The sequence below is a fragment of the Staurois parvus genome, unplaced genomic scaffold (assembly GCF_062004578.1).
Source record: "Staurois parvus isolate SC_StPar_1 unplaced genomic scaffold, SC_StPar_1.0 ptg000362l, whole genome shotgun sequence".
Lineage (NCBI taxonomy): Eukaryota > Metazoa > Chordata > Amphibia > Anura > Ranidae > Staurois > Staurois parvus.
Genome location: NW_028318158.1, coordinates 3647647 through 3791825, shown reverse-complemented (window position 1 = coordinate 3791825; position 144179 = coordinate 3647647). Strand labels below are relative to the sequence as shown.

The window sequence follows — 144179 nt, the reverse complement described above, 5'->3', positions numbered from 1 at the left end:
CTCTAGATAGCACGGTAGACACTAGGCCTCTTACATCCTTTACCGTCCCCATGCTCCCCCCTCCTTTATTTTGCCCCTTTTTATTTCTTTTTCTTCCTCTCAACTTTTACTTCTGGCTTGTCTTTTAACCTCTATGTTCCAAAAAGGTTTACCCAGATCAAAGCTATGAATTTGGTGTGAGAGTTTAGGACTATGATTTTATGGGGGTCTCTATTGCAACATAGCCTTGCAATGGGATGACCGTATGGCCTTTTGACTAACAGATTTTGGTTCATGTTGGGGACATAGCTTTCTTCGGTCCTATTATACTGTGTTATATGCCTGTTATGTATTTCTTGTGTTATGAATGATGTTCTTTGTTGACTGTAACATGTGCTTGCTAAAGGGCTAAATAAAAACCTATAAATATATTTTAAAAAAAAAGAACATATAAAACAGCCAACATGTTCCAGGGGGTGCAAAGATCTCATCTGCAGGGCTTAAATATTGTATAAAGTTGGGAGGACTCAAACACCATAATTTATTACATGGAAGATAGACAGTGAAGAGTGCTCATGTGCAGCAAGTACTGCAGCTACACTACACCTGGGTGCTCTTTACTGTATCTCCAAAAATATGAACTGTGGTAAGTTTGCCATTTTGAGTCCTCCCAACTACATACATTTATTTCACCCTGCAGAAAGGGGATATCTTCCAAGGTGGATATCTTCAAATTGCCCAAACTGTGCCCAAACAAAACTGTGTACAGTAAATTGTTTTGGAAAACATTTATAATATATAGTATAGTTTGTCATAAACTGGACAGTCTTGTATCTGAAGTAGTTTGAGGGATACTTTCACCTTACCCATGAAGGACAAAATGACAGGATCCCCAAATTTACTCAGGTCTAGCAACAAATCTCCCTATGGACAAAGTGACAATTACATAAATATTTGGCATTCTGGTCCATTCGTTTGGAGTCAAACCATAAGGAGTAGAATAGATTATCAAGATCATTTCAACTCTGACTATGAATCCTACCTGTTCTTCTAGCTCGATGGTGAGCCCAACCACACTGACCCCAGGTCTTCTTCTTCTGATAAACAAGTCCTCCAGCAATAGGTTTTGCTCTCGACATCCAATGTCTAGTATTTTGAAGCAGTTATGAAACACATGAGATTCACACTAAATACATCTGGACACAATCAGATTTTATGATGGTTTTTTTTCTTGCAGTGCACAAACACCCAAATAAATTCTCACAAAACAAGGGTAACGTCAAATCTAATTCCCAACAAAACAGAAATGAAAAATTACTGCCTTTACATTTTATTATTTTGGAACTGTGTGATGTTGATGGGAAGAAACAAGCAAACAATTATTAACTGGAGTTTTGGGGTCACTGAAAAACAGCCAAACATTTTCCAAATACCTAACTAGTGTTATACATAAAGTCAACAAAACTGCTTATTAAGGAATGTTCAGACATCTGGGCTTGTGCGTAGTTGAACAAGTAAGTGGTAACAGGAGTATGATCATAGATACAATTTACTCGCCCTTGACTAGCCTGCAAAATGGACCTTAATCAAAATTAAAGTGTATGTAAGCCCTAATAATGAATTTCTCTTTTTTGCCCCCGTATGCCTTTCAAATTTACAGTTAAAAGCATTTTTGTTAGCTGTTTAATAAGCAAAAACATACTGTTGACCCTGCCAGAAATCCAGTGCTGTCCTTTGTACCCTGCACTCTTATCTTCAGCAGTGTGAACAAAAAGAACAACTCCCCACTATGTTATAGAGATGAGGAGAGGGGCTGGTGTTAAGTAGTCCTAACACATCTTGTCTTAAGTAGACAACAATGCTTCTCCATAGATACAGTACAGAGCTGGCATCCTTGGCAGGAAGGGTGTTACTGGCTAGATTATCAGATGAAAATAATACAAAATAAAATGAAAGACAAAACGTTTCGTTTTTTACCCCAATGGTGAGCATCCATTGTGATTGCATGGGAAGTGACAGGTCATCTTTACTGAAACACCTGGGGTTTATAAAAATGTATTTTATTTGGATTTTTTTTATAACCTAACCCTGCTTTAAATTTCTCTACAACTTTATCCCTGATCTGTCTGATGTGTTCCCTGGCCTTCTTGATGCTGTTTGTTCACTAATGTTCTCTAGCAAACTCTGAGAGTTTCACAGAACAGCTGTATTTATACTGAGGCTAAATTATACACAGGTGGACTTTATTTACTAATTAGGTAACTTCTGAAGGTAATTGGTTCCACTAGATTTTAGTTAGGGGTATCAGAGTAAAGAGAGCTGAATACAAATGCACATCACACTTTTCAGATATTTATTTGTAAAAAATTTTGAAAACCATTTCTCATTTTTATTCCACTGCACAATTATGTGCCACTTTGTGTTGGTCTATCACAAAAAATCCCAATAAAATACATTTATGTTTTTGGTTGTAACATGACAAAATGTGGAACATTTCTAGAGGTATGAATACTCTTTCAAGGCACTATATATATGTGTGATTTTTTATACTATTTTCATTTAATATTTGACATTTAGAAAGATATTTTGTATTCACGTAACTGTTTTTTATACATCAAAAGTGTGTCCTGTGAAAGCAGCTTCCCTTTGACTGGTATTCCAATCACCTTTCTTTGTATTGGTACATATGCTGCAGGGACTGCACTTACTTACCCTAGGTTCACACCTAAGCGTTTTCCGCAGTGTTTTGCGTTTTGGAGAAATGCAGTACAGTCTATTTAACATGATTTCCTATGGGACATGTTCACATCTCCATGTTTTCACCCGGTGTGTTTTTGATGCGTTGCAGAATTGCTGCCGAAAGCACGTAGTGTGTTTTTGATGCATTTTTGCTGTGTTTTTGATGAGTTTTTTATATGTTTTGCATTTTAAATCTGCCTTGCAACAAGAAAACAAAATGCAAAACACATCAAAAATGCAGGCGCAAAAACACAAAACGCAATGCAAAATGCAATACGGAAACGGGTCAAACACAACCTGCACAGGTGTGAACCTAGCCCTAGTGAGTTAGCGTATGTCTACAGTTTAAACCATTTTGCCTTTTTATTAGAAAGAAAATAATAGGTCACTACAGGAGCATTTTGTTTTCAATTTTCTTTAGGTGTTAGTGTCCCTTTTAAGGTGCAATGACATATAGGATAAAGAGACTGCTTAACTAAAAGGCAGAACTAAATAATTTAAACACAAACTTTTTTAAAGCCCTGTTGCAGCTAAAACATTATATTTAGTTTTCGAAAGACTTGGAGTCCCACTTCCCTTTTTTGTTTAGAAATTATGCTCAGTTAGAGCCATTTCTACCATGATACAAGGTGAAAATCATGGCTAATGTGACACCTTTTGTAGTGGCCGTACCTGCCAACTCTCTGAAGGTCAAAGTATGTAGAAGAAGAACATACCCCTTATGCTCCCAATTATGGAGACCTTGAAGAAATAATACACAAAAGAAGGGTGGGTTAAGCTGACCTCTAGCCTTACCTTCAGTCTTGCACAGTTCTACAGGTTCCTCTCCTGTACAGAAATTACTCTGACTTCACTGCACACTGTGAGCTTCTTAACCACTTGCCCTCCAGAGGATTTACCCCCCTTCCTGACCAGGCCATTTTTTTGTGATACAGTGCTGCGTTACTTTAACTGACAATTGCGCGATCATGCAGCGCTGCACCCAAAATAAATGTACATCCTTTTTTTCCCACAAATATAGCTTTCTTTTGGGGGTATTTGATCACCACTGAGTTTTTAAATTTTTGCGGTATAAACAAAAAAATACAGACAATTTTGAGAAAAAAACAGTATTTTTTACTTTTTGCTATTAAACATGTCCAGTAAAAAAATTTAAAAACTCAAATTTCATCATAAATTTAGGGCAAAATGTATTCTGCTACATGTCTTTTGCTGAAAAAAAAATCCCAATACTTGTAAATTAATTGGTTTACGTGAAAGTTATAGCATTTACAAATGGCGGTATAGATACTGAAAATGTTATTTACATTTTTTTTTACTACAATATGGCTCCCACGCCGGAAATTACATCACCGTGTTTCCGGAAGTTACTCCCTGCGTACGCCTTCCGGTAACGTGGTGACGTCATTTCCAGCGTGGGCGCCATATTGGAACACCTTTTTCATATACCCATGCAATACACCCATAGCATGAGGTAGAAAGCTGATATGTAAAGGAGAAAAACGTGAGTGGGCATTTTATTCATGTATTTATACCCTGAATAAACATATTACACTATGGAGGATCTTTTTGTTCTAATATGATCCTGGGAGAGGTTTTGCTGGTATCTATGTGGAAGAGGCTTGGATTGAGGAGCGCATACCACCATTGAGGAGGATCCTGTGAGGAGTCTATTCCTATGAGGATCGGTGTGATCCCTTAAGTGAGCTGGCCTTTTGAGGTCAATGTAAGGAGGTGAGGGGGAATTTTGGCCACTGAAGGATTGACACTAATTCTGTGACTACCTACACATCATCAGTTGCATGCCATTGCAGTTGGAGCACAAATATATATGATTTATTTTGGACTTGATTATTATTCTGTTTGAGGGTTTATCAGTTTATTGTTATTTGTATTTTGTCAAGTGTGGTGTGTGACACTTAGCACCAGGGGCGAACTGACCATTTGGAAACTCGGGCACCGCCCGAGGGCCCAGGGTCAGTAGGGGGCCCCATGAGATGCCCCTGGTACCTTTTTCATAGGCTTTTTTGAGTTTGGGCAAGGACACAGGGGCCCCATGATCCCCTATTGCCCAGGGAACCCATGAGTTGTCAGTCCGCCCCTGCTTAGCACTGTTTGTACCATCTACGTCCCCATAGAGTGGATTCACATGTTGCACTTATATGGTTTTGAATATTGGATCCCTCAAGTGTGGATTTATATAGGGGGGATGGAGTGTTGTGCACCTATATATGTATATAAGATTTTTTCACCATCATCAGTATATTTCACTGTTTAACTGGGAAGTATTTACCATATTAGTTTTTATTATTAGCGCTGCATTGTGTTTATTATTTGTCACTTACACTTATTGGGTTTACGTTTTAGTGTTAGCAGCTTTAGGATTAGGGCTCCATTTAACCGCAGGAGGATCCATCTAATGACTTGGTGTCACTGTTATCCCCAGTGACACCAATACAGTGATCAGTGCTAACAAAAAGCACTGAAACTGTACTAATGGCACTGGGCAGGAAGGGATTAAAGTGTGCATTAGAAAGTGCAGCAAATCAGATATAGCCCACATCATTACCCGGCTGGAGGACATCCAGCAATGTTTAGCTCGTTCCTCCCCAGTCTGAATGCCCCTGGCTCATTCCTTTCATTCACTGGATTTCAGTTTTTTCAATCATGCAGACTGAGCATCACATGTGGGCATTACCTAGGAACATCTGCTAGAAAATGAAGTCTGTCTAGCAACTCCCACACCTCCAGACTGACATCCACCCATCAAGGTGTTCTGATAACTCTTCCCAAGAGCCAGCCCACTGCTTGCATCAGGGCTGAGGGATTTTGAGAGACGTATTGAAGCAAGGTGCTGTCATGATATGCCTGCATTGCAGCCATGATCTACCTGTACTGCATAGAGAAGCACAAGGGTTGATTTGCTAAAACTGGAGCATGCAATATTTGGTGCAACTCTGCATAGAAACCAATCAGCTTTCAGGTTTTATTGCCAAAGCTTAATTGAACAAACTGAAGTTAGAAGCTGATTGGCTACCATGCACCAGCTTCATCAGATTCTGAGTGTTCAACTTTTAATAAATCCCCCACTGTGTCTAAAATACAATATGCAACGGAAACAGGAAGGTTTTATTTAGTAACATGTATGCATGTTGCTAAAGGAGGGGGAGAAACCAAGGAAGGCATATATTAAAGTTCATATGTAAACTTGCAAATACTTTTTTCACAACTACTTTCCAACATATAGATTATTATATATAGCAAATACAAAATGTAGAGGTTAGATGAAAATTTTAATGTAATGTAATACATTTGGTAGTTAAAAAAACATTTTTATAGAGATCTTTATGCCAAACTAAAAGAGGGACAACAGAGAGGAGGAAAGAGGGACAGATGGATTCAATTCCAAACAGTGACAGTTGGCAGCTATTAGGGTGGCAGTAAATGATTTTTCCACTTTCATCCCTTTGCTTCAATAGCTTCCTCAGTCCACATGTTCATATTCACACTGAGAGGAGGTAATATAGCAATCATGTCACTTGACAATTAGAACAGGAGTGTGGCCTTTAATTGATAGAGGAGGAATTGGAGTCTTGTGATTCTTTCAATTCTTGACGTTCTAATTCTGGAAGATTATCTTCAATCAAGGCCTCAGTTCTCAGCTGTCCCTGGGACTTAGTTACAAATTAGACAAATGGGCACTGTAGAAGAGGATCAAATTATGACTGAGCTTGAAAGGTCACAATGTTGCCTCCTGAATGTAACACGGTCAAAAGAGGGGCTCAGCTATGATGGCGCACCATGAACATGTATTGTGCAGTGTCTCTTCGTCCCTTATTAGTATTAGTATTGTTATTTTCATTATAACATTCATTTTGTGATTTGTACTATGCTGTAATAAACTTTTCACGTCAAAAGAGGAAGACATGCTGGACAACATATTCGACCTATAAATCTTTGAGGCCATTTGTTACATGCTACAGTAACAGTTCCAAGAAAGATTGAGTCCATTTTCACTTGTTGTTATGATGATTTTTGCAGAAATAATCCAGCAACAGGTAGTTTTTAGCGCAGTTTTTTAGCACCAAAACCACATGGAAAATTAAGGCACCCCCAATAAGCTTTCTGACCTTTAAAAATTGGCCATAGATGTTTTTTTTTTGTGTGTGACTGCAGCCAGCATCAGATTCCACCGTTCACACAAACGAAGTTTATAGGTGTAGCACCCTCCTAGATAGGTTAGGAAAATGTAGTTAACTCTTCTGTAAACAGTGGAACAGCTTGTGATTGCTTTGGTCTGCTCCGAGTTTCACTGATTATGAATTTGACTGCTTCCCCCTGCCTTCCGGAGGGTTCTGGAATGTAGTGGGATGGGAGAGTCAAATCTACAGCCTAAATATTCATGTGGTCCCAGCCAATCCCTGGAGGAGGGTGCCCAGTGAGTGGCTGGGAGAGTACATAAATATAATGAAAAGTGTATGTTATGGCGCCGGTCCAAGCTGTGTATAAAAGTAAAAGGATTACCCCACTAGCAAGTGAGAAGAGGGGAGCATGAGTCTGAACAATTCCAGTGTCAGCCAATGCAAGTGAAGGGATGGACGCAGCTCTTCCGACTCCAAGAGTCCAATGTTGAGGAATGGCCTCAGCCGCCATACTGACCACGTCCTCTGACATGTTTCGCCCCGCCTACCGTGGCTTGGTCACAGAGGTCATAAATAATGCATAAAAAGTTTAAGGCCTGGAGCAGAGGAGATCTTGTCTAGGGGGAAAATTTCCTATCCTGGAGGGTTGCTGCCCTTCTGACCAGTCCAGCTACACTTCTTCCTGTGCTTATTGAGGTCCCAGCTGTGTTAGCTGGGGAGGGGGGCTATGCTACTGAACTTTGCTGGAGCTGACCAAGGGATTCACCTGTGGATCTAGTCTGAAGAGCTCTCAGAAGATATGTCTGGCTGACATTGGAAGAAGGCATTCAAATATCCAGGAACATTTGTGAGTACAGACCAGTGTGTGAGATCCCAGTGACTTTGTGCTGCTACTATCCCTCATTAGTGCCAGCCTGTATGTAAGGAGAACATTACAGTGTCCCTGTGTAGTTCAGCCTATTATTCACTGCTGCAAAGACTGAGCTAGGATGCTTTGAGAATGAGATAACTTCCCTCAATCTACTACTTTGCCCTACAGGAGTATCCCACAGTTACCTTGCACCCATGCAAATTCAAGTTGAACCCCTTCCCACCGACATCACACAAATAGCGGCCTCACAGAACTGGGCTTTTTTATGTTGGGCCACATACTTGCGTACATGTGTTTGTGCTGGGAGTGCGCAGCACAGTACGCTCCCAGCACAAAGACCGGGTTGTCACTGAGAGCCCCTGGTCCTGTTCTAACGATCAGGACCCGGGACTCCAGATTCCAGGTCACATGATCTCTGTGATAGCCTCTGATTGGCTATCATTGTGATCAGTCACTATACAGCCTGCCCCCCTTGTTTTTTTTCTCTCTCCTTGCATAGAGGAAAAAAAAACCTGTTTGTTAAAAAAAAAAGATAAATAAATAACTATTAAAAAATAAAATAAAAAATAAAGAAAAAAATACTTAGATCAAGTGCCAGGGTTAGTGTTTAGGTCAATGTCAAGGTCAAAGGTCAGGATTTTTTAAAATTGGTATCATTGTCAGTTAGTGTCAGTGTGTTTTAGGTAAAAAAAAAACAAAATGTGCACTATTGTTTCTGGGCTGTACTGTAGGTACAAACAACAAATAACATACACATATATGGTATTGCTGCAATCATCAAGAGCTGGAAAATTTATTTTGGGTTGTTCTCTGGTGTTAGGCTATGGTAGTAACAAGAAACACACAGCTAAATAAAAAATTTTTTTTTTTACTATTTTTGGCCAGTTTTCCTTTGAGAATAAAAAAAAATCAGGAGATATCCATTACCATTGACCACCAAATGAAAGCCCAATTTGTCCTGAAAAAAACAAGGTATAATCCACATGGATATACAAAGTAGTTGTGATGATATGTACGGTTTTACTAACAAATGTCAAAGTCGCAAGATTGCGCTTAGGCGTTAGGATTTGTTTTACTCTTAGGAATGAAGGGGTTAAATCAGAAAAAGGATACCCCTAGACTAATCACTGAGCCAGAAAAGTGACCGAGACTGTGTGCCTAGCTGCGAATTCACTAGCTTGGGAAAGAACTTTGAGACCATTCAGCGGGCCCTTTCAGGGGTGAGCACTACATAGAAGTATCCCCCCACCGGGACATTGTACTTTGACAGTGGAACTTAGCACTTTCAGGCTTCATGCACACTAGGAGCTATTATCAGCATCTTTTTTTCTGCTCCTAGAAGCTAAATAGTGTTATCCTATGTGTCCATGCACACTACTTTAGGCTATTAGCATTTTTTGACCTTCAGCTTCAGTTTATTGGTGCATTTTTAGTGCTGGGACTAAAACATTTTTAGTGCTGGGACTCAGGGCATAGCATAACAATCACATCACATCAACGTACATTACCGAGTCACTTGACTTTACACAGTCAATCACATGTAGTGGACAGTCCACAGTAGTCAGATGCAGGAGCGGACTGACCATTTGGAAACTCGGGCCCCCGAGGGCCCAGAGTCAGTAGGGGGCCCCATGAGATGGAACCTTTTTCATAGGCTTTTTTGAGTTTGGGCAAGGACACAGGGGCCCCATGATCCCCTATTGCCCGGGGGCCCCATGAGTTGTCAGTCCGGCCCTGGTCAGATGTGAAGCATATGCAGCTCCTTGGTAGCCATTTCCCTTCTAACAGTCTCTTCTTCACATGGGGTCATTAGTACTCACAGGACTGTGCTCTCTGTAGTCAACTCCTCCTTAGGTACACCTCTCCTGGGACCCTCCAGGAAAGCAGCCCCACATAGGAAACTCTTAGCCTTGCTTAAAAGGCCTTTTGCAATCAGCCCTAGCCCCAACCTCTATAAGGGACAATATTTCTACAGCCAGCTCTAAAAGGGGCCTAGCACCTGATGACACTATTCTGGTACAGAGCCACCTAGTGAAAAAGACAAAACTGCAAATGCCCACAAGTGGGCCAGGCTGCATTTGCATGGAGACTTCCCTAGGTAACACCCACATGTGATGCTGAGTCTCTATAACTCTTTTGGAAGAACTGAAATCCAATGAATAAAAGTGAAGTGCTAGGGAGAGTGAGGCTGGGGGACAAAAAGGCTGGATGATGCTGGATATCCTCCAGCCAGGAAATGAGGTGGACTTTATCTGACTTGCTGCAGCTTCTAATGTACACTCTGAGAAGCTCCAGTCACATGGAGTCTTGATTCTTCATTCTTCTGGTGTGTAGTGTGGGAGGACCCTCTTACCTGTGCCCATTTTGCTTCCTGGATGGCATAGACAGTTTCCATTAGTGAAGAAGATATACATCACATGAGTCCTCAAGGGTTGTTTTTTGGGGTTATTCATCCTTAAAGATACAGCATGGTGACATTACTGCAAACTAGACTGGCTGGCTTGAATTGTCTCCACTAACAATAGAGGCACCAAGGATGGTAAAATGACAATGGACTGAAGTAAGTGAAGAGGTTACTTTGAAGGTATAAAAAAAACTGAAGTGGATCACAGTAGGTGGAGTGAGAGAATTGGGGGATTTACATGGAGATTAGTTTTAACGCTTAAAAACTCATAAAAAAGAACCCTTAATATATAACCCTAACTCTTTACCTCCTCAGTTCTAATCTCAGTACCTATCCCTGACCCTAGCCATAACTTTAACACAGCCCCTAGTTTTATCACAATAATAAATTAACCTCTGTTAATCTATATTTAGGCAGCGCAAAGGAATAATGTATGGCTAAAAAGTTTGCCTGACCAACACACCTATATGAGATTGTTGAACATCTCATTCCAAAACCATGGGCATTGATACGGAGTTGGACTCCGCTTTGTAGCTATAACAGCCTCCACTCTTCTTTCAAGGCTTTCTACAGGATTTTGGAATGTGTCTGTGGGAAACTGTACCCATCAATCCAAAATTTTTTCTGAGGTCAGGTACTGACATTGGACAATAAAACCTGGCTCATGGTCGGCATTCCAATTCCAAAGGTGTTCGGTTGGGTTGAGGACAGGGCTCAGTGGAGGCCACTCAAGTTTCTCCACACCAAAATCATGTAACTCCGTATTTATGGTGCTGGCTTTGTGCACCTGAACACAAAAATTTGGAGGGATGCCCACATACTTTTGGCAGTATAGCGTATCAGCACTAAAAATCATTATTTTGAGAATCTGCTGAGAGTCCTTGCTGAGTTTTCACACAAGTCCCTAAGAAGAGTTCTGTTTCCAGTGCTTTTTTTTGGCAAGCATTAAATAATTTAATCAGGGTCATATGCATTTAAGTAAAGCAACATTTCCCAGAGTAAATAATTTTTTTCCCTTTCGTTTATGAGAATCATTTTATTATTTGAACTAAAAATAAAGAATATTTTGGGCCCAATTCTTGAGCAGTTTGGCAAATTATAATCCCCTGAGAATAATAGAAGCACGGAGAACAAACACAACACTAATGAATATTAGCACCACAGCCGTCCATGAATCTATGCTGCATTGTCTAAATGAGTAGTTTAGTTTATGAAGAAACATTTTTCAAACCTGTCACACGTTTGTTCCTGGACACTGCTGCCAAATTAAGACTAACCGTACACTGTCATTTGGAGCTGTAATTTGATTTTATTAACAATTATATATTGTTCATGCTCTATATGTATACATATCAAAGCAGGTCTGACAGAACAAAAGACAACTGTAAACATTTTGGATTTTCCCATACCTTTCCTTCTCAGTAATAATGGTCACCAATAGATGGTGAATCAATTTAGTGGGGACACAAACAGCAATTAAAACCTTTAGAGAAAGAGGCTAATATGCTGAGTTCCAGACCAGACCCTTACTGGAGCTTCTTTTGTCCAATGTAAGAGTTGGCAACCCATTGATTGTGATCCACCCAACAGTCCTGGATTGTGGAGGACTGTTCTGCATTTTGACCTTAGTCCCACTGTCCCATGCATGAAGGCGTTGTCTGGCATTGGCCTGCTTGTTGTCTAATCAAGACCCCTTCATCTGTCACTTTTCTCCCCTTCCACTGATTACCTTGCTGTAGCCATTCCTGCCTCTGTTGCATTTTGTCCATGTCTCATTCATATGCAAACATATTGCAGGATTATCATATGAATTAGCTGGAGTGGCTCTTTGAATGGAGAGGTGTGGAGAGGAGAGGAGGGGGGTGGGACAGTGCCTGTTTAGGAAGGTAGCCCAGCGAAGGAGTTGGTAATAGGTGAGATGATACTCATCCACATTGTGCACCTACACTAGCCACACTATGCACCCAGGCTGTCAATGATAACAATATTAACACATACACACGCCTATGTCTAGTCACATTTTAGGAAGAAGGTGTGTGTGTGTGTGTGGGGGGGGGGGGGTTCTATTATTCCTTTCTTCCATTTTCTTACATCAACTTGGAAGTATATTTTCTCTTACTAACCAGCAGAAAGGGGCACAATATTACTGACCACTGCACTCTCTACACAGTGCTGTATTTTACATAGCCCTGAACCCTGCACTGTATGTGCTATGTTCTACACTTTACTCTTGACTCTTGCGCTGTATACACTAAGTTGTACATTATAATCCCGACCCCTGCAATGCATACACTATCTTGTACGTTACTGTCCTGAACCCTGCACTGTATGTGCTATGTTGTACATTATACTCCTGACTGCTAGACTTTATACACTATGTTGTACACTATACTCCTGACTCTTGCGCTGCATACACTATGTTGTACATTATACTCCTGACTGCTAGACTTTATACACTATGTTCTATACTATACTCCTGACTGCTAGACTTTATACACTAAGTTCTACACTATACTCCTGACTCTTGCGCTGTATACACTACGTCGCACAATATAACCCCAACCCCTGCGCTGTATACACTATGTTGTACATTATACTCCTGACTGCTAGACTTTATACACTATGTTCTACACTATACTCCTGACTCTTGCGCTGTATACACTACGACGTACATTAAAATGCCGACCCCTGCGCTGTATACACTATGTTGTACATTATACTCCTGACTGCTGGACTTTATACACTATGTTCTACACTATACTCCTGACTCTTGCGCTGTATACACTACGACGTACATTATAATGCCGACCCCTGCGCTGTATACACTATGTTGTACATTATACTCCTGACTGCTAGACTTTATACACTATGTTCTACACTATACTCCTGACTCTTGCGCTGCATACACTATGTTGTACATTATACTCCTGACTGCTAGACTTTATACACTATGTTCTACACTATACTCCTGACTCTTGCGCTGCATACACTATGTTGTACATTATACTCCTGACTGCTAGACTTTATACACTATGTTCTACACTATACTCCTGACTCTTGCGCTGCATACACTATGTTGTACATTATACTCCTGACTGCTAGACTTTATACACTATGTTCTACACTATACTCCTGACTCTTGCACTGTATACACTACGTTGTACATTATAATCCCGACCCCTGCTCTGCATACACTATCTTGTACATTACTTTCCTGACCCCTGCACTGTATATATTTTTTGTATGTAATCGCCCTGACTGCCACACTGTTTATGTGTTTATGCTATGTTGTACGGATGCCTCTTCAAGATGAGGAGCATGTGTGTGCAACAGTATGTGACATTTTAGCAATAATAACCTTTCAGAGGTTCTAACCCAGCACCTCTCTATTTGAAAACAAAAAGAATGTTTATATGTACACTTTAAATCTAAAGCAAATTTCTATTCTCATACAGTTTTCAAACCACAACCTACAACTGCACCTTTATTGAAGAGATTCTGTTTCCCTGCTGCCTTAAATGGCAGAAACAGACCAGAGAACTTGGAATCAAAACCCTCCAGAGACCAAAAATCTAAAATAGACAGTAAATGCTTCTGCAGACTAGATTGGCCAATGGATAAGTAATCATGTGAAAATTGGGAACATTCAAAATATATACATATTTTCTTTGCAAGGGTTCTCTGGTCTGATGAAGTCATAGGTCCTTCCACTTCTTAGGTGGTCCTTACTACTAGATTGAAAGGTACATAATGACGTTTGAGTGCCATTCGGTGCTGTACTATTCTAAATCCAGGCTGTGTGATGATGCCACCAGAGGAAGCCAGTCCATGACAGCCTGGGCTCAGAGGAAGTGGGTTGAATGATTCTGGCTGCCATTCAACCTGGAAGACTGAGGACATCTTGTGGTGCAAAAGAATTACTGCATAGGACTGCTAGGATTACAAGTGAGTTTTGCAAAAAAAAAAAACTTTTTATTTTTATTTTAACCAAGCTATTTGTTTTTTATAACTGGAATTTAGCTTCAGAATACACAGGGGAAGTAAAATACGCAATGTAATAATTCATTTTCATGAATTGCTATTTTGTTTATTATTTTTATATTATTTATACAAATATTTATATAATACAGTGCTTTTAAAGACATGTAGGGTTTTTTTTTTACAGTTAAATAAAAATGTCAATTATTGTACATTTGCTAAAATTGGGGCTCCTACTGTTTACAACCAGTTTAAATCACTGGAACAATTACCGCTGATAAAAACTGTTACATTGGATAACCTTTATAAACAGTCAATAACTGTTATAGTCTACTGGCTCTGAGTCCTCCTTTCCTTATATAAACAGCTATGAATATGAATGTGAGCAGCTGTTAACATGATTTCCCTGTGAGCCTCAGAAATAGCTGGGTGAATAGCAGCCAGGAAACTCACAGCTGGGATATTATTCTCCAGCACTGTCCGGGGTTTTTATGGTAAAGACACAGTCTATAGTATTTATTGTATGGGAAGCAATCACGTATAAATAGGAATTCAATTAATAAAGTTGAAGCTGGATGTGGACCTTTTAGTAACTTTACAAGTCTGCATAAATACATTCCTACATGTCACAAGATACAGTAACAATATCATTTAAAGAAAAAAAAATTACTCTTTTTGCTAAGGGCCATGACACACAGGCGATCCTGTTGGTGGCGCTCTCCTACCGACAACTGAGGTTTAGCAGTGTGTCAGTCCATCTAGAGCAGTGGTTCTCAACCTGTGGGTCGCGACCCCTTTGGGGGTCGAACGACCCTTTCACAGGGGTCCCCTAAGACCATCAGAAAACACATATTTCCGATATGTAAAGAACAGCTACTGTGTAGAAAGCAGCTGCTGTGTTGAAAGCAGCAGTATTGGAGGTAAAACGACACTCATGAATTATAATTACTGGGTAAATAATTTTATGGTTGGGGGTCACCACAACAGGAGGAACTGTATTAAAGGGTCACGGCATTAGGAAGGTTGAGAACCACTGATCTAGAGAGTAACACAAACAAAGCAGGTATGTATCCTAGCTGTATTTTCTAGTAGTCATGGATTCTGTCACTTCCGGTTTCCGTTTAAAGCGCCCCGTCCACCCCGTGCTCATACGCAAACGTGAACACGCATGTAGCTCTGGCGCACATATGTAAACGGTGATAAATGGTGAAAAATGTGCTCCAATCAAAAGATAGTGCTCAAAAAAACTCTCTAACGTGCCCACACCATCCGTGACTTCCAATTTGGCCCGCACTTACCAAATAGAATGGACTCTTAGCTGGTAGGGCTTGAGTCAAACAGGCTTAAAGGTGAGGTATATCCTCCTCCACAGATGTATCCCACTCAGGAAATCCTTGCTTGACAACCTGTAGATTGTTCCTCAGCTTGCAGGGCAATTTTTTATTCTTCTCAAGTTTGTAAGGAAACCGCTATCAACCGCTGAACTGCGTTCATGGAGGAGGTACAGGACACACACCGGGTGATTGGACGGGACAGGCAGCTAAGTCCACACAGCCAGGCGACACTTCCCTGGACCAATCCGCTCTCATACAATTCATCAATCCGACCGCAACATCACCATCAAAACAATAATAATAATCATAATCATAATTTTTTAATATATTTATACATGTTCACTTATTTGTTTTCATTTGATGAAATTTATATATATATATAATTTTTTTTGCGCTGTGGTTTGGTCATATTTTGAATTGATGTCTCTTCCATCTATGAGCAGCAGCATTCATTTATTAAGTCATTGAGTTTTTTTGCTGGCGCCTCCCAGCCCTTTAAGGTTTTCGGCAGGCTGGGGGTTTAGCGTCATGTGACCGCCGTAACATGCTGTCGCGGCGGTCACATGATTGGGAAAGATCCCGATCGAAAGAGGAGATCAGGACCTTTCCGGGAGTACCGGACATGTGTGCTGGGAGCGCGCAGGGCGCGTTCTCAACACATATGTTCTTTTTTAATAGAATGCAAATGTGCGGCCGCTCAGCGTCTAGGCCCCGGGTGCCAGGAGGCCGCAAATTTGCGTTCGGCCGGCGTGAAGAGGTTAACTTTAAACTGGTAACCTTCAATGGGTTTTAAAGCATCACCTATGGATAATTTAATGTATCTTAGTTCATCGCCATTCCACAGGAGAGCGCAATTTTTAAGTGCGACATATTAGTTATCTATTTACTCATCGTAACATCATCTTTTATAGTTTATTAAAATGTGGGTATTATGTTGTGTTTTGTGCAGTTAAATTCATTAACCACTTGCCCTTCAGAGGATTTACCCCCTGACCAGGCCATTTTTTGCGTTACAGAGCTACGTTACTTTAACTGACAATTGCGCGGTCATGCAACGCTACACCCAAATGAAATTGACATCCTTTTTTCCCCACAAATAGAGCTTTCTTTTGGTGGTATTTGATTGCCTATGCGGTTTTTATTTTTTGCGCTATAAAAAAAAGACCGACAATTTTGAGAAAAAAACAATATTTTGTACTTTTTGCTATTAAACAAGTTCAGTAAAAAAATTTAAGAAATCTAATTTTGTCATAAATTTGTATTCTGAGACATGTCTTTGCTAAACAAAATCCCAATACGTGTAAATGAATTGGTCTTTGTGAAAGTTCTAGCATTTACAAATGGCAGAATAGATACTGGGATTTTTTTTTTTTTACTACTAATGGCGGCGATCGATCAGTGACTTTTAGCGGGACTGGCGCGGACATGCTAACTCTGGGGGGGGGGGGAACTAGCTTGGTGTCACTAACATCCCCAGTGACACCAATACAGTGATCAGTGCTAAAAAAAGCACTGACACTGTACTAATGGCACTGGGCAGGAAGGGGTTAATATGAGGGGCAATCAAAGGGTTAATATATGTAGGGAGTGTTTTACTAGGGGGCGGGGGTGTGTGCTTCACTGTAAGCACACTGATCAGGATGGAAGTGTGCCCAAGCTGACAGGGAAGAAGACTTTTGTAAACAAAACAGTATTCCTCCCCGTTGGAGATGGTTGGTAATCACCATGTGCTGCGGTTGCGAATGGCGTCACGAGTAGGGTTCGTGCACAGCTCGTGTGCGCCCCCTACCCAGAAATGCAAAAATATGTATATATATGTGATCTTGTGCACCCGTGCCGCCCTGTAGCAGTATTTCTGCTATAGGGCAGTCAAGAAATGGTTAAAGTTTATTTTTTCCTGAAAATTATTGTTTGATAAACCGCTGTGCAAATGTATTGTGACATAAAAAATTGCAACACCCACCATTTTATTCTCCAGGGCCTCTGCTTTCAGGAGGTTCTAAAAAATTCCAAGCAAGAAAAATGCAGATTGTATGTAAGAAATGTCAGAATTGTCCCAGACTGGGTTTGGTTAACATAAAAAAAAAACCTGATGAATGTCCACTTTAAGCTCATGTTCCTTCACTCACGTATTCTAATGTGACAGTGCTTGTCCTTGGTAACTGACCCAGTGTTGTCACTTGGTAGTCGGAACACAGTCCTTAAAGTGATTGTGAAGTTTCTGATTTTTTTAAAATAACAAATATGTCATACTTACCTGTTTTGTGCAATGGTTTTGCACAGAGCAGCCGCAATCCTCCTCTTTTCAGGCCCCCCATCGGTGGTCCAGGCCAGGGGCAGACTGACCATTTGGAAACTCGGGCACTGCCCGAGGGCCCGGGGTCAGCAGGGGGCCCCATAAGATGCCCCTGGTACCTTTTTCATAGGCTTTTTTGAGTTTGGGCAAGGACACAGGGGCCCCATGATCCCCTATTGCCCGGGGGCCCCATGAGTTGTCAGTCCACCCCTGGTCCAGGCCCCTACCCCCTGCATGAGTGCCCCCAAATCAAGCTGTTGCCAATGGCTGTTGCTGCTGTGTCTTGGCCAAATAGGAGGCAGAAACCCGGAAGAGCACATAACTGGATCGGGATCAGGCTCAGATGAGCATAAGGAGGGGCTGAGGGGGGAGCTGCACACTGAAGGTTTTTTTCCTTCATGCATAGAATACATGAAGGTAAAAAAACCTTCAGACTTTATAAGCACTTTAAATGACTTTGTCCCTTTCCAAAAAAAATCCAAAATAGAAGCCTCTGAATACTTACCTCTTTGGTGGGTGGTGATCCCAAACTCCATTGTCTTTTAGCAGGACAGTCTCTGGCAAAGTTTCCCACATCCAAAACTTCCACTAATGTGGAATACTTGCATCCTATAGTGATGTAGGGGTGGGAAATTTTGGATGCTAAAACAGGAACACAGTCCCCTGTGTATTGGCTCCACCCTCCAACCGATGCCATTATGGCATGTGTGCCGATCTGCCAATAGGCTCTGCCCGGCCCCCGGGTCCTGGTAGAGCCCTATGGCACATCTGCGCATGTGCAGGTTATATCCAGTTGTGAGAGAGGGAAGGGAGAGGAGGCAGGGCAACGTGACATTTACTTAAGGGTGAAGATCCACTTTAAGACCCTCTGTAATTGTCCTAGCAACTATTTTCAAAGAGAAAGAAATTGATGGGAAATCCAAAGTTTTACAATTGACACAAAGAAAAGAGATAAGGGGAAATCTTCTGATTCAGTGACAACTGTCTAAGAGGGGGATCCCTCTTTTGATGATAATGAGCTCTTACAAACCCCAAATTATGTAGAGCAAACATAACAACTCCTAAGAGAGACACCCATAGGACCCATATCATATTTGCTGTCTTTCACATCATATTGTTATTATGTTTAATATTATGTTGATTATGCAATTGTGAAAACTTGCCAGATGAGAATTTAGTTAGAAAAATTGGGAAGGAAGTGCCTGCCAGAGGGTAATAAAATACTCCTTCAGCACAGTCCTCAGACCCTTAGATTGGTTGTGTTAATTCTGTAAACACCCTTTTCAGGGACCAAAAATATGGCTGCAATTGGTACCTGTAGCTGTTGCTTGGATATCAAAACTACCAAGGGTACTGAAAGAGTTCTGAGAAACAGGGACTCTGACACATCAGAATCGATTTACTCAGCAAGCAAACCAAGAACCGAAGAGCAGGTGAAGTTCAATTTATAATCCTGTTTATTTTACTGTTGCTTTGTAAGCCGTGTACCGGGGTGGGCTCCCCAGGATACAGTGAAGTCACGAACGAGGAAAGCAACCCCAACACCAGCTTTTGTCACAACAGAATTTTACTTAGATGTGGCAAATAAACAAAACCACAAATGCTGGAATATACAATAAATTTACATACACTCAGCCTAAAGGCTGAGACCCTTGTGCTGCACAGCATGGCGCCTTCTGATGGATGAAGGTAGAAGGTGTAGTAATTTACCTACTGGCGGGCACAACTAAGCTGCCACACCTTACCTGTTATTACGTAAAAGAACAAGAATCAGTGTATGGGTGTATGGTATGGGCTAGCCTGCGGTGCAGCACAACAGCTTACAATCTTACACAAATCTACAGTATTCCCTCTCCCATAACTGGTCCTTTAGCACGTGCCTGAGTATTCCTTCTGAGCAAATTGCCAGTCTGGCTTGAGTTTGTGGGATTTTATCAGCTCTCCAATGTGAAATGTCACTTTAAGTTGTGGAGTCCTTCCAATGATCAGTAACAACACTTGTGGCCTGACACAAACAGAGACCCTAACTAACTAACTATAGGCCTGTCTCAGTCCTATAGGCGCCAACACTGAAATGAGGTGCGTGCACGATCTTACTGACCTGGGTCTGCTTTGCATCCGCTGGTGACTCTGAGCAGAACAAATGTCTCTCCAACAGGCCTGCGATATTGTAGTGTATGCTGCGTTGTTCCTCGGCTCTTATCAGCCTTCCTGGCAGCTATCTCATCAGCTTCACCCAGCTGCAGCTCACACGGCCCCTTCATTCAGCATTCTCCAGAACATTGCTCCTGCATTCAACATCATCCAAAACATGGCTGCAGTCTCCTCTTCCTGTTCACTAAAAACCCCACCTCTTCATGAATATACAAATATCTATGCAGTCTGAGCCTGTGTTAGAACAACAGCGACATCTTGTGGCTAAACCACAGAATGTCAGTCAAAACATCCATTTACTCCACACCATAATTTACTGCATGCAAACAGTGTTCAAACAATGAGAGCTGTTTCCCCATCTCACAGCTTGATGTCTGTTTCTGTAAATATTTTCTTGCATTGATTTTCTTTTATTTAAATAATTTGATATTTAAAAATTGATAGGCTGAATCTCTAAATGATTTAACCAGAAATTAAAGAAAATTTCCCCTCTGTAGGAAGCTACAGAATTGCTAACTCTGTTTATTCCTGTCTAGGTGTGGCAACAAGAATTTTTTTCTAAAATGTACTGTTTCTGTATTCTGTAAGATGCCAGCAATTTATTTTGGCACACTTGAAAAGCTACTGAAAGGTCCACTTTAAAGTGTATTTCCACTTTTGAAGCTAGATTAAGATAACGTCTACTTTACTTTTGTTACATGTCCCCATTCACATATCATAACCTAAACAATATTCAAAAATGTGGGGTAAAACCCAACATGAATTGAGAATATACTAAGCTAGTAGCCCACAACAGCAACATTAAACACAGACCTGACATGCCACAATGAAATTTATGTATTGTATTAGAAAAGACTTTTGTCTCAAAGAACAGATACGTTCTACTGCTTAGACTGACCCCATGTAAAAGCTCATAGCTTATCCCATCCTTTGCAAAACAGATTTATATCACTGTTTATCTCACTGATGTAATGTTATACAAAGCTGTAAAGAAGAGCAAACACTGAATCAAACATTTCCCAAACTCAAGCAGAAGGTTGCGGAATCATTGTTAATAACGCCATTGCTCAGCCCTGCCATAGACATAAACTTTGCAGGCGGCTAAGAACATAATACGAACGTATACGCAGCTATGATGGGTATTTATGGAGTTTGTCTCCGGCCTTGAGAATGAGCTTTACATTGAGGTTTGTTTAACTACGATTTCATTGCCGACATCATTCACATTGAACATCAAAGCCCTGGTTGAACAACCAGTTGGAATGATTAAAATACCACCGAGGCATTCTGGGTAATTCTGCGGTTGCGGAAGGAAGGGAGCTTAAAAGGAGTCCAATCCGACAGACTGGATTCATTTAGTAACAAATAAGAAATTAAATAACGCTTTGGTCAGAGGCTTGTGTAAACTCCTTTATTGTGGCAAGCGGCTAGACTATTACTCACTGCAATATTGCCAAAGTAATGGGATGGAATATAAGAACTTCTTTAGAGGAGCAAAATCCAAATGGTGGAGTTAAATGATCTCAAAGAGTGATTAATAACATTCTCAGTTGCACTTGATGACCATTGATTTCTTACCAATGAAAGGGTCAGCAAAAGGAATCGGTACCTTGTGCATTGAAACGCTGCTCAGTTGATATTAAAGTGCATGTACAAACAAAACTTTTTTTTTTAATTTTGGATAGCGTAGGGGAAGGTTAAACCCCCTGCCAGTTTTCTTTTTTGCTGACTTTCGTTTGGAAGTTTCCTTGGTATCCCACAGACTTGGTTTACTTGGTATCCCACAGTGAGGAGAAATCATTACAAAGCTGTCACCAGAACAAGTGACACCATGTGAAAAAATACCCTCATCACTAAAATGTGTGGTTTCCTATTACCCTCTGTCTTAGTAACAAGAGGAAGGGTTAGAACCTCCATGAAGTTTTTTATTGCTCTCTGTGTCCCCGTTACAGAGATTCACTCTCTTTATTTGTCCTCCTGCCCATTGTCAGCTGGATTGAAAGAAAGAGAAAATTCCGAATTTTGTGTTGTCATCAGAACAGGCATAGAGTGTAAATCGGATAGGTATAACTTATCAACAGAGGGGGATTAGAAAAGCCAGTTCAATCTGCCAGCCAGTTAGCCAACTATCAAAAACCAAATTAACCTATCTAAAAACATGCGTGTAAAAACAGGGGTTTAGTTAGCACACATTTGCAAACACATATGTAAGCCACAGAGCCACATCACGGCACCCTGAGTATGTGTGGTCCTAACGCTATAAATCTTGAGAGTCCTCACAGTGGAGGCACATCCATTTAAATCCATGTGCCTCCATATGCCTTGATGTTCCTTGCCGACAATGGCCATTATTAGACTGGGGTAGGCTGGCAAGTTGAACTGGATAGCCCTACTTTTTACTTTTTCACGTAGTGACGCCCTCCATGTTCACTGTTTAAAAGCCAGTTATAGACCTGGGCAGATGACCAGGTTTTTGTATGTTCATTTTGGAGGTTCAGTGGGTGCACTGGACACTCTGGCTGCCGTAGTGGTACATGCTGGGTGTCAGGTGTCATGACCTTAATGAGGGGTGGGCTCCCTCAGCTTCACCTGCCCTTGTTTCTATCCATTTAAATGCATGTGCCTCCACTGTGAGGACTCTCAAGATTTATAGAGTTAGGACCACAGATACTCAGGGTGCCGTGATGTGGCTCTGTGGCTTACGTATGTATTTGCAAATGTGTGCTAACTAAACCCCTGTTTTTAAACGCATGTTTTTAGATAGGTTAATTTGGTTTTTGATAGTTGGCTAACTGGCTGGCACATTGAACTGGCTTTTCTTATCCCCCTCTGTTGATAAGTTATACCTGTCCATGCTCTGTGACTGACAGTCACTGCTCTCTGCTCACAGCGGCTGTGAGAACTCAGTGATCAGTGGTCATGTGATTGCTGAGTTCTCACACTGAGAGTCAGCGGGGGGACAGGTGCAGCATCCACTTAAGTAAGTATAAATGGGGGGGGGGGGAAGTCCATACATCTTTTTTCATTTGCAGAGATATTTGCCCTCACTTCCTGTTCGGCTATGGGACAGGAAGTGAAGGGAAATCACCGCAATGGGACACAGATGGTGAAAATAACAGGTGATATAACCCTCCTGTGCTCTATCCAAAATGAAAAAAAAAAGTTTTGCCTATAGTTCTACTTTAAGAAAAATATAAAAGACACAAATGAATGCCAGGCTGTACTAACTGATAAAACACTATACACACTCACCGGCCACTTTATTAGGTACACCTGCTCAATTGCTTGCTAACACAAATTGCTAATCAGACAATCACATGGCAGAAACTCAATGCATTTAGGCATCTAGACGTGGTGAAGGTGACTTACTCAAGTTCAAACCGAGCATCAGAATGGGGAAGAAAGGGGATTTAAGTGACTTTGAATGTGGCATGGTTGTTGGTGCCAGACTGGCCAGTCTGAGTATTTCGAAAACTGCTGATCTACTGGGATTTTCACGCACAACCATCTCTAGGGTTTACAGAGAATGGCCCGAAAAAGAGAAAATATACGGTGAGTGGCAGTTGTATGGACGAAAATGCCTTGATGATATCAGAGGTTAGAGGATAATGGGCAGACTGGTTGCTGTAACATCCAGAAGGTAGAGTCAGAAGTTGCCGTAAACAACATGAAAGCATGGATCCATCCTGCCTTGTATCAACAGTTCAGGCTGGTGGCGTAATGGTGTGGGGGATGTTTTCTTGGCACTAGCAAGGTATGCCTAATAAAGTGTTTATATATATATATATATATATTACTCAAAAAAAATTAAAGGAACACTTTTTAATCTGAGTATAGCATCAAGTCAATTAAATTGATCTGATCAGTTAAATAGCAGAGGGGGTTGTTAATCAGTTTCAGTTGCTTTGGTGTTAATGAAATTAACAACAGGTGCACTAGATGGGCAACAATGAGACGACCCCCCAAAACAGGAATAGTTTTACAGGTGGAGGCCACTGACATTTTTTACCTACTCATCTTTTCTGATTGTTTTTCACTAGTTTTGCATTTGGCTAGGGTCAGTGTCACTACTGGTAGCATGAGGCGATATCAGGACCCTACAGAGGTTGCACAGGCAGTCCAACTCCTCTAGGATGGCATATCAATACATGCCATTGCCAGAAGGTTTACTGTGTCTCTCAGCATAGTCTCAAGAGCTTAGAGGAGATTCCAGGAGACAGGATCGGTATCTGCTGCTTTGTGCAAGGAGGAATAGGAGCACTGCCAGAGCCCTACAAAATGACCTCCAGCAGGTCACTGGTGTGAATGTCTCTGAGGGTGACCCCAAGAGCCCGACATCCTCCAGTGGGCCCTATGCTCACTGCCCGGCACCACAGAGCTCGATTGGCATTTGTCATTGAACACCAGAATTGGCACTGGCACACTGTGCTTTTCACAGATGAGAGCAGGTTCACCCTGAGCACATGTGACAGACATAAAAGGGTCTGGAGAAGCCGTAGAGAACGTTATGCTGCCTGTAACATCATTCAGCATGACTGTTTTGGTGGTGGGTCAGTGATGGTCTGGGGAGGCATATCCATGGAGGGACGCACAGACCTCTACAGGATAGACAATGGCACTCTGAATGCCATTAGAAGAAATCCTTGGACCCATTGTAAGACCCTACGCTGGTGCAGTGGGTCTTGGGTTCCTGCTGGTGCACGACAATGCCTCGCCTCATGTGGCGACAGTATGCAAGCAGTTCCTGGAGGATGAAGGAATTGATACCATCGAATGGCCCCCACGCTCGCCTGACCTAAATCCAACATGCAACAGAACACTTCTGGGATATTATGTTTGGGTCCATCCAACGCTGCCAGGTTGCACCTCAGACTATCCAGAAGCTCAGTGATGCCCTGGTCCAGATCTGGGAGGAAATACCCCAGGACACCATCCATCGTCTCACTAGAAGCATGCCCCAACATTGTCAGACATGCATACAAGCACGTGGGGGCTATACAAACTATTGAGGACCATTTTGAGTTGCTGCAATTTAATTTCAGCAAAATGGACTAGCCTGCTGCATCATTTTTTCACTTTGATTTTCAGGGTGTCTTTGAATTCAGTCCTCTGTAGGTTGATAATTTTCATTTCCATAAAACGATGGGGCATCCTTGCATTCCTAACACATTACCCCGTCCATATCAGTATAGATATTCAGCCTGATTTTTTTCCCCATTGACATCTGATGTGTTTTCAAAGTGTTCCTTTAATTGTTTTGAGCAGTGTATAATGCAGCTAGTCTAAGTACCTGAATTTAACTTGATATCAGCACTTCTCAACATTCTATAAGGTGGGTGGGGGCCAATAAGGTAAAGAGCACAAATATGTCAGTGAGGAACATGTTTGATAGGAGGAGAAAGCAGACTGAATAGCGAGATAACCTTATCAGTCTACTGCTGCTCTTTCAATGTCCAGTCAGCATGCTGTGGATGTAGATAGCACAGTATTGTATTTTATAACTCTAAGGGTCATCTGGCTATGCAACTGGAATATATCTCAGGAATAGATGGACAAAAATACAAATGGTGTGGCAGGTAACCCGTCCCTTATGTGTATTTCTTTCTGTATGTAGCTGTTTGCCTGAAATTCAGCTTTAAAGCAGTAAAAATTTTCCTGTAGTCCTTTAGCAGACAATTTTGTGAAGGCCAAGCTCCACCCTAAAGCTCATTCTACCTGCTTCCCACTGAGCAAGATCCATTGGTGAGCTTTGATTTATTAGAAGAAAGGAAGGTTGAATATGGGACACTCCTTGAGACAGCAATACCAACTACTACTACACTTTCCTCATAGTGTAGGCCTAGTATATAACTTCCTCATTAGGGCAATGATGTGACAATAATGCCCTTCCTATAATCCCCTGTGCTCCTAAGCATGCCATGGATCTGAGGTCTTTTCGTCCTTTTGATTGCTTCACTAAACAGAAGGGCTAATGCACATTATAAAAATCATTGGTAAACTCTTTTCACTATCCTAATTAACTAGACAGACTTATATGGATGCAAAATTTCTCTGCCCTTGGTCTAAAATGCCAATATAAATTATAGGCTATTATTTAGGAAGTAATAAAAAAATCCTGCTCAAAGCCATGTAAGCTTTATTAGTGCTGGAGAAAATCAATGTCATTATAAGATTTAGCAGAGCAGAAAAAAGGCTGTTTATAAGTTATGTTGATCGTGACGGATAACTGGGAATCTCTCTTCTTCAGCTTGATTTATTGAAAAGCACTACTGCAGCCACTACACTGTTAAAAAGACCACGTTCTAAAAGATTCCAACTCCATCCAATAAAACCAAAACCTAATTTGGGAATAGGGGTCCATTCACGTTTGTCCATATTCCTGCAGTGAACCATATTCATTTTACTACAAATACACTCCAAATTTAATTCATTATTAAGTGATTAAAATTCTAATATAGCAGTTGTAGTTCTGTTGTAACCTCTTTCAGACGTTGGACAGAGGAAATACACTCTAAAAAACTGCAAAAAACATTCCTACACTGTATGCTTTTGCTGGTCTGTCAAAATTACAGCCAGGAACTAATCTGTTTCACAAGAGTGGCTGAAAGCAATGCTGTGTAAAGTGAAGCTTCAGATCAGTGTTTGGACGCATAATTGAGAAATATGATATAACAACATTGTTACATGGTATATACTCATTTCATTCATTTGTAGATCAAAGAGATGACCATTGACATCAGCTTACCTTACCAGTAAAAAAATAGTTTTTAAATAAACGTGGTTCCTATTTAATCCCTAGTAAACCCTAATTCACCCAATTAACTTCTTCTTTTCCTTCTCACCTTAGCTATTATTTTTTTTGCTGATTTTTTTGGCACTATTAATAAACTTTTTTTCATTCATTTTTGGAAGAGCAGAATGCAATGCACTTCTGCTACAATGCATAGCAAAGTTATTTACAAATTAAATTAAACCATTGTTATTTTTTTCAGTTTGGCAAAGTGGCTGCCCAAATGGCTCTTAAGGAGACCTTGCGGAGCTTAGGTATTAGCCTTCCAAGAAGTGGACAATAAAGCTTACAGTGGTGTCCCAAACTTCTCCCTCCTAGAGCAGATACTTTTCCCTGAGGCTAAACCACTGTCCCTGACAAACATGGTTCCTCTCCCTACATTAGCCACTTGCAGAATGAGCATCAACTACAGTGTGGCACTGCTATTTATTAGCATTGCCCACCCAAAAGATGGCCACCGAGGTCATCTAGTATTACTGTGGCCAATCCGACCACTGCTCCCCTGATGACAACTACAGAGCTTGCAGAGGAACAATGTTTCACTGAGCCTCCATTCTTTTGGCACAGCAACCAGTGCCACCTACAGCACAGAGATTAAACTGCACGTGCCTACAAGTGTACCAGGAAGTACTAGGGTCAGATACCACCAGGACACAGCAGTATCACTCTCCCTATTTCTCTCAGGGCTGCTTGTTAACTTTTTTTAAACTCTTTTTATGTATGATGATAACAGAGCATGCAACACAAGAACAATATAGGAGTTATATGTCACCAAGCTCTTCTAGTGTTGTCACTTATCCCACAAAAACTATTTCTCTGCATTGTATATTTTACTTCAATCTATACAGAATTAAGTTGTGGAATGAGAATGACATATTCCATAGGAATACACGAATGAGGTGTTTGTTTGAACGAAGGATTTTATTTTAGCACAAATATATCATGAGTGGCTAAAAATAAAACACTAAAAATGTTTTATTATACATTTATAGATTTTCAAGGCAGACACATCTGAAAAGACAAATGTTTCTGCCTAAGCAGAACCTGATATCACGAGAGGAAAGAAAGCTGCTCCAGAACTGGGAATTCTTCTGCTGTGACACCAGTGAGATCAGGTCATATCCCTCCATTAACTGGGAAGAGCCACCATATATAGAGGTACAGCACATCTACTGCTGCTCAGTTAACAGGTCACAGTGATCAGAGAAGGGACATTTCCCCACCTTGCGTATAGCTCATATGGCTCTTCAGTTATGTAGCTCTACCACTGCAGGTGCTGCTGGTATTGGCTGGTCCTTCCCTAATAGTAGGAAGGCTGCCCACCATCACAAGCACCGGTCCATACACTCTGGCTCTAATAACTCAGTCTAGGGGATGTCTAGGGAAGAGCTTTAAACAGGAGAGGGGTTAGGACATGAGATACTCCAAAATGCTGCACAGTACACAGGAGGATACTCTTCTTTATACTTACACTCCAGGATTCTGGGGAAATGGTCAGTACTCTGAGAGCCTGTGAAAGCCATCTCAGTCCAAGCTACATCTAACACTTACATCCCAAAAGCACACACAGTCACCAGGAATAAGTTCGGGGTTATTACTCACAAGTCCCCAGGACAGTTGCACACTTTCCAGCTTCCTGGTCTAGTGAGGGAGACAACCTTCGTCTAGACCCAGTCTCTATGGTGAAATCCCATCAGGAAGATCACTCCAGGCCCTCAGCCATGATACCTCTGAGGCCTCAAGAAAAGCTACACAATCCACAGGCTACCTCAGAGGAGCAGCAGCACCCTGCCCCCCCCCCCCCCCAACTGAACTAAAGCTTGGAACCCTCCTGGGGAGAGAGAACAATCTCTCCAGGGCCTCAAACTATTAAGCACTTCCCAGCCACCTTCTGGACACTCCTCCCCAGGGATTGGCTAGGGCATGAACAATATTCAGACTGGTCATTTGAATCTCCCTAACAATATTCTGGAAGCTTCTTCCAGAGACAAAGGGAAGCAATCAAACTCCCAGCCTGAGAAACTCTGAACAGACCAGAACAAACAATCACTGCCTACTTGACTACAGAAGGAGCCAAAACAAAATTTGCCTAGCATCCTATACTAGGAGGGTACCACAGTTAGACAGACAGTCCAAAAGTGAGGAGCTACATTTGCCATGAAAGTCAATTCAAATAGAATTTAAAAATGCAACCCACATTTATCACAATGTGTTCATGTGGAAATTAGCCAGTATAGCCCATTTCTAGCCCTGCCCCCAGTCCTACTCCCTCAACCTCCCATGCAATTTTAAGCATTTTTTTGCACATGTAGGGACCATGCCCTAAGAAGGGGTGTTCCTAGTCTACATTTAGTGTTGTTGATAGATTGTAGTCATCCTGAGCTTTGAATTGTTATATATTTGCTTGCATTGAATTTTCCTTAAAGTGTTACTAACCCCAGGATCCTGCATTCACTATATGTGGTCTCCCACAGTACACAGAACATGGAATTATTTTAGTAAATATAGACTGCTAAATACATTTTTCTCATCAGCAGTATATAGCAGCCTTGTGACTTCTATCAGTGTCCAGCCGAGCACTGGTTAAAGCTTGTAGGAGGAGTTTTCATTCTCCTTTGACTGTCCTATGAGGCTGCATAACATCTGACCCTCTGTCTGGACAGTGCTGATCACATGCAAAAACTCTCTAGCAATACACACCAAACAGAGCGTGTGCTGAGTGACTCCTAGGGCTCTGTGCTATCAGCATATAAATTGGGGACAGTAAAAGAAGGGGAGGATCAGGGAAGACAGGATAAACAGCCTTTTTATACAATGCGGAGGATTAACCCCTTAGGTTCCACAGTGAGTATAATAAGCATGTTTTACTGCATATACAGACTGATTTTACTGTTGTGGTTTTAGTAACACTTTAGGCTCAGATTATTGTTTGTTTCTGTGTGCTGTTGGGGTGTGTCTCTGGCAATAGAGAAAGAAGATATAATAATTCTGAGTTATGAAGGTTTATGTCTCCCTGGCCATCCGCTAGGAGGTTTACTGCCAGTAGTGCATACTGGGAGAATATTTAAATATTTGTGGTGACTTTTCCAAAAGGGTCTATGTTCCTTGCCTTCTGGGCTGCTGCCTGGAGAGGGTGGAGCCAGGACTGGACCCGAGGCCTTAAGGGCTTGCACTGCCTTGACAGAGGGTACATCTAGGAGGAGTGAAGCTGGCTATCTTTTGGAGTACCAGGGGCAAGGAACTTCACTGCTGAAGAGTGTGCTGGAGAGCTGGTTAGAAGCTGCTGGAGGTGAGCATTGCAGGAAGTCTGTAAATGGAAAGAAGAAAGTGAGCGCTATATATCAAAGCAGCTGAGACACCAAAAAGGCACCAATACAACCTCTCCAAAACTAAAATGAAAATAAAGGTGCACCGCTTGTAAAATCAACAATATATAACATACAGTAAATAAGCATATAAATTAGTATGTGGTGCACAATCAAAAGTCCATGTGATGGTCAAGATATAAAATATGGTGTTGAGGATTTCTTCCCAACCACTTCTGGTGATAAATGAATAAATTGCGCACTCACCAGATGCACAAAGTAATTGCACATTTGAGAAAACAATATCTCGCTGGGTCAGCTGGAGCACCTTGAAGAGGGCTTCTCCCATTTGATATGGATTCCCTCGGGAGGAGCTACAACGCTGTGACGTCACGCTGCTGAGACCCTGTGATGGTCCGGCAGCCATCTTGCCTACATATGGTCAGTGTGTTTTTTTCTGTTACCTACTATATACCTTGACTGGAAAATATAATTTTGAAGCAGTATCACGCTATGTGGCCTATTCCTTTTTTGGACTCTTTATGAGTCCAACCATCCGCAGAGTTCTGTGCAGAATAGAGGGAAGCTGCTATCATCCAGGAGGTACCCATGGAGGAATCCATAGCAGATGAGAGAAGCCCTCTTCAAGGCGCTCCAGCTGACCCAGTGAGATATTGTTTTCTCAAATGCGCAATTACTTTGTGCATCTGGTGAGTGCTCAATTTATTCATTTATCACCAGAAGTGGTTGGGAAGAAATCCTCAACACCATATTTCATATCTTGACCATCACATGGACTTTTGATTGTGCACCACATACTAATTTATATGCTTATTTACCGTATGTTATATATTGTTGCTTTTACAAGCGCTGCACCTTTATTTTCATTGCAGGAAGTCTGGTGGCTCAACTGAAAAGGTATTTTTGTGCTGCCTGCAGCTTTTCAACAGCCTGAGGAGAACAGGTTGCAAGTATTAGCTTAAAGGTTCTCAATTGTGCACTGACTGTTGCTAGTGGAGACATGTTGAGTTATTTGTTTGATTTTTAGGTATCCTGTTCCCTAACCCTCTCTCCCAGAGTTTAGTTTGCCCAATGAACTCTGTTGAATGTTCTAAAGTGACTGAACCCAAATACTTCCCCAACAGTTAAGGAATCCACCCTGAGGTTTGAAATGCTGGCACACTGAGCAATTTGGGGGATCTCACCCACTTCCCAGGGAAAAGGGGGTGCTGCACATACTTTTTTAGATTTCCTCTAACCAGTCACAGAATATACAGGGTCCTCTTCATCTTTCCTACAGCGGTGGGCAGTCTTTGATGAGACAGAGAGCATCGCTCCCTTTATGATGTCAGCTGTGTTCTGTGCAGAACTGTGCCATGAACCCAGGGGTACATGATGATGTGCAGGGAGGTGTCCATGATGGCTTGGGCTCAAAGGAAGTTGGTTGCATAACCTCCAGTGCAGGGGCGGACTGACAACTCATAGGGCCCCTGGGCAATAGGGGATCATGGGGCCCCTGTGTCCTTGCCCAAACTCAAAAAAGCCTATGAAAAAGGTACCAGGGGCATCTCATGCCCGAGTTTCCAAATGGTCAGTCCGCCCCTGCTCCAGTGTCATTCAAAGAGAGCCAGCCCTGGCCCAAAAATCAACTGCAGGGGACAGTGCAGGAGATTAGATGAATATTGCAGCAAAAGCTGTTTTTTTTTTTCATTTTATTGGGCTGTGTAATTATAACAATTACTGGAATTGGGATTGAATCTGAGCCGTTTACTCTCTTGGTTAGACTTTGGGTTCTTGCCTTTCATTTAGGGTTGTGAAGCCTCCATCCTTAATGGCTCCAATAAAATAGAGTGAGGATGTGCAAATTTAAATTAGTTCTGAATGCTTTTCTATGACAATAGAAGGTGTTCCTGCCAGCATTTATCAAGCTCTTTCAGTAGTAGTCATCAGTTTGTACAGGGCCAGGTGGGCAGCCCATTTCCTCTCTCATCAAAAGCCTGCAACCAAATATGCTGGAGTAGGAAATTCAGACTATTTATTTATTACAGGTACCTATATAGCACAATCAATTTACACAGTGCTTTACTTATATATTGCACATTCATATAAGTCTCTGCCCTCAAGGAGCTTACAATCTAAGGTCCCTAACTCACATTCATACATACATGGTGAAAACCCAAGCAGACACAGGAAGAATGTACAAACTTCATGCAGGTAGTTCTCACAAGCAGGTTAGAACTTAGGTGCTGCCCCAGACGGGAAGGCTAGAGGTAACTCAGTTCCCTAGTTCAGCCTTAATGGAGTGTATGGGTGACAAATATTTCCAGAAAAACCGAAGCTTATTTGCAGCAACAGTCACAACACTAGAAGAAGCAGACCACCCATTTAGCACAGCTACAGCAATACGTGGAACAATATGTACACACCCAGTACAGGACAACATTTCCTTATGTCCTGGAACAGTTATTTTGGTGTCTGGAGGAAGAAAGACTAAAGATCTATCTACAGGACAGCTGTTTGGGAAAAGATGCTCATTCTTGAACACATACATTCCCTGAACGTGTTCCTTGAGAGGAGCCTAAAAGATGTGAAAGCCATTTAACTTTGGGTTGACCCCAAAGACCCGCCACTGGGGAATGTCACTAATGGATCTTTATTCACATAGACTCTACCTTGCCAGGGCAGCACATAGCCTGATTATGAGTAGGGAATAAGGATTTAGGGATAATGACTGTTGTACTGAGGTTGGACTGTCGTGTTTGTTTTGGGACCCTTTTGTACTGTGCATAGTTTCTACAGTAAGGCATTAAATTTTGCCTTCTGCCTGGTCTGAAGTCGTTTGAAAGGGGCACACTGCAAGTAACTGGCACTATCGCACACTTATAGCATAGCCTACAGGTCTACAACATACAACAGGGGTCTCCAAACTTTCAAACAAAGGGTCAGTTTACTATCCTTCAGACTTTGGGGGGGGGGTGGGACTATTGGGAATAGAAATTGTCATAGCATCAGTGGGAGTAAACAATGCAACTTTGCTGTTAGAGGGAGGATGTAACGGACCACTCGACAGCACCTCTATCAGTCCCCTGATAGAGCCTCTCCAGAGTACAGAGTCTAGGTTCCGGAGCACTTGTGCACCAGGGCCCCTGATGGTGGGGATGGACTTGGAGCGCCCCGGGACCAGGTCGCAGCTACCGGATATCTCTATCAGTGGTAGAGGAGTCTGCCGGAGGCTCCTGCATGGTGAGAGTCTGATGTGAGGGGACCCGGGGATCCCTGAGGGATGGATGGATGGAGGAATGAGCAAGGGCAGAGTCAAACAAGCCGTGTCGGTAGTGGGGGGGTCGGTGCAGTACAAAACAGTAGGCAAAGAATGGTCGGGTCACACACTGGGTCAATAACAGGAGATCAAATCTAAAGGGGAACATCCAGGAGCAGAGTCAGGCAAGCCAAGGGGTCAGGACAGGAGAAGGCAGCTAGGTCAGACAATACGGATCAAAGTACTCACAACACAGGTAACAGGATATGCAGAAAGACCATTCGGCAACAAGTGTCTGTGCAGGGCTGGTTTAAGTAGCCGCCCTGCACCTGACAGGCGCAGCCTAGGTCCTAGTGCCTGCCCAGCACTGTCATAGACGACGGGTGCGCCTGGGTCCTAGTGCCCTGCTGCCTGCATGTCTTGACAGACACCTACGCATGTGCAGACCCATGCGTCGCGATGGTCCCTGACAGAGGAAGAGTGCCCCATCATTGGTGTTAGTAGGAGAAATAGTTCCCTGTTGTTGTTGTTGTCAGTAGCATAATTTTTATGTCTCCTTGTTGGTGTCAGTGGGAGGAGTAGTGCCTTGTAAAAGTGGGAGGAAAAGTGTCCCAAGGGCTGGATAAAGGTCAACAAAGCTACCAGGATCGGTAGTAGGAAACACTGGACAGGTGGTTGTGGTCAGTGTTCAGCATAGCTTGCCTAATTGAAAACTACAATGGGAAGATGTACATTTACAGGGGGACCCAAGAGTAACTGGAGAACAGTTATGGTGCAAGTGTACGTGGTATACTGTCATCTCTAAAGCCAGAGGCTTGCTGTCATGTACCTTAGATAGTGAGCCTGACGTGAAGAGGCAGGCCTCCCGTACAGCTCCGGCTCAAGGGCCACTGGTGGTGGGACAGTAGCCACAGGAGCATGGTGAGGTATGAGTGCCTGTGATCAGTCCACTAGTAGGTGCGTGAGTGGAAGTCCACAGACAGATGAAGACGCAGGATAGGTTGAAGTTGGACAGCTAGGCACAGATCTTGCTTGATGGCAGGTTATACTGTAGGTAAGAGCAGGAAGCAATATCCAGATGCGGACTTGCTGGACTGATGGACTGTAGCCAGCAGGAAGGAAAATGCGAAGTCAGACGAGCCGGGTCAGTAACAGTCAGGCAGATCAAGCATGGATGGCAGAAAAGTCAGGTCACAGGCCAAGTCAGCAGCAGAGGTACAATCGGACAAGATCAGGAGGCAGAAGAGTAGTCAAGACAATCCGGGGTTGGGGTAGGTAGCAGACAAGCGAAGATCAGGAATAAGCCAGGTAATATCAGAGGTCGGGCACAAGGATCAGGAACACACTCAGAAGCTGCAGACCAAACCGCAATGAGACAAGACTGCAGCCAGTTTAAATAGCCCTTTTAGCACCAGCATTAGTGACAGGCGCGCACCTGGATGCGTGAGTGCTCATGTGCGCACACATTTGTGCATGCTTTTGCCCATATCTAAGCACATCTGTGTGGCCCATTATTGTTCTGCGCATGTGCATATTTATGCGCCGCAAACCCTCACTTGCACTATGGACAAGCCTTTCCTGACACTTGCCTTAAGGTCGAGTATTCCCCACGGCAGCCTCAGCCTTGTCCTTGTCCCAGGGCATTTATGAAACATCACTAAAGTAAAGGTACCCCATGTGTAGGAGAGTCACCCTGTCTCAGGTGCCTAGCATAGCCCAGAAGAACCAACCCCAGAGGTAGTCCTCTTATGTGACCCAGACTTGGCACCCAGTTAATAGGGAAACATGGAGGAAGGTCCACCACCGCCACCCTCACTAGCTGCGAATTCCCTACAACATCCTCACAAATGACAACATCCTAACAACTTAGCCATTGTGCTAGACCCAGTTAACACACCAAAGTGTTTTTGGAGTAGACTGGACCACTTGGAGGAAGCCTGCACAAGCACAATATGCTGTGTCCCCTGAACATTTTTCAATACCATTTTACCAGTTTGACCAGAATGTCTCTTTAAACAGAAGAAGGTTGTCACTAACCTGTGACCAAGCCCACTTCATGCTCTTATCTGTCTAGAAGAAGACTGTAAAATCCTAGTTACATGTATGTTTAAGGGTCAGTCCACATAAAGCTGATATTTCCAAGTCTGATGGATGTTGCAATGTTAAAGAAGCTATTTTGGCTTCCACCAGCTGTGCAGGAGAGAAACTGAGTGAGTACACCTTGGGCGGATAGAGGAAGGAGCACTCTGGTGGGAAACCAGATTAGCCCCCATTCTGGGGACTGCATCTTGGCTGAAGGAACAGAAGCCAGATCCCCTAATCAGGAAAGGAAAGTTACCAGACTGCTGGGTGAAGAGGAGTTCATCTGGGGTCTGGGGTACTACACCTGGACTTGCTGGCTAGCACTCCCAAAGAGATTTTGTGTCTTAAAGGAGAAGGTGTGAATAGTTCAGGCAGTTTGTCCTCAAGATTTTGGACATCCTATACACGCCTTACCCCATCCAAGTTTAATCCCCTCAATAAAAATACAAAACCAACGCTCAATGCTTGATTTATGACCATGGATGAACGCATGTGTGAAAAATGCTGATTGACTGGCTGTGCAGGACTATATGGGGACCCGAATTCAAAAGCAACCCCTAAATGCTACATGGAAAATGTAACATGAGGAACTGCAATACACAAAAGTGGGTCGAATTACCTAAAACTCCCAGATGGGCAGAATTATGGCAGGGAGATTTCACTTTTAGGGTTTCCATACAGTAAAAGACTCAGCTCACCATGCTGCCATCTAACTAGGTCATACCCTTAAATGAGGTTGTTGTCAGGCTAATTGGACTGATGTTTCTTCTTTAGCTTCAGTGTCACCAGCAGAATGTATCATACCACTGTTCTATTAATAATATACATATCACTTCCACAGTCCCTGTCCCCTGAATGTTAGAGGGATCATAGTTTTAAATTAATAAGCAGACACATTTTTATTACCTGCTGCTCCCAGTTCTTTTAGCCTGTTGTGGCCAAGCCAAGCTCAACATCCGCTGTCATGTCATACTGTCACTTTGCTTATTGCATTTCGTTATGTCTTTATTACTGCCTTTTGCAGTTCTACTTAAAAAACAATTGTGATGTCAATATTCTGAAAATAGAATTTTTTTCCTTCTCTCTTTTTTTTGTTCCCTCTTCTTCTTGAATGGCGTCCAGTCTTCATTCTCAGTCATTTCATATAAACCCTTGCGTCACTCTTGGCTGCATTAACATGACCCCTTTTAAAAAGAAATTTGTATTTATGAACAGGGAGGAGAGATAACGACTTTAAAAAAATGGTCCTTGAATTGTGACACTAAAAGTTGGAGTTTACTTTTTCTTTTTTTTCTTTTAGTCTAAACTATGATGTTAGGTCACCGAAAAGGCTAAAACACTGTCTTGAAGTATGTACATATTTCAAGCCGCTGAGTTTAATGTAATAACAAAGGTCATAATAACAAACCATTACAGGCTTGGTCTTGGCAACTATCTCTGCAGAAGAATTCTGAAGAGCGGGTCATTATTTGTGCTGTGTTTTGGCATTTGCAGGACAGCGCCGGTTCAACAGTGAGTCATGGGGAAGGAGAGAGGCAGTAGCATTGTGAGCACAGAGCCATCAATTACTCCACTGTTTACTGGAAGCTTCTCTGGCTGATACTAACCAGGACTTCTCTTAGAAGAATGGTTTTCCAGCTGGTGTATCAGGAGCACAGCACTTAACAAGTCAGGCTAATGGCCGATTAAGTCATCCTGATGTTACTGACACAAGTTTAGCTGCTTTAATTATGCTCTAGGAAAACTGTGTGGATGACTAAGCTAATTTATACATTTACATTCATGGTTGTCTCAAATGAAAAAAACACATTGTTAGACATCTGTTGATCATCTTTGAATTATATGATCCTGAAAACCTTCGGAGAACTCAGATTAAGGAGTCCATTGACTTGGTTCTGTCTGCTCAGCCAGCAGATGCTATGGGACAATGAGGTAGCATGTGTGTAGGTGGGTGGCAGACTGCCTCGCACTTTGCACAATGACTCTCCCGATGTATGGTTGGCGGCTGGAGACCAACTCCCTTTCCACCCTCCTGGCTGTGCGGCTTCTCCCCCTCACTCCCAAGGGTTCCAGACACTGGCTTAACCTCTCTCAGGCCCGACAGCCAGGTGACATCAGTAGAACTCTCTCACTCTCTTCAGAGCACCATTGTGACTGAACAAGGCACACCGAGGCTGGACGTAGTTAAAGCTCTTTTCCTGAAGAATCTCAAATAATAACATGGCTTCTTTGGGTCGCAGACACAATTCCATAAGCAGCTCATAAGGAGCATTTTAATTTGGGCTCTGCTAGAGGCTGCTCGTATCTTCTGCCAAAGGGCGCTCACTTCCGGTAGCTCTGCTCCTTCTCTTCATGGGATAAGGAGGGTAGGAACCGAGGGGTAAGCCAACTCCCAAGGTCTTTCTCTGGATCTGAAATGACCTGCTGGAGCTCTCCTTCTCTCACAGGACTATGGTAGGGACCCCCAGGGCACCCTGCCCTCCGCCCAGAGGGGGAAGACCAGGTGCACAGCAGCTAGATGTTGCTTCTTCTCCCTGCTATCTAGTTTGATACTCCTCCCTTCCTAGTCCTGCATCTAAACTCCCAACCTTCTCCCAGGGGGATTAGGCACCATAAAGGGGACCTGCTTTACCTCCTACTTACATGTGAACTCTAGCATGGTGTCTCTTGTGGACACCGGTGATGATGACATGCTTAGGTTCCTGGATCTGCTCATGTGCAATGACCATAGAAAAGAACCCAACTGTCCCTTCTGGACTTTTAATTTATTTATGGGAACCCAATGGAAGCAGTTGGTGCGTGCCATGGAAAGCTTCAAATTTAAAAGTGGGGAGGAATAGAGCCAGGAAATTAAGCAAGAAGATTGTACTTGAAAATTATAAAGTGTGCCTTCTGCGCTACCAATTTACTTTACAAAGGAATGAAAAAAAGGGAGTAATTACATTCGCTGCTAGCTTGTGCTTGTGTTCCCACAAATAAGTAGAAAATAAGTGATCATAAAATGATGCACTGCTGCGACTCACAATTGTCAAGGTGATAAATAGTGATCAAGTGGCTGGTAAACGTGAACCATCCAGATAAAAATTAGTATGTATACATAAATACCTATATGAATACACCTATACTGTATACGTGAACGTAAAAGGTATCTATGCAAATAAATAATAAACAGGTATAATAACTGAATGTGAGTAAACCATAAATAGTGATAAATCTTCCATTAGTGTCACACGTACTGCTAGCATTTATAGAACTAAACTTGGCATAAACACAAAATATGAAATACACAAAATATAATCATTGCAACATAAAGTTTCTCCTTGGATAAATTCATTCATTGGTGAAGTAACACTTCTTCTATGATTCTGCAAACCATCACCATCTGTAATAGTCATCTTTTTCACAGGGGACGCCTATGAAGATCTGGGTGCAGACCTATTGTGGTGTCATATACGCATGCCATATTAAGGTTTAGTACTTACATACACTGTATGTGCTTTCCCTCTTGTTCTACTTTCTGGCAGCCTGTCATTGATTATTGTTTGGCATTATAGGTAACATATTTCGGGTGACCACTAGTTCCATTGACCATTTAGTCTGCCATTTCATTTGGCTTTTCAAATATAAGGGAATATCTGGGATTCCGGTTGGACTGAGATTATATATGTGACCAGGTCACTACTTTATTCTTGCCGGTCAGATATGCAGGTGTGTTTTTAACCTGTATCCTGCCTTATATGGCAAGTACATTTATTTTGGTTATCTTATCTTATTAATATATGGCTATGTTGCAGGCCCACCATTGTCCTAGCCATTTGCTTTCCTTATGTTCTTGCGAAGATAAGCTTGTTCTGTCTGTACTGGAAATCAATAATCTATATATTTTCTGTCAGTACTGGCCAATTTAAACCATTTGGGTCTATTTACTTTTGTTTCTGGTGGTAAATTTTGTAAATATATTTCCTGTCATAGGAATTCTTTGCATTAGGTTTGGCCTTTGTGCTCAGGTATGGCTCGCCTCCAGCCCTGGTCCCCTATGTCCGCCCTCCAGACATCTATGTCACTGACTTACCGCCTCCACGTAAGCTCAGCCTAATTTCTTATATGTATATTGTGTCCACCTTATATACAACTATATGTTTGTTTGTTTGTATATTTATTTTGTATTTTCTTTATGCAGTAGCACTACTCTCCATCATATTCAAGCTACATGTCCCAGTGGAGGGGGACCTACCTACAGGCTGAAGCTGGACAGAAGAATCCCCACTGTCCCACAGACTACTAGGAAAGACAGCCCGTCAGCAAGGAAGGAGTCAGCCCGGTGTAAGGCCTGAAAGCAGCTGCAACCCACTAAGCTGTGGGAAAAGAACAGTGTGAATACTTCTACACCCCCTGGGCCAAAGAAGGGAGAGGGCGGTCAGGTCAATATTCCACTAGTTCTCACTGGGACTACTTCACTATAGATCTTGGAATCCCTTGCTCAGGGACAATCTCAAGACAGCTGGGTTGATGAGGAGATTTTTATCTGGGGTCTGAAGAGGTTCACCAAAGGCAACTCCTTACTAGACTGGTTATTGATTTTTTTTGTTGTGGAGAAGTTCATCCTCAAAGCTGTACAGTTCCTTGGGCAACCCATATACCCCTAGACCCCATCCAAGTTGATAACCCCTAATAAAAACATCAAAACCAAGCTCAATAACTGTTTTACTGACTTCGGATGAGAGTGCTGGAAAATGAGTTTTGCCTGGCTGTGTAGAGCTTAGGGGGGGACCCAAAAATTCAGTGGCCCTTGAAAGATTAGTGCTACATAACCTTTAATTGTCATTTTAATCCATGTGTGCCACCTTGTGCGTCTGTACCAAGGCCAGACATTACAGGCTATGTAAACTTTTGAACAGGGCCATTTAGGTGATTTCTGTTATCATTATGATTTAAAAAGGAGACAAACAACTCTGTGATAATAAATGGCTTCATATGATTACTATCCTTAAATAAAAGACATTTTTTGGCATGATCAGTCATATTTTCAATATCAATGCCAAACTTTCATGATTTGTGCCAGTTTATGCAAACTTCTGAGTATAACTGTAGTTGTCTGGCTGTCCCTGACATCATAACATTGAGGTACTGACCCATAACAGGCATACAGATCCAAAATGCAATTTGGATCAGTGACTCGAAATGCTGAACCTGTTGACTTGGCAGCAGCAGAGACAGGCAACTAGCACTTTTAGAAGAAGTATTCATCACTGATAGCCTCCATCATCCCCCATATATGTTTAGATTAAGGTGATTTCTGCTGGACAAGTCTCATACATGCTTTCCAGCAGTTTCATCCTGTTTCTCTCTCTGGTGTAAGTCTCATACACAGGTATAGCACTGGCATGGGCTCCAGTCTCTAGTTCTTCACTATCATTTTCTAAGGATAGGCCAACTCCACCAACGTTAAAATGTGGTGCATGCAGTGGCTTCTTACCTTTTTTGTGGAGGACAGGGAACAGTCAGTGATTCATCACAGAAACTGGAAAGATGGAAATCAAAGAGCAGCAATTTATAATCTTGTCATTCTTATTCTTGCTTCACTTACTTAGTGAGCCACTATTCTGGGACAGGCCTCTATAGAGCACCCGTGAAGAGATCTCAGAACAGCAGTTGGGAAAAGGAACCCTTCCAATCTGAGAGATCTGGAACAATTGGCAAAAGTGGAGTGGTCCAAAATTCCAGTAGAGAAGTATAAGAAACTCATTGATTGCAGAGCCATCGTTAACATGGGGCAAAAGGGGCAGCTGCTCCAGGCCTCAGTCATTGCTGTGGGGCCCAAAGAAACTGCCCCTTGAGCACGCAATGCCTGCAAATTGAGGGTCGCATCATGCGACTGGGTACACGGAAGAGAGCCAGCAGCTCTGTTTTGTACCTGTATTCCCAACCAGCAGCTAGGGGCATGTCTGGAGCTCCACTGATGCTCAGACCCTGCCCCATGAAGCCTGTATGCTCGGGACTCAGGAGACTTCAGGGTAGGAGCTGAAATTGGAGTGGGAGCGGCAGGTGGCAGTGCCGAGAGCCCATGGATGGTGATCACGGCTGTCCAGGACCATGTAGGTGATGGTCCTTCTCCCCATAGGGCCAAATTATATCCAAAAGCACTTGGAACTTACTGCACAAACTTATTGTTTCTCACTTGAGATTATCCTCCCACAAATTGTTTTTTAAATTTCATTAAAGTAAACCCACTTAGAGATGTATAAGGACAAGAAGTTTTTATTGGTAAAATCCCAGCCAGAAATTTGATTTTCAGTACATGCAGACCACCTGTCACGGGGGTATGTATGTTCAAGGCTATAATAGGTTTATTATGACCAACAAGTACATTGCTTGCCATTGATCTTGTGACCAGCATATGGACTTTATCTGCATGTATCGAATGCCAAATTTCTGGCCTTGTGGATTTTATCAATAAAAACCTCTTGTTCTTACACATCTCCAAGCAGGTTTACTTGAATGCAATTTAATATTTTTTTTTTGGAGGACAATGTTATGTGAGAAGCATTAAGCCAAGTGCAGTAAGTCCCATGCACTTTTGGATATAATTTGGTTATGACTTCTACCCATCCCTCCAGGTTGTTATACCCTCAGCAAATACAGGCAATTACTTAGTCTTTTGGAGTCCTGAAATATTAATTTATTACAGAACTTATGTATAACACAAGCCTGGAGTTGGAGGGGAGGAAAACTCAGGAATCACTGGCCCCCTGAGCGAGGACCACCTATGTGTCAGGGATGGAGTGGCCCAGCTGATAGACCTGGTAGCAGCAGCCAACCCACAAGCGGTACATGGAAGGATCTGAGTGAGTACACCTGCACCCCCTGGGCAGATAGGGGAAGGAGCACTCTAGTGGGAAACCAGATTAGCCCCCTACTAGTTACTGTTCACCTCATTTAAAGGGGCAGGAGCCAGATCCCCTGCTCAGGAAGAAAGTCTCCAGATTGCAGAATGAGTTCATCTAGGGTCTGGGGTGGTACAACCAGGAGATGCTGGCTAGCATTCCAGCAGAGACTGCATCAGAGAAGAGAATAGTTGTGAATAGTTCAGGAAGTTGTCCTCAGATATCTGTCCCCTTGGGCATTCTATGCATCCCTATACCCTATCCAAGTTCTAATCCCCTTAATAAATAACAAAACCAATGTTCAAGCACTGGTTTCTGTCTCCAGATGAAAGCTGTGTGAAAAATACTGAATGACTGGCTGTGCAGATCTATAGGGGACCCCAATTCATCAGCCATCCCTAAGGGGGTAGTGCTACACTAGGTAGACCGTATTTGCATGCAGACCATCCTATGTAAGCACCCACATGTCACGTCAAGCCTGTGTGATTGAAAGAAGTGAAATCCAATGAATGAAAGGGTTGGTCAAGACCACTAAGTCTGGAAAGGACTAGATGATGCTAGAACTCTTCCAGCCAGGCATTTGCTGCAGAGAGGTTCACAGTTTGCAGTATTAAAGCTGAACTGTGGTCAGTAAATATTGTCTGAATTCATTCATCATGTGCATTCTTCCTTGAATCTTGGTGTGCTTTGTGTATTTCTTCCAGGTCTGTATAGTAATCCAGTGTGAAACGTTACCTCTGTGCAGGAACTTCCTGTAATAAAGACCGCTCACTGCTGATCTCTCTCTTTGTGTAGAGTGACTGGTCCTGTCTCCGCCCCCTCCTCTAGTTCTCTGCAGGCAGCCTGCAGTGGGTGGAGTCTGTATGGCCCCTCCTACAACTCTGCTCTCTGCACAGACTATGTATAACACAGGGGTGTTATACTGCTATGTTTACAAGATAATATCTGGCCTTTGCAAAGATATTTGGAGCACACAACGTATAGTACAAAGTGCAGCGCTAAATAAATAAATGAATTAATTAAATAAAAAAATAAATAATTAAATAAATATTGTGAAACAATCAAGTGTAGTGCTGATAAAGGGTATAGCGCTAACTAAATAATTGATAAATATGGAACAGTCAAGTGCAACATATAAAGTGAAAATAAATAAAGTCCATTTATGTTATAATAAATAATGTCCGTGGGACTATAAGGCACAGCAATCACGGTGAAAAACTGTGAAATGATCCAGTGAAGAAATCCACCACCTCTGTCAGATGAAGACTTACCAGAAAACTACTGGTAAACAGCATGTAAGCACATTACATCAGGACATAGGAAACAGCCAGAAGCCTCTATATGGAATGCTCCGCCAAGGGCAAACTGCAGATGGACCGTCTCCTAGGAAGAATAGCTCACAACAGGGGCCCAGAAATGGTATATAGTGCAGTACGTTATTGCAAGAATCAGTAAAAAAAATTCACGTGGAGTCTATACTAAAAGTGATAAAATGGAGTACCAAGATGGCCGCTGCTCTGACCTTCGGCAGCGGCAGCATGACGTCAGCAAGTGCGGCTCCACCCATGGGCTATAGAGGAATATATATTTAAATTAAAGTGTGTGTGCCTGGAGTTCAGCTTTAAGAAATTGTAGATATTTTGGAAGGTAGACTGGTTTATATGTACCACATAAGTAATATTTCAGTGACATATTTTGTTGTTTGGCTAAAAATTCCGCTTTAGTTTCAGAAATTCACAGCATGCGTTTCTGACTATCAAGAGCCCTGAGTCATGAACGTGACTAATCATGTTCCTTGTAATGACAAAACAGGCTGAGATTTCATCAGGCTTCATAATGTTCATTCATAGCTTTGAAGTGCTGACATGACTTTTCGTAGTATCTCTGTTTATGAGGCTCATGCTGATAACGCGATAGGAACAGATTGCTCCTAAGGAAATCCTCTAGTTCATTACACAATTACTGAAGTATGGATCAGATTCCGGTCAGGACCATGTGAACTGTAAATGATACGGTAAGTATATTTCCCATCAAGTCCTTACTGCCTTCATGAGCAAAAGATCATTCTTCTTCCCGTCAATGGTAGTACATGTTGGTAAAGGAACACGTTTAAAACATATTCCTAAAAAAAAAGTACATTCACCAGATTATTATGTGGAATTATCCATATTAACATGGATGCCTGACAATTTTTCATCCAAGTGTTTCTTCTGTCACCAACCTAAACAAATTGCAGGTAAAAGCGCAGATAAAAGTCTATTACAGTAGGGATGCACCGATACTCTTTTTTTATCGGCAAGTATGAGTACCCATACTTTCAGCTCAAGTACTCACCGATAGCAATTACCGTTTCTTTGCAGTGCGATTTCCGTCAACGCAAAATGTATGGATGCAAATTGACCGCAAAGAATAGCATGCAATTTGATCAGAAATTGTCTAAATCGCATGTGGTTTCCCCACTGCTCAAAGTTGAACCCAGGCTTTTCACACAGGAGAGGTGCAGGGAGGTTTCCTGTAGCAGTGAGTGGGCATGAGGGGATGTATACTATGGTGTCAGATGCTCCATATTCTCAGTGGTAGGAGGGAAGAGAAAGTGTCTGGGATTTCAAATCCCCACTGCTTTCGCTTCTCTCCTTGCAGGGATGACAATTTGGGCTACAGGGCTTTTGATTGGTCAGCACCATCACATGGACGGTGCTAACCAATCAGATGTCGTCTAGCCCATACTGTCATCCCTGCAAGGAGAGGAGAGAAAACTGCTTCACAGATCTGGGGATTTGAAATCCCACTGCTTTCTCTACTCTCCTTGCAGTTATGACAATACGGGCTAGATGACATCTGACTGGCCAGCACCGTCCATGTGACAGTGCTCACCAATCAAAAGCCCTCTAAACCCGGTGCTTTCTATCCTCTCCTACCGCTGATAAAATGGAGCATCTGCTTCCATAGTATACATCCCCACAGGCCCACTCTCCGCTCAGCAACGGAGGTTCCCTGCACCACTCCTGTGTGAACTCGGGCTATGACAAGCCTGGCTTCTCACAGGAGCAGTGGGGAAACCATAATATGTATTGGCATAAATTACACAGCAAAGTATCAGTTTCCAGTACTGGGAGCATTTTCACAAGTACGAGTACTGAAAATATCGGTACATCCCTAATTACACGGGTCTCCAAACTTTTCACACAAAGGTCCAGTTTACTGTCCTACAGATATTAAGGGGCCGGAATATTGCCAGTGAGGGTAGAAAATGTCCCGGGCCCAGCATCAGTGAGAATAAACATGGCTTTAGGGTTGGTGGTCAGTAGGAGGAGGAATAATGCCCCATCATTGGTATCAGTGGAAGAACTAGTGCCTCATATCATTGGGAGTAATAGTGCCCCAAGGGTTGCTTCCGGCCCTTAGGCCATTTGGCGTCCCTTGGTCCATTATCTTCAACCTCTCTTACACTTGTACCCTGGAAAGGCAGTGGACAGGGTGTACAAGTGCCATGAATGTGATGCTTTGCTTCATGGTCATGGCAAGAATTAAACCCCCATCACAATCAAGGGCTCTCTATATTTGCCACACAAACATGCACAGGGAGGGAGTGAGATAACACCTCCTCACCTCCTATTGTTCTCTAAAATGCTTTCCCTGTGGATCTCTCTTCATAGCCTGACACTAGTGTAAACTAGCCCTTAAAATACATACATGCATGTTTTTAAATAAATGCTGCGCTGCCAATCCAACACCTTCGTGGAAACCACAATAAAGTGTTGTGTGAATGTGCTATAAAACACCTCCCCTCTTGCTGAGGAATTGTGTGAGTGAACAACTATACCTATATGCAACTGTAGTTAAAATATCCATAAGGTGTACAGATATGGTGAGCGTGCTATAATGCACCTCCCCCACATGTTATTATATGTGCTAAGTGCACCAATTAATATACCAAACAGCACATCAACTAAAGAATAAATAAAAAAAAAGTTATCTGTGATATGATACTACAATGCACCTCCCCCCCTGTCACAATGTACACAAATGTCCATACATCCATTAGTTGATGTGCTGTTTGCTTTATTCCTCTAGGAGGATTCAGGACCCCTGACCTCTGTCTGGACAGTGCTGATTGGCCCTGTGCTGATCACATGCACTCTCCCAAGGAAAAAAAAAACCTATCTAGCAATACACACCAAACTGAGCATGTGCAGAGTGACTCCACACGATATGTCTTATCAGGAGATAAGAGGGAGACACTGGAACAAGGGGAGGATCAGAGAAGTCAGGATCAAACACCCACAATGCAGAGGATTAACCCCTTAGGTTCCACAGTGAGTATAGGAAGCATGCTTTACTGCATATACAGACTGATTTTACTGTTGTGGGTTTAGTAACACTTTAAATATTTCCTTGGTTAAGTGTATAGTGCTTTGAAAAAGTGTTCATACCCCCTTGAAATGTCCCACATTTTGTCATGCTATAACCAAAAACATCAATGTATTTTATGTGATAGACCAACACAAAGTGGCACATAATTGTGAAGTGGAAGGAAAATGATAAATGGTTTTCAACATTTTTTACAAATAAATATGTGGAAAGTGTGGCGTGCATTTGTATTCAGCCAATACTTTGTAGAACCACCTTTCACTGCAATTCCAGCTGCAAGTCTTTTTGGGGATGTCTCTACCAGCTTTGCACATCTAGAGAGGGACATTTTCGCCCATTCTTCTTTGCAGAATAGCTCAAGGTTTGTCAGATTGGATGGAGAGCGTCTGTGAACAGCAATTTTCAAGTCCTGCAACAGATTCTCAATTAGATTTAGGTCTGGACTGTGACTGGGCCATTCTAACACATGAATATGCTTTGATCTAAACCAGCAATGGGCAAACTACGACCCGGCGGACCTTTTAATCCGGCCCGCGGAGCTGTCAGGATGTGTGTAGGCGGGGCAGCGTGACGAACGTGAGGGGAGCTAGGCTCCTCTCACAGTCCGCCCTGAAGACCGGAACGGCGCGGGATACATTGGCTGTCAGGATGTGTGTAGGCGGGGCAGCTAGACGAACGTGAGGGGAGCTAGGCTCCTCTCACAGTCCGCCCTGAAGACCGGAACGGCGCGAGAACACGGCGAGAGGAACGCGCGGAGCAAAGGTAAGTGAATTGACACGGGGGACTTGGCTTACTACTTGGGGGGGAATAGTACTATGGGGGATGAATTAATATGGGGAATGAATTACTATAGGGGGGATGAATTACTATAGGGGGGATGAATTACTATATGGGGGATGAATTACTATGGGGGATGAATTACTATATGGGGGATGAATTACTATAAGGGGGATGAATTACTATATGGGGGATGAATTACTATAGGGGGGATGAATTACTATAGGGGGGATGAATTACTATATGGGGGATGAATTACTATGGGGGATGAATTACTATATGGGGGATGAATTACTATATGGGGGATGAATTACTATGGGGGATGAATTACTATATGGGGGATGAATTACTATGGGGGATGAATTACTATATGGGGGATAAATTACTATGGGGGATGAATTACTATGGGGGATGAATTACTATATGGGGGATGAATTACTATGGGGGATGAATTACTATATGGGGGATGAATTACTATGCTTACTATGGGGGACACATACACATCATTCATCTACTCTTGGTCCGGCCCCCGGGTCCAATATATGAACCCATTGCGGCCCTCAAGTCAAAAAGTTTGCCCACCCCTGATCTAAACCATTCCATTGTAGCTCTGGCTGTATGTTTCGGGTCATTGTCCTGCTGGAAGGTGAACCTCCGCTCAAGCTGAAATCTTTTACAGACTCTAACAGGTTTTCTTCTAAGATTGCCCTATATTTGGCTCTATCCATCTTCCCATCAACTCTGACCAGCTTCCCTGTCCCTGCTGAAGAACAGCATCCCCACAACATGATGCTACCACCACCATGTTTCACGGTGGGGATGGTGTGTTCAGGTGATGTGCAGTGTTAGTTTTCAGCCACACATAGCGTTTTGCTTTTAGGCAAAGTTCAATTTTATTCTCATTTGACCAGAGCCCCTTCTTCCACATGTTTGCTGTGTCCCCCACGGGAAAAAAGGAAAGTGCTGCTGAAGATGTAACTGCAGCTTTTGTTGATTCACCACCCTTTGTGGGAGTCCAGTCGTTGTTCCAGGGTATGGACTTATGCTGCTAAAATTGACTATGGAGTTAAAGAGGAGTTCCGGGTTCCCCCCAAAAAATTAAAAGTAGAAATGAAGCCTTGCAGCTTGTGATTGGTCCCACAGTGTCCTAGAAGACTGCAGGGGAAAGGGGGGGGCGAACCTCCGACTCAGTCCGCTGCAGCAAACTGAGCTGGAAGTGGGAGCAGGTACCTATCAAAACCAGGTACAGCTCCCCCCTCCCCCCAAAAAGTTCCAAATGTGGCAGTGGAGGGGGGGGAGGTGCAAACAAGTGTAGCTTCCCCTTTTGGGTGGAGCTCCACCTTAAAGACTTTTCACCCAATTAAAGTCACCTTTTGTTCACATTTAGATTTTCTACATTCCAGCTCCTCTATGTACCAGTATAACATTAATGTACTTCTTTTGCAAAAATTCAGAAGCTTTCCATTTTTTCTACCCACCGTTATGTCAGTGTCCAGATGGCTGTATATAAAAAGCTTCTCCAGGTAGAAAAATAAAAATTGATGTCTGTGTATTTAGTGAGAACAGTGATCACTGATTGATTGCTTTTCATTTAATATTCGTGCACCTGGAAGGGGGTGGGAGGTAGGAGGGTAGATGACACAGGGTGTGTGCTAATGAGGTCAGCTGGTCAATTCCTTCCTGTGTCATGACCAGGGGCGGACTGACAACTCATGGGGCCCCCGGGCAATAGGGGATCATGGGGCCCCTGTGTCCTTGCCCACACTCAAACCACACCCAAAAAAGCCTATGAAAGTTACAAGGGGCATTTCATGGGGCCCCCTTCTGACCCCGGGCCCTCGGGCAGTGCCCGTGTTCCCAAATGGTCAGTCCGCCCCTGGTCATGACCTAAAGTCTCTGCAGGAAATAAGGCAGAAGTAATGGAGAAGCTTTTTGGATAGCCATCTGGGCGCTGACATAAAGGTGGGTAGAAAAGATGGAAAGCTTTTGAATTTCTACAAAAGAAGTACATTATCTATACTGGTGCATAGAAGAGCTGGAATTTAGAAAAAAAAAGGTGAATTCATCCTTTAAGGTATGACTATTTCATGGGGCAGGAGGAGGCAGTAAAGAGAGCTGAGACAACAAAAGGGCACGTAGAACAGTATGTACAGGAACGTGTATGGAAGATATTGCTGAAAACTGTTCAGCTGTTATATTTAATTCCCTCAGTAAAGAACTTTTATGGTTAAATTGATATTAAAGGTTTTTAAAAAAAAACATGTCATACTTACCTGCTCTGTGCATTGGTTTTGCACAGAGCAGCCCCGATCCTCCTCTTCTCGGGTCCCTGTCAACACTCCTGGCTCCTCCCCTTGACCAGTGCCCCAAATAGCAAGCTGCTTGCTACAGGTGCAGTGGTGCATGCTCATGTCCATAGAGCTGTGGCTTGGCCCTGCTTCCCCTCTCTCTCCTCATTGACTCACTGGCTGACATTGACAGCAGTGCTGCTGCTGTCTCAGCCAATGAGGAGAGGGAGTCTCAGGACAGCCGAGGCTCTTGTGCATACCGCTGGATTGAGAGGGGGCTCAGGTGAGTACTGGAGGGGAGGCTGTGGGGGGAGCAGCACATAGAAGGTTTTTTACCGTCATGCCTAGAATGCATGCATGTAAAAACCTTCAGCCTTTACAAACCTTTTAAGTTATTCTGCCTGGTATGAAGTCACTAAAGAGTTGCATGGATAGCGTACCAAAGAACAGGGCTTGTAATGGGGATGAAGAGGAGTAGAAGAGGAAACATGGGCAGCACAGTGGCTAAATGGTTAGCACTTCTGCCTGGCAGTACTAGGGTCGTTGGTTCGAATCCCAGCCATGGCACCACCTGCCTGGAGTTTGCATGATCTCCCTGTGACTGCGTGGGTTTCCTCCGGGTACTCTGCTTTCCTCCCACACTCCAAAGACATCCTGGTAGGTTAATTGGCTCCTGTCTAAATTGTCCCTAGTATGTGTATGTATGAATGTGAGTTAGGGACCTTAGATTGTACACCCTTGAGGGTTAGGGACTGATGTGAATGTACAATATATTTGTAAAGCGCTGCGTAAATTGATGGCGCTATATAAGTACCTGAAATAAATAAATAAAATAACATTACAAAGGTCTAATTGGCAGCAGAGCTGAAGGACATAAAGCTATATAGCCATTGCTAGTGGTAGCCAGAAAGAAATGCCCGCAGCGATAAAAGAAGAAAAGAATTAACGAAGGGCAGGCATGACTAGGCCCAGAGTGGGAAGGAAGATGTGTGAGGGTTAATGATTGTTTAGAGTTGGTAAAGGATAGCTGGGGGATCTGGTTGGTAGAGGAGAGTGTAGGTGGGGTCTCCTGCACTTTAGGGTGGGGTGTTCTGGGGAGGGGCGTCAGTTGGGAGCTGGACATGGGAGAGAGAGCTTAGGAGAGTCAGGCACTGCCCGAGGTCAGTAGGGGGCCCCATGGGATCCCCCGGGTACCCTTTTTTGTAGGCTTTTTGATTTTGGGCAGGGACACAGGGGACCCATGATCCCTTATTGCCCGGGGGCCCCATGGGTTGTCGGTCCGCCCCTGCCTCCTGCACACTGCTATGCATGGCTTTGCATGGCAGGGCCATGCGAGGGACGGGTGGGCCTGCTGCCTCCAGGGGGAGGGCCTGGCTGCAGAGCCGGGTCTCTGCTTTTCTGCAGGACCTGGGCTCATCAGAGTTAGTTGGGCGGGAGCACCCATGTGCTGGGAGGTCTGCGCCTCCAGGGAGCTTTCCCCCGGTCTCCCCACAAGCCCCAGGGCTCGGCTCCACAATGGAAGCCCCACTCGGGACCCTCCGGCCCCCGCTGGCAGGGCGCTCTCCTGCCTCTGCTCCCGGGGAGGCCGGGAGGAATCCTTGTCTTCGGCGGAGTTCGGGGGCGGGGTCACTCGTGGACGAAACCCCGCCCGCCCGGCAGTGAGGACGGGATGACAACGGCTCCTCCGCTGACAAGGCACCTATCAGGGAGGGTGCCCGGCGGGGGGAGATGTCCTGCTGCGGCTGCCGGGCTGTCTGGTGCTGCGGCCGGCGGGCCCCCTGGCAGCATGGAGCAGCGGCTCCATTAACAAAAAATAAATAAATTTTTCATCAGGTGCAGCGCTAGGCGGAGGGCTGGCAAGTGCCCAGGGTCGTCCGGGAGTGTGGCTGGTGCTGGGCGGCAGGAGCGGCACAGACCTGCGGGACCCGTGGCTCCTGGGACTGGGAGGCCATCCAGTCATTGAGCAGAGGAGGACCAATCGGAGGGCGAGCTGTCGGAACCTGATCCGGGGGCAACAGGTGGCCGCTCGGCACCGGTGGATTTTGGACGCGCGGCTGCTAGGACATCTCCTGGGCAGCCTGGCGAGTTACCGTTTTTTTTTGGGTCTGCTCTCTTCTTTTCAGCTGCTCTCCAGGACCTGTTGGGGGGCGGGCTTCTGCGGTGTCGGGGGGCGGCGTCATCTCGTTGGGTATTGGTGCGGGGGTCTGCGATTTGCGGTCTGGCTGGGGGCTTTGCACTGGGCGGTAGTGGGGGCGCTGGGCCTGCTTCTGGGTGATTCCCGCCTGCAGGTGGAGATGTTTGCGGGGGCCTAGGGCAGGATAATGGGGACGCACGGGGCCTGGTGTTTCTGCTTCTCCGGGTTAGGGTCAGGGGTGGTTACAGCGGTGTCCGGTGCTCTGGGCTTGGCGGCCCCATCCACGGTTTTGGGTGAGGGTGCGGGGGGTGCCAGGGCCGGGCGGTTTCGCAGTGTGCGTGTGGTTCAAGGGCCCGTTGGTGCGCATTGACATTCGGATGTACGAGAGTAGATTAAAATAACATTACAAAGGTCTAATTGGCAGCAGAGCTGAAGGACATAAAGCTATATAGCCATTGCTAGTGGTAGCCAGAATGATGTCAGTGTCTAGACAGCCAGCCAGTGGACGTCATGGTGACACAGAATGGCTGACAGAAGGCTGTGGTAGTGAGGAAGTTTGTGAGCTTGGCCCCCTCACTAGCAGTCGGCACCCCACATACAGGGACAGATATCTCAGCACAGAGTATCCCATGCATCTTTCTGGAGGTGTCATGGAAGAGGAGTAGTGAGCGAGAGGCCTGGGAATTAGGAAACACGGGAAGAAGTGACTTCCTTTTGTCCAGGTAATCTCACTGGAGTGAGGTGACATGCACTGCTGTGCTGCTGGAGTGATACAGGCTCAGGGATATCCACCTGAAATTGCTGCATCAACAGAAAGAAGTTAGAGAGCAATCAGTGAAGTGTGAACTTTAATGAAGTGAAATGCTATACATACACAAAGGGTCAACTGAGGTTGTAGAGCATACAGAGAGTAGAGAGAGGAGGAGGAGGATATCTGCTGCTCCTTCTCTGACCAGTTCTGCATTTGGTTTCTTTTTTCAGGCTAAGAACATTTTCTGCAAGTAAAGAAAATGGCCATTAAGGCCCATTACATGAGCAGACCGATCAGGTCTGGCTGTCCATTTTTCAAGCCAACCCTATTGAACGCTCTCTTTGGAGTTGCGGGTGTAAACAGGGGCGGACTGACCATTTAGAAACTTGGGCACTGCCCGAGGGCCCGGGGTCAATAGGGGGCCCCATGAGATGCCCCTGGTACCTTTTTCATAGGTTTTTTTGAGTTTGGGCAAGGACACAGGGGCCCCATGATCCCCTATTGCCCGGGGGCCCCTGGAGTTGTCAGCCCGCCCCTGGGTGTAAACATACATGTGTCTGTTTACACCCGCCTGCATCTGTTCTGATCCTGTCCGCTAAAAACAAATGGATGGGGATCTGTTCCTCTTCCGTCTGGAGGATCGGATCAGATGACAGTCGGATGGAATCGGACAGGTGTTCCGTTTCCATCCAACGGCTCATAGAGGACAGCGGGCTGTGTCAGTGTCTGCTCTGCATAAGCGAAGTGGACATGTACCTGTCATCCCCTTGCTCAGCGGGAATCAGTGGGCAGAGGCCCCACTGAGGAAGCAGATCCACTTTCCCATGTGAATCTTGTCAAAAATCCAGTGTCCATGTAACGTTTTGTGCTGATCTGAAATCTCAACTAATGTTATCCATTTCCCCAGCTACCTTCTGTAAATTACACAACTTATCTCTATGTATGGATGGAGGAGAGGGAGAGGGGTATTTAGTCCCAATCAACAGAGACCTAGGATGCCAGTGCTGCTCCTCCATATTAAACAAAATGTGTTGCGCTGTTAAAAAATTCAATGAAGTGCATAAATGTGACAATAATTCAATACAAATGACAAAATCCACAGTATTCAATAATGACATAAAATAATTAAATATATATAAAAATATAAGTAATAAAGTCCAACAACCAAATTATTGTAGAGAAATCGTGCTCAATCCGTGCTTCAGATAACAATAAAGTGACTGGTGCTTGCAATCCTCAAACCCTCACCGTGCGTGCCACCCAGAGAAATAAAAGCCTCTTACCAGAAGCTAAGACCTCTAGATCAAGGTCTCAAACCACTTTAGGAAAAACACCCAACATGGGCTGGATGGATCAACACTTTTATTGATCTTCAACAACTCCAGTGGCAGTCAGCCTTAGATTTAATTAATATGGACCTCACTCTCAACACCGCCATCAGGTGCCAGCCACAGCTTAGAGGCAAATCAATCAGCAGACCTTCAAGAAGACCTTCATTACAATCAGAAACTGCAACCAGCAACTGGCTGTGAAGGATGTGAGAAGCCCCCTACACCATGACTGGGCTCCTCTATAAACACAGTACGGTGATCATTGTCACCCTCTGACATGACTGTTGGACTTGCAGAATCCCGAGGCTAATACTTACCTACCCCCTTTAAAACACCACCACCCCTTCAAAACCTTTCCCCCCAAATAAACACGCAACTCACTTTTTGGTGTAAAACCGGCCATAGCAGCCATTTATTTAACATAACTCAACATAAATATCTCACAATAACTCAATTGATACCTGACAGTAAATTACCACCCAGGTCCAAGGTCTCTGAAGGCACCATTACTCCCATCACCAACTCGGCTGTATCTACTACTCAATGAAAGGCCCCCAGCCGCTACTACACCGCCTCGGGGACAATACTACTGTTACTTAACCCAGATACAGCCAAATGAACTCCCACATTACCAATATGACCTTTTATTGGGAAGGGACACCCATACCTACGATGGGCCCAACCCATAATTCCTCAACTTGTCACTCCACCACCGCCTTCAAAGACCCATCGACCCCTGCCAGCTGCCATGACAAACGAACAAACACTTCAGGACACAACAGCTATCCTGAACCTTGAACAAACACCATGAACCCACATAAAACAAACACCACGAACAACCACCAAACAACAAAAACAACACCAGAACAAACACAATGACAAAACTATAACCAACACAACAAACAGAATACAAACCAACTTCAGGGCGGGAGGGCGGGAGAAACCACCTCCGTGATGGCACAAGCTCCGACTGACTCCGACAAGACACAACCCCCCAATTCAAAACCTGCAAGACCACCCACAATGCTGCCTACACCAATCAAGTAAGTAACCACCCCCCATCCCCTTTTCCTTGCCTATACTCCACCCAAATTACACTCTCTGCCTCGTCTGCACACCCCAGTCATGCTGGCCCTCCCTTATACTTCGCTCAGTCCAGGCCCTGACTTGACTGTTGGACTTGCAGAATCCCGAGGCTAATACTTACCTACCCCCTTTAAAACACCACCACCCCTTCAAAACCTTTCCCCCCAAATAAACACGCAACTCACTTTTTGGTGTAAAACCGGCCATAGCAGCCATTTATTTAACATAACTCAACATAAATATCTCACAATAACTCAATTGATACCTGACAGTAAATTACCACCCGGGTCCAAGGTCTCTGAAGGCACCATTACTCCCATCACCAACTCGGCTGTATCTACTACTCAATGAAAGGCCCCCAGCCACTACTACACCGCCTCGGGGACAATACTACTGTTACTTAACCCAGATACAGCCAAATGAACTCCCACATTACCAATATGACCTTTTATTGGGAAGGGACACCCATACCTACGATGGGCCCAACCCATAATTCCTCAACTTGTCACTCCACCACCGCCTTCAAAGACCCATCGACCCCTGCCACAGCACACGAGTGTGAACCCTTACACTCGTGTAGCCCGCCACACACGTAATCCACGTTGGATACCATCCTGCAGGCCCAAGGACCACAGGTCAATCCCAACTGCATTAATATGCACCCCATCCGAACGCAAATACCGCCAGGACTCCTCCTCCAGCTCCCTATGACGGACTGCTAGGCCACCATTCCTCACCACAAAACGCGCCACCTCCTTATTCACCTTAACCCGAGCCCTATTAATTTTTGCGACGGAACGGGCCATACGCCAATAAGCACGGGCCACTATGTCCGACCATACCAGCACTCTGTCCGGGAAAAAAGACCGAATCCGCAAAAAATCAAACTTGATATCCCGGATAACCTCCCGCATGGAGCGCAACCCGAGATCATTACCCCCCACATGCAATACCAAAACATCTGGAGGCCGGTCCAAACGGGCATAGCGATGAATTTCCGGGACCACCCTGGACCACAACATTCCCGGCACTCCAAGCCAACGAAGCCTCGCCTCCCCCCTCTAAAATCCCAGTTGCCGACCCTCTGGACGAACATCCGCCCTCTTAGCCCCCCAAAAAACATATGAATGGCCCAAGATCCAAACCAAGCAGCCTTCGGAACCTGCAAAGAAACACACAAAAGAAGGGAGGAGGTAGAACCTTCACCACAAAGGCCCCCACAAAACAAACAAAAACACAAAGTTAACAAAATACAAGTACCACAGAGACCAACACACAACACCAAAACCTCTTTTTTTTTTTTTTTTTATCACAAGAGCTGAGGACGCACATATAACTTGAACCTATCCGAATCCCAACGCCCAATCCGACGAACCACTTGATCACCTAACCCCCAGCGGGCGGCCTCCGTAGCTGCCCCAATGCGAAACGAATGAGACGAGTAATGTTCCACACCCAACCCGGCAGACTGCAAACACCGTTTAAACACTGCCCCAAATTGGAATCTAGACAGAGCCATCCCATTCGTATGCAAAAAGAAAACCCCAGGAAGGTCAGGTCTCACCTCGAGAAATTGCCTAACCGCCCGTACCGGGCAAATCCGAGAACTCGGAATCTCAGCCAATTCCACCCAGGTACCCCGACCCAAACGGTCCGTTTTTGACTTGCGCAGAAAAATACGCAACCCACTACCCAGCAAGACCACCTCATCCACGGCCAAACCACCCTCGCCCCACTTAGTCCGACTAACCAACTCCCCAACCCAAAAGGCCCCAAAAAATGCCAGCACAAAAGCCGCTCAGAACAAAATCGCCTCATACAACGAGGAACAAATACGATCCAACTGGCCAACCACCACTTGAAGAACCTCAAAAGAAACCGGCCGTCTAGAATCAGGGATGGAACGGCCTTTTCTGTACCCCCGCATAGCCTGCCGAACAAGGAAATCCTTCGTCACGTCACGACCCCCCGCCAGTTTTAAATGAAAAGCCAACCCCGCCAGCTTGCGAGACATCAAAGTTGCGGAAACACCCCTTTCAAAATTCCTACCGATGAAATAAAGCAGGAGGCATAGGGCATCATCCACCCCTAAACCACCCCCCACCTCACTCACCAGCTCCAGCCATTCCCGCCACACCTTCTCATAGAAAACCCAAGTGGACGCGCAAACTGATGTCTGAATCAAGGCCTGCTGAAGAGGCAAGGCAATGCTCCACAAGTGATCCGGACAATCGATACCGCGTTGCTCCGCTTCTGGTGCCAACCGACGGAATCTGTCCCACTGAAAACAAGATAGAGCATCAGCAACTGAGTTATCCACGCCCGGAACATGTACAGCCGAAATAAAACAATTGAGACTTAAACAGTCCAAAACCAACCGCTGCAACATACGAACCACCGGCCTAGACGTGGCCGAAACACGGTTAATGGCATGAACCACGCTCAAATTATCACAATGAAAACGAATCCGTTTATTCCGGAAAACAGCACCCCACAAAGAAACAGCTAAAACGATTGGGAAAAGCTCCAGTAAGGTCAGATTGCGCAACAGACCCACCTCCCGCCATTGCAAAGGCCACGAACCCGCACACCACTGACCCTGAAAATAGGCCCCAAAACCGGCCGAGCCCGCCGCATCCGTAAAGAGTTCCAAATCAAAATTGGACACGACCCCATCCAATCAAAGTGATCTTCCATTATAGGAATCGAGAAACGACCTCCATACCCCCAAATCATCCCGTAGCTCACCTCGCAGCCGAACCCTGTGATGCGGGGCCGCCACACCAGCCGTGGCAGCCGCCAAACGCCTGGAAAATATACGCCCCATGGGCATGATGCGACAAGCGAAATTTAACTTGCCTAGTAACGACTGCAATTCCCGAAGCCGAATCTTCCTACACTGACCCACCGAACTCACCAATCCCCGGAGCTCCTCCAATTTATCCTGAGGCAAACGACATTCCATGGCCTCCGTATTGACAATAATTCCCAAAAAACACAATTCCGTTGTCGGACCCACCGTCTTATCCGAAGCCAAAGGAACGCCAAAATGCTCAAACACATGTTCCACCGTGCTCAGTAACGACGCACAGATGGAACTACCCGGAGGGCCAATACACAAAAAATCATCCAAATAATGGATGACAGATGCGAGCCCAGAAACATCCCTAACCGCCCATTCAAGAAAAGAACTAAAAGTCTCAAATAGAGAACAAGAAATGGCGCAGCCCATAGGCAAGCAACGATCAACAAATATGCACCCCTCCCATTTGCAACCCAGCAATCTGAGACAACTAGGATGCACCGGCAAAAGGCGAAACGCCGCCTCAATATCAGTTTTTGCCAACAGGGCACCCCGACCAAATCGCCGCGTCAAAAGAAGTGTAGGAAACAGAACACAAACCTGGGTCAATAGCATCATTGACCGAACCCCCCCGCGGATGAGACAGGTGATGAATGAGTCTATATTTATTAGGCTCTTTCTTGGGAACAACACCCAGCGGCGAAATTACCAAATTAGGCATAGGGGGGTCCACAAACGGACCAGCCATGCGGCCCAAGGACACCTCCTTGTCAATTTTTGCCCTGATAACCTCCGGATGCAACCGCGCTGACGTCAAATTATCCGCCGCTGGAGGAACTACCGCCAATAGACAGGGGATCAAAAAACCTTCCGAAAAACCCCGCCGCAACAGGGTCGCCGCCGCCTGATCAGGGTACCGCTTTAAAAACGGCAACATCCTTCCTACCCTCACTGGCAACTTCCCTTTTTCCAGTGTCACCACCTCTCCCCCTTCCTTGCTTGAAACACCGGGACAATGGATGGGCCCCCCCACAACCCGAGCACTCATGACGGAATCGGCAGCCGGATCCAAACCTGCACGATCCCTCATTAAACTGCCAGCAGTAGCCCTTCCTAAGCACGGCCGGCTGCGCAACTATAGCTGCACTTCCGGCCCCCCCCTGAAAGGGATGAGCCGAGGTCCTCACGGGAGTCATGAGCTTCATGCACAGCCCGATATCTTTATGGTCCCACCGCAAAGATGGCCTAACCGCCATACGCTGACAAAACTGCTCGTCATAACGTAACCACGCGATGCCCCCATAAACCCTCTGAGCTTCCCCTATGGCATCCAAGTAACAAAAAAGTGGGGAACAATGCTCAGGCGACTTCTCTCCAATAACGCTTGCCAAAATGGCAAACGCCTGAAGCCAATTAGAGAACGAGCGGGGAATCAAACGATATCGCCGCTTTTCTTCCTCCTCCCTCTTACTCTCATCTGGCCGAACTTTATCTAAGTTGAATTTCTCCAACGGCAATAAAGAAAATATTTCCACATACTCGCCCCCCCAAATGCGCTCCTTCACCTCTGGCTTCAGATGAGCCCCCAAGGGCCCCTCAAAGCACACATAAACCTCGCATTTCACAGCGTCTGCCAAACGCACACCATCACACCCCGTAACTCCTTTATCTCCGCCATCAACCCCAACGTGATCCGCCGCCGCTTCCCCCCTCAGAGCCTCAGAACCAGAGCTAACAGAACCCACCACTGCCGATCGCACTGCGGCCGCGACTCCAGAGACCTGCGGCCCAGCCACCGTAATCACCTGCGGGGGGACCCCAGCAGCTCCGTATCTACCACCCCCAGGGCCGACACCGCTCCCTGATGCCGCATCTTGCATCCCCGACCAAGCAGCCAAAGGTGGCGCCGAAGTCCTAGCGACCAACCCCGCCTCACAACGAGCCAACACTTCCCTAAAACCGGACAACATCATACCGACAACACCATCAGCCCCCGGGGAACCCCCCAAAGACCCCACGTTAAGCCCTGCAGCCTCAAACCCCCTCTCCGCCAAAACAGAAACGCCACTCCCCAGGTCCCGAAACCCCTCAAACAGAGAAACTAAAGAAGACAAAGAAACAGCCCCTGAATTCAACTCACCAAGCTGCAGTCGTTCGCCGGGACCCACAGCCGCCAATCCAGATCCAGGCAGGAATGAAGGGACCGCATCTTCCTCGGAACCGCTGAGCTCCCCTTCGGATCTCCTCTCCGCATCCACCGGATCCCAGGCCGCACCAGGCCTCGCTCCAGGCTCTTCACCAGCTCCTGGGCCCGGTCGGCACACTGAACGGCTGGCAGCATCCACCGCACCAGAGCCCAGAGCCGCCGGATCATTCCTCCCACGCTGGGCTCGCTGGGACGCAGCCGAAGCCCCAACTGACAGGGGGCCTTCTCCTGCTCCTGGAGCAATGCGGCGCACAGGGGTGACCTCAGCACCCCCCGCCCCCCCTCGAGAGGCTCGCTGGGCCACCGAGACACGCCCAGCAGCCGCAGGCTAATTTCCGGAGGAAGGTCTCCTCCCAGCTCCCGAGCCCAGATGGCGCCCGGGAGTGACATCATCAGGCCCCGCCCACCTCGCGCCCCGCACTGCCGACTTCAGGGAGGCCCGCCGCGCGGCAGAGGGGAGCCCAGCAGCCGCAGGCCGGTGAGGGAGATGTGGATCCCCGGCTCCAAAGCCCGGGCCGAACACACGGGCCATGTCATCACCGGCTGCCGGCCCAGAGCTCCGAGCCGCTAAGCCCCGCCCACTTCGTGCTCGATCCGCACTTAAAGATGGCCCCGACCTCGTGGTCCCGGCCTGTGAGGAGGTGGCACCCTCCTGGGCCCGCCGTGATTCCGGAGAGCCCGATCCTCTGCTCCTTGGGGACGCTGACCCAGGCCCTTCCGAAGGCCGCCCGCCACTCCTCCCACGTCGGGCTGCCACCGCTGTAGGCCTGGAGCCTGCAGGGCCAGCCGCATGGTCCAGAATAAACGGTGAGTTGGCTGGGGAGCGGGTGGTAGTAGATGTGCTCCTGCCAGGGGTCCGCCAGCGACGAGGATTCCTCCCAGCCCTCCCCGGAGAAGCAGGCCGGCGCTTCACCGGCGGAGCTGGAGGGCCCCCTAAGGGGCTCCCAGAACGGCGCAGAACCCGAGCTGTCACCTCTGGGCTAAAGCGCACCGGAGGCACAGACCGCCGAGCACGTGTGCGCCCAGTAGAAGGGCCCGGTGACACGGGCCTGGGACCTAGCAGCATGTCTGACAGCCTCTCCCTTAACCACCCTGAGCCATTGGCTTCAGCTGCCGCCCGCAATTGGGATAGCATCCCGTCCAAGTCACTCATGGCCTAGCTTTTTGTCGCCGCAGGTACCAGCAAGAGAAGAAGAAACCACCTCCGTGATGGCACAAGCTCCGACTGACTCCGACAAGACACAACCCCCCAATTCAAAACCTGCAAGACCACCCACAATGCTGCCTACACCAATCAAGTAAGTAACCACCCCCCATCCCCTTTTCCTTGCCTATACTCCACCCAAATTACACTCTCTGCCTCGTCTGCACGCCCCAGTCATGCTGGCCCTCCCTTATACTTCGCTCAGTCCAGGCCCTGACTTGAAGTGTGTTACTGGCAGGATCACCAGGTGAAAATAACGGGAAAAAAGCTTGAAAAAGAAGGAAGCGAATGCAGCCAACATACACTATATTGCCAAAAGTATTGGAACGCCTGCTATAATATGCACATAAACTTTAGTGGCATCCCAGTCTTAGCCCATAGGGTTCAATATTGAGTTGGCCCACCCTTTGCAGCTATAACAGCTTCAACTCTTCTGGGAAGGCCGTCCACAAGGTTTAGGAGTGTGTCTATGGGAATGTTTGACCATTCTTCCAGAAGCGCATTTGTGAGGTCAGGCACTGATGTCGGGTGAGAAGGCCTGGCTCACAGTCTCCGCTTAATTCATCCCAAAGGTGCTCTATTGGATTGAGCTCAGTACTCTGTGCAGGCCAGTCAAGTTCCTCCACCCCAATCTTGCTCCTCCATGTCTTTATGGACCTTGCTTTGTACACTGGTGTGCAGTCATGTTGGAACTGGAAGGGGCCATCCCCAAACTGTTCCCACAAAGTTGGGAGCATGAAATTGTCCAAAATGTCTTGGTATGCGGATGCCTTAAGAGTTCTCTTCACTGGAACTAAGGGGCCAAGCCCAACCCCTGAAAAACAACCCCACACCATAATCCCCCCTCCACCAAACTTTACACTTGGCACAATGCAGTCAGTCAAGTACCATTCTCCTGGCACCGCCAAACCCAGACACGTCCATTGGATTGCCAAACAGAGAAGCGTGATTGGTCACTCCAGAGAACACGTCTCCACTGCTCTATTGTCCAGTGGCGGCATGCTTTATACCACTGCATCAGACGCTTTGCATTGCACTTGGTGATGTAAGGCTTGGATGCAGCTGGCCATTGAAATCCATTCCATGAAGCTCTCTATGCACTGTTGTTGTGCTACTACTGAAGGTCATGTGTAGTTTGGAGGTCTTTAGCTATTGATTCTGCAGATAATTGGCGACTTCTGCGCACTGTGCATTTCACCATGCGCTGACCCCGCTCTGTCATTTTACGTGCCCTACCACTTCGTGGCTGAGTTGCTGTTGTTCCCAGTTGCTTCCACTTTGTTATAACACCACTAACAGTTGACCGTGGAATATTTAGTAGCCAGGAAATGTCACGGATGGACTTATTGCACAGGTGGCAACCTATCACGGTACCACGCTTGAATTCACTGAGCTCCTGAGAGCGACACATTCTTTCATAAATTTTTGTAGAAGCAGTCTGCATGTCTAGGTGCTTGATTTTATACACCTGTGGCCATGGAGGTGATTGGAGCACCTGAATCCAATGATTTGGAGGACGGGCCCAATACTTTTGGCAATATAGTGTATCTAAGGGCTCTCCAGGATAAGAAAATATTGTCTAAATATAAAAGGCATGTGTATTCTTCATTGAATCTTGCTGAGCTTTGTGTATATTTTCCAGATCTGTGCAGCAATTTAGTTTGAAACTTTACCTCTGTGCAGGAGCTTTCTGTAATAAAAACCTGTTGCATTCTCTTCTTGCGCAGGGAGACTGTTCTTGTCTCCGCCCCCCTTCTGTAGTTTTCTGCAGGTAGTCTATACTGGGTGGAGCCTGCTGGGCCCCTCCCACACCTCTGCTTTTTGCACAGGCTATGTACACTACTACTATTGACAAGTAACATCTGGGGTTGTAAAGGCATTTGGTGCACATAAAGTGGATTTATATACTTTGTTGCTATTGAAGCATAGAATTTATGTGCCTGAAAGTTTTTGTGTCTGGAGTACACTTTTAAATTCATGCAGGGCGTACTATGCTGATTAGTTATGTACAGATTTCCAGGCAGTTTCAGCAGAAGAGTAAAAATAAGAAACCGTAGGCTAATATTCTCTTGTTGGGCAATGGCAGCGCAAACTAAAAAAAAAGTAAGAGTCATTTCAGCATGGTTCCAGTCTTTATTTGTCTTTAACACCTAAATTAATTCCTGTGGGCAATAAATATAAAATCCCCATCAGGCCATAATCTAAATATTTTGCAAGGGACTGAGTAAGTCACTAATGTACTGTGTATTTGAAAACATACTGCTATAAATTGTGTGCGTTATCTTACTTGTGAACACTAATCTGTTAATGCCTGAAAGTAAAATAAACAGTTTTTGGCAAGAGAGCAGCAATGTACCACTAGAAAAATACAACTTTCCTGAAAGCAGGCTGGGGGGGTGGGGGAAATGACCTTGCAAATCAACATCGCCATCTAGCGGTAGATTCTGATATTGCTGCAAAATCCCATTCTGTATTACACAAAGCAATGTATTTAAAGGGTAAGTTCACCTTTTCAAGCTGAATTTCACTTTTCATAATAAAAAAAGCCTCTTCTAATGTCCTTTCTGCCCCAGCCATCCTAGTGTTCTTATCTCTCACTTACTTCATTCACAAAAGCCTCAAATATTCCATGTTTCTATTTGAACTTTTAAAAAATGCTTTTTGCTTCCATCACCTCCTGTAGATCATCTCCCATCATGCATTGCCTGATTGTACAATCTCCTTGAGGCTCCGTTCACACCAATGCATTTTTTAGTGCTTTTTGCAGAAACACACTACAGTCTCTTTTTTATTATTATTATTAATATTATTATTATTATTATTATTATAGAGGATTTATATAACGCCAACAGTTTGCGCAGTGCTTTACAAAATGAAGGTAGACATTACAGTTACAATACAATTTGGTACAAGAGGAAACAGAGGGCCCAGCTCATTAGAGCTTACAATCTAGGAGCATGGTTTCCTAGGGAACATGTTCATATCTATGCTTTTTTGAGCTGCTGCGTTTTTGGAAAGGGTCAGGAACTTTTTTAAGGGCCAGTTCACACTACATGTGTTTCAGTTGCTTTTTTTTCTGCATCCAAAACGCACAGAAAGTTGATTATATGGTTGTCAATGTCATAGTTCACATCAGTCCTTGCCATTCCAGTGCATTCCGGTTGAAGAAAAAAAAGTAGAACAGGCTGCATTTTTTCTGCACAGAACTGTACTGGAACGCAGTACAATGCATAAAAAATGCACCGGAAGGCACCAAAAACACACAGGAACGCACATGTCCCTATTTAAATTGAAGAAAAAGAGAAGGGAAAAAATGAACTTAAAGGTATAAAAACGCATTGGAACGAGTCAAAAACGCACCAGGAATTGACAAAAACATGCATGCAAAAACTCATCCGGAACACATCTGGACTGCGTTTCTATACTGTGAACCGACCCTAAGGGTCAGTTCACACTACATGAATTTCAGTTGTGTTTTATTCTGCATCCAAATTGCACAGAAAGTAGATTATATGGTTGTCAATGTCATAGTTCACATCATTGCTTGCAGTTCAGGAAAAAAAGTAGAACATGCTGCATTTTTTCTGCATAGAACTGTACTGGAATGCTGTAAAACGCATCAAAAACGCACTGGAACACACCCAAATGCATAAAAAATGCACTGGAACGCACATGTCCCTGTTTAAATTGAAGAAAAAGAGAGGGGGAAAAAATTAACTGGAATGCATAAAAATGCACTAGATGCTTTTCTGCAGCATTTCCATTGAAGTCTATAGAACCAAAAATGCAACTTTTTGCTTTTAAAAAATTCCTTGACCCTCTACAAAAATGCACCGTGTGAAAATGAGGAGATGTGAACATGTCCCATAGTAAATCATGTTAAATGGACTGTAGTGCATTTCTGAAAAATGCAAAATGCTGCAGAAAACTCTTAGGTGTGAACCTAGGGTCAAGGAGATTGTACAATCAGATTGTATAGTGTAGTGTGAGCTTTACAAACTTCCCCTGTTTTCAATACTACAGCTCTGCTCCACATTGGCTCCTATGTGATCTCTGAGCTCCTGCACACTCTGCCAAATGATAGATATCTGCAAGATGAAGGAACAAAAAAAATCAATCATTGGCTGTGTATTTAGTGAGAACATATAATGACATATAGACTGATAATGATTGTATGTGTGTAAAGAGGTGGGTGAGAGCAATCTCTTGGAGGGGGAGGACAATTCAGGGCAGGGGCGGTCTGACCATTTGGTAACTCGGCCACTGTCCGAGGGCCTGGGGTCAGTAGGGGGCCCTATGAGAAGCCCCTGGTACCTTTTTCATAGGCTTTTTTGAGTTTGGGCAAGGACACAGGGGCCCCATGATCCCCTATTGCCTGGGGGCCCCATGAGTTGTCAGTCCGCCCCTGGTGCAGGGTGTGTGTTTCTGAGGTCAGCTGGTGAACTACTTCCAACGGATTTTACACCCCAAATAAACACACCAGGGGCTAAGGTAATACCTGTCCTAAAAGACAGAGAAAGCTTTTTCTTTTCTGCAGCAGAAGTGCATTAATGGTATATTGGTAAATAGGGGAGCTGGAATTTAGAAAAAAGTGAACTTAGACTTTAAATTTTAGGTGAATCACATAGTCACCCCAATGTTGAAGGGCATTTGAGAACTGTAGGCTGCACACTTGTCATAGGGATAGCCTGGCATACTGGGCTTGTACTGTCTGTAGCAGGGGACTGATGTTTGTTTTTTTTATAATTGTTTTACAAATCAGGTATATCACTGTTTATAGGTAATTATCGCATTTTTCATTATAAAATGCAATCATTCTCTGTCTCAGCTGAGGAATATGATTTTAAAGTGCGTCAAGTGAATGGTAGATGATACATGGATCATTGTCCTAACCCCTCAGTATCTAAATGTTTGCATGAATACCTTCATGATATGTCAAAAGATACAACAACAGTATCATTTTTCAAAAAACGTTTTACTTTTTATCATTAAAAAGCCATTCTTAAGATCCAGTCTAGTGTCTTTACCTAGGCTGAGAGTATGTCATCAATCTTCTGCAGGCAGGAGGAATTATTTCCTCAGGCTCCTCTCCCCCAGTGATCAGACTGCACACTATGTAGAAAATCACAAGAAGAGAGGCTGCAGCAGGGGCTGATCTGTGTCAACACAACCAAGAAGTTCACAGGCACCAGGATTGACATGAGCGTGTCATCCCTTTTTTTTAAACTTCTTTTTATTGAAATTTTCATGTAAATTAAGTTACAAAACAGAGCTCGTGGGACACTAAAATAAAAAAGGGGGAGAGTGACATTCCATCATCAAAACATACATGATATCTAAAATGTGAATAGCTTAAATGTCAGGAAGCAACAGCGTTAACGGAAAGATGAAAAGGAAACACTTCAGGTAGCAGTTGTGGTTGGGCAATCCAAAGGTTCTAAATCTTACTGAATTTCTTGGAGCAACCTCTGGATTGATATGTGTCTTTATACAGAAGATCCACCAAATGGATAAGAGATTGTTAGGGTAGGAGCTGTGACAAACTTCCAGTTTAGTACGATCGCCTTTCTAGCATAAAACGAGTCTCTCAGATCCAGAATCTCAGTTCAGGAAATAGATGGTAACTGTGAATGAGGCCAGAAGAAAGATGGCTCCGTCCATCTGAAGAGAGAAGCAGGTGAAGGCATAGTCAGGGAGAGTACTGTGGTCTCTGTGAGAGGTAATAAATACATGGAAGTGTTACCTAGGCTGTCTAATTCCCCCTCTTCCCAGGGACAACCAAATGTCCTATTTCTTCTACTGAAAGCGGAAGTGATGGAAAATTTTCCCAGAGGGGTCACAGACAGAAATAAAAACCTGACAGAATCTCCTCTACACTCTGTCCAAAAATTAAAATGAAAAAATGGCTGAGGTTAGGCTTTAAAGCAGTGCCCCAACTTTTTTTTAACCTTTGGATTGAGTAGTGTTAGAACCTCTGACAGGTTGTTATTGCTGTCTGTGTCTCCGCTGACGAGATTCACCTTCTTTATTTGACCTTGTCACCCATGCCACAGAGACACACAGGTTTATTTACTAAAGCTGGAGAGTGCCAAATCAGACTCACTTCTGCATAGAAACAACATTGCATGACTTAGGGCCATGCAAGGTCAGCAGGGAAAGCATATTAGTATGTTTTAGATCTACCCAAAGCCGAAATGCTCCTGGATCTTTCCATCCTGGGAGGAAAAGCTAGGTCGCTGAGAAAAGACATTAGGGGTAGGAGAGGGGACTGAGGTTCTCATGAATAGTTAATATCATCTGATATCAGTAGAGAGTGAAGGATTCTGTAAAAAGGACTCGTCATGGAGAAGCCACAACAGATTTCTGATATGGGAGCGCAATCAGGGACACCATATAGGCACCTCAGTTTTGATGTGACACTGAGGATTGCCAGTTGTGCTTAATGGTTATACTTCTGTAGGTGAAGGACTCCTAGGCCACCCGAAATTCAGGACTGGTAAAGAGTTTGTTTAGGTACTCTTGGTTTATGGTGATGCCAGAGGAATTCTAATAATTATTGTTGGAGGTCTTGTAAAACTAGGGTTGGGATCCTGACAGGCAGAACCCAGAACAGATATAGGAGTTTTAGTGAGCAAGTCATGTTAATCGCTGCAATGTGACCTAACAAGTCTGTAACAGGGTTTTGAGTCTGCTAAGAAATGTTGGGTGGTTTGCAATGTATAATGAGTGATAGGAGGGTGTAAAGTAGATCCCCAGATAGGAGAGTCACTTGATCTGCCAGTGGTATGGTGGGTGCATTCTACAGAGCTCTGCACCCTTCCAGGACCACCAACTGCAACATAGCAGCTTCTTTGCCTCCAGCTTTTTAGGGATTGGTCTACCAAACTCCCCAAAGATCTAACTGTATCCTGATGGTTGCTAAGGCTTCTCATGGGGGACAGATATGCAGGATTCAGCTCAAAGCAATCAGTGTCCCAAGTCCAAGATAGTGGCCACTCCCTCCATGCAACAACACACTACTCAGATACCCCTACCTCAGAGGGATCAATTAAAGCAGTAAAAGGTTCCTTGGGTTTGCGAGGAGCACATGTTCTCATCCCTTGAAAGGTTCAGAAGAACCTTCAGAAGGAGGTGAGCCCTTGTCCCCCTTGGCTGAGAAGCAATGAAATGGCAGACATTATATTAACTTCTTGCCGACCGCGCATAGCCGAATGACGGCTTCACCGCGGCCGGCCAGTTCTGAGTGGACGTCATATGACGTCCTCCCAAAACGCGCTCTCCTGCGCGCCCCAGGGGGCGCGCACCCAGCGATCTCCGTGATCGCTGTGTCCTACGGACACAGCTGATCACGTGATGTGGTGAAAGGCCGATCCCACCGGCCTTTTACCACGTGATCAGCGGTGTCCAATGACACGCTGATCACAGGGAAATGCAAGTGCCGGTTCTCGGCTGCACTTTCCTCACGCTGTCAGATCGTGAGGAAAGTACTGCCGAGAACCGGCAGTTGTCAGAGCGGGGATCGGCACCGATCATCAGGGCACTGATGATCAGTGCCCTGATGATCGGTGCCCAGCAGTGACACCCGCAAGTTCCGCCCAGCAGTGCGCCCACTAGCCCCGCCCACCCGTTCCCAGCAGTGCCCCCACCTGTGCCCAGCAGTGCCCCCACCTGTGCCCAGCAGTGCCCCCACCTGTGCCACTCTGCAGTGCCACCTACCTGTGCCCAGAAGTGCCACCTACATGTGCCCAGCAGTGCCACCCACCTGTGCCCACCCACCAGTGCCACCCACCTGTGCCCACCAGTGCCACCCACCTGTGCCCACCCACCAGTGCTGCCCACCAGTGCCACCCAGCAGTGCTGCCAGTCAGTGCCACCAGTCAGTGCCCAGGGGTTGTGCCAGTCAGTGCCGCCAGTCAGTGCCCAGAAGTGATGCCAGTCAGTGCCGTCTATCAGTACCCATCATCAGTGTCACCTATCAGTGCCGCCTATCAGTGCTGCATATCAGTGCCGCCTATCCGTGACCCCTAATTAGTGCTGTCTATCAGTGCCGCCTATCCGTGCCACCTCATTAGTACTGCCTATCAGTGCCCTTTAGTGCTGCCTATCAGTGCCCATCAGTGCCGCCTATCAGTGCCCATCAGTGCCGCCTCATCAACGCAAATCAGTGAAGGAGAAAAAATACCTGTTTGAAAAATTTTATAAAAGAAACAAATAAACTTTTTTTTTTTTTTTTTTCAAATTTTTTGCACTTTTTTAAATTTATAGCGCAAAAAGTAAAGCGCCCAGTGGCGATTAAATACCACCAAAAGAAAGCTCTATTTGTGAGAAAAAAATGTTCAAAATTTCATATGGGTACAATGTTGCATGACCGCGCAATTGTCAATCAAAGTGCGGCAGCGCTGAAAGCTGAAAATTGGCCTGGTAAGGAAGGGGGTATAAGTGCCTGGTAGGCAAGTGGTTAAGCTAACAAAGGGGCACTTTTGCTTCTTCACAGAGCCTACAGGACTCATCCTACACCCAGGGGCGGACTGACCATTCGAGCACTCAGACACTGCCGGAGGACCCGGGGTCAGTAGGGGGCCCCATGGGATGCCTCTGGTACCTTTCATTGGCTTTTTCATAGGCTCTTTTGGGTGTGGGTGAGGACACAGGGGCCCCATGATCCCCTATTGCCCAGGGGCCCCATGAGTTGTCAGTCCACCCCTGCCTAAACCCCCTCCCGCCCTCACACACAATTTGATTTCCTCTGTATTCTGGGATGCAGTGCTTTTAGCAAGGTTTGCCAATTTCATACAGAGAAAACGCCATAAACCTACTGCACAAATTACTAAGGAATCAAAACAAATGTAGCCCAGTTCCATGGCAGTCCTACCCCGCTGTATGGACCAGGCTGTCACTGACAGTGTCACACATGCTGCAGATCATTGCAAGTGCTGCAGCTGTTCTCCCTCTCATTGGCTGACCGTAAGGAGAGGAGGAGGAGAACACAAAACATTTGTAAGACTGTGTTGCAGCCACTGTGAGCCAGACAGCCTACCTACCACCCCATGTTGCAGAGGGCACTGTGATAGGCTGCTGTGCAGCTTGGCAGGAAAAGGACTCCTGAGAACTGCCTGGAATTGTGGGAAATGCTGTCCCCAGAGACAGTTCTGGAACTATGGCCTGGAAGGACTAAAAGCCCAAGAAGGACAAGGACCAGGAAACAAGGAGAGAGCTTCAGGGCAAAGGCAAGGGAAATTTGTAAACATAAAAGTAGACTGCTTTGTCAGAGAGCTTCCTGCTGCAAGGTTCTTCCTGGTGTCAGAAATATTCTGCTGCTGGCATCAGCATATCAGTGGAAGATCATCGCAGAGTCCTGTGTCACTGCTGACATCTCCAGGTCCTTGGGGGATCGCCATCATGAAGTCTTGAGTTGCAACTGACATCACTGGGATGTCAACTGACATCACTGGAATGTACAAGATCATTTGGTGGTGATGTTGGGCACAACTTCCTACCCACTGCTTTAAGAGACAGTGTCACCTATTATTTTAGAATACTGCTTGGGCACTTCCGCTTATGTAAGGGATGTATGGGATCTACGCCTGAACGAGGGGCCCCAATAATTCCCAAAGCACTGGCCAGTAGGAGGGGCTTGGAGAGACTAATAGAGCTTTAGTTCCAGGTATCACCCCTTAGTTAGGACCTTCCTGGTTTTAGGGTTTGTGGCAGAGACATTAGGTTCTCCAGTTGCATTATGCATCTGTTATTGTTCATTGCTATTGCAGTTTCATTTCATTTATTGATTTGCTGTGTGTGTTGCACAAATAAATATTCCTTCTTTATCCTCAGTGTGTCAGAGGATGTGGCATTGCCCGAAGAGTCATTGTCATCTGGAGTTGGGGGACCCAAGCATCAGCTGCTCTTTGAGGGTAAGTGCTGCAAAAGATTTTGGGGACCTAGACTATCTCAGTAATATTGAATGAAAACTTAATGAAGCAGTCAATAGAGTTTCTCAAAATTCTACACAGCTGGAATCTAAGCTTGACACACTAACTGCTAAAATAAATTTGTAGAACAGGTCTCGCATATATTTTTTTCATATTAGAGGTATCCCTGAATAGGTTAAGGACTTGGAAGTAAACGAGAAATAATTTATTAAAGAACTGCTGCCTGATAGGGAGAATATCCATTTGGAAATAGAGTCTTCAGGGCCCTTACAGCCCCCATAAAAGATGGAAATCCATGAGATGCTATTGTAAAGTTATATTTTCATTTCAATCCGTGATGAAAGCCTCCAGGTATAGCACTGATCTTAGATTCAGGGGCCATGATATACAATTTTTTGCAGATTTAGCCCCCATAACAATGCAAGAGACCATCTTTGAAAACTCTTACAGCTACTGCTGTCATTTCACTCTTTCTTCACTTATAAAGGCAAACCCTATTGCTTTGTTTTTTTACTTTATTAACCTGATTGAACTCATACATAGGGAATTTAGACCTTGGGGAGCTCGGGGCATTTCAGGTTTATTGGGCCCCTTGACCTTTCTTACTAATTATTGTTATACTTTTAATGGAGTTAGTATATGTTCTCAATGATACTCGAAAATTTAAAAATGTGTGACAATGTCATTTTGAGGTCATGTGAGCATGCGTGATTTGCTTGAGCCACCAAAATTCCTTTAAAACTGACACAATATACAATCCCTGATAAATTTTTCCAGAATAAATTTTAATAAAAGAAACAACTTTTTTTAACTATTCGAATTTTGTTTAGAGTGCACCCTCTTCTGCCAGGGGGACTGGGGAAATTTGCCCTTTTGCCTTCCTATAAATCAGGCACTGATCCTATTGCCAAAGTTTGAAGAGAAGAGACAATGACTTCTGTCACTGGATGCAGAATACACTTGGGAAATAAATATTCCAAAATTATATATATATACACATACACATTTATATATAAATAATGTTTTTCCTTAACTATTTGCTGTATGTGAGACAAAAAACTGCCCATTACATTAAACATAGGCTGCTTTGTTATTAAATTGCAGCTATTTCTCCAGGACTGAAAAGCGTTTGCTGGCTGGTGATAGATGTTTCCCTTCACCCTATTGTACACAGTTGTATAAAACATAACGCTAGACCCAACAGAAAACCCGCTCTGATTACTCGTCAGGACAATAAAAGTTAAACCAATTGAGAAATTATGTCTGTCACTGTTTACCCGAGCCCGGAACATGCACTAATTGCTGTCAGCTTGTTATTTTCACTACTTTTTTTCACCCTGCATATGTTTTATTGTCATTTAAATTATTGTGGAAAATTCTAGTAGGAAAAATATTAGTGGATTAGCCTAACATAACACATTCCAGAGCTAATCTGGGTAATAAAATTATTCCTGGGCTGAGTACACACTTGGAGGCTTAAAACACATAATTTTGTAAACACTGGAGCTGCTTTTAAGGACCCGTAAACCTTAAATACAATTTATATGAAAGCGTCATTAATAACATATACAGATTTGTATATGCAAACGTTTTAGAAGTATACTAGAAGTGAAGATAATTGAAGTCCGTTTCCAGAGGTCATGTTCTGTAATTCAGTGATTGACAATTTAGGTAACCATTGGTAAGTCACATTTTGGCCTATAATGTCTCCAGCTGGGTATGTTACGTTGTCACTGACAATGGTTCAAACAAATTTTACATGTGCAACTTAAAAACCATGCCCTCCCTGTGTAATCAATATGTTGAGAAGTTGAGAATCTTCATTTTAAAAATTATGTAAATATTCACTTCAGTTATTCAATCATAGGAAAAGCAAATTCCTGTTTAATTTTAATTCTCAATTATAAGGAGATAAAAAACAATAAAAACAGAAATTTGCTTATCTCATGACCAGATAATTGAAGTGATTGTTCTCACAATTTATGGAATGAAGAGCCTCAAATCTTTTAGTAAAGTAGACCATTGATCTAAACAGTTGAAAAGCTTAGAGACTATTGGTGGGATTTTCTAAAACTGGTACACTTATGCAGGCCATAAATGGGTCGAAAATCGGCTGATTTTTCAGCCGAAAATAAAATCGGCCGATTTTCGGATCGTTAGTAAGCTAAATGTTCGGCCGTTTTTCGGTATTTTGGCAGATTTTTTTTATCAGTAAAGTTGGGAAAAAAATCGTCCAATTTTGCCGATCGGCCGATTTTCGCGGCAATGATGGGCAAATCGGCTGATCTTTTTACCGATAAAAAATTCTGCGCATGAGCAGTGACCTGCGAGAGGAAGACAAAAAGAAGAAGAAAAAAGAAGAGGAGGAAGAGGATGAGGATGAAGAGGATGAAGAGGATGAAGAGGAAGAGGATGAAGAGAATGAAGAGGAAGATGAAGAAGAAGAGGATGAAGATGAAGAAGAAGAGGATGAAGAGGAATTCCAGTCCGGCAAAAAGTGTCCCTGCAGAGAACTCCGCTATTTCTTTGACAGTTCCTTGACATTTATAGCGGTTGCAACAATGTATCTATTTGTTTCCGAATAAAAACATCTGTATCCTAAATGGATACAAATAGATACAATGTTGCAACCGCTATAAATGTCAAAGAACTGTCAGAAATAGCAGAGCTCTCTGCAGGGACACTTTTTGCCGGCTGTAGACGGGATAAAAATCGGCCGATTTTTTTTTTTTATTATTTTTTTACCGTTGCTGGTAACGTCGGCCGCTTGAACGACCGATTTTTTGTTTTTTTAAAGAAAAATCGGCCAGTTTTCGACCCATCTATGGCCTGCATTAGAATCTGGTACAGTTTTGGATAGTAATCAATCAGCTGCTAACTTCAGCTGTTCAATTAGGCTTTGACAATAAAACCTGGAAGCTGATTTTTTTGCAGAGCTGCAGCAGATTTTACATGCTCTAGTTTTAGTAAATCTCTCCCCATGGATTTGCAATGAGCTACTGAGATCTTCCTCTAGTGCAGGGGTGTCCAACCTTTTAACTTTCCTGGGCCACATTGGAAGATGAGGAATTGTCTTGGGCCACACATAAAATACACTAACCATTAGGATAGCTGATGAGCTGAAATAGTCAGGCAGATCACAGGTTAACGAACACTGATATTATGTACCTATCCGAGTAATAGAATGTCATTTTTATTTTTTTATATTATAAAAGTAAAAGAGGGCAGCATAAAACTAGTGCAATATTTGACACTGTTTTTGCTACAAAAATGCATTAATATCTGGTTGGATGGATGTAGAAGTAATTCCTAATGAATTCTCAAGGTGATCATCAGATATTTTGGTTCTAGTTTGCCCTTCATGTGCTTTATCCTTGAAAATAGTTGCTCACAGATATAGGTGCTGCCAAAAACTGATGACATGAATAAGGAGTGAATGTGAAGAGTGGTAAATTCTTCGGGGGGGGGGGGGGGGAATAAAAGACCAGTACGGAGGAAATGTCAAGTTTTTCTTTGGCGGCATGTGTTTGCTAGGCGTAAACACATTTTTAGGTTTAGCAAACACATGCCTCCATTGTAAATTGTAAACTTATTTGGCCAATCAGTGATCACATGAACAGTAGTAAACAAGATGTCGTTTCCTGACATTGTTTACTACTTGTGAAATCTGTGAATGATCACAGAGGTCACATGGTACAAGTCTATTCACAACAGCCTTGTACCATGTGACAAGCTGTGACCAATCACAGCTCTCACAGTATTTCTCAATGGCTGCTGGAATACAGCCATCGAGAAGAAGAAATTATTGCTTTTACAGCCTTTATGGGTGTAAAAGCAATCAGTGTACAAAAAAAAAAATATACATCACCCCCCACAAGTAGTACAGTGTCACTATGGTGACACTGTACTGCTAGGATGACAGTATGTAAAAAATCCCATAAATAATAATATTAAAAACAAAATTTTGAAAATTTTGAAAAATTATAATTTGGTTTTATGAACTAATTAGTTTTTTTTACTGAAAAGATATCTGAACACATTTTGGCAAAGATTTATGAAGAAAGATTATTTATTTGCTAATTTTTTAAGAAAAACACTTTTTTTTCAAAATGTTTGGTCTTTTTCATGTATATAGCAAAAAAATAAAAATCCCAGTGGTGAACAAATACTACCAAAAGAAAGTTTTATCTGTCTTAAAAAATTTTTAAAAATGTTATATGGGTACAGTGTTGCATGATCGTGCAATTGTCATTCAAAGTGTGATAGCTCTGAAAACTGAAAATTGTCCTGGACTGGAAGGGGGTGAAAGTGTCCGGACTTGACGTGGTTAAAACAAGTAAATAGGATATACTTTTCTATCTATTTACTAACGCTAGCAGCATAAAGATTAGAAATAGTCCATGTTGATTGAAAGAGTGACTTACCCTAGGTGGTACTGCAGAGCATCCAATCTCAATATGCCTTTTCTTGGCAACACGTCTCTACCCTACCTAGGAATTAAACTGGTGCCCCATTTTTCATGCTTCTATTGTGTTAACTATCCACCCCTTTCTAAAAAAATTGTTGGAGGACATGGAAGCGTGGTTGGACACAACTCTATTCTGGATGAGGATTGCATCTGTTAAGATGATGGTTCACCCCAAATTATTATATTATTTTAGAACTCTGTCCATCTCTGTCCTGCTTGTGATGATTCGGCAGTTTCAAACAAAAATCTTCAAATTCATTTGGGGCACCAAAGGCTGTAGTTTAGCCTATGCAACATTGTATGCCCCCAAAGAATCAGGTGGACTGGGAGTCCCTGACTTCGGAAAATACTATGTAGCAGCACAACTCACACAATTATGCCAAGTCCATCTAAGTTTATCTAGGCCTGATTGGATATCTCTCGAAGCCCGGGCCTGCCACCCATTACCAATAGACATGGTACTCTGGATCCCCTATAGACTCCGAACAGCCATCATGTGCCTGACACTTTCACATTCTATACACCTGTGGGACTCCTCCAGCAAACGAAGGCCCCTATCCTCCCCTCATATGCCGGTTGCTCCTTTCTTCAAAAATCCTTTGTTACAACCCATGCAACCCATTAATTTTAGTTGGTGGTTGAACAAAGGCCTTTACTGTATACACCATTTCCTTAACCACAGGGGTGCTCCCCCTTCCTCATACTTTGTGCAATCTCTTCCGATGCAACCCTATGAAAGTTTCCGCTTGCAACAAATCCTTCACTTTCTCCACTCTCTACAAAAAACAAGCCCTGACCTTGCAGTATGTTCATTGTTTGAAAACTGATGTATATGGGAGACTGAACAGCGGGGTTGCAATCTTAATGTTGTAAAAATTACTCACTACTCCAGCATCGAAACTTTCCTATCAAATGGTGTAGGAGAGGGACCTGGGCATTGCCCCTGAGACTTAAGGGCTTGAACCACCTGCGTTCATAGAGGTGTCATAAATGTAGCATTGGTTGAAGCAGGCTACAAGGTTATACCAAATGGTACCTGGTACTGAATTGCCTTACTAAAATGTATTGGGGCTCCTCGTCCTGCTGCTTCCGGGGTTGCGGCCAAGTGGGAACAGCCCTCTATATGTGGTATATGTGGTGTACCTGCCCCAAGGTTTGTCGCTTTTGGATAAGGGTCCACTATCTTATACATTCAGTTACCATGGTCAACATATCCAAAAATGCTCGGATGGCACTATTGAATGTCCCAGTGGATGACATCCCAAGACACTCATAAACGTTGTTTAATTTTATGTTCCTAGCGGCCAAAATCACCATAGCAACAGCCTGGAAAAGTCCAGTGATTGATCTGACCTTGATGAAACGTAAACGAACTTGGATCATGCTTAATGGAAAGATTGTGAGTGTCTTACGGGATAAACAAGCTGTCTTTGATAAAGGATGGAACCCTTGGCTTTCTTATCTGCAGGTTCTGGACACCTAGGGGTGGCTCCCAGACATGAAGATGATGGATCACAGGATGGACACACCTTTACCCTCTCCTTTCTTCTTTCACTTTCCTCCTCCTTTCCTTCATCTCCATTTCCCACATTTTCTCTTACCTTTAATGTAAGTTGGTTACTGTCAGGACACTGGTCTAGTCTAATGCCTATATATTTGTTCATTACAAGCGATATCTTTATGTAACGAGACAGATGCAGTCTCAGGACCCTACAGATATTTTTGATTCTGAGTTGTTTTATCTGCATAGGTTTATTGCGACCGATCTTGGCTTTCTAGTGGAGATTAGAGTTAAATTTATGGTTCAATAACCTTTGTTACTTATGCTAGCCCTATGGCTTATGTTCTGGGAACTTATTGTCAACATTCTCAGTGATTGTTGTTTCTGTCTGCATCCTCTGTACTGAATGTATTATTATTACAATGCCTTGAAAAAGTATTCATGCCCCCTTGAAGATTTCCGCATTTTGTCATGTTACAACCAAAAACGTAAATGTATTTTATTGGGATTTTATGTGATAGACCAACACAAAGTAGCACATAATTGTAAAGTGGAAGGAAAATGATAAATGGTTTTCAAAATTTCTTACAAATAAATATCTGAAAAGTGTGGTGTGCATTTGTATTCAGCCCCTCTGTTCTACTTTGTAGAACCATCTTTCACTGCAATTCCAGCTGCAAGTCTTTTTGGGGATGTCTCTACCAGCTTTGCACATCTAGAGAGGGACATTTTTAACCAATATTCTTTGCAAATAGCTCAAGCTCTGTCAGATTGGATGGAGAGCGTCTGTGAACAGCAATTTTCAAGTCTTGCCACAGATTCTCAATTGAATTTAGGTCTGGACTTTGACTGGGCCATTCTAACATGAATGAATATGCTTTGACCTAAACCATTCCATCATAGCTCTGGCTGTATGTTTAGGGTCGTTGTCCTGCTAGAAGGTGAACCTCCACCCCAGTCTCAAGTCTTTTGCAGACTCTAACAGGTTTTCTAAGATTGCCCTGTATTTGGCTCCATCCATCTTTCCTTCAGCTCTGACCAGTTTCCCCATCCCTGCTGAAGAAAAGTATTCCCACAACATGATGCTGCCACCACCATGTTTCACAGTGGGAATGGTGTGTTCAGGGTGATGTACAGTGTTAGTTTTCCACCCCACATAGTGTTTTGCTTTTAAGCCAAAAAGTTCAATTTTGGTCTCATCTGACCAGAGCACCTTCTTCCACATGTTTGCTGTGTCCCCCACATGGCTTCTTGCAAACTGCAAACGGGACTTCTTATGGCTTTCTTTCAACAATGACTTTCTTCTTGCCACTCTTCGATAAAGGCCAGATTTGTGGAGTGCATGACTAATAGTTGTCCTGTGGACAGATTTTCCCACCTGAGTTGTGTATCTCTGCAGCTCCTCCAGAGTTACCATGGGCCTCTTGGCTGCTTCTCTGATTAATGCTCCCTTTGCCCGGCCTGTTAGTTTAGGTGGACGGACTTGTCTTGGTAGGTTTGCAGTTGTGCCATACTCTTTCCATTTTCGGATGATGGATTGAACAGTGCTCTGTGAGATGTTCAAAGCTTGGGATAGTTTTTTATAACCTAACCCTGCTTTAAACTTCTCCACAACTTTATCTGGTGTGTTCCTTGTCCTTCATGATGCTGTTTGTTCACTAATGTTCTCTAACAAACCTCTAAGGGCTTCACAGAACAGCTGTATTCATACTGAGATTAAATTACACACAGGTGGACTCTATTTACTAATTAGGTGACTTCTGAAGACAATTGGCTCCACTAGATTTTAGTTATGGGCATCAAAGTAAAGGGGGCTAAATACAAATGCACGCCACACTTTTCAGATATTTATGTGTAAAAAATTTTTAAACCCATTGATCATTTTCCTTCCACTTCACAATGATGTGCCACGTCACAATTATTTTATGGTCTATTACATAAAATCCCAATAAAATACATTTACATTTTTGGTTGTAACATGACAAAATGTAGACAATTTCAAGGGGTATGAATACTTTTTCAAGGCATTGTATGTATTGCTTGATTTTAATGGTAAACCTAATAAAAATTATTGAAACAGAAAAATTAAAGCAAGCTTAGAAAAATGTATGTGTGCTGGTTGAAAATACTTTCCCCTTAAAAAATGTAAAAATTAAAGTAATTGAATTATACATTTATTAAGAAATATTACGTTAATCATAACATTCACTGTGGCAATTTATTATACAGCACAGAAATATTCTTGGTATATGGAAGGCCATTCAATCACATATTGGAAACCATTCTGATATACAATTATCGCTTATGGCAAAAATTGTATCAGTAATTGTTGTTGCAGAGCATTCCATAAACTGGTATCTGCTAAGCATGCAAATCTGTTATTGGAGAGGCGAGGGCAGAGGAGCAGAGGACACTGGCAGTTGGGGTTTATCCAGGGGAACAATTGTAATGTAGACCCAGAATTTGTTTTTCAGTATGTTTTTGGTGTCATGGCACCTCAAAAAAACTAACAAACATGTCATACATACCTGCTCTGTGTAATGGTCTTGCATCCCTTTATAAAAAAAATTCTCCATGATGTAAACCTATCATCAATGATATTGTCCAGCAATGAAGATCCATGTCAATCACCAGGAACAATGGCCACCAACTCACCAACAGGAGAAAATCCTATCGACTAATAGACACATCCAATGCCATTGTTGACTAGTGTCCAATGACATATCTGGGGTCCTGCCGCTAAAAGTAAAAAAAGAATGGGGTTTCCTGGGTGTCCCCATTGACCAAGTATGGCTGTGGTCATATTTGGTCAATGTCTTTGTTTACATAGTGAGGATTCCTGATTAGTAATAAAATGGGGCCAGGTGACATCACTGGCTGCTAAGGATGTGGCGGATGCTGCGACTTACGCACCACTGCGCCACTTTCTTAGTTATAACTGCCAGATAGGAAGCTTTTATAGATAGTAGCAATGGAAATACTGCTATTATATATGATGTTCGGCTCTCGCCAGACAGGTTAAATGTCCAGTGTTTGGTTGACCACGTGAACACAAAATGTTCAATCCATATTTGTGATCATACCGAACCTTGAACACATCTCTAGCTGTCAGCCTAAAACAAGAAGTGTTGTAGGTACTGTTACTATAGTGAGAATTCCAGGTAAGAAATTTTGCAACAGATTTACAAAAAATTATTTGTTTAAATAATATGTAAACCTAACTTTTCATATTAATGATATGTGCCTGCTGTACCATTTACAAGTAAACTGTTTGTATCGCATCCTTTGTGTGAAATTCCTGGTGTTCCTGTCAGTCCCTCTGCGGAGAGGCTGCCGAGGCATGAGAGCACAGCGTGGTGAGTTTTCTGTCTGTGCTGCTCTCCTCCAATGATCAGACTTGTGCTCACACCCCCCCTCCCCAGTTATTCACTGGGAAGACCAGTGCGCTGTTTCTCCTTCACCAGCTCTCTGATCTCCTTATGCAGCTGAGAACAGAGGGTATGTGATCACTTATAACAAAGGAAAAAAATGCCTCAAAAAATTGTGTACAGTGAGGCATGATGCCAAACATTTTGAAAAACAGATATTCATTTTACATACCCTTTAACCACTTACCGTCCGGCCCATGTATATAAATGGCCAGACAGGAGCAGTGCAGGGGTGGGTTGTCGTTTATAAACGGCACCCGCATTTTCAGCTTGTGCCCGCTTCCTGGGAACACCGATCGCTGTACGGGACCTCTGTGTGAGGTCCCGGTCACATGATCATTAATTGGCCTATCAGTGATCACATGAATAGTAGTAAGCAAGATGTCACTTCTGACATCATTGCTTACTACGTGTGAAATCTGTGAATGATCAGAGGTCACATGGTACAAGGCTATTCACAGCAGCCTTGCAACCATGTGACAAGCTGTGACCACAGCTCTCGCAGTATTTCCCAATGGCTGCAAGAATGCAGCCAGAGAGAAAGAGAAATGATTGTTTTTCCAGCCTTTATGGGTGTAAAAGCAATCAGTGTTAAAAAAAAAACAACTCTTCATCACCCCCCACAAGTAGTACAGTGTCACCATGGTGACACTGTACTGCTAGCGTGACAGTATGTTAAAAAAACAAATAATATAACAAAATAAAAATGTAAAACAATTAGAAAAATTATAATTTTTGATTATAAACTAATTTGGGTTATTTGTTTTTACTAAAAAGATAACTGAATACAAGATTTATGAAGAAAGATTATTTATTTGCAAAATGTTATAAGAAAAACACTTTTTTTCAAAATTTTTGAACTTTTTAATTTATATAGCAAAAAAAAAAAATCCCAGTGGTGAATAAATACCACCAAAAGAAAGTTTTATCTGTCTCAAAAAATTGCTAAAAAATTCATATGGGTACAGTGTTGTATGACCGCATAATTGTCATTCAAAGTGTGATAGCACTGAAAGCTGAAAATTGGTCTGGACAGGAAGGGGGTGAAAGTGTCCAGACTTGAAGTGGTCAAACATGTTTTCTACCAAGTCTGATTACTCTCCCCCCCCAACAAAGACTGGACAACGGTGACTGTAGGCATTGCAATTATTTGTTCATCGTCGCGATAGTGCCACATTTATGCCTGGTCTACGAGTGAAAGTTTTGAAAGATTGTGGGTGCATATAGTGTATTCCTATATATCGTCCACATCATCTGATCATTATATCATCAGAGTCAATCAAAAGTTTCCAATTGCATGAAATCAGAATTTCATCCCACACATTGCAATTGAACAGTCTGATTTAAGTGGAACTCCAGTCATAATTTTTCATAATCTGAATGAATGGTACTACAAAACACAAGTTCTGCTGTGCTTTATTACATTGTATAAATCTAAACCTTAGTGATTATTCCTTTTAGGGAGATTTTGTAGTTAGGTGCTGAAAACTGTGATTCACGTTGCATTTTCATAGTAATAATAAGGTGTACTTTGGAGCCTTTTTCAACCAGGGTGTCCTGGGGTGCCTTCAGATTTCTTCAGCGGTGCTTTGGTAAAATGTCCAAAAATTTACCAAAATTTGTATACAAGCCAGCAGATGGATTAAGGCTACGTTTCAGTTACACAAAGTCACTGGTTTTCATTGTGCACCATTACAACCTTCTAGCGCCAGCATCCTAACAATCAGTGACATGATTGGTTGATAAGAAGGATGTTGGGATGCCTGGACAGCATCCTTGTTTGTCCCTCGCCGCCCTTCTCCATCAGCACTGGGATCACATTAGCTGAGTGAGAGAGAGAAAATGAGAGAGAAGAGAAACATTGGAATACTAGTCAGTACCAGTGTACAAAGGTGTATTTGCTTTGGAAGAATAAATGGCTTTTAACATTGGAAGTCCTAAGAGCGTGGATGTTGCTGCATTATGTAAAACTATTTGTTTTATTTTTTACAATTTAGAATGGGGTGCCTTGAGATTATACATTATTTTGAAATGTTCGGTGACTGAGAAATACTGTTTTGGAGTATGTAGATCACTGCATCCTATGTAAAGTGCACCAAATCTGCTGAAAAAAAACAGTATGTGAGTGCAGCACCAATGCTGAATGTCAATGGCCTCATTTCATTGCGTGAACTTTAGTAACTGTGATAAATAGCCGGGTATGGAAGGGGCATGGATTTAGGAACTGCCCCATTGCAACACAACTGAGCATTCACATAGCTGGAGATAAAATTCATTGCAAATCCTGATGAATAGACATGGGAAAAGCATGGTACAGATCTCTCATTGTCACCCACTCTCCAAGAGAGAGATCTCTCCAAGTATGGCCAGTCTTGTTCAAGTCCAATTAATGGTTTGGTGGTTGGGTGTCATCACCAGCAGCGTTCAGTAGGATATCTCATATACAGGATCTCCAACTTTAATCATCCCCTTCTTCTGAATTCTCACAAATTGTCCAAAGAGTGGAGAGGACTTGTAGACCTCCTTATCCTTGGTATCACACAGCCGGTAACTGTAGAGAAACACAAGTCATTGTAATGGAATCTGCAGGTTGTGGGTGGGCATGCTTTACAACACACTCTCTGGTTCATGTATTAGCAGTCAAAATAAAAAACTGGCTTGAATCTGCTTGGTGGTTGTAAGGAATAACTTAGTAGGCAGCAAGGAACAGTGGGAGTGTTTTAGAATTTCTTTGTTGAATCACAGGGAGGTGTTCCCAGATCACCAACTAAAGGAAGACAGGTAGATGGATGCACTACTACACATGTAGAGAGTTCTGACCATTTATTTTTGTGGAATTTCCGTGACACCATTGTTGGCCAAACAAACAAGAGATCCCTGTACTCAAATCCCAACAGCTAGTGCATGCATTTATCCCATTGTTGGCCATTCGCCCTTTAATGAGAGTAGGCAATAGTGCAGGACAGGATGTAATAATGCAGGAGAGGATGTTAAACGTGCTTCAGCACTGCCTAGGTGAAAGGCTGAATTACTGAACAGACAGGCTATCCTTCGTTCATGCATATGGAAGTCTAATTTTCAGATCTGGCCCAATAGTATTGGCCCAATAAAGAGCAATTAAAGAAGCACTAAATAATATATACTTGTATTATAATTGATAATGTTTTTCATGTACAAATAAGGTAATGATCAATTAAATATGCATGGCAATTATTAAAAAATTTCACACTTCACTATGTAAAGGTTTTTAAAGATTTACAGTCCTAATACACAAATGACTTCTGAACACCACTAGCCTAAAATGGCATCCCAGCAAAATTTTGTATATCAGATATCTCTGCTTTTTGATTTAGCTGATGCCATTCATTCCTAAAGACAGCCCAACCCACCTGCTTTACAGCATACCGCACTACTATACATTTTGGTGCACTGCGTTACAGAAAATAGTGCATGCTCCTTTAATGGTGCCTTTTAGTATTTTTTTGGTGCATTTTGGCATAACACACATTAACACGAGAATTCTAACACACTACAACAAAGCAGACCCAGCCTTATACTTTTGAGTGCATGTTGAAAAATTCCATATTTTTCCTAGACAGACCTGCGCAGCGTCTCCAGTGGCTCCTTCATATTAATAATTCCGGTGTCAGGATCCACTGTGGTCAATATACATCTATAAAAACAGGTATAATACATGTAAATCATAATAAGCAGAATTCATGTTGAAATTATTCATCTTCATTTTTTTTTTACTGATGTCCATCTAATTCTGCCACCTAACATAACCTTGGTGAAACTTAAAGAAAGCCAAAATCATTCTAGGGGAAAAAAAAAGACTTTGAGCTTGTGTATACAAGGGAAACTGTCGACAGAAGGGCAGCAAAACTGAGAAGAGGCATGGAGGAACTCTGCTATGAGCAGGGCTTTTTATCAGTGGGAATGCAGTTCCGGCACCTCCAGCACTGAATGTATGTAATGGCAAGGACTGCTGTGGTGTACTGGAAGGTCTATTGATGCTGGCAGCTGAGGGATGTATTGTTACTGGAGGGGATCTATTTTTGCATGGTGGTCTACTGTTGCTGAGGAAGTCTGTTTTACTGGTGGGGGATCTATTGTTGCTAGAAGGGATCTATTGTTGAGGGAGGGGTCTATTGTTGTTGGCAGCTGGAGAGTCTATTAATTCTCGCTGCTGGGGGATCTGTTGTTGCTGCTGGGGGAAATTGTTGCTGGTGGGGTCTATTACTGCTGGCTGCGCGGAGTCTACTTTACTGTTTTTCTTTTTATCATTAACACCTTCTATTCAAATTACTTAGCACCACAAAATGATAATTGGCTCTGTATTCTCTATAAGGATCCTGTACTGAGAGGTGGGTGGGTAGGGGGTCGAACCAAGGGACTGTGCTTGAAGAAGGGTAGGGGGCGGAGACAAGAAGAGATTTAGAAGGAGGCAGTTCCTGCACCTATTCTCTGAGAAAAAGAACCCTTGCTATGAGGAATAAAGTAAGTAAACTGAATATATTCTTTTGTGAACAACATTAATGGGGGATATGATCACAATGTATAAATACATACAATTGTGCTCAAAAGGTTGCATACCCTGGTAGAAATCGTGAAATTTTGGCATTGATATTGAAAATATGACTGATCACACCAAAAACCTGTCTTTTATTTAACTTCTTGCCGACCAGCCACTGTAGAAATGCGGTGGCAGGTCGGCACAGCTGGGCAAAACCACGTTTTAAAATGTGCGTTTGCAAAACAGGTAGGGGGCACGTGCGAGGCACATGCCCGCCCTACTGTCCCGCCGATTACCGGCCGTGTCCCGCCGATTAGTGGCAATCACTGACAAAGAGCAGGGCTGCAGTAGCTCTGCTTTCTGTCAGTCCCCTGTCAACTCCTGACATTCTGATCCAGAGAGAAGAGTTTATCTCTCCGGATCAGCCTTGTTCCCGTGCAGTACACACCCCCGCCCCCTAGTAAAACACTCCCCTCACACAGTTAACCCTTTCAGTAAATAAAAAAGTTAACCCCTTCCTCCCCAATGCCATTAGTACAGTGTCAGTGTTTTTTTTTGCACTGATCACTGTATTGGTGTCACTGGGGATGTCAGTGACCCCAAGTCAGTTCCCCCCAGTGTCAGAATGTCCGCCGCAGTCCCGCCATAAGTCCCTGATCGCCGCCATAAGTCACTGATCGCCGCCATTATTAGTATATAAAAAATAAAAAATCCCAGTATCTTTCCCGCCATTTGTAAACACTATAACTTTCACGTAAGCCAATTAATTTACACGTATTGGTTTTTTTTTTAGCAAAGACATGTCGCAGAATGCATTTTGGCAGAAATTTATGACTAAATTTGATTTTTAAATTTTTTTTTACTGGACATGTTTTATAGCAAAAAGTCCAAAATATAGTTTTTTTTTCCTCAAAATTGTCAGCCTTTTTTTTTTATAGCGCAAAAAATAAAAAACGCACAGGCGATCAAATACCACCGAAAGAAAGCTCACTTTGTGGGAAAAAAAGGATGTAAATTTAATTTATGTACCGTATTGCATGACCGCGCAGTTATCCGTTAAACTAGCGCAGCGCTGTATAGCAGAAAAATGGCGTAAATTGCAGTATCTATACCATAGTTTGTAGACGCTATAACTTTCACACAAAGCAATCAATATACACTTATTGGGATTTTTTTACCAAAAACATGTAGCAGAATACATTTTGGCCTAAATTTATAACCAACTTTGAGTTTACTATATATTTTTTATAGCTGAAAGTAAAAAATATAATTTTTCTTCAAAATTTTTGTTCTTTTTTTGTTTATAGCGTGAAAAATAAAAAGCGCACAGGTGATCAAATACCACCGAAAGAAAGCTCTATTTGTGTGAAAAAAGGACGTAAATTTCGTTTGGGTGCAGCATTGCATGACCGCGCAATTATCAGTTGAATTAGTGCAGCGCTGAGTAGCAAAAAGAGGCCTGGTCATTAGGGGGGTAAATCCTCAGGAGGGCAAGTGGTTAAGGATATTGATCATAAGAAGCCATTTATTATCACATAGTTGTTTGGCTCATTTTTAAATCATACTGATAACAGAAATCACCCAAATGGCCATGATCAAAAGTTTCCATACTCTGGAATGTTTGGCCTTGGTACAGACACACAAGGTGACACACAAAGAATAAAATGGCAATTAAAGGTTGATTTCCCACATCTACGGCTTTTTAAATTGCAATTAGTGTCTGTATATAAAAAGTCAATGAGTTTGTTAGCTCTCATGTGAATGCACTAAGCATTCTAGATACTGAGCCATGGGGAGCAGAAAAGAACTGTCAAAAGACCTGCGTAGCAAGGTAATGGAACTGTATAAAGATGGAAAAGGATATCCAAAGCCTTGGATATGCCAGTCAGTACAGGTAAATCACTTATTAAGAAGTGGAAAATTCAGGGATCTCTTGATACCAAACCAAGGTCAGGTCAGGTAGACCAAGAAAGATTGCAGCCACAACTGCCAGAAGAATTGTTCGGGATACAAAGAAAAACCCATTGGCAACCTCAGGGAAAAAAAACAGTGCAGTTGTTTTTAAGGAGCACAATATGATGATACTTGAACAAAAATGAGCTGCTTGGTTAAGTTGCCAGAAAGAACCCTTTATTGAACCAATACCACAAAAAAGTGCAGTTACAATATGCCCGACAACACCTTGACATGCCTAACCGGGTTTTTACTGTGGAAAATACTATAGCTGTATATTAACATTCATAAGTAATAATACCAGCGATTGTTGATCCAGGGAATATCCAATTTCCTTGGGCAATCTGTTAGAGCAAAAAGACCATTCTTTATAAGGGTTTTTTTTGCCTTCCTCTGGATCAACTTTGGGTTTGGAGCTCTGTTTATGGAGGTTTTCATTTTATTTATTCATTTTTTCGCCAGTTGAACTTAATGGCTGAATGAAAGCAATTAACAGAGAAGCACTGGAGAAAAAGTGTTAAAGCCCCTGTCAGATTTTTTTGTCTGTTTCTTTGTGGAGGAGATTCACACACTTTTGGCTCTTGTGGCCATTGTCACCAAAACAGAAAGTGATGATACATCATTACCAGAACCAGAGGTGGGGGGGAATCTGCCATTGGGGATACCTGTTTTGGTGACAGATGTCTAAGTGGGGGATTCCACTCTGGTGACATTTCCTCCAAAATGAATAGAGTATACAGCAGTTTGAGATTCAAACAGCCATTAGATAGTACAGGAAAGTTCCAGTTTAGACTTTAGTTCATCTCTATATTAGAAAAGAAAACATACACAGTCTGTATAAATATACTGACCGCGGACAAGGCATGACTTGTTTCAACGTCACGCTTTCACCAATCTGAAGCTCATTCCAGGAGTCCTACAATCAGAAGATAAAAATATCATATACAGTAGACATGCATTAGAGGGCCATCATTATCCAAACCGTTAAAATAAAAATATTTAACATTTAATAGACATAAAACAAAGCTTACTGTACCTTACCCACGTGGCGGTTTTATTTTATTTTTTTAAATGGCTCTTTATTACTTTTTTCTCTAAGAGTTTCAGCTCTGCCTGAAAATTTTGTAAACAAAATTTTCAGAGAGCAGCAGCAATACTTCTATTTTACCGTTAGGTGGCAATAGAATACAACAATCCACCCCACAACAGCAAAGTGAAGCATTTCCCAACTTCATGTTATGCACCATTTACACAGATGTTAATGATGGATTGTTGATTATCTTAACCTTATGTCCATGCCTGAATTTTGAGAAGGCTGATCTTGTACCTGGTGCATAGAAAGATTTCACATGATTCCATCATGGTGCTTTCTCCATCAGTCACTATAGATGAGTACTTCTTCCCCCAACAGTTGCTAAGGATGGGTAACACCTACCTCATCATTCACTAGGATGAGAAGTACTTCCCCCAACAGTCACCAAGTATGGGTAGCACTTACCTCATCATTCACTAGGATGAGAAGTATTTCCCCCAACAGTCACTAAGGATGGGTAGCACCTACCTCATCATACATTAGGATGAGTAGTACTTCCCCCAACAGTCACTAAGGATGGGTAGCACCTACCTCATCATTCACTAAAGATCAGTTGTGCTTCCTACTACAGTCACTAAGAATGGGAAGTGCTTTCTGCATCAGTCACTATAGATGAGTAGTACTTCCCCCAACAGTTACTAAGAGGGGAAAGCGCCTACTTCATCTGTCACTAAGTATGGGTAGTGCCTACCTCATCATTCACTATGGAGGGGTAGCATCTACATCATCTGTCGCTAAGTATGGGTAGTGCCTACCTAACCAATCACTAAAGATGCTTTCCCCATCAGTCATTAATGATGAGTAGTACTTCCCTCATCAGTCACTAAGGATGGGTAGTACTTCCTTCATCAGTCACTAAGGATGGGTAGTACTTCCTTCATCAGTCACTAAGGATGGGTAGTACTTCCTTCATCAGTCACTAAGGATGGGTAGTACTTCCTTCATCTGTCACTAAGGATGGGTAGTACTTCCCTCATCTGTCACTAAGGATGGGTAGTACTTCCTTCATCAGTCACTAAGGATGGGTAGTACTTCCCTCATCTGTCACTAAGGATGGGTAGTACACTACCCATGTTTAATGACTGATGAGGGAATCATCAGTCATTAAACATGGGTAGTGCCTACCTCATCAGTCACTAAGTTGCTTCCCCCGTCAGTCATTAATGGATGGGTAGTGTTATTCCATCAGTCACTTCAGTCACTAGGATAAATTGTGCTTCCCCCCATCACAGGGGCGGACTGACAACTCATGGGGCCCCCGGGCAATAGGGGATCATGGGGCCCCCGTGTCCTTGCTCACACTCAAATCACACCCAAAAAAGTCTATAAAAAGATACCAGGGGCATTTCATGGGGCCCCCTACTGACCCCGGGCCCTCGGGCAGTGCCCGAGTGCTCGAATGGTCAGTCCGCCCCTGCCCCATCAGTCACCAAAGATGGAAATGCTTCCTCCATTAAAATTTGAATTGAGTACTCTACCTCGGCAAAGGCTTTACATTCAGAGACCACAATGTTTGGGCGAAAGTTTCTGATGGAGACTTTGTTTTCCAGTTTGGAGTTCAGGTCTTCTAATGAGGCTTCAGATAGTAGCAGGAGGGGGCTGAGGTCAGGGTACGCCACCTGATGGACAGTAGAACATTGTCAAGTTAAAAATACGGACAATATTATTGATCATATAGCAGCAAGTTTGCTACTGTCTTAAGTCAGGATATTCATAATTGGATACAAACCTAATGCAGTGTATGATTATGCTGGGTGGTTGGAAGGGGGGGCAGTAAAAACAGTCAGTTGAGCTATATTTTTGTAAGATACAGTTGCAACATACAAAATAATAATAATAATTAAAAAAACTGTTTTTAAATAAAAGATTTAATTTTCTTTTACATTTTTTGCACATTCATCAACTAGCAATGAAACAGAGGGGTTTCTTTTTTATTAAAATGATGCACCAAAGTAAAACTAAACTTGCAGTGTAAAAAACTGCTGGCAGATAGATATTTTTGGTAGAAGAGACTTTTTACATCCCTCCCTTTCCCCCTGACCACCTGCAATCTTATACAACTAGTCCACCAACAGCCGTGCGTTATAGATGTCTCAAGTAAATGCCGGGTGCTGGGATGAATTACCTCCCATGGCCATCATGGTTACATCATCTTAAAGCAGCCAATCAAGACTACTGAACTCCGAAGACGACAGGGAAAAGATGGAAGCACCAGTGATGGATTTCTGGTGTTTTACAAGGTAAGTGTGCCATAATGTGTAAATATGCTATGCATACTTGCATGTTTTGAAGAAACCTCCTACGAAGCTGAATACTTTAGTTCTGCTTTAACTATTCTAACAAAAGTATGGAATTGCTACATTTAGCTTGGCTATCTAGACATCAGTGACCGGTACAGCGACAAGGCACAAGGCAAGAAGCCAGATTGGATCATTCTGGAATTTATCATTGTCCCAGAACAGCAGCATTTCTTATTTCCAAGTGTTGGGAGTTAATACATGCAATTTATCTACTGATCCAATGAAGGGTGCAGCGATTATAATGGCTCACCTGGTCATTTTCAGTATATGTGGCATATTCTTTTTTTGGATTACGGCGCTTCATCTTGTCCTCGAACTGTACTAAGCGGTATGTTTGGACACTCTTTAAGAAGTCTGTGATCCATCGAGATGCTTCGTCTCCACAGTCTCTGCCCGAGACCTCATTCCCATGGACTCTCAAAAATAAAACATAATAGATTCTTTTCTTATCACTTTTTATCTGATTTCTTCTACTGGGTTCAGAGACCATTCACATACCTTTTAATGTCTGAGTTCCTAAACATCATATTTTAAAAGGATGGAGGGGTGAGGCTGATGTAAAAAAAATGTGCCTTTTATAAACTCATGTGCCCATGTGTCTTCAGCTCAAAATCTGTTAGAAGAATATGCTAAAGAGGAATTCTGGGCATTTTGATTTGCCACCTACCTCCCCGCTATACAAACCTTTTTACATATATAAACCTATACATACCTTTTTCCTTCAGTCTTCTACCCACTCCAGTTACATCACAGCAGTTTCCTCTTCTTCCTCCAGCGGCATACATTATTCCAGGTATGAATGGTGCTCACATGAAGGGCTGATGTTAGAAAACACAGGGCCCCATTCAGCCAACCTGACAGACCCCCCACCCCAAACCAAAAAAAAACAGTTTACTATGCTTCAGTTATGAATTAACAAGGTGAGTAAATGGTACCGATCACTCGCTGTGTCCATTATGGAAAGAAAGGGGCTGGTAAATGTGGTATATTTACTGGACCCTTCCCCCACACTCCATCCTGAATGCCCCTATTTTGTGCTTGTAACTGTCGGTGGGAAGGAGAGCACTGAAGACAACAGCACACAGGGGGCCTAGATATCAGGGGGAAATATATGGAGCACAAGGAGGATGATGATTGCACTGGGAAGGGGGAGAAATTGGAGGAATTGGGATTAAAAAAGTTGTCTTTCCCACCCCTCTAGGCAGGGCTGTGGATAAGGGGGTATCACCAGTCCTCCCGTATGGGGCCCAGGCCACTTGGGGAGGGGGGGGGGCTTGGCAGCTGGGTGAATTGGATGTGGGCAGGAAAGTTACTCGGCACGGTGGGGCAGTTACTGGGACTGATCCCCTGTATGGGTCTCTCTGCAGCAGCTGAAAGCCAGTGGGAGGGAGAAGAGAAGAAGCCAGCTTTCAGCTTCTGCAGAGAGAGCCATACAGGGGATCGGTTCCAGTGACTGCCCTACTGTGCCGATCACAGTCTCTGCCCACATCTGATTCACCCAGCTGCCTGGGCCCCCACAGTGGCCTGAGCCCCGTACAGGAGGACTGTGGTACACCCTTATCCACGACCCTGCTCACACGCTATTATGGCCTGAGTACTGTAAGCCCAGCCAGCGTAATGACAAGCCACCTTAGGGTGGGGCACGTGAAATGGGCAGAATGATGCAACTGCCATTTTGCCTTGAAAAGGACCCTGGTCCTGGACCATAAGGAAGTTGCGGACAGCTGGAGTGTGGAGAGGGTAAAAATGGCATTAAAACAATTTATGAAATTAAAAAAAAAAAAAAAGAACCACACATGTGCATGAGGGTGGGGACAAAGAGAAGGCAAATGTATTAAATACTTTCTTCAGCTCTGTGTATACAAAGGAGCATGGGGGAGCTCTTGTCCATAATGGGCATGGTATTGACACAGCTCCAGGATATCCACATTGGCTCACAACTGATATGATCCAAAAATATTTAGACAGAATAAAGGTGAATAAAGCACCTGGACCAGATGGCATACACCCACGGGTCCTTAAAGAATTGAGCTCTGTCATTTCAAAGAAATGGTTTTTAAATTTTAGGGACTCTTTAATGACTGGAATAGTACCACTGGATTGGCGTAAGGTCAATGTGGTGCCAATATTTAAAAAAGGGGTCAACCTTTTTACCAAGTAATTATAGACCTGTTAGTTTAACTTCTATAGTTGGGAAGATACTGGAGAGTTTAATAAAAGACCACATAGATGAGTTCTTGCTGGAAAAAAATATTTTAAGCAACAGACAGCATGGATTCAAGAAAGACAGAAGTTGTCAAACAAATCTGATTTCTTTTTATGAAGAGGTGAGCAAAACCTTGGACAGAGGGGTGGCAGTGGACATAATATATTTGGATTTTGCAAAAGCCTTTGACACAGTTCCCCACACACGACTAATGTGTAAGGTAAAGTCTATGGGCTTGGAAAAATCAGTATGTAAATGGATAGAAAGCTGGCTAAGGGATCGTATTCAAAGAGTAGTGGTTAATGATTCATACTCTGAATGGTCTAGGGTTGTCAGTGGTGTACCCCAAGGTTTAGTGTTGGGACCCTTACTTTTAAATATATATTTAAAAATTATATAGGGTCTGGGATTAAAAATACAATTTTTAACAGTCTTTGCAGATAACACCAAGCTTTGCAGTGGAATAACGTCAACACAGGATGTCTTCAATTTACAAGCCAACCTCAATGCACTATGTAATTGGGCAACTATGTGGCAAATGAGGTTTAATGTTGATAAATGTAAGGTGATGCACTTGGGGGGCTAAGAATATGCATGCATCATACATACTAGGGGGGGGTACAACTGGGGGAATCAATGGTGGAGAAGGATCTGAGAGTTCTGGTAGACCACAAGCTTAATAATGGCATGCAATGCCAAGCTGCGGTTTGTAAAGCGAGCAAAATCCTCTCTTGTATTAAAAGAGGTATAGACTCCAGAGAGAGAGAGAGAGAGAGAGAGAGAGATAATATTTCCCCGGTACAAATCATTAGTAAGACCTCAGCTGGAATATGCAATTCAGATTTGGGCTCCAATTCACAAAAAGAACATTGGGGAACTGGAGAAAGTACAGAGAAGGGCAACTAAACTGATAAGAGGCATGGAGGAGATCAGCTATGAGGAAAGATTAGAGGAACTGAATTTATTCTTTCTTGAGAAGAGGAGATTAAGGGGGGATATGATCAACATGTATAAATACATCAGTGGTTCATATAGTGAACTCGGTGTAGAGTTATTCACCCTGAGGTCATCACAGAGGACAAGGGGGCACACTTTTTGTCTGAAGAAAAATAAATTTCATCTCCAAACAAAGAAAGGTTTCTTCACAGTGAGAGCTCTGAAAATGTGGAATAGACTCCCTCATGAATTGGTTCTGGCCAGCTCAGTGGATTGCTTTAAAAAAGGCCTGGATTCTTTCTTGGATACACAGAATATAACTGGATACTAACATTTATAGGCAAAGTTGATTCAGGGAATATCCGACTGCCTCTTGGGGGATGAGGAAGGAATTTTTTTCCCTGCAGGAGCAAATTGGATCATGCTTTGCTGGGGGTTTTTTTGCCTTCCTCTGGATCAACTGTGGGTGTAGGATTATAACTTTTTTTTTTGTAATGGTTGAACTGGATGGACTTTTATCTTTTTTCAGCCAGACTAACTATGTAAAATGTGAAGAATCAAGGTATCGTCACACCCTCTAGTTACATGCTGGTATATTATATGGTCCCTGTCTAAATTGACCCTAGTATTTATATGTATGGATTTGAAGTAGGGACCTTAGACTGTTAGCTTATGAAAACCAGGGACTGATGTGAATGTCCAATATATAAATTGCTACTTAAGTTGTCAGCACTATATAAATACCTGTAATAAACAGTAATAAATGATACTGATATTTTTGAATCAGCAAGTTTAGAAATGTAGCTTCTGCTAAAAGTAGAATGGTGTTTATAGGATTCAGTAGCTCAAGCTGAGCATGAGGGCTAATTCATCCAAGGCTTTAATCAGACAAACTGAGCCATCAATCCATTTGTTCATCTCTATTTCTGTTCTGTTTTATTGTGTGTGCATGATACTGATGCAGATGTATATCCTTGCTCTGTGTAGCACTATGGAATAGGTGGGCGACATATATATATTTTTTCTAGGATCCAGATACATACTTGCAGGTAAAAATAGAATTTCTTGTTGGTAGTTTCAAGGGAATGTCCAGTTTATTCATTCCTGGTGCACTGAGAGTTAAGTGTCCTTTATGACAGGTTAGCGTTATCAGCACCATGCGAGGCTCCTGTCTGGCGGTAACATGAACTTTGTCTTCCTTTACAACAAGCCAATGTCTGCAATGATATCAGAGAGACAGAAAAGGGAAAAAACACAAAATGAAAGAGGACACAAAAGGGGGAGGGGGACGAAGAGCAAAGGGGATAGAAGGATAAGAAGGGGAGGGGGAGAGTGGGGAAGAGGAGAGGGGAGGGAAAGGGGGGCAGAGAGGTAAAACAGAAAAAGATGGAGCAGGCCAGGATGGAGGAGGGGGGGGAGGGAGAAGAGAGCATGGAGAGGAGGTGGGAGAAATGGGGTGGGCGAGGGGGAGGAGAAGAGAAAGGAGTAAGAGAGAAAAAGAGGATGTAGGCAATGAGGGGGTGATGAGAGAGAAAGTTAGAGGGGGAAGAGATCATTAGTTACTTTAGTATGAGACTAGGTATGTCCAGCATTTTACAGGTAGACGGGCAGACTAAGGACGAGACAAGGTGGCCCAAACCCGTGGAAAACACAAAAGCAGGGTCACACAATAGAAGACAATTTGGACAATGTCATTGACCACATATGGCCATGTGGTCATATTAGGTCAATGATGTCACCAACATTTGTTATGTGTGGCTGCAGGGCTGCAATCGTGAGACAGTTTTTCGTGGATGTATTGAGTGTTGGATGCACAACCCCAGCAACGCACAAACAAGTGCTTCATTCCCTACCAACACATGCACAATCTGGTCTCTCTTGCAGCTCAGAGTTCTGTTAGAGTGAAAGAGGGCCAGCCGTGCATGCATGGGTAGCTAACAATCCCAGGAGCTCCTTTGTGATTTTCTGGGGCCATGAACCTAGATTGTAAGCTCCCAGGATCAGGCCCTTCTTTCCCTCTTGTATTGAATTGTATTGTTGCTGTATTGTCTCCTGTTATATTGTAAAGCGCTGAGCAAACTGTTGGCGTTATATAAATCCTGTATAATAATAATACTGATCCAATGTTTAGCACATCCTGTCATCAGTAAGACAGAGAGGGGAGGGCAATGGAATAAGCACCTTGAAAAGTAAGCATCCTTTTGCAAAACAGAGAACTGCATATTAATGTACTGAGGAAGCTCTAATGCATAGGAATACATTTTGGCAAATGTCATAAAGGCCTTGTTCTCATGGGCATACTCCAGCACAGGGGCAGACTGACCATTTGGAAACTCGGGCACTGCCCGAGAGCCTGGGGTCAGTAGAGGGGCCCATGAGGTGCCCCTGCTACCTTTTTTCATAGGCTTTTTTGAGCTTGGGCAAGGACACGGGCCCCATGATCCCCTATTGCCCGGGGGCCCCATGATCCCCTATTGCCCGGGGCACCATGAGTTGTCAGTCCGCCCCTGCTCCAGCATACACCAATGCGAGGGCCATGGTTGCACAGGTGTTCTATGCATCTGTGCAGTCAATTGGGAAGCAGCAGCTGCACAGAGACAGCAGCTGATCCCAATTTGATAGTCATGTGGGTGCGAGTGCACAGCCCGGAACACACGGGTTAATTTACTAAAGGCAATTAGACTGTGCACTCTGCAAGAGCAGTTGCTCTAGAGCTTAGTAAATGGGGTAAAAATTCCCTTTGCAAAGAATACCAAATCACATGGAAGGAATTTTTTTTTAAAAAAAGCTTTTTTGCATGCACATGATTGGATGAAGGAAGTCAGCAGAGCTTCTGCACATTTACTAAGCTCTGGAGCAACTGCTCTTGCAAAGTGCACAGTCTATTTACCTTTAGTATATCAGCTCCTAAGTGTCTGCATTGGGGGCTGTGCACACACGCTGGCTTAAAGCGGAGTTCCACCTAAAAAAATTTTTTAAAAAACTGTAGCTTCTGACTTTTAAAATACAGCCACTTACCTGTCCTTCGGTCCAGCGGTGTCCTCACTACGGCTGGTTTCACAGACCGTCTTCTCTCCCTGGCACCGGCATCTTCAGTGAGGGCACCCGGCTGTGACAGCTTGTGAATGGCCCCGTAGTCTTCTGGGACCTGTCACGTGTCCCAGAAGACTACAGGGAGGGAGGGGAGAGGACATCTTCCGCTTCCGATCGCCTAGGCAATCGCAGCAGAAGTGGGTGCGGGTACCTGTCAAATTCGGTTACCCGCTCCCCAAAGGTGCCAATCCTTAATGGGGAGCGGGGGACAAAGGCTTAAAGCAGAACTTCCCCTTTTGGGTGGAGCTCCGCTTTAAGATTGGGAGCAGTCGCTGTATCCATTCATAGGATCTCAGCTGATCCCCATCCCAGGAATTTCAGTTGCAAAGAAGACAACACTGGACTGCCTGGACTAGTAATTATGCTTTTTCTTTTATTATAATACAGGGACTAGTAAAGGTAGGTTGAGGTTCATCTTTAAAGACCTTTCTTTATGGCCACATTTCCCTGCATGGGGATGCACGGGTGTTCTGTGCATCCCCATGCAGGCAGTCCCATTGTGTCATTTAGGATCAAATCCCAACCATGGCACTACCTGCCTTGTGTCTGCATGTTCTCCCTGTGCTTGTGTGGGTTTCCTCCGGGTACTCCGGTTTCCTCCCACACTCGAAAGACATGCTGGTAGGTTAATTGGATCCTGTCTATATTGTCCCTAGTATGTGTATGTATGAATGTAAGTTAGGGACTTTAGATTGTAAGGTCCTTGAGGGTTAGGGACTGATGTGAATGTACAATATATATGTAAAGTGCTGCGCACATTGACAGCACTGTATAAGTACCTGAAATAAATAAAATAAATTGGGATGTAGCAGCTCCACAGACACAGCCACTGCTCCCAAGTTAACATCCATACATGTGCTGTTACATGGTCCTGTACACACAGTGTACATTTAGGGCCATGCACACGAATCCACACAGGTGTCAGAATGGGAGCAGCAGCTGTGTCCGTGCAGCCACTGCATCCCAACTGGCATGAATGGGACTGTCTGCAATAAGATGCACAGAACACTTGCAGGTAAAAACACCCCTATAATACGCCCATGTGAACCACGTCTAGCCTTTGCCAAAAAAACAAATGTAATGTACATTCACATGTGTTTATTAACATTACAAGATGGACATTGATGGGAACGGGTCCTAAAAGTGAAAGATTGCACACTATCGCTGAACTTTGCAATGCCTTATTGAACTCAGTGAGTCCTACAACACTGTAGTAGCAGAGTCTTCATACCTGTCACTGAACTCTCCATTCTTCAGCCCATACTCCCTACACTCCGCTTCTTGAAGGGGGATCCCTTTGCATGACTTTACAGGGTAGAGGAACAGCTGTGAGATCTGCCCCACCTTCCTCACATGCTTCTTCTTCCTCCTGGACAGGAGTAGCCAGGTGACAGCCACTGTGGCACCCAGCCCGGCCAGGCCAATCAGGAGGGTGCGGTGCTTCGAGAGAGCCTCCATAGCTGAGTGTAGGACAGACTTGCCTTCCAGAATTTATATCGCATTCCAATCCAGCAGAACACCACTCCGCCTAACTTCACAGGACAAAAACAACTGACGTGGCTCCCTTCCCAGCCATTGGAGCCACCTACTGTTATGTTAACTATTTCCCATACTCTTATTTTACAAAGAAAGAACATGGTTCTATTGAAAATGGATTATGTCTACTGTGGCCCTCTTTAGGTTAAATATAAACAGTGATTTTTTTTACATGCACCAATAAGCACATATATATATATATATATATATATATATATATATATATATATATATATATATATATATGACATATTTGTAATTTATTTAAACATTTGCAAAACCAGAAGTTTGTAGAGACCTGTCCTCCTGCCCCAGCAACCATGGACTCTTTACATGAGCACAGGGAAATCTATTTATAATAATCCCTTAAAAGGAATGTATAGCAGTTTTGTACATATCCATTTATTATATATTACAGTCAGGACCAAATGAAATTACATTTCTAAAAGAGGTTTTTGTTTAGTTTGGTAAAAATGAACTATTGCATATGAATACTATGTAGTCTTTTATCAAGCCAGCAGAGGGACCTCTAAGTTCCTTTTAACATGCTTGAGTGCACATTTGCATTTCTCTAGGCCAGCCTTCCTCAACCTTTTCAACGCAGAGGAACACTTGACATAACTTTGCGGTCTCAGGGAACCCCTGCTAAAAATGACTATATCTACAATTCATGATACATTAGTGTGATAGTGGTAAGAATGTTCCTTACACTTGTGGTCATTGGGAAGAATTCCCCCTTACAGATAGCTAAAAAGATCAATGGTGTCAGTGGGAACTTACCTGAGAAGCAAAAATTGCTCATTGCTCAAGGAACCCCTGGCAACCTCAGGAGGAACCCTGGTTGAGAAACCCTGCTCTAGGCCTTGCAGTGTGTAATACCACTCTGTAGCATGTGTTGCTTTAAAGCAGCCTTTTTCAACCAGGGTGCCTTCAGGCTTCTTCAGGGGTGCATTGGCAAAATGCCCAAAAACTGTATACAAGCCAGCAGGTGGAACAAGTTTGCCTTTTAGTACACAAAGCCACAGGTTTTCATTGTGCACTTTTATGACCTTCTAGCTGCGGCATCCTAACAACCAATGATACCATCAGTTGATAAGGAGAATGTTGGGTACATGCATCATCTTTGTTTGGCCCTCCCCTGCCCCTCTCCGTCAGCACTGGGGTCACATTAGCAGAGTGAGGGAGAGAAAATGAGAAACACACACTGGAATACTAGTCAGTACCATTGTGCAAAGGTGTATTTGCTTTGTAAGAATAAATAACCTCAAATGTTGGTTGTACTGGATGTGTGCAGAATAGGTTTTTACATTTTAGATTGGGTGCCTTGAGACTGTGCAGAATTTTAAAGGGTGCCTTGAGATTATGTCAAACAACAAAAAAGAAAAATTCCCAGCTCTAACTTGCCAGCTTGCAAACAAACCAAATTAACCTGTCTAACAGTATGCTTTAAAAACAGGGGTTTAGTTAGCACACAATGTGTAGCATAAGGTTATACCTGGACACTACAGAGGTTGCACAAGCAGTCCAACTCCTCCAGGATGGCACATCAATACGTGCCCTTGCCAGAAGGTTTGCTGTGTCTCCCAGCACAGTCTCAAGAGCATTGATTGCTGGACAGGGCTGTAGAAGGTCCTTAACCCATCAGCAGGACCAGTATCTGCTCTTGTGTGCAAGAAGGAACAGGATGAGCATTGCCAGAACCCTACAAAATGACCTCCAGCAGGCGACTGGTGTGAATGTCTCTGACCAAACAATCAGAAACAAACTTCATGAGGGTGGCCTGAGGGCCCAACGTCCTCTAATGGGCCCTGTGCTCACTACCTGGCACCATAGAGCTCGATTGGCATTTGCCATTGAACACCAGAATTGTCAGGTCTGCCACTGGCACCCTGTGCTTTTCACAGAGCAGGTTCACCCTGGGCACATGTGACAGACGTGAAAGGGTCTGAAGAAGCCGTGGAGAACGTCATGCTGCCTGTAACATCGTTCAGCATGACCGTTTTGGTGGTAGGTCACTGATGGTCTGGGGAGGCATATCCATGGAGGGACACACAGACCTTTACAGGCTAGACAATGGTATCCTAACTGCCATTAGGTATCAGGATGAAATCCTTGGACCCATTGTCAGACCCTACACTGGTACAGTGGGTCCTGGGTTCCTCCTGGTGTACAACAATGCCCAGCCTCATGTGGCGAGAGTATGCAGGCAGTTCCTGAAGGATGAAAAATTGATACCATTGAATGGCCCCCACATTCGCCTGACCTAAATCCAATAGGACACTTCTGGGATATCATGTTTCCGTCCATCCAATGCCGCCAGGTTGCACCTCAGACTGTCCAGGAGCTCAGTGATGCCCTGGTCCAGATCTGGGAGGAAATATCCCAGGACATCATCCATTGCCTCATTAGGAGCATGCCCCGACGTAGTCAGACATGCATACAAGCACGTGGGGGCCATACAAACTACTTTGTACCGTTTTGAGTTGCTGCAATGAAATTTCAGCAAAATGGACTAGCCTCCTGCATAATTTTTTCACTTTGATTTTTGGGGTATCTTTGAATTCAGTCCTCTGTAGGCTGATAAGTTTAATTTTCAGCAAACAATGGGGCATCCTTACATTCCTAACACATTATCCAGTCCATATCAGTATAGATATCCAGCATGATATTTTCCCCCCATTGAGATCTGATGTGTTTTCAAAGTGTTCCTTTACATTGTTTGACCAGTGTAGTTTAGAATATAGACATATTGGGCTCCTCCTCTTCCCAGAATGTGAGCCTTTCAATTGGGGGAATGAAGGTATTGGCAGAGCTTCAAATATAGGGCTGGAAGGTGCCATGGCATACACAGCACCCTAGGTGTTGCGGCTTTTAGGGTGCTGTGAAGACTAGATAGCACAGAGATTGCTTCTTGGTTTATCTAAGTGAAAAGTTTGAATTCAACAGAACCTGTGAGAATAAAAAGTATAAGAGCTGTCATAGCTGACTCCACTCCCTAGTGAGTCACTAACCTTGAGCAATCATGCACACAGTGAAGTCTTTAATGTACACATATTTGTTCCAGGTCAGTGGAGCTTGCACCTTAACTTAAAGGGACGCTGTCACCTTGCCCATCCAGGGTAGACGGTGTCTGTTTAAAGCCACCTTGGCCATTTTATACTCCTCTCTAAAGTGATCCTCCCTCCTTGGCTGCCACTTTAAAATACCATGTGCTTCCCACGTATGGAGGTGCATGTAACCTTCTCCCATGATGCCCAGGCCCAGTATTGATAAGACAGAGGGGTGACCCGTTCTGGCACCGGGTATTTTGGTGGCAGCTGCAGCAGAGGAAGGAGCACTGGGGAGCCCTGGAGAGGTGAATATCAGTGGGTCAGAGGGTGGCCTGTTCACACACACAGTCATTTTTAACCAAAAGATGACAATGTACCTTTAGGTTATCATTGAAACAAATACATTTGTTGGCCAAATCTGGGAAAGAAAAGAACTTTATTTACAAGCAATGTACATCACCATATCATACAATGTACAAGAAATGCGGGTGAAATTTTTTACAGTCCTCATGGCAAAAGTTGCAATACAGCATAAATATTAAAACACAGATTTGTTTCAGAATTATTGGATGACTTATTACACTGAAGAAAATGTAAGGGCCCATTCAAACTAAAATGTACGTTGCCGCAATGCATGGAAACACACCTGCTCTATGTGCAATATGGTAGCACTCATTGTGAAAGGCACCCCTGTGTGTGGTACAGTACAAGACACAAAACACACGATGGTAAGTTGCATTACAACAAAAGGGGAAAGCACGTTTTTTAATCCGTTGTGGTGTATTGGCAACCCATTTATAATGAATAGACTGCCTAAAGCAACCCACACTAAAATACCATTTTATTGTCATTAGGCCCTCCAATGCATCAAAAATGGAACATTTGCCCACAATATACAATCAAATTGTAGAGGAGAAAGGAATGTTACAGATAGAAGGTCAATGTTTCCTCCCATTATAAATTAAGCTTTCAATTTCTAGCAATGAAGAGAGATTCACAAGGACATATAGACACATCATAAGTTGTTTTTTGCATCATTTAAAAAAAAATTATCTTTGAATATATGTTATATTTAAAGTAGAATTTCAGCCTAAACCTAACTAGTCGTAAAAATGTCCCCTCCTCCCTTCTAATACATATACTGACTAATTTGTGTAAGAAAGATGTATATATGTAACTGTTTTCAGTTTCCAGTCCAGTCCAGGCCAGTCATGTGATCCAGCTCCCCTGTGTCAGCCAGTAGCTGCTGCTGGGAAGAGGAGGGAGAGCCAACAACAGCTGGGGCATGGGAGCCTATGAATGACGTCACCGCTCCTGGAATTCCCAACTATTGATGAGTGCTCTCTCTTCTCCCCTGCAGTCACCGCTGGTTGACACTGGAAATCATGTGATTGGAGAGGGCTGAAAATAGGTAAGCATATACATCTTTCCTAAACAGGTTAGTCAGCATAAGTGTTAGGAGGGGGGATGGAACATTTTTAAGACTAGGTTTAAGGTGATATTCTACTTTAATATTTCCCCTCTTAGATTTTTGTCACTAGAACAGTTGTCCCCGTTACAGGATTTCTCCTCACGTCTCGTTCTGGTGACAACTGTAACATTTTGTAAATCCCATCACTTTTTGTCTCTGTGACAGTCATCACTAAAGCCTCGTAAACATGATCAGAAAATCAGACAACAAATACCGCTTTCAAAGCAATCATATGATAAATCTGATCATTAGTACGCAGCTTTCAATCGCGACAGCTCATGTGAAATTATCCGAAGGGACAAACACAAAAATGTTTCTAGTCTGATACCACAACAAATGATTTTCATTTAATCAGTACAGCATTCGTCTGGAAAATCAGAAGACCAAACCCATGCATGCTCAGAAATGAAAGAATACAATACATTACATCACTTCTGAAGTTGTATTATGTTGTATGAGAATTTTCGTAACTTTAGTAACCTCTTCATTTTTTATATTAGACTAATATAAAAAAAAACAAAAAAATGGCCAATCTTTCATCTGATATTATGATTGTGTGTACAAGGGCTTAAGAAAATTAGAGGGTGTGAATCTCTCCAGTGGGAACACAGACAACAATACAAAAATGACTTTACTCCGGTCCCCTGTAAAGTATTGGGATTTGCCTTGCATTATGCTCTTTATCTACAGTATATCCAATATTCTAAAAAACAATGAAATTACTTTAAAAGAATTAAAAACTGTAACATTAACACTGAATCAGTACAACATTCCCCATCATTCTCAGTCACAGGCAATAAAACTACAATGTGCATTTTCTTTGCATTCTATTTTGGAACTTTCCAAAAATTTCATAAATTAGCATAAACTTTTTTAAAAACATTTTTAATGCACTGAAGCCATGGATGTATGAAGCCTCAGTCCACTTTTATCTATCTGGGAAGCCACTGATGGAAGCTTCCACTTACCTAACTCACTGACCGCATACTGGTTCCAAGGCAGAGACCTTGCAGTAATCCTGCCCTGGAACTTGTATACAGATGGAAAGTTCAGCAACAGAAGGTTCTATTTAAAGACTTCGCAGATATCCATGAGTCCTAATCAAGCCATCCAAACCCCAACCCCTCCATTGTTGTGCACCTTCCATTTGTAGTTTCAATTTACTTTGTCTCTAAATACTTTAAAATTGATTTATTGTGGCTATCACATGACTCAGATATCTTCCGCCTCCATCTACGTAGTGCCCAAGAGTCACACTGCAGTAATGTGTGCCACCACTCTGGACCTACATATCCAAGTGATGGGGGGACAGTGGAAAGTTGTATGAACGTAGCAAGGGTTGGTCCACCATACTGACTGATCCCCTTGGCTTCAGTCGCATAAGCTGCTGGTTGGCAAGGCAAAGTACTCATGTCACCCAACTGTAGTCCAGATGGCCTAGGGGAGTCTTTGACAGCATCACAGGTCAGTAAAGACTTGAAGTAACAATCTTGGGTATACAGAGTCTTCCTTTTGACTTTCAAGAGTCACTGAGGCCGAATGGAAACAATGACATCTTTCTCAAAAACTAACCAGATATTAGCTTTACTAACCTGAATAAGTGGAAATAAAAACAAAAATACTTAGACCATTTTCACACAAGCAATCCGATCAGGTCCACGTGTAAGTTTTTCAGGCAGACCTGATCAGAAGCTCCATGTAAGTCTAAAGGCAGGCAGATGTAAATGTACGTGCGTCCATTTACATCCAATTATTGTGGCAATTGTCTATGTCCCAAAAAGAAAAATGGAAAAGGAAACAGATTTTTTCCATTTTTCTTTTTGGACCAAGTGCCTAAGTTGATAAAGAGCTCTTGACTGTGGAAATCCATACTAGCCAATCACAATTAATTCTGCTAAATTTAGTTCATTACAGGATTCTGATTGGTTGCTATAAGTTACAGCTCTTAAGTATAAGAAAAGTTTACGAATAATGTTGGGAGAGCCTGATTTGCACCTATCGGCAACAGATGTTCCGCTTTTAAAAAACAAGTCATAAAAAACTACAACTAACTCTATGTTTCTTTACGTAATGTTGCCATTGCTGACCTCTTCATCTCAAAATAACAGTTCTCTCTGTGACAGTCATCATGGCTGTGACCTCAATCCCATGGTTTCAGGCTAGGTCCACATTAGCCCACATGCTGCGGGCTGGTTGCGGGAATCGATGCGATTCCCGCAGCCGTATTGCGTTTCTCTTGTGAGATGGGCAGGGTGTCATTCATTCTGAATGGCACCCCCACACATCTCATCCCGCAGCGGGGCGGCAGGTGCAGGAACCGCATGGAAACTACATGGTCAATAAGACCATGTCGTTTCCATGCGGATGCGTTTTTGGAAAAGGAGCATGCACCTTTTCCTTACGTGAAACACGGGTACAGCAGACCATCTGCATGGCCCACACTAGTGTGATCCAGGGGTCATGCTTGTTCTGGGTCAGTGAAAGCACCAAAGCCAGAGAGAGTCAGGGAAATAGTATTTTCAGCAATGGTAGCCTTCCTTGAACACACAACCAAGAAACCCATAAACCTCTACCAGCCAATCTTCTCCTCTAAGGCTAGGTGTGGCCATGCAATTATTTATTGTGTTGATATCACTTTGCTATCAGCTCCATACAACACACAGAAGGGAATTTATCAAAACTAGAGCCACCAGGATCTGGAGCAGTAGCTGTGCCTCGTAACCAATTAGCTTCCATCTTTCATTTTCAAAGCTTAACTGAACAAGCTGGAAATAGAATCTGATTGGTTTGATAAATTCCCCCATAGTGAATTAGGATGACCTGGTGCCCCAAAATCGGTCTGTCTGAATATGCCAATACATGCTAACATTTGAAATCATCTTTAGGGACATTTTGTTGTGAGATCTACACATCTAAATGCATCATGTAGAGAACAAAAATCATCAAACTTGCTCAAAAAGGCAGCTCAATGAGCAAAGCTGAAATACAAAATCCTATTGTCCAGTGCAACCAGTATTAAATGTTAGGTGACCCAAAAAGCGAATTCTGATGGGTTGTCCCTGGGAATTGTACTGTGTTCTTTGCTGGTATACCCCATATATTAATTTTTGACATACTCCACCTATTCCTGTGATAACTGTCTAAGATTTCCTTTCATTTAAGCTGGTCATACACTAATTGAAATTTCGATCAGTGGGTGGCCTCCCCTGCTTGGCAGAAGCTAATTATTTAATTGACTTTTATCGAAGGGACATGTCAGAAAATTGTCAATCAGCAGCTGCAGCCATGGATCAGCATATTCTGAGACCTCATCACAGGGGGTGGTTGGGCTCCTGCAATCTTGGGCTCCATTCCCTTTGCTGGATTTGTGGTCCCCTATGGTGAGAGACCTAGAGGGGGGACTTAGGTGATGGGGACTTCACAAGCTAAGGCCTCATTTACACTTGGAATTGAGGGGTGGTAAAACTCTGCAGATGAGCCTTGATTTTACGACCCCTTAACTGCTCCCCCCTGTTGCTGCTGAGGCAGTGGCGGGGGGGGTGTATGCATGTGGCAGGAGGAATTCTACCCGTTGCACACCTGCCAAGCGAGAGCCATTCAAGTGAATGGTGCCACACTGAAAACGCCGACAACATGTGCATGTGGCGCCATTGCCTGGTAATGATACAACGCCTCCTCACTGCCTGTCTTTTGCTGTTTCAAGAGTGATCTGAACACGGATCATGCTTCAATCAGCACAGCAAGTGTAAACGAGCCCTAAAGAAGGAAGAAATGCCTAGTAGGATGGGTTAGAGGGGGATAGGATGGAGAGGTGGTAAAAAATATAGTTTTAAGTAATACTTTCAAGGCTTGTCATTTCCCTAACCTGTGACTGTACAAAGAAAGGAGAAGCAGCAGAATGATGGCTAATTTTTCTGTCACTCTGCTCTCTCCTCCTATCAGCATATTTCTAGTGTGTGCATGAGCACTTCAGCACAACAAATTAGCTCTTTGTGCTGCTTCTCCCTTCCTCAGTCTGAGCACTGCTGTACAGGACCTGCAGGAGGCTGCTACCAAGTCAAATTTAGGTGTTTGTTGTGCTTGCAGTAAAAAATACAATACATTACTTTTTACTCTTTTTATGACTACAGTGCTCTATATGTATATCTGTCTTTATCTGCTAGAAGTTCAGCTTTTAATCAATTTGTAGCACCAGGACTTCCCGACTTATCTTGTCATTAATGGAACTGAAAACAACTTGGCAAAAGAACAGTAAAAGCCACCACTGGCCTCTTTCATACACACTTACTTCTAACCCTCTTCAACATGCAAAAACCATCTTCTCAGTAGCTGGATGGTGGGGGAACCACCCGCCATTCTTTATTGAGTCTATTTACACTTCTGAAAATACACAAGCATTTTAATGCGCATTTTTAGCATGCTTTTCTACAATATTGCATAAATTGAGAGGATTTTTGAGGCTCATTATTTGATACTGCTAATTGCATGGCTGTCATGCTGACTCTAGTTACTCTTACCCAGAACTAGCATGCAGATAAGAATGGTTTGTCATTTATGCTCCAGGTTAATGACCTGTATGCAAGGCGGTGAGGTCAGCCTAATAGCCAGGCAATGAGTATTTTTAAAGGAGGTTAGAGATGAAGGCTCCCATGTTTTACCTACAGTAGGTTATTGCTAGTGCCAATATGGTAGCATACTTGTGCTAGTATACTGCCATTGATTGGGGTCAAGGATGGAAAATTACGGTAAGTATTTGATACAAATTTTCCTGGTGCAAAGATGGCAGCATACTACATGTATGCTGCCGTGGATTGGTGCCAGCAAAAGAAAATTCTAGAAATTATTGTAAGTATTTTATACAATTTTCCATTTTCCTGGCACCAACATGGCAGCATATTATCACATGTATGCAGCCATGAATTGGCATCAGAAAAGGAAAATTATGGTAAAATTTTCTGTTTTGTTGCAGATTAGCACGCTTAAAAAGCAGAAGTGTAAAAAGGCTCCTAAAAGTCTTAATTTCACCATCAAAATCCAACAATTTACCTTTTATTATAAAACCAGAAATGTGTCACCATTTATCACAATCTGAATGCAGCTTTGGATTTACACTCAGGCTTCCCTAGTCCTATTCAGCAGATTCTACTAGAGGGTGCAGGCCGGATACGAGTCCATCCTGACTAAGAGCGTACTGTAAGGGCATAGAAAGCATTCTAATAACCACACGCTGTACCAAACCGTAGAGATGAAGAAACCATAGAGATGGTAGCAGCTTCAGCACACTTCATCTAATCAATGTAGCCAACACGTTTCACCCTGGAGCAGGGCAAAATGCATCAAGGAGCTTGGCCTAGACAGAGTAAGCTGAGGCTGCTACCATCTCTATGATACACGGCTTGGTACGGTATGTGTTACTGCAATGCTTCCTCTGCCCTGACACCATTTATCAGAGCATCAAATTCTACTTTCTAGTTTTTTAAAGTCTGCTGGCCTCACATACCCAGTAAACCTCAGTTATACAGAGATCATTGTAGTGATTTAATGTGGATGATTAGGCCTCTGGACTACAACGCACCCTGGGAGTCCCAAAAGTTGAATGGTCCCGTTCAGATCCAACCTCCAAACCTTCCTATTGGTTAATAAGACACCTTATCACATATACAGCCTTATCCAATAAAGAGTTCCAATTCTGAAGTCCAACAACCCATAGCAACCAATCAGAATTCTGAAGAAGTCAGATCAGCACAAGATGGACTCTGATTGATAGCTTTTGCCAACTGTATTTAGAGTATATGTAAATGCAAAACTTTATTGTTTAGTTTTGGATAGAGTAGAGAAGGGTTAGACCCTCTGTCAACTTTGATTTCTGTCTGGGTTCCTGTTAGGGAGAGACACCCATCTATTTGTCCTTTTGGCCACAACCACTGAATAGGAGGTGAGGGGAAATCATTCAGTATAGACAACTGTTCTAGTGACATCTGTCTAAAATGGGTATTTCCCTCACTTTATGAAATTTTCTTCTCATTTCCTGTTCTTGAGCACAGAATGTGAAGGTAATTCTCCCCAGCTGGAAGCAGACAGCAAAAAATACCATAGATGTTTTAATCCTTCCCTGTGCTATACAAAATCTAAAAAAAATAGTGTTAGCTCTATACTGTATTTGCTTTAAAGCTGAACTCCAGGATAAGAAAATATTGTCTAAATGCAAAAGTCCTATGTATTGTTCATTGAATCTTGGCGAGCTTTGTGTATTTCTACCAGTTCTGTGCAATCATCCAGTGTGAAACTTTCCCTCTGTGCAGGAGCCTCCTGTAATAAAGACCACTTACTGCTGCTCTCTCTCCTTGTGCAGGGTGATTGGTCTTGTCTCCGCCCCCCTCCTGTAATTTTCTGCAGGAAACCTATAGTGGGTGGAGCCTGCTGGGTTCCTCCCACAGCTCTGCTCTCTGCACAGGCTATATAGAACACAGTGATGATGTTACTGCTACTTTTACAAGGTAATATTAGGGTTTGCCAAATCATTTGGTGCACACAAAGTGGATTTATATCCTTTGTAGCTATTGAGGAATATATTTATATTAAAGTTTTGAAACCCAGATTATAGCTTTAAGAATTAAGGCTTCAAATAAGGCTTTTAGTGGTCAGTAGGATGTTCACAGGCCATGAAAATCGGTGCTGTGGTCACATACTGGGGCTTCTGCCAGGGCTTGCTCTATAGTCCTGGGAACTGTATGCCTACCCTATAGTCCAGGCCTTGAAATTTCTACTCGCCTGCTCTCATTTGGCGAGTGGAAATAATGTGGGGGTGTGTTCTGACACCCACCCTGAGGAGAGCTCGGTGCATGCCTTCAGGTGCACAGCTGCCCTTATTCAGCTATCTCCCACCACCACCGGCTGCTAAAAGCACACAAACAGCCCCATAAAAAAACACACACAGTACACAGTTAACCCTTTGATCGCCACAGATGTTAACCCCTTCCTGCCCAGTGCCATTAATACAGTGTCAGTGCTTTTGATCACTGTATTGGTGTCACTGTGGATGTCAGTGGCACCAAGTCAGTTCCCCCCCTCCCCAGTGTCAGAATTCCCGCCGTAGTCCCGCTATAGGTCGCTGATCACCGCCACTACTAGTAAAAAGAAAATTAAAAAGAAAAAAATTCCAGTATCTATACCGCCATTTGCAAACGCTTTAACTTACACGTAAACCAATTAATTTACACGTACTGGTACATGTAGCAGAATACAATTTGGTGTAAATTTATTTGATTTTTTAAAATTTTTTTACTGGGCATGTTTTATAGCAAAGTCAAAAATTGTTTTTTTTTTTCAAAATTGTTTTTGTTTTTAAATTGACATAATAAAGATAATGTTATAATTGCAGTTTTTTATATTTTGGACTCTTTCTTCTAAAGAAAAATGTAATTTCATAAGCTTTAAAGGGGGCATGGTTGGGGGGCAGGGCTTGGGGGGTGGTTGGGGGCAGGTTTTGGGCGGGGTTGGGGGATGGGCCAGGGATGGGGTTGGAGGTGGACCTGGGCAAGGGTTTGTGCCTGGCTAGTAGGTCTAGACTTGAAATTTTACTAGTAAACAATTACATCTTTGGTTAACACTGTTATATTATTACCTGAGTGTCAAATTCCACGTTTAATGGAAACCTGTCATACAAGCCCTGATTTACCAAGGCACAAGGGCAGTAAAGGCACCTTAAAGTATGCTTAAGGCATGCTAAAGTAACTTCTTATTTAATATTGTTGTCTATTATTTTAGCACGCCTTAAGTGCTTGGGGGAATCATTCTGGAAATAGATGACCTCATTCTGTAAATGCTAGATGGCTTGCTTCACTACATCCTCCAACTGCTGCAGCCTGTCAGTTAAGTAAAGCTGAGTTTCAGACAGTTTTGGTTTGAATGCAGTGTTTTGGCACTGTTCTATGAAGCACAACTAAAAGCATAAGTTCCAATTTTGGTGTAAGAAAACTAGAGTTCCAAATTCCAGTTGAAGCCCCGCAGGGTTTACCAGGAGACGATGGACTTTCTCAAACAGCTTTGGTTGGAATGCAGTGTCTAGGCACTTTCTATGAAACACAAGTAGAAGCATAAGTTCCAATTCTGGTGCAAGAAAACTAGAGTTTCAAATTCCAGTTGAAGCTCCACAGAGTTTACCAGGAGATGATGGATCTTCTCAAAAAGGAACATTACCTTCATAAGACGCTCATATATTGGAAAGTTGTGAAACTGAACAATACAAACTCAGTAATGAGGTTCCCATTTTTGTGGTCTCCGTCTTTCAGATGAAATGTCTTTATTTGAAGGCAGCTTTGGTGTTTGAAATGTTTGGACTCGGACATTCGGATCACGTTATTGATTCATGGAGGAGAGAACCACTGAAGAGACACCAAATGGAGATGTGTAGGCATTTGCCAGTTCCTGAAGACCAATCAACAAGTAATGGCAACTAGTCCGTACAGCCTTGCCAACATTCTAGAGGAAAAGAATGACAAAAAATACACAAACAAATGAAAATATTAATAAATTCAAGACAACAATCCAAACATAAACATTTACACCAGATCTTTTGGGATCTTGGCAACAGCAGAATCATAAAAGAAAACTTCAGTTTTCAATAACAAAAGTCAATTCCGTGCCCTCCAAAACATTGCAGAAACCCACAGGGGAGCAGCAACAGAGTAAAACTTCAATGGTTGAGACAGTGAAGGAGAAATGCCCTACAAGATAGTGATTTGAGCTTCAGAAAGTTGAAACTCACTAGTGAGGTGTAGACATAAGCAGAGATTACTCCAGTCAATGACCAAAGGGGTGGAGCACTGCAACTCTAATGGGTAAACATCCTTATTTTATATATATATATATATATATATATATATATATATATATATATACAGTTAGGTTCATATTTTAGTTTTTTTTCCAGGTATTTACCAAGACATATTCAAGCACTATATATATATGATGGATATGGGCTGAAAGTGCACACTCTCAGGTTTAATTTGAGGATATATGCATCCAAATTGGAGGAAGGGTTTAGGAATTACAGCTCTTAAGAATAGCCACCCCCCCCCCCTTTTTCAAGGGACCAAAAGTAATTGGACAATTGAATCAAACGCTTTTTCAGGGCCAGGTGTGGGCTGCTCCTTTGTTATTTCTTCATCAATTAAGAAGGTAAAAGGTCTGGAGTTGATTCTAAGTGTGGTATTTGCATTTGTAATCTATTGCTGTGAACCTACGTTCAAAGGAGCTGTCCATACAAGTGAAACAGGCCATTGTAAGGCTTCAAAAATGAAACAAATTCATCAGAGAGATAGCAGCAACATTAGGAGTGGCCACATCATCAGTTTGGTACATTCTGTGGAAAGAAGAATGCACTGGTGAGCTCAGCAACATAAAAATTCATGGATGTCCACAGAAAACAACAGTGGTGGATGATCGCAGGATCCTCTCTATGGTAAAGAAAACCCCATTCACAACATCCAGACAAGTGAAGGACACTCTCTGGGAGGTGGGAGTATCATTGTCAAAGTCTACAATCAAGAGAAGACTTCACGAGAGCTAATACAGAGGGTTCACCACAAGGTGCAAACCATTCATAAGCCTGAAGAATAGAAAAGCCAGATTAGACTTTGCCAAAAAACATCGAAAAAAGCCAGACCAGTTCTGGAAAAGCATTCTTTGGACGGATGAAACTGAGAAATATTTGTACCAGAATGACTGGAAGAAAAAAAAGTGTGGAGGAGGCTTGGAACAGCTCATGATCCAAAGCACACAACGTCATCTGTAAAACATGGTGGAGGCAGTGTGATGGTTTATTGATGATGAGACAGAAGACAGAAGCAGCCGGATGAATTCTGCAATGTTTAGAGATATACTGTCAGCCCAGATTCAGCCAAATGCAGTAAAGTTGATTGGACGGAGCTTCACAGTACAGATGGACAATGATCCAAAACACTCTGCAAAAACAACCCAGGATCTTTTGAAGGAAAAGAAGTGGCATATTCTGCAATGGCTGAGTCAATCACCTGATCTCAACCCAATTGAGCATGCATTTCACTTGCTGAAGGCAAAACTAAAGGCAAAAAGACCCACAAACAAAGAACAACTGAAGACAGCTGCAGTTAGAGCCTGACAAAGCATCAAAAAGGAGTAAACCCAGTCTTTGGTAATGTCCATGGGTTCCAGACTTTAGGCAGTCATTGCCAGAAAAAGGGGGATGGCAACTCTTAAGAGCTGTAATTCCTAAACCCTTCCTCCAATTTGGATGTACATACCCTCAAATTAAACACTTTCACCACTTTCAGTCCATATTCATTATATAACTATAACTATAGCTTGAATATGTTTTGGTAAATACCTGAAAAAAACTAAAATTGTGCCTGTGTCCAAATATATATGGACCTAACTGTGTGTGTATGTATATATATATATATATATATATATATATATATATATATATATAAATATAAATATAAATGTTTATATAGCCCTGGTGCCCAACCTACGGTCACATACACCCATTTGTGCTTGCAATTCAATTTCGCCCTTGGACCTCAATATTCACCACTTGGTGTTGGCTTTGCAAAGGGTCTGTACTGGCAGTGACCTCTAGAAGCATCATGTAATGCATCCCTAGTCTTTGAGTGAGCAAGACGTCACCAGCACACCATGGATCTCCAGAATGCATCCAAAGCTTTATCCAGCGGTCACATACATAATGAAGGAGTTCACAAGACATTGCTTCCATTCTGGAGATCCATAGTGTGCTGATTACGTCCTTTCACTCTGACTATCTTTGGTCCCAGCCGGTGGTCGCTGCAGTATCCACTTACACAGCTGTTTCTTCAGGAATGTGTGCATTGGGAATACTGCATTGGAATTGCAGTCTATGCCTGTCTCCTGAAACATGTACCCAGTCTCCAACCTTTATCATGTCAGTAGTTTCTCACTGTTTTCTCTAGTCTCTGAACATCTTGTGGAGCATTACATATACTCTGTATATAATGTGCAGGTCCTTGGCGATGTCACAGTCCACAGTTGGGGCCCTCTTTACCTTTTTAGGTTTACAACCCAGTGGCTATATATTGTGGAACTCAAAATTGGTTTAGATAGCAGGATGAAAGGAGTGGCAGTTAAAGGCATGGCTGATAATGTTGGGGGCTGGGGGTTGGCAGGGTTTTGGTCACATGCTGTACCTGAAGTTTTCCTGTCTTGATAGATCCACATTCACCTTGTCTTGCAAGCACTGGCAGTATCACACTGGGGTACCCGGGCCCACCATCACACCATGGTGGAAGGTGGATGTGGCCTACTGTTGGTGGATGTGGTTAAATAAATATTTTTTTGTTTTTACAACAAGCTAGTCATAGCACAGAATGTAAGGACCATTTTAAGAAAATGTATTCTGATTATAAACATTTCATTAGCAGGGCAGCCATCCCTACTTGTAAACCACTGTTGCTGCTCATATGTTACAAGGGAGTGTCAGAGACTGCTCATATTTTTCAAAAGACTGTCACAGCCTATTTACATGTAGCATTACTGTCAGAGACTGTACATATGTTACAGAAGACTGTCAGAGACAACTCACATGTTAATACACATCCCTGTTCTGAATCAGACATGGAAGCTGTTCTGTCTAGTCCACATATTACCCAGTATCATCGTTTATTTCTCTATTCCAAAACCACAGCAAGTAACACCCTGTAGATTAGTGTCACTCTGGACAGTGGGGCACTGAGATGTATCTGGGGAGATATTGTCCCCTAATGCCACCCTGTGACAGTAGCATGGACATAAAATGTCTCACTTGCCACAAAAAATTGTTCACTTAAAGGCCAACTTCAGCCAAAATTTATTTTTTTGTTGGGATAGAATATGGAAAGGTTAGAGATTCTGTCAGGTTTACTTTTTGCTGCCTGTGTTCCCATTTGGAAATTTTCCTTCACTTACTGTTCTGGTGACAAGGAGTAAGGTGGACGGGAAATGATGGGAAATCTTTTCAGTGGGGGCACAGACAGAAATAAAAACTTAACCAATGTTCCAATGCTTCCCTACTTTTTTGGGCTTTAACAAAATGGCTGTCTGCAGTGAACTTTTCTATCCTGACTGTGCTATACTCTAAGTGGTAATAAGGAGATGATCCTCAGCTCTCTCAAAAGGCCTTACACAGAACATATTTACAGAAGTGGTTGTAAACCCTTACATATACCCAGTGAAGTGACTAGCCTCAGGTGATAAGAGATTAAACAAATCCTCCTACATAATTTGTACCTGTTTATCTGCAGTCTTCTCTTCTCTACATCCATTCAAAATGCTGAATTTATAAACCTTGTCTGATCACTCAGAAAAAAGGGGGATGACAGCTGGAAACACACACTGCAGAGTTCAGTGAGGAGAGCCCTGAGAGCTGATTGGAGGGAAGAGACACCCCCCCCTTCACACAGCACACAGGAACAAAGCTGAGGCTGTCAATCTGCTGGAGGTCCCTCCCCGTCAACATTTTTTTCTTGGTGTCAAGAAAAATTGTCAGATGTGATTCATGCTGATAACACAGAAACAAAACAGCAGACAGAAATGGGACTAAGTGCTCTAAATTGAGTACACACTCTAACCATTTGCCGACCAGTCACAGTATATATACTGTGGCAGGTCAGCACCTGAAGGCAAAATCCCATACATGTACATCATTTTGCCTGTTTGGGCTTAAGGGGGACTGTGTGCTCACTGGGGTGCTATACAATCACATGATCACAATATCAACAAAAACACAAAACACCTTTTCTTTTCACACCCAGTATGCGATAAATATCCAAAGTAAGTCCAAAAAAAGGTCCACAACACAAATAGTCCAAAAATTCAGTTTTCCATCTTCCAAATCGTGCAAATATCCAGAATACCTCAAAATAAGGAAAACTACATATAGTGCATTACCCTTAGTTGTAAAGAATACATACAAATTTACTAATAAAAATTAAATACAAAAATATATATATATATATATATATATATATATATATATATAATATAAAATATATATATATATCAAATGCACTCCTATAAAAAGTGATCAAAAATTACACCGCACTCAGTGAAATAACCAAAACTTCATTATAAAATTAATCATAATCAATCTGTGACTTTTCCACTTGTGATAAAACAAATCACATCAAAAAACACACTCTGTGAAATTGTGTTCAAACCGGTGGTTCCACACTTTAGTAGGATAACATACAATTACCCTCTCTCAGTTGTTACCAGCAATATAAACACTCCAAGGTGATATTCCCTTCCTCCCTGTAGATGTATCCGCTTTCAATCTCTTCCGTTCCTCATAAGGTAGAAAGGATAACTCAGTGTAGTATATAAAGGTAATACATACATTTTATTAGCATCTTACATTAGAAAAAGGAACTGTCCATCTTCCAGTACAAACACAGCCAAAATCAGAACAAAAGATGGCCGCGCAGCTCCTTCCGGTATTGCGTCCGACGTCACGATCTAACGCGTTTCGTCACTTCCGACTTCTTCCTAAGGGACCCTAATTAGTAAACTTGTATGTATTCTTTACAACTAAGGGTAATACACTGTATGTAGTTTTCCTTATTTTGAGGTATTTGGGATATTTGCACGATTTGGAAGATGGAAAACTGAATTTTTGGACTATTTGTGTTGTGGACCTTTTTTTGGACTTACTTTTGGATATTTATTGCATACTGGGTGTGAAAAGAAAAGGTGTTTTGTGTGATTTATACTTTCAAGGGTGAAAGCTTTACTTTTCTGAAGGGGATTATAGTTAGAGTATTGTGTACAATGTCAACAAAGCTGTTATGAATTCATTGTTGATTATGCTGAGATTGGCCCACAGATATCACATGGTACCTGGGCCAATCACAGCACCCTGTACCATGTGATTGAACCACTAGTGATCACAGCTGTCATGAATGATAATGGTTAAACTGATCTTCACTGTAACAGCAAACAAATTGGTAAAAAAAATAAATAAATCCCTGATCACCCCCTCATAGTACAGTGTTACTATGGTGACACTGAACTACTCTGATGAAAGTTTGTAAAAAACAAAAATAGTAAAAAATGTTGAACATGAAAAAAAAGTTTAATTTTAAGCTCAATTTTGAAATAAAAATGATGTATTTATTTTAAAAACTGCCACCAGTCAGTGCCTCTGATCACCACCACAAAAAATGTATTCAATTTGTTCATTTTCAAATAAATTGTGACAAAAAATTATAACTTCAAAAAACTTGCCATACCTCTTACTAAATACCTTGGACTGCCTACTTTGCAAAAAGGGGTCATGGGGGGGGGGGGGGGTATTTATACTGTCCTGGCATTTTAGGGCCTCAAGAGAAGAGATAGCACATCAGTATTTCAGGACCAAATACTGTATATGTACCATAATTTGTAGTTGCTGTACCTTTCACACAAAGCGATTAATATACATGTATTGGGATTTTTTTTTTTATACCAAAGGTGTGTAGCAGAATATGTTTTGGCCTAAATTTATGATGAAAATAGATTTTACTGGATATGTTTTATAACAGCAGAAAATACCATTTTTTTTAAATTTTTATATCATTCATTTCATTTTGTATCACAAAAAATAAAAAACCCAGTGGTGATCAAATATCACCAAAAGAAAGCTCTATTGTGTGGATAAAATTATAAAAATCTAATTTGCGTACAGTATTGCATGACCGCGCAATTACCATTAAAGTAGGTCGTGCTAAACAGCATTATTTATGATCCCCCAGCGCTGCACCCTCTGCATATATGCAAAAACTGTAGCTGCTGACTTTTAATAAACACACACTCACCTGTCCCGGAGTCCAGCCATGTTCTCACCCGCGCCGTCCCTTCTCACCTTCTCTCCTCCATGGCGCCGGCATCTCAACAGTGGGCACCAGGCTGTGACAGCTTGCAGCTTCACAGCCTGGTGCCCACAGTGCATGTGTGAGTCAAGCTGCGCCTCCTAATTGGTCCAGCAGTCTTCTGGAACCTGTGAAAGTTCCCAGGAGACTGCAGGAGGAAGTAGGGGACTGAACTGGACTTCGCCGCAGCAAACTGAGCTGGAAGTGGGAGCGGGTATCTGTCAAAACTGGTATCCGCTCCCCCTCCCCCCCAAAAGGTACCAAATATGGCAGTGGAGGGGGGGAGGAAGCAAATAAGTGGAACTTCCACTTTTGAGTGGAATTCCACTTTAAGTCATTGTCAGCAGACAAAGCATGAAGCAAAAGACATGAATGAGTTGTCAAATCTGATCCTTTTTCAGCCAAGTTTGATGACAGTATTGTCCACAGTGACACCCCCCGGCCACCCTCTCTCAGAATAGATAACTGATAGAATAGGGTAGAAATTCTACTTCAATGGGGTGTCCTTGGGGTGTATGTATAAAAAAATTCACTGATATTTGGAGTTAAAAAGCTCTCTATATATCTCCTTAGATTGTTAGTGCCATCTAGTGGCTAAAATTCCTTCTTTTCCTGACTGAGGTATTTAAAAACAAATACTGTATTATGGCCACTAGAAGGCGCTCATGATCAAACAAGATATATAACAGAATATGGCAAACTTCCTTAGAACTGTGTAGAGGTATCACATTCGCTCAGTGAACTTTCTACACAGACTCCTTAGTGAATTGTCCAGCAAAAAAACGTTTTTCTTGAATTTTGGATAGAATGTCCCTTCCCCCGAGCTTCATTAGAGATTTCCCCACATTTCCTCTCCTGCTGACAATTTTTTACCAGACGGGAAGTGAAGAGAACTCTCCAACAACAACCAGCAGGAAAAATAACGGGTTTTTTTTTTTTCATTATTTTCAGTAGAATATTTCTTTCTATGTGGCTGTTTCAGATTTTTCCTATCTGGTAGTCATCAGGACAAGTGAAGTGAAGGGTAAATCTGGCCCCGAATGGAAGTAAAAACCTGACAAGAGTTTTAATTCTTCCCCACTCTATCCAAAACAAAAAAGTGTTTGGCTTGATATACACTTTTTAAGCAGTGTTGTAATATACTGCATCTTACCAATCAGTAGATGTGGTGGCTGCATCAGTTTTCTTTTTTTCCCCTCTGTTTTCACCTGGTGATCTGGCTGGTAACACACCTCCTGTATTAGAGTTCCCCCACTCTGGATGAAGGAGCACAGGGGGCACCTTTGGACAGCAGCACTGTCAGTCAATGTTAGATGAACTAGCAGATTTAAATACACTAACAAATTGAAGCCAAACTCCAGCTAAAACCTAGCAGTTACTGCAAACCCTTCTTTTCCTCTTGGGATAAAGGTTTTACATAAATAAATAAAAGTGATCATTGTTAGCACCCCTGCCACTGTTAAATGGTTTGTCTCATTTCTGAAACTGATACATCTGGAAGAGAGGTTTTGAAAAACAACAGACTTACTGGCTGGATCACCAGATATGAAAGCCTGAGAAAACGAATACAGCAAGCATATCTAAGAATTGATAAGCTGCAATATAATAAATGTTTGCTTTTGGGTTTAATACTTCTTTTACATATTTCTGTGTAAAACAGAAAACCCTAAACTATTATAGTTTTGTTAATATCTCCTAGGTTGTAAGCTTCCAGGATCAGGCCCTCCTATCCCTCTTGTATTGAACTGTATTGTTGCTGTATTGTCTCCCATTATACTGTAAAGCGCTGAGCAAACTGTTGGAGATATATAAATCCTGTATAATAATAATAATAATCTTCTGCTGGTACTCTCCCGTAACTTGCACACAGTTATGTCTTAATATTTTCATTTCTCATTTATGCACACCAGTTTTTGAAAATGAGGTCATTTGGGAACGTTTTGTATTGTGTAGCGAGGGGCAGTGCCATGTATTTGTTACAACGTATTGTGCCGTTTACTTCTTTCCCTCTTATTTTAACCTCCCTGGCGGTATTCCCGAGTGTAGCTCGGGGTAAAGTTTCCACAAGCGGTAACCCCAAGCTACACTCGGGCTTACCATGCGGCGTTGCTCAGGGAGTCCCTGCAGCACTTACCTTGTCCTTCGCTCCCACGATGTGTACCCTGCAGCGTCCCCGGCCATCTCCTCCGGCCGATGCCGGCATCCGGCTTCTGTGTTCCTGTCCCTGTGACGTCGGGACGTACGGCGGCCGTAACCGGCGGCAAATTTGACATTTTTAAAAAATGTCATTTTTTTTTAAAACGATTATTACATAGCAAAACATTGCTGTTGCAAAGCATTTCACATACATTTTGTCCCTACTGCTTTGTCCTGTCCCCTGTCTGCATTTTTACCGTTCTTTCTGCCTGGAAACTGGGAAAATTCCATGGCATCCAAAAAGCGTCCCTTTAGGTCAAAAGCGGTTTTAGACCGGCTAGAGAGCAGCGATAGTAAATCAGAACCACTTGCAGAATTGAGTGATAATGATTTGTGGGGAAATTCGTCATCAGACACTGAAAACGATTCTGCGACTTTGCTCAGTGATGTGCGAACTTGGCGCTATTGATTATATTATTGAATTAAATTTATTATTATATTATTTTTTATGATTATTTATTAAATTATAATTTATGATTTCGTTTTTCAAGTTTTATCATATCCGGAATGTTTACTAGACTCTTGTTCGGACAGATTTCAGTGAGTTATTCCTAAAAATGATAGGCCTACAATAAAAAAAACTACATATTTCCATGCAAAATAATGGTACCGCTTTCAGCACCAAAAATCTGAAATAATCATACCGCCAGGGAGGTTAAAGCTTTATGCAAGTGTCACAATATGACAATTCATGTTGCAGCGCCTTGTGACATGCGGTGCGGTGGCATGTAATTGGGGGAAGGGGTTGTATTGCGTAAGAATGCAGACATGCTACATTTTTTTTACATAACGCACTGCAACCCATCTCAACGCAGCTTTATGGTGGGAACGGGGCGCCTAGCAAACAATTGCTGATGCAGAAAGTGGGAATCAGCTGACTGTCAGGAGTGTTACCTGTACACATTCCCGCACTTCAGGAGTGCCATAACATACAATGTCATTCCAGGGCACAGTACAAGGGCATGCCTAAAGTGCATTTTTCCTGTGGATCAGGAGATCCTACTCATACAGGCTTAATATTGTTGATTTAACCCCAAGCATCTAGAATTATGATTACCAACTCAGGTCAACACAGTACATGATGTGGTCAGGCTTGTTGTGTGACATTCTTCATTACACACTGCAATAGAAACCATGCAGAGATATATGGGGCTGCTATTGTTAATCCTTCCATCTGAATGTACTACGAGCTTGGCTGTGGTGATGATTAGCCTCTGGCTGTAACGGTTTCTCAGTGATTGACCTGGAACAAGTAGGAAGTGTGTGTGTTTGTGTATATATATATATATTATTATACAGGATTTATATAGCGTCAACAGTTTGCTCAGCGCTTTACAATATTTCAGGAGACAATACAGCAACAATACAGTTCAATACAACAGGGATTTGAGGGCCCTGCTCCTTGGAGCTTACAATCTAGGTGGGAGGGGCTAGCAGTACAAAAGTTAGTAACTGTGGGGGATGGACTGGTTGGAAGAGTAGAAGATTCCATTATTAGCTGAGGGCAGGATCAGCTTCCCTGAAGAGATAGGTTTTCAGAGATGGCCTAAAAGTGAGCAGAGTAGGCGATAGTCTGATTGATTGGGGTATGGAGTTCCAGAGGATGAGGGAAGCTCTGGAGAAGTTCTGGAGACGAGCATGGGAGGAGGAGACAAGGGAGCTAGATGGCAGGAGGTCGTGCGAGGAGTGGAGAGTACAGTTTGGGTGATATTTGGAGACAAGATTGGTGATGTAATTTGAGGCAGAGTTATAAATGGCTTTATATGTTATTGTTAATGTTTTGAATTTTATCCGTTGGGCAATGGGAAGCCAATGGAGGGATTGGTAGAGATGGGTGGCAGATACAGAACTGTTAGTAAGGTGGATGAGTCTGGCAGCAGCATTCATGATAGACTGAAGAGGGGCTAGCCTGCAATGAGGTAGGCCAATGAGGAGGGAGTTACAATAGTCAAGGCGAGAGATAACAAGGGAGTGAATAAGTTGCTTAGTGGTTTCTGAGGTGAGGAACGGGCGTATCTTGGAGATGTTGCGGAAGTGAAGTCTACAAGATTTGGACAGCGATTGGATTTGGGGCTGAAAGGCCAGATGGGAGTCTAGGATTACATCTAGTACCCTGGCATGAGGGGAGGGACTGATGATTGTGTTATTGATCTTGATGGAGAAGTCAGGGGAGGGGGCGCGGGCTGGGGAGAATACTAAGAGCTCAGTTTTGGAAAGATTGAGTTTGAGAAAGTGGAGTGACATCCATGCCGATATGTCACTTAGTAGGTTAGTAATGTGAGAGGAGACTGAAGGGGTGAGGTGAGGGGTAGAAAGATAGATTTGTGTGTTATCAGCATAGAGATGGTACTTAAAGCCATGGGAGTTTATCAAGTGACCAAGGGAGGAGGTGTAGATGGAGAAGATAAGGGGTCCAAGGACAGAACCTTGAGGGACCCCTACAGAAAGAGGGAGTGAAGGGGAGGAGGCAGCGTTATAGGTAACACTGAAGGAGCGCTGCGATAGGTAGGAGGAGAACCAGGAGAGAGCAGAGTCTCTGAGGCCAAGAAAGTGGAGTTTTTTGAGGAGGAGGGGATGGTCAACCGTATCAAAAGCCGCAGAGAGGTCAAGTAGTAAGAGTACGGAGTAGTGGCCATTGGTTTTAGCTGTTAGTAGATCATTAGTGAGTTTTAGTAGGGCAGTTTCAGTGGAGTGTAGTGAGTGAAAGCCAGACTGTAATATATATATATATAGGTATATATTAGTGCCCACTTTGCAGATTGTGTGTGTAATATATATATAGAATAATGCAAAGAACAGCATCCATGTCACTTCATGAACCCATGCGTTGCAGTATTCTGGACCTCCCACCACTGGAGGAAAAATAAAAGGACCCGTGATGTCACATGACCATACCAACGATTGCAGGATTGTGGTGGGGAGGGCAAGTGAAGATTTCCAAGAGTTGGGGTTCAGTTTTATTTATATATATATAAATAAAACTGAACCCCAACTATTGGAAATCTTCACTTGCCCTCCCCACCACAATCCTGCAATCGTTAGTATGGTCATGTGACATCACGGGTCCTTTTCTTTTTCCTCCAGTGGTGGGAGGTCCAGAATACTGCAACGCATGGGTTCATGAAGTGACATGGATGCTGTTCTTTGCATTATTCTCCTGGTTGTCCTGGTAGGCTTGATGATGCGCCCTCAGGGAGCAGTTCCTTGACGCCCTGGGCTCGTAGGAAGTGGGTTGCATGACCATAGGGGTCATTAAACCTGGGAACCACCGCTAGATCTCGGAGTAGTGAGTCTGTGGGGGGACGAGGTGGGTATGGGAGCGGGAACTAGAGGGCAAATCATATTAAAAATATATAATAAAGTGGTTGTAAACCTCAAACATGAAATATAAACAAAGCATATCCCTTTATAGTGTGTGCTTGTCTCAATTAAGAGCACTAAGTGCCATTTCTGTCAGCTGCTTCGTTCCTGTGCTAACAGCATGAGTTGCTTCTGACAAGCTTTTCTGACACCAAAAGAAAAATGGTGATGTGACAGGGGAGGGACCTCCAGCAGATTTACAGCCTCAGCTATGTTCCTGTGTGCTGTGTGAAGGGGGTGAATCCTCTTCTTTTCAATCAGCTCTCCTCACTAAGCTATGCAGAGTGTAATATCAGCTCTCCACCCCCTTTTTTCTGAATGCTCAGACAAGCTTTACAAATTCAGTGCTTTGAACAGCTGTAGAAAAGAGTAAACTGCAGACAGATAGGTACAACTTATGTAGGAGGATTTGTTTCATCTCTGTGTATCACCTGAAGCCAGTCACTTCATTAAGTATATGTAAGGGTTTACAAACACTTTAAGCTGGAGTTGGGTGTATCAAAACACATAAGAAAAATGTAATATATATCTAGTCCTTAGATGTTGAGACAACAGAAAATACCTGTTGATCCTGCCAGAAACTCCAGTATTTTTGTCATTTCCTGAGTACTGAACAAAATTCTCAAAACTATGTTATCAGCTCTCACTGATTCTCCAACTACAGAACACCTCCCTCTATGTAAAGGATGTGAGGAGAAGAGGAGATATTTGTAGTCCAAATCTGGAGAGTAGCCTAGGGTGACAACATTGTTTCTCCATAGTATGCAGAGAGTGAGCCTTGTCCTCCAGAAGAGGTTTGTTAGTGGCAGGGCAAACAGCTGAAAAGAAAAAGAAAAAGCCTGACAAAAAAAACTAATACAGTAAGCTGCAATATATTACATTTTTGTTCTGGAGTTTAACTATAAAGAGAAAATCCCTAAACCCAATTAGCCTATAACAGGCCTGTGAGTAGTGCAATGCGGAAATTTCCTAACATAATAAAATGTATCAGCAAATCTCAGCAAAGCAAATATTTTGTAATCTTAATGACACCAGCTTGTTGACTTTAGACTATGAACCTATGTGGCTTAATGAGTGTGATAGATGGGTATGACATGGTGCTCAGTGTTGCCAACTTATCACTTTATTAATAATCATCTAAAAATAGCTGAGGATTTCATATAGCAAATTTGCAAGTATGATTCAGGTAGAATCCAACAGTTATGAGATCTGACCTACAATCCCCTCCCTTCCCAAATCTTGCTGCAGTGGCTGATCTAACAACAGCTAGAGAAGAGATGGATGATTACTAATGGCATGCTAGGTTCTGAGAATTTTTAATATGTATTCTCAACTCAAAAAAGTACCTTCTATTGCTCTCAGCCTCCTCAAAATTTCCAAAATCCTTCTCTTTTTCTTTTTTTTGCTGCTGTGCTCCAATTTACTGGTAGAGGTAGGCTACGTTCATTCTGCTTGGTCTAATGCAGGCCATAGATGGGGAGAAAAACGGCCGATTTTTCGTCCGAAAATAAAACCGGCCGATTATCTTATCGTTAGTGGACGATTTTGTCGGCCGTTTTTCGTGTATTTTGGACTTTCAGATTATCGGTGATGTTGGAAAATTTTCGAAAAACGCCCGACTTTATCCTCATTGATGGTCAAAAACGAACGATCGTTTTCCGAAAAAGGATCACAAAGGCCACAAAATGACATCATTTCCCGTTATAGGTTAGTCATTAATCGGCCGATTTTCGTAATAATTGGTGGTCAGGTAAGTTTTTTAGACCGACCGATAGTTCGTTAATCGGCTGAAAATCTGCCGTTTTTCTCCCCATCTATGGCCTGCATTATTGTACACTAGATTGCCAAAAGTATTGGGTCAGCCCTCCAAATCATTGAATTCAGGTGTCCAAATCACCTCCATGGCCACAGGTGTATAACATCAAGCCCCTAGGCATGCAGACTGCTTCTACAAACATTTGTGAAAGAATGGGTCGCTCTCAGGAGCTCAGTGAATTCAAGCGTGGTACCGTGATAGGTGGTCACCTGTGCAATAAGTCCATCCGTGACATTTCCTTACTACTAAATATTCCACAGTCAACTGATAGTTGTATTATAACAAAGTGTAAGCAACTGGGAACAACAGCAACTCAGCCACCAAGTGGTAGGTCACGTAAAATGACAGAGTGGGGTCAGCGCATACTGAAGCGCACAGTGCACAGAAGTCACCAACTGTCTGCAGAGTCATTAGCTAAAGACCTCCAAACTTCGTGTTGCCTTAGCACAACAACAGTGCGTAGAGAGCTTCATGGAATGGGTTTCCATGGCCGATGCAGTGGTATAAAGTACACTGCCACTAGGGGGGGATTATCGTGTGGGGTTGTTTTTCAGGGGTTGGGCTTGGCCCTTTAGTTCCAGTGAAGGGAACTCTTCAGGCGCCAGCATACCAAGACATTTTGGACAATTTCATGCTCCCAACTTTGTGGGAAGAGTTTGGGGATGGCCCCTTCCTGTTCCAGCATGACTGCACACCAGTGCACAAAGCAAGGTCCATAAAGACACGGAGGAGCCAGTTTGGGGTGGAGGAACTTGACTGGCCTGCACAGAGTCCTGATCTCAACCTGATAGAACACCTTTGGGATTAATTAGAGCAGAGACTGCAAGCCAGACCTTCTTGTCCGACATCAGTGCCTGACCTTACAAATGCGCTTCTGGAAGAATGGTCAAACATTCCCATAGACACTCCTAAACCTTCAAGAAAAAGTGAAACCAGCGCTCAGGTCTTCATGCATCACAGGAACATGGTTTCTGTCACTCACTTGAGGTGCAGCCCTCTAAAGATCAGAGAATCTTGATACTACTGGAAGAAAATAAAAAAGGGTGCACTCTCTTCGTGCATTACCGTGATAAAAAGGATTAAAAATAACAAAAATATACTTACAAAGCAAGGGTCATGTAAACAGACAAGGAACCAAATGTGACAGTCCCAAAAAATAGTGGTCCTGCAACAGGCTATGATAACGCGTTTTCGGGAGTCGAACTCCCTTCCTCAGAGCTGAAAACCCTAGACATGTTGGAAGCCTACAGTGGGGATCGAAAGTTTGGGCACCCCAGCTAAAAATTTGTATTAATGTGCATAAAGAAGCCAAGGAAAGATGGAAAAATCTCCAAAAGGCATCAATTTACAGATTATACATTCTTATAATATGTCAACAAAAGTTAGATTTTATTTCCATCATTTACACTTTCAAAATAACAGAAAACAAAAAAATGGCGTCTGCAAAAGTTTGGGCACCCTGCAGAATTTATAGCATGCACTGCCCCCTTTGCCAAGCTGAGACCTGCCAGTGTCATGGATTGTTCTCAATCATCGTCTGGGAAGACCAGGTGATGTCAAGCTCAAAGGTTTTAAATGCCCAGACTCATCTGACCTTGCCCCAACAATCAGCACCATGGGTTCTTCTAAGCAGTTGTCTAGAAAACTGAAACTGAAAATAGTTGACGCTCACAAAGCTGGAGAAGGCTATAAGAAGATAGCAAAGCGTTTTCAGATGTCAATATTCTCTGTTTGGAATGTAATTAGGAAATGGCAGTCATCAGGAAGTGGAAGTTAAAGCAAGATCTGGAAGACCAAGAAAAATATCAGACTTAACAGCTCGCAGGATTGTGAGAAAAACAATTCAAAACCCACGTTTGACTGCACGATCCCTCCAGAAAGATCTGGCAGACACTGGAGTTGTGGTACACTATTCCACTACAAAAAGATACTTGTACAAATATGGACTTCATGGAAGAGTCATCAGAAGAAAACCTCTTCTACGTCCTCACCACAAAAATCATCGTTTGAACTTTGCAAATGAACATATAGACAAGTCTGATGCATTTTGGAAACAAGTTCTGTGGACCGATGAGGTTAAAATTGAACTTTTTGGCCGGAATTAGCAAAAGGTACGTTTGGAGAAGAAGGGGCACAGAATTTAATGAAAAGAACCTCTGTCCAACTGTTAAGCATGGGGTTGGATCAATCATGCTTTGGGGTTGTGTTGCAGCCAGTGGCACAGGGAACATCTCACGAGTAGAAGGAAAAATGGATTCAATAAAATTTCAGCAAATTTTGGATGGTAACTTGATGCCATCTGTGAAAAAGCTGAAGTTAAAGAGAGGATGGCTTCTACAAATGGATAATGATCCTAAACACACCTCGAAATCCACGGGGGATTACATCAAGAGGCGTAAACTGAAGGTTTTGCCATGGCCTTCACAATCTCCTGACCTCAACATAATTGAAAATCTATGGATAGACCTTAAAAGAGCAGTGCGTGACAGACAGCCCAGAAATCTCAAAGACCTGGAAGACGTTTGTAAGGAAGAATGGGCAAAGATACCTCAAACAAGAATTGAAAGACTCTTGGCTGGTTACAAAAAGCGTTTACAAGCTGTGATACTTGCCAAAGGGGGCAGTACAAGATATTAACTCTGCAGGGTGCCCAAACTTTTGCAGACGCCATTTTTTTGTTTTCTGTTTTTCTTTATGCACATTAATACAAATTTTTAGCTGGGGTGCCCAAACTTTCGATCCCCACTGTATATATAGGGGAGCAAATGTATTAAGAGACCAATTAAGCAATTTATGTGAGAGGCCAAAAAACTCCACCCCCTCCAAGTGACCACTTAACTGATAGGTCACCTAGAGGGGAGGAAAGGAATGATGTGACCATGGCGCCAGTCCTCTGTAACCATACTGGCTGCCATAAGAAATGCTTGATGCTATCGGTAATGAGAATGTCTAATTATCAATATTTGTACATGTATATGAAGGAAATGAGGAAGGGCTCACTGTGCCGCCAAGTTGTGGGCAGGGAAGACATAAAAAGAATAGAGGACAGTGGAAATGGCGTCATTTCCACTGTGACCTATCAACTGAGTGGTCACTTGGAGGGGGTGGAGTTGTTTGGCCTCTCACATCAATTGGTCTCTTACTACATTTGCTCCCCTATATATAGGCTTCCAACATGTCTAGGGTTTTCAGCTCTGAGGAAGGGAGTTCAACTCCCGAAAACGCGTTAACATACCCTGTCGCAGGACCACTATTTTTTGGGACTGTCACATTTGGTTCCTTGTCTGTTTACATGACCCTTGGTTTGTGAGTATATTTTTGTCATTTTTAATTAATCCTTTTTATCACAGTAATGCACGGCGAGAGTGCGCCCTTTTTTTGTTTTCTTCCAATACACTCCTAAACCTTGTGGACGGCCTTCCCAGAAGAGTTGAAGCTGTTATAGCTGCAAAGGGTGGACCAACTCAATATTGAACCCTACGGACTAAGACTGGAATGCCATTAAAGTCCATGTACATGTAAAGGGAGGCGACCCCATACTTTTGCCAATATAGTGTATGTAGGAATGTAGCCAACATCTCTTGCTTACTCCCAAGATGGACTAGTGACTATGGGATTAGTAGTGTGAATAGAGCAGTGCACATGACCACAGACTTACGGGAGAGATTTGCTAAAACTGGTGCACTCAGAATCAGATGCATCTGTGCACGGTAACCAATCAGCTTCTAACTTCAACTTGTTCAATTAAGCTTTGACAATAAAACCAAGATTGGTTTCTATACAGAGTTGCACCAGACTTTGCACTCTGTTGCTTTACTAAATAGCCTCCAATGTGCACTGCTCATTCCATACAAATAGAGGTGAGGGGGAAAAAGAGTGGTTCAGGAGCTCATAGAGCACATTACAAGGAGGCAGAAAAACACAGAAATAAACATTTTAATCAAAAAGACATTATAGGGTCATTAAGTGGTGGATGGGTATGACCTATTTTTGGAGAATAAGGATATTGTTTAGGTTCACTTTAGAAAATGTTTTTTTCATACAATAGGGAAGAGTTGCCCCCACCCCTGACAGTTTTTGTTACTGTCTCTGTTCTCACAGGGAAGATTCATGCTTTCTATGAGATGAGAAATCCAAAATGTTAGTTTTCACAAAAATGAGACGAGGGGAAATCTTCCAATGACAAATTTCCTCTTACTTTAGGAAGACTTTCTGTCACTTCTTATTGGGTCTCCAGGACAGGAAATGCTCTTAGATACACAGAAACACATTAGAGTGATGTCAGAAAAAGACTAAGAGATCCAGTCTGCCCCTTTATGTCTTAGTATAGATCCATGTTTGTCCCAAGCATGTTTAATCCCTTGGTGTTGGTGCCTCCCATCCCTTTAAGGTGTTTCAGATGCCAGGTGGTGGGGAGGGGTTTCTGATCATGTGACCGCAGTGACTGTCACAGTGGTCACATGACCAGAAAGCTCCCGATCGCAAGTAGAGATCGGGAGCTGTTAGCCGCCATTGTGTGGCGCATGCTCTTGGCATAGTTTTGTTTATCATTAGGTACGCATATATGTGGCTTCTCGGCGTTAAGGCAGACCCACCGAGAGGCCGCATATACGCATGTGGCTGGGGCCAAAGAGTTAAATTCACTTCCTTATGACCAGGGGCGGACTGACCATTCGAGCACTCAGGCACTGCCCGAGGGCCCGGGGTCAGTAGGGGGCCCCATAACATGCCCCTTGTACCTTTTTTATAGGGTTTTTTGGGTGTATTTTGAGTGTGGGCAAGGACACAGGGGCCCCATGATCCCCAATTGCCCAGGGGCCCCATGAGTTGTCAGTCCACCCCTGCTTATGACTGACTAAATACCTCTTTTTGAAGTCTGTTCCAAACACCAACCACTCTTCCAATAACCGTCCTTTCGCATGGATGACATCCTTTATGATCAGTGGGGTTCCATGAACAGATACCTAACCCCTTGGTGCCGGTGCCTCCCAGCCCTTTAAGGGGTTTGTGACACTAGGACGCAGGGCAGGGTTTAGGGTCCTGTGATTGACCTGATTGGCTGTCTTGGCAGTCACATGATCAGAAAGCTCCTGACCGCAAGTTGCAATCAGGACCTTTCCGTGAGGCGCCAATAAATGTGCCTGGAGTGTGCAGGGCGCGCGTTCTTAGCACATCCTTTTTTTACTTTGGATACGTACGCTCGCCACCAACGGGTTAATAGAATACCAGCACTTTGTTAGAATCCACAAAACAAATATGCTTTATTTAGAAGGAACAATGCATAAAATCCACACAAAAAGCCAAGGGGTTTCAGCTGCTAAGCCTTAGTCTACATGATTAAGGCCTAGCAGACAAACCTCACTGGCCTTTTGTGTGGATTTTATGCATTGTTCCTTCTAAAGAAATATTTGTGGATTCAAAGTGTGGCACTCTAGTAACCAGTTCCAGTATGGGCCAGTTCTGACACTCCTCTACTACATGTAAAAATTAGCATTTTTTTTGCTAGAAAACTACTTAGAACCCCAAACATTATATATTTTTTTAAGCAGAGGCCCTAGAGAATGAAATGATGGGTGTTGCATATTTTTATGGCACATAAAATGTATGCAGCGTTTTTTAGAAAAAATAGTTTAAGGAATTTTAATGCTCAAAAACACAATATAATACCACATTGATTGGTAAAATATAAAATATGATGTTACAGCGAGTACACACGTCATTCTTTAAAATTTCGTATGCCCTTGGAACAGCACCAAACTACAGTACCAAAAATCTTCATAGCCAGTGCATTAAAAGACTTTACAAGGTTCAGGTTTAGAGCTATGTGAAAAAGAACAAAATCTTTGCGTTTAGCCCAATATTGTATATTATGAAAAAGTGAACTGCTGCTACTACCTTCCTGAATTCTATAATAAATTATTTCAACACATTAAAAAAGTGCGCTGTTCACTTTAAACATGATAAATGAATAAATTAATTTACACAGGTTTAGAGCGACACAGGAGGTGGGGTGCTAGAATCATTGCCCTTGCTCTGATATTCACATCAATACGTTCATGCAATTGCCGTTTAGATAAGCGAACGGGACCAATGCGTCCATTTGCCTTTGCGCATGAGCATGGGGGGGCTGGGGCACTTTAAAAAAAATCTATAAATGTTTTATCTTTTTTTGGTTTTAAGTTAACACTGTCTCTTTAATATTTTTAATCAACTTTATTGCTATCACAAAGGATGAACAACATCCCTTGTGATAGCATGAGCTGTGATAGGTCCTCTTACTGGAGAGTTCTGGGCTCTATTAGAACCCGTAACTCTCCTCTAGCTGCCAAATCAGTAAATTCAGACACAGATTGGTCTGATAGGCTGCTTCACTGGCAAGAAACAGGCCAGAAAACACAGAACCGAACCGGAAATGACTAAATCCTCATCGCTTCCAGTTTCTAATGTCACACAGTGGGAGGAACAAGATCGACCCGCTCACTGTGTCCCAGGAAGCCAATGCTACCAGTGGCATCCTTACCAGACTCCCCAGACACTCAAGAAAAAGGTAGCGGTGGCAGTAGGAAGGGACTCCCTTCCGTCACCTGTAAACGTTATCCAGCGGCTGTATGCCCGCTAGGATTACTTTTAGTTTGAAGGGAATCACTGGCTGAAAAAAAATGATATCACCCTTCCCATAATGGTACATCACATGGGCAAGAAGTGGTGAAGATTCAGTCTTACAAGAGCTCACAGCTGTCAACCAGACAGCCAGTGTATGCAATCAAGGGGTTGGTGGAATGGCGGTAGCAGCGCTGTGTATTCAGTTCACGAACAGATCCACTGTTGAATAAAAGCAAAATGCAACAGATGTCACTTTTATGCCATTTGTGTCTGTTCATTTTTCTCCTCCATCATATGGAAGAGGGGAAAACGAAGCTTAACAGACCCATGTTAGGTTTATGAGGAGGCAGATATAAGTGGACATGCATCCATTTACATCCTTTTACCTCCAATCCATCACATTTAGCCCTGAAAACAAACTGAAAAGGACCCAAACCTTTTTCCATTTTTTTAAGACCCACTTGCAGGTAATTGGATGCACATTTGTTTACATCCATCTGTCCATAGATCAATACTGAGCTTTCGGTCAGTTCCACCTGACAAACTGACCGGCGAATCTGATCAGGATGTTCATGCGAAAGCGGCCTAAAATAATATTTTCTAGGTAAGTTCAGAAAAAGATAGCTATCACTGCTCAGAGCCATCAAACTCCTTCCTCCACTCGGAGTTTAGGTGCCGGCTTGGGAGCCCATCCACAATCCAAACAACTGACTCCAATAACATTTTACTTGGAAGTGATGTTGTCAGAGCACATCCACTTTGTTCTTTGATCAGATCTAGCAGACAATGACATCACTGCTTACACACCATCCTCTCCGATGCATTTCATCTACAATGGGCTTAGTCATAGGGGCCCACTGTGGCTGAAACGCGTCAATAAGGACGGTCTGTAAGCATGGATCTAACTACCTGCTGGGTTTGATCAAAAAAAGTTTTTACTGGAATTGCTGCTATCAGAGCATGGCCACTTTGTTCTTTGGAGACGCTTAGCATTAGTTTTAAATTCCTAAGGTTTGTCAGAGGAGTGGACAAGGTACACATCCAGGAGGTCATCTGATTTGCAGCACACTGATATCATTCAATCTGATGTTGGTTGAGCTAACAGTCAATAAGAAGTGAAATATAAAGTACATGGTGGAAAAGAGATTTATTCTGCTATTAAGCCAGAAGATTGACACTCACGAGGCAAAGTACCACCTAGGAATAGCAGGAATCCAGCCATCCTCAACCAGGGTTTTGTGGAACCCTTGGGTTCCTCCAGAGATAGCTGGCTGTTCCTTAAGCTGTGGCTAATTGACCTCTCATTTGATGGTGCCTACATAGTTCCAGGCTAAGGCCACTTAACAGAGCCAGCAGCACAACACCAATGATCTTTTTAGCTATCTACGAGGGGGGGGGGGGGGAATTGGCCCCTCCACTGTCAAGGGGGGATTTTCCCACTGACCTCCAATTAACTGGTTTCAGCAGGGGTTCCCCCAAGTCTGAGAAAGGCTGATATAACCAGTTATGGCGCACTTAATAATTTGTTGTACGTAAAATAATTTTATTTGGGGATGTATAATCTAGCTGACGTTTTTTCTAAGACAATGATATGCATTTCTGAGGACAAGCCTCAAGACCCCCAGGACTGTTCCTGGAACCCTTCACTTCCACCCTGGTCCCCGCTCACCTTGGCATACTTCTTGACTTTCTGCTTCCTCTTGTACTTCTTGTCCTCCTTACTCTCTGTTTCTTCTGCTGTCTCCTCCAGGGGATCATACTTGTCTGGGAGGGGGGACAGGTGCACTTTCTTGCTGTTCCTTTCTTTATTCTTCTTTTTCTTGCTTTTCTTGTCTTTGCTTTGCTGTGCCTGCCCTGGGGGATCCTGCTGGCTGCTGCCCACCTCCTTCTGGCTCACCTCTTGCTCCTCCTGCAGCTGGATCTGCTCCTTGTCTTCTTTGAGCTTTCTGTACTTCTTCTTTTTCTTGCCTCTGAGCTTGAATCGCCCGGCCATGTTGACAATGTGTGTGTTGCCAGCTGACTGCACTGAGCTGGGGAACCAAATACCCAACAATTGCAGCACAGCTTGGACTTTGCTTCCCACTGCACAGGAATGTCTGTGCTCTCCCCCGCCACCTCATGGACATTTTGTAACACTACAGCCTCCTATTATTTCCATTGCCTTTTCCCTTGTGGCTGACTTGGCTGCCCTCCCAGGGAAGTAGTTTTGTTGTGTCTCCTAGCAGGGGGTCCTCCCGTTCATTGTTCTGTTAAGAAGGGTTTATTTGTTTGACTTTGTACAGGATATCCCCTCCCTGCCAGAAGATAGTGTTCTAAAGATCCTGTATGTTTTATGGATTTACCATTCTATCAATGTAAAGGCACAGAGCAATCAGGAGAGACAATGCCATCTAAAAATAAAATCAACTGTTTTGTAAAGTGACAATTAAAGCTGAACTTCAGGATAAGCAGATATTCTCTAAATACAAAAGGCATGTGTATTCTAAAGCTGCCTATAGACAGGGGTTGATTGGTTTGTTTGTTTGTTTGTTTGTTTTTAACCACTTGCTCTCCAGAGGATTTGCCCCCCTTCCTGACTAGGCCATTTTTTGTGTTATGGCGCTCCCTTACTTTAACTGACAATTGCGTGGTCATTCAAGATTGCACCCAAATGAAATTCACATCCTTTTTTTCCCACAAATTATTTATTAATTGTTTTCTTTCGGTGGTATTTGATCGCCTGTGCATTTTTTGTTTGCGCTATAAAAATAAAAAGACCAACATGTCTTTGCTGAAAAAAAAAATCCCAATACGTGTAAAATAGTTGGTTTACGTGAAAGTTATAGCTTTTACAAATGGTGCAATATGAACTGATATGTATTTATTTTTTAAATATTTACTAGTAATTGCGGCGATCAGCAACTTTTAGCAGGACTGCGGCGGGCATTCTGACACTGGGGGGAACTGACTTGATGTCAATGACATCCCCAGTGACACCAATACAGTGATCAGTGCTTAAAAAAAAAAACACTGACACTACTAATGACACTGAGCAAGAAGGGGTTAACATGAGGGGTGATCAAAGGGTTAACTGTGTGATGTTTTACTATGTGCAATCACACTGCTTTGGATGGCTGTGCTGTGCACAGCCATCCAAAGCAGTGTGCACGAGCTGACAGGGAGAACTGTATTGTTACATACAGTTCTCCTCCCTGTCGGAGATCCTCTTCAATCACCAGGCAGGACCCGGTGACTGACAGCCGCGGGCAGGAATGGCAGCGCGCGTGCACCCCCTACGCAGAAATGCAAAATCAACTGTTGCCCAGATGTAGTGCCTATGTTTTGTTTGTGTGTGTTTTAATTTTCCCTGATATATGCTCAAACAACAATGCATGCTCTAGTTTCACCATTGTGTGTTGTTAGATGTTGTGATTGAAGTTTATATTTGCAGTTCATAAAAGGTTTCTTGACACAGGTCAGGTTTATGATATTTGTTTGTCATATATTTGCAGTGTGATAGTGTAGGTTTTCATGGGGCAGTTCCTTTGTAACTTTGCCAACAATGAACAACGTTGTCCTAGATGGTGTTTGGGAGAACAGAAAATGAAGCTCTGATGATCACTAGTGGAAGAATGATTTATTGATTAAAGTGGAAATCGATAGAGCCACACTCCAATGTAAGCTGTTCTTACAGTGTTTATTAAATAAATAAGCTACACACATGGACTCCACCCAAAACCAAACTTCCTTGACATGTTTCACTGCTCCCAACTTGATCCTTGTGATTTAATAAGTAGAATGCACAAAAAAAAGGAGTTAGAATTGAACTCCAAGTGCCATAGATTTCTATTACAAATATTTCTCAATAGCCACAAAAGATAATAATCTACCTTTGTGGTCATGAAATGTCTTTGCAAACCCAGATATTACCTTGTAAAAGTAGCAGTGCTAGCATCACTGTGTTATATCTAGCCTGAGCAGAGTTGTGGGAGGGAGCCTGTAGTATTGGCTGCCTGTAGAAAGCTACAGAAAGGGGTGGATACAAAACCAGTCACCCTTTACTAGGATAGAGAGCAGCATTGACTGGTCTTTATTAGAGGACGTCGCTGCACAAAGGCAAAGTTATTCACTGGATTACTGTACACATGCCTCTTGTATTTAGACATTTGCTTATCCCTGAGTCTAGCTTTAAAGTATAAGTTCACCTTTGGAACATGTTACATGTTCCACCTGTTTTTAGGGTTGAACATGTAACATGTTCCCATAGCTACAGCCGCCCCCCCCCCTCCCTCTGACAGATAGTATGAGGAGAAGTTTCCCCGTACTGTCAGAATTGAAAACAGCTCCACCCACACGGCCGCGCCACTCAGAGTTCTGTGAATGAGTGCCTACAAGTCCCGGCAGTCTTAGTGGCTGTGGGCTTGTAGTTTTCAGCGCTGTTGAGCACCATTGTAGATCATTGCACCTTCCTGTCAGAATATCTGCTTGACCGTATGTCCCGTACAGCGTGCAGTCATACTGACAGGTCTGCAGGAGACCTGCATAGCATCAGTGATCTACTGAGCAATGCTTTCCAGGCTCATTTGGAGAAAAATAATAAATGCACAATTTTTGCACCTGCAAAAGAATGTGCATTTATTATTTTTGTCCAACAAGTGAACTTATCCATTAACACTGGCTAAAAAGAGAGTAGACCCACAGTTTTTTTTATTTTTATTTTTTTATTGTAGCTGTGAATCTGTAATAATTAGTGTCATCTGCCAGCCTCCAGCCCCAAAATGCTATCAGTTTGCTGCACAATAGATCTCAAAACTCACAAGAAATTACTCAACTCAATAGACTGGCTAGATCTAGTGGAGGATTAATGTGGACAACAGATCCAGATTGAAGGTGAGTATTGCAGCAAAAGCTTTTGTATGGAGAGAAGCTTGTGGCACCGTTCCAGGCGGGGAGGTAAAGAGGATCACCCCGTTGGCATGGGAAAGGGGGAGCATCCTAGAACAGATCAAGGGAGTCCAGTGCAATGAAAAGGATGGACGCCATTCACCAGCCCAGAGTGTCAGACGTGTGGAATGTATAGGGTGGCCTCAACTGCTGCTCCAGCCACGCCCTCTGATGTTTTGCCCCACCCACTGGGGGGGAGGGCTTAGTCACAGAGGCGAGACCAAGCCCCCAGTGGGCAGGGCGAAATGCGTCAGTGGATGTGGCTGGAGCAGCAGCTAAGGCCACCCTATACATTCCATACATATGACACTGTGGGCAGCATCCATCCAATTCATTGCACAAAAGCTTTTATATCTTTTATATTTACTTTAGCTGAACTATTTCTTTAAACTGGGGTTTTGCTTTATTGTAGAAAACAAAAAAAAAAAAACCCATGAAATCATCTGCGCAAACCTTGACCCTACCATGTTAGGAATAATTGGGCATCAAAATGAGTAGATTCCTCTTATGGGAGAACTGAAAAGCTGCAGTTGATTGAAAATCCCCCCCCCCCCCCGACACACACAATATACAGCTTTATGTTAAATAGCTCCGATGTTGAGAATCTTCTGAAATAGTTCTACAATACACACTAATTCAGGGATGTTGTGAAAACATGACATAAAGCAGCCTGGAATTTACATGTAGGATCCCAGGCTACAGTTAGTTATCAAGGACCCATTTTCAAGAAGAAACTGGAACCAAAACTATGGCTGGGTTAAAGGGTCCTATTTTGTTATACACATGATAGTTTATCTTTTATTGCTTCTCTCAGATCACTTTACTCATATCTAGTTCTGCTGTCAGCAGATGGGATTCCAAAGTACAGGACATCTCTTATTACCAAGCATGAGAGACCATAAGAATCTACATATCTTCCCCAGAAACTCATTAAATGGAAACTATATATACTTTAAAGGATTGTTTTTATTTCTATAAATTTATTTTTACAGCCAGTTGTACCATATTTTAATTATTGCACTGCATTATTTATTTATATATATATATATATATATATATATATATATATATATAGTCCAGTGGGGATCTTCTTTACACCACGGCATCCGACGCTTTGCATTGCACTTGGTGATGTAAGGCTTGGATGCAGCTGCTCGGCCATGGAAACCCATTCTATGAAGCTCTCTGCGCACTGTTGTGCTAATCTGAAGGTCACATGAAGTTTGGAGGTCTTTAGCTATTGATTCTGCAGACAGTTGGAGACTTCTGCGCACTGTGCGCTTTAGCATGCGCTGACCCCGCTCTGTCATTTTACATGGCCTACCACTTTGTGGCTGAGTTGCTGTTGTTCCCAGTTGCTTCCACTTTGATATAATACCACTAACAGTTGACCGCGGAATATTTAGCATCAAGGAAATGTCACGGATGGACTTGTTCCCAGTTGCTTCCACTTTGTTATAATACAACTAACAGTTGACTGTGGAATATTTAGTAGTAAGGAAATTTAACAGATCGACTTATTGCACAGGTGACAACCTATCACGGTTCCATGCTTGAATTCACTGAGCTCCTGAGAGCGACCCATTCTTTCACAAATGTTTGTAGAAGCAGTCTGCATGCCTAGGGGCTTGATTTTATACACCTGTGGCCATGGAGGTGATTGGAACACCTGAATCCAATGATTTGGAGGGCTGACCCAATACGTTTGGCAATATAATGTATACGGTAAATGGATCTAAGGCAGCGGTTCTCAACCTGGGGGTCGCGACCCCTTTGGGGGTCGAACGACCATTTCCCAGGGGTCGCCTAAGACCATCGGAAAACACATATTTCCGATGGTCTTAGGAACCGAGACACCGCTCCTCCGTCTCAGGCGATGTGTGGGCGGGATGATACGCTGCTCCTGTCACCTGGCCACACCTCCGGGATCGCTCAGCAGCTCCGCCTCCTCGCCGCTGATTGGCCACCGGAACTGTAGCTCAGGAGAGGCACACAGGCGGCCAATCACCGGCGAGGAGGTGGAGCTTGGAGAGGAGGAGCCGAGCGGCAGCGCGCGTACATCAAAGAAGATCGAGGGAGCTGCCGGAGCGAGTGAAGAGGAGAGCGGCCAGAGAAGGAAGACAGCTGACAGGTAAGTGAGAGAGCGAGCCCAGGCTGGAGCAGGGGTCAGCAAAGTAAGTATCATTGGTGTCAGTGGGAGGAATAGTGCCCCATCATTTGTGTCACTAATACCAATGATGGGGCACTATTCCTCCCCCCACTGACACCAACGATGGGGCACTATTCCTCCCCCCACTGACACCAACGATGGGGCACTATTCCTCCCCCCACTGACACCAACGATGGGGCACTATTCCTCCCCCCACTGACACCAACGATGGGGCACTATTCCTCCCCCCACTGACACCAACGATGGGGCACTATTCCTCCCCCCACTGACACCAACGATGGGGCACTATTCCTCCCCCCACTGACACCAACGATGGGGCACTATTCCTCCCCCCACTGACACCAACGATGGGGCACTATTTCCCCCCCCCCCTGACCCCAACGATGGGGCACTATTCTCCCCTCCACCACACTGACATCAACGATGGGGCACTATTCCTCCCACTGACACCAATGATGGGGCACTATTCCTCCCCCCACTGACACCAACGATGGGACACTATTCCTCCCCCCACTGACACCAACGATGGGACACTATTCCTCCCCCCACTGACACCAACGATGGGACACTATTTCCCCCCCCCCCGACCCCAATGATGGGGCACTATTCTCCCCTCCACCACACTGACATCAATGATGGGGCACTATTCCTCCCACTGACACCAATGATGGGGCACTATTCCTCCCACTGACACCAATGATGTGGCACTATTCCTCCCACTGACACCAGTGATGGGGCACTACTCCCACTGACACCAGTGATGGGGCACTACTCCCACTGACACCAGTGATGGGGCACTACTCCCACTGACACCAGTGATGGGGCACTACTCCCCCCACTGACACCAGTGATGGGGCACTACTCCCCCCACTGACACCAGTGATGGGGCACTACTCCCCCCACTGACACCAGTGATGGGGCACTACTCCCCCCACGGACACCAGTGATGGGGCACTATTCCTCCCACTGACACCAATGATGGGGCACTACTCCCCCCACTGACACCAATGATGGGGCACTATTCCTCCCACTGACACCAATGATGTGGCACTATTCCTCCCACTGACACCAGTGATGGAGCACTACTCCTCCCACTGACACCAGTGATGGAGCACTACTCCTCCCACTGACACCAGTGATGGGGCACTACTCCCCCCACTGACACCAGTGATGGAGCACTATTCCTCCCACTGACACCAATTTCCCCCCCCCCTGACCCCAACGATGGGGCACTATTCTCCCCTCCACCACACTGACATCAACGATGGGGCACTATTCCTCCCACTGACACCAATGATGGGGCACTATTTCTCCCCCCACTGACACCAACGATGGGACACTATTCCTCCCCCCACTGACACCAACGATGGGACACTATTCCTCCCCCCACTGACACCAACGATGGGACACTATTCCTCCCCCCACTGACACCAACGATGGGACACTATTTCCCCCCCCCCCCTGACCCCAATGATGGGGCACTATTCTCCCCTCCACCACACTGACATCAATGATGGGGCACTATTCCTCCCACTGACACCAATGATGGGGCACTATTCCTCCCACTGACACCAATGATGTGGCACTATTCCTCCCACTGACACCAGTGATGGGGCACTACTCCCACTGACACCAGTGATGGGGCACTACTCCCACTGACACCAGTGATGGGGCACTACTCCCCCCACTGACACCAGTGATGGGGCACTACTCCCCCCACTGACACCAGTGATGGGGCACTATTCCTCCCACTGACACCAATGATGGGGCACTACTCCCCCCACTGACACCAATGATGGGGCACTATTCCTCCCACTGACACCAATGATGTGGCACTATTCCTCCCACTGACACCAGTGATGGAGCACTACTCCTCCCACTGACACCAGTGATGGGGCACTACTCCCCCCACTGACACCAGTGATGGAGCACTATTCCTCCCACTGACACCAATGATGGGGCACTACTCCCCCCACTGACACCAATGATGGGGCACTACTCCTCCCACTGACACCAATGATGGGGCACTATTCCTCCCACTGACACCAATGATGGGGCACTATTCCTCCCACTGACTCCAACGATGGGGCACTATTCCTCCCACTGACACCAACGATGGGGCACTATTCCTCCCACTGACACCAACGATGGGGCACTATTCCTCCCACTGACACCAACGATGGGGCACTATTCATCCCACTGACATCAGTGATGGGGCACTATTCCTCCCACTGATACCAATGATGGGGCACTATTCCTCCCACTGACACCAATGACATGGCACTATTCCTCCCACTGCAAAATTACAGTTATGAAGTAGCAACGAAAATAATTTTATGGTTGGGGGTCACCACAACATGAGGAACTGTATTAAGGGGTCGCGGCATTAGAAAGGTTGAGAACCACTGATCTAAGGGGTCTTAAATATTCATATTGTACTTGTTTATGGTAAAGAGAATTTCAAAGAGGGTATCGTGTCCATCTTTGTACAAGAATAATAGATTGCAGTTTTTCCATAAACAAGTCAAGGAGTATCTATTTAACTTTTTACCTAAAATCTATGCATGCAGCTGTTCTAGGCCAAGACACGTTGGGATTTATTTATTAAAGCTGGTTCACTCAGAATCTGGTGCACCTGTGCATGGTAGCCAATCAACTTCTAACCTCAGTTTGTTCAATTAAGCTTTAGCAATAAAACCTGGAAACTGATTGGTTTCTATGCAGAAGTGCACAAGATTCTGAATGAACCACCTTTAGTAAATAAACCCCATTGCTTGTAACACATATGATCAAAGGTGCTCATAAAACCAATCAATCAGATTGCTCGACACTTTGGTCAATAGGGAAAAGGTGTATATTAGGTTAGGGTATTTTGGCTGAATCAGAACGGGTACATTGAAGGCTTCTGATCATTGTATTATTTGCAAACACTCCATGGACTCTGTTTTGTGATGGGACCCAATAAATGCAAGCCTTTCTGGAGAACCAAATTGCTGTGGGAAACATTCATTTCTCGGATAGAGGAATTTTTCAATCCATATCAGCTAGTGAACTCTTGACTCAACAACAATATTTAGAACAATAATCTGCACTCCTCATCCGTGTGATACATGACAACACATATATTGTACATATTTGTAATTCCTCCCTCTAGTGGCTGTCTCTTTCATTGCAGTCACACAGCCCCACTGATAAACTGCTGAGAACTCAGCTTCACAAAGAGGGCATTGTTTTCAATCAAACATCAATACACAGGGGGTTAAAGTGTGGAAGGTATGCATTTCCCAGGGGACCTTACATTTTATTTTTTTGTATGAGGTACCCCCTTAAAATCCATACCAGACTCAAAGGGGTTGATTTACTAAAACTGGAAATTCTGGTGCAACTCTGCGTGGTAGCCAATCAACTTTTAACTTGAGCTTGTTTAATTAGGAAAAAAACAAACAAAAAAAAAAACTTGTAAGCCGATTGGTTTCTATGCTGACCCAGAGTTTGCACCTTCCAGTTTTTAGTTAATCAACCCCAGTGGGTCTGGTATATATTTGAGGGGGGTTGCATATGTTGTTTCATTGTTGCTGTGGGATGTGCTACAGCAAAAATGACATTTGCAAAAAAAACCATACTTTTCTATACATCATCTGTAGAGTCCTGGTGCCCAACTGGCAGCCCAAAGCAGACCAATATGGAAAGGGGGGGGGGGGTATTGAACTGTAAAATGGTTGGGATGGAATTAATCTCAATTGGTCTCATGTAACAAGTCTAGTCACCTTATAAGTTGACCATCACTGCTACAAAATATGGAGCACAGAAGGGGTCACTGCTACCGACTCAATCCACTGTTCCTGCTACTTCATGGTCCCCAGATGTGAGCTATAGACCGTTCTAGTCTACCTATCCTAGTGCTACTGTTAGGCTAGGCTCACAGGTTGCAGTTGATGCGTTCTTCCGGCGTGTTTTTGAAACCTTTTTCATGAGTTCTGCTTTTTTTTGGGGGGGGCGGGGGAAAGAGGGGGATTTAATAGAAAAGTATGACAATTCTGTTCATGCAGTTTGACTTTGATGTGACTTTACACTTTCTGGCACTCAAATAGCATCAAAGCTACATCAAAGTAGTGCAAGAACCTTTATGTGTCCAAAGTCACATCTTAGGGTTAGAGTTAAATGTTAGGGTTAACCCTTTGAGGACCGTAAGATTTTGGAACGCCAAAAGAATCAATTTTTTTGTTTTTAAAGTTCGTACACTTCAGTTGCTGTAACTAAGCCATTTCATGAAATAATTGGCAAAAAGCTAGATCCATTTGTTGTTTGTTGATAAGAACTAATATTTTGACTCAAACCAAAAAAAAAAAAAAAAAAAAGAAGAGTTTTAAGTTCTTAATCAGATGATACACGCAATTAAAAACATGGGACAAATACGTCCCTTGGTCCTCAAAGGGTTAAGGGCTACCCTTAACCCTAACCTTAGCATTCAACCCTAACCCTTAACATTTAACCCTAACCCTAGCCCTTAACATTTAACCCTAACCCCAGCCCTTAACATTTAACCCTAACCCCAGCCCTTAACATTTAACCCTAACCCCAGCCCTTAACATTTAACCCTAACCCCAGCCCTTAACATTCACCCCTAACCCCAGCCCTTAACATTCAACCCTAACCCTAGCCCTTAACATTTAACCCTAACCCCAGCCCTTAACATTTAACCCTAACCCTTAACATTTAACCCTAACCCCAGCCCTTAACATTTAACCCTAACCCTAGCCCTTAACATTTAACCCTAACCCTAGCCCTTAACATTTAACCCTAACCCTAGCCCTTAACATTTAACCCTAACCCTAGCCCTTAACATTTAACCCTAACCCTAGCTCTTAGCATTTAACCCTTAACCCTAATATGCGACTTTGGACACATAAAGGTTCCTGCACTAATTTGATCTGACTTTGATGCTACTTGAGTGCCAGAAAGTGTAAAGTCGCCTCAAAGTTGTTCTACATGAACAGAACTGTCATACTTTGCTATTAGAAAACAAACAAAAACAAAAAAAAACACATCAAAAGCGCAACACTTCATTCTTCATTTACAACATTTTTTCAGACCTGTCTAAAACTTTTGCACAAGTAGTGTACATTTATAGAAAATACAAGGAAGGGAGTTTACGAAGACTGGAGCAGCCGTGCATGGCAACCAATCAGATTCTTTCATTTTTTAACCAAACGAGATGAAGATAGAAGCTGATTGCTTACTCTGAACAGCTATTCCAGATTTTGTCTGCTCTAGTGTTAGTAAATTCCTCCCAATGTATATTACAGGAATGTGGTCAAGAAAATTGGTAGGCTGATTTAAAACCTATTTCAGTGTATAAAATGATTGCTAAGTAAATGTGCTCAATTCCTGGGGAGCTAATAACTATATAAACAGTGTGCCATGTGACCCCCCATCCCATAATACCATCAAAGTCCTGAAGGAATTTCTTGTTCAGGAACTGAAGCCTTGTGACAGGCTCCTGATGCAAAGCAAATCCTCATTATTTGCAGAAGCACTGCTGGGGAGCAAAGTTCATTAAAAG

At 43.2% G+C, this 144179-nt stretch overlaps 2 protein-coding genes across 2 annotated transcripts; both read right to left on the bottom strand.

Annotated features, from left to right (window-relative positions):
- Positions 1-81287: 81287 nt before the first annotated feature.
- LOC149456371 (mitochondrial amidoxime reducing component 2-like) lies at positions 81288-98120 on the bottom strand. The gene is made up of 7 exons (XM_089685036.1): positions 97823-98120; positions 94542-94715; positions 90607-90772; positions 89535-89675; positions 87815-87879; positions 84096-84167; positions 81288-83045 (listed from the first exon to the last, which is right to left on the bottom strand). Exons 1-7 carry the CDS (start codon positions 98047-98049, stop codon positions 82919-82921), a joined length of 972 nt encoding a protein of 323 aa, XP_089541162.1. The 5' UTR covers positions 98050-98120; the 3' UTR covers positions 81288-82918.
- A 3474-nt stretch (positions 98121-101594) lies between these two features.
- Positions 101595-133573, bottom strand: CUNH1orf115 (chromosome unknown C1orf115 homolog). The gene is made up of 2 exons (XM_089685035.1): positions 133193-133573; positions 101595-111129 (listed from the first exon to the last, which is right to left on the bottom strand). Exons 1-2 carry the CDS (start codon positions 133514-133516, stop codon positions 111007-111009), a joined length of 447 nt encoding a protein of 148 aa, XP_089541161.1. The 5' UTR covers positions 133517-133573; the 3' UTR covers positions 101595-111006.
- Between the last annotated feature and the right edge of the window lie 10606 nt (positions 133574-144179).

Coding starts and splice junctions, on each gene's coding strand:
- LOC149456371 (XM_089685036.1), bottom strand. CDS start 98,049: ATGGAGGCTCTCTCGAAGCACCGCACCCTCCTGATTGGCCTGGCCGGG. Junction 90,773..94,541: donor AATTCTATTTTTACCTGCAA/GTATGTATCTGG, acceptor TTTATTTTTGAG/AGTCCATGGGAATGAGGTCT. Junction 84,168..87,814: donor CAAGTCATGCCTTGTCCGCG/GTCAGTATATTT, acceptor CTGTTTTTATAG/ATGTATATTGACCACAGTGG.
- CUNH1orf115 (XM_089685035.1), bottom strand. CDS start 133,516: ATGGCCGGGCGATTCAAGCTCAGAGGCAAGAAAAAGAAGAAGTACAGA. Junction 111,130..133,192: donor AAGTCAAGAAGTATGCCAAG/GTGAGCGGGGAC, acceptor CTTTTCCTCTAG/AATGTTGGCAAGGCTGTACG.